Source organism: Cajanus cajan, chromosome 6 (genome assembly GCF_000230855.2).
Source record: "Cajanus cajan strain Asha chromosome 6, NIPB_CcT2T_4, whole genome shotgun sequence".
In the NCBI taxonomy this organism is placed as follows: domain Eukaryota; kingdom Viridiplantae; phylum Streptophyta; class Magnoliopsida; order Fabales; family Fabaceae; genus Cajanus; species Cajanus cajan.
Genome location: NC_138522.1, coordinates 55,705,561 through 55,827,456, shown reverse-complemented (window position 1 = coordinate 55,827,456; position 121,896 = coordinate 55,705,561). Strand labels below are relative to the sequence as shown.

Genomic DNA, 121,896 nt, shown 5'->3' with positions numbered 1-121,896 from the left:
AATTTTTGTTTATTAATCATTCGAATGATTTAATTTAAAACTCAAATTCAATTTAGTCCAATTTAAATATATTTTAATTTGGATTGAATAGGTTTTTGATTTTTCAAACATAGTTATAATTTTTTTATATGTAAACAAAAGTTATTAATATAATTAATAAATTAATATTAATAATAATATAACTTATAATATACAAAATTATAAATTAAAATAATCTATCAATATTTAATAACAAATAAAATCACTATCTTAAAATAAATAAGTAAATTAATAGATTTTAATTAAAAAAAAATAAAAAAGACAATAATTGGATATATAGTTTTTTTTTTATCTATTTCCTTATTACTTTATTTATTATATATACATAGAGATATTTTCATTGATAAAAAGAGATAGATATAAAAATAATATTATACAAATTGTAGAATTTTTAATTATATATGTAGTCTAAATATACCGAATTTGCTTATATACTTCCCGTCGCATCACACATGATCTTACTACATAAACTCTGTATGCATCACATTAAATCATTTTATATATTATATCTACCTCAAAATCTTATTTAATTTATTAATATTTAATGTATATTATTTACTTAATATTAATTAGGTTAAATTATACTTTATTATCCTATAATATTCAATCTATTTTTTGTTCTTTAAATTTTTTATTTCACTATCTAGTGTTTATTTATTGATGATTAAAATTATATTATTAACTATAACCTTAATTATAACCTGATATTAAATAAATAACTTAAATTAAACCTCTCAATTCCTTAACTTATCTGTTAAAAGTGATAAAAAGATGAAAATGAAACTATGAAATATTCTTATAAAAAAACTATCATTTTCATCTATAAAGATTTCAAATCTTAAATCATTTTTATAAAAAGGGAATATGCTTTAATATTTTCTTTTTTTATTTATAGAGCGAAAAAGTATTTATTAAACACTAAAGTAATAAATATTTGATTAGTAAAAAAATTAATCAAGTTATACATGAATGAAACAAATGAAACTTAAAAGTTATATTCTGAATGAAGTTAACCAGAGTTTAACATTTATCTCATCTGAGGTAATTGTCACGTTCCTTGCTTGCTTGGTGCGATCTTGGAGGGTAGTGTAAAATGCAAGAGCCAAGAGCTACTAAATTTCTAATTTTAAGGAAATGAGAAAATAGTAAAAGTAAAATTGTATGGTCAAAAAGAAGAGTTGCCATTAAATGGAAGGGAATGAGCTCGTGGCTTTTCGCCGCCTAAAAAATCGAATGTTCCTTCAAAATTAAAAAGCCATTTTTCTTCACAATCCAACGTTTTAGATCTCAACACCCCATGTCGGTAAGGTCCCTTATTTCTGCATTTTCTTTCAACACATCCAAAATTTGCACATGAAACCTTCATGGGTCGTGTGATCATAGACTCAACTCAATTGGGTTGCATTTCCAGAAATTAGGTTGTCAAAACTTCTATTGTGTAATTTCATCTCTGACATTTAGTTTTATAATCGATTATAATGATGATGATGATGATGATATGTGAAATCATGATTTATGAAATATGTATTTAATATTGTGCATTAGATGCTGAAAATTTTCTTGTCTAATAGTCACTCACTGGATTGTACAACAATGAATTTGAAGAAATTTTTAAGTGATTTCAAAGTGTATACTATATAGTGATGATTTGTCCTCAAACTTGTTATGTCTAGATATTATCAACCATGGATATGCCTACCATCGATGTCGAGCTTGGGCCTGAGAAGCTTGAAGATGAGAAACAAGCAGGTCCCTTGTTGCATTGTGATCTCTGTGATACAGAAGTAGTTCACAAGTTGGCTCAAATGTTCCTTCCAGGTCTAGGCAGTGCTTGTGTTGATAACACATCAGGTGATCTCTTCAAGACGCCTGGTTCAGTGGCTGTTGATTTGAGAAAGGAAATGATAGAGTATGTTACCCAAAGAAGTGAGTCATTTGTTGCTGAGTCTGTTATCTTGGAAGGTGGTCCAGACGGTGAAGAATCTGACCATCCTTTTGATATCATATCTAATTTCGTTGACGATTTTGTGAGTTTGAAGAGGAATCTGTTTAGCCGGGTTTCAGGATGGCTGCTGAGTGAAAAGAGGGAAGACAAAATAGATGATTTTGTTCAAGAGATGGAAATGAATGGGTTTTGGACACTTGATAGGAGAGAAACAATTGCAGAAACTTTGCTCAAGAATGTTGACTTTGAGAACAAGTATCATTGCAGCATGAGTTTTAATTCTGCGGAAGAACTTGCCAATCATGTTGATAGCTGCAACTTTAGATCTGTGATATGCGAAAATGAGGGATGCAATTCCAGATTTTGTGCAGCTCATTTAAAGAATCATGATTCAAGTTGTCCTTTTAAGATAATTTCATGTGAACAGAAGTGTTCTGCTAGTGTTATGAGACGTGACATGGATAGGCATTGTATAACTGTTTGTCCAATGAAAATTGTAAATTGTCCTTTTTATGCAGTGGGTTGTCGGTCAGCTGTTGCACAATGTCAGATTGAAAAACATCGTTCAGATGAGATTAATTCTCACTTGTGGCACTTGCTTAAAGGCACGTACAAGGAGGCATCTGGGGATGATCTTACTCGACGAGTGGAGCAAATTGTACAGGTCAGTCGGCGTAAATAAACACTGTTTTCTAAATATTATAAGAACCTGAATTTTCACTGAAATTCAGTTTTTTTTTTCCACAATTGAAAATTTGTAAGTGTAAGCACTACTTTTGTTTGAAAAACTACTGAACTCTGAATTCATAACATTGAAAAATATTTTTGTTCTAATTATTGGGGTATGCCTATTGCTTGAGGTAGAGGGAAACCAAGAAAAACTATTGGTAAAAGCATTAAGAACATGATTCTTAATAGAACTCTAAGTTGTTGTTATTGTATTGAGGGTATACAACAAGGAATTTTGTTTCATTTGTGAAAGAGGGTCTAATGGAAGGAAATCAATATCATTAGGTAAAATGAAGAGTGTATCAATGGAGAAAGTATTGAATGTGTGGCCTCTGTTCCTTTTTCCGTGAATGTTTTCCTTTTTGTTCAGAAAACTTGAAATTTTCAATGCTGAGACTTTTTATTTTCAAACACCCATGTACGTTACATACATGCTAACAAATTTTATCATTGGTTGTGGGCTTTGGCTGTTTCCACGGCCAAATTGGCTAGTGGCACAACCTAATTAATGTTAAAAGGTAGCATTTGACAAGTTTGTACTTTTACAAACTGTACATCAATAATTGTTTACATGATGTTTTGTGCATGCTTCGTGTCCAGTTTGTATTAGTAGTTTTATACAAAAGATTTGTTTTTTTTTCCAACGTAATTTAATTGATGTAATGAAACATCCCACATTTTTTTTAAGAAATTAATCATGTTAATGTTATCTCCTTTAGACATTTGTTTTTCATGTTATCATCAAGTTTACTTCCACTAATAGAGAGAAGATTGTGGATATTAGAGAAATGTGGATATCCATCTTCTTCATTAATTGTTTCAAATTAAGCAATAGGCTTTTGCATCACCTTTTGGTCACCCCATGCAGCAACAATTATATTCGTAACAACATGATTGTGTTAGTTTTAATAATATGACTTAGTTATATGTTGGGCCATGAGTTTAAAAGTCATATTTTAATTTGTCATAGCATTGTCTTTGATAGCATGTATGAATCATGGGCTTTGGATAAGCATCGGGAAGGAGCTAGAGCTGATGTATTTGAGGCATTATCTTAATTTGATTTTAAGACCTCACTTTGCATTGGATCGTTTAAGAAAATATTTTGATAGTGTTTGGCACACGTCAACAAAATGAAATGGAATGGTTCAGTTCCCCAGTTTCAGCCCTCTTAGTAGAATCAACATGTACTACTTTTTAACCCTGTGTCTGTGGCCCCATTTTGTTTTATTTTTAGAATACATTAAACATAAAATAGAACTCGTGTCATTTTCTGTCCTATTCTAATATGTAGCCCATCACAGCACATGGACATTCTGAGGCTATTTGGCTAATTTTGTGTTTGTAATTGTAGCTATTAAACATTTCTGAGGTCATTTCCTTTCATAAACATAATAAAGTTATTGTCCAAACCAAGAGTTTGAGGCAATAAATTTGGTTTTATCTTGGAGTTGATAGGCTTAATTTGTTTCTTCAAATCATCCATTAGTGTAGACATGAAATTGTTGACTTTTATCATCAGTACCATTTATTTTGCCTATTATTTGGGAAGTGATACTCTATTTCTTTGTTATAAATTATAATGAGTATTCAAATTTTTAGTTTCATGTGATAGGCATCATCAGGCAACCGTTTAGCAGAGGCTCGGGATGTTAGATCTTTGAACTTCATTGTCAAGGATATTGAGGCTAAGCTAGGACCTTTCGAAATGACTCCTGTAGAGAAAAATAGTGCGGTGACTGTTGCCAAGGATGGTGATAAGGAAGGTGGTGAGACTGATACAATTGTCAGTGAAAGGAGCATGAAGGCTTCAGATGTTAATTCATCAGATAAAGCTGAAGTGAGTGACATGGTGAACATGAATAATGCAGAGAATACCACTAAGAATGAAGGTAGTGAACTTAGTCCTGTTGAAAAAAAAGGCTCTGAAGAGAGGATACAAACTTCAGATAAGGAATATTTATCTGATAAAACCGAAATTGGCCCCTTGACTGATGAGAACAAAGATGCTGCAGCTGGTGAATTAAAAATCGAGGGTAACGAAGCGAGCACTAAAAAACATATGGAAAAATTATCAAATGAAGAAGTTAGTGCCAAAAATGAGGCCAGTGCAGATAATAGCATCAAATTAAAATCTAATGAAGACAGTAAATTCGAAGATAAGGACAAAGAACAGAGGATAGACAATTCAGAGAAGGAAACTAAGGATGGTGCAGAGAATAATGTTGAGAACAAAGAAAGTGGAGGTGATGAGTTGAAAAAGAACATACACACTTCAGAAGTAACTAAGAGTGGTGCAGAGAATAATGTTGAGAACAAAGAAAGTGGAAGTGATGAGTTGAAAAAGAACATACACACTTCAGAAGTAACTAAGGGTGGTGCAGAAAATAATGTTGAGAATAAAGAAAGTGGAGGTGATGAATTGAAAAAGAGCATACACACTTCAGAAGTAACTAAGGGTGGTGCACAGAATAATGTTAAGAACAAAGAAAGTGAAGATGATGACTTGAAAAAGAGCACAAACACTTTAGAAGTGTAAAATTTATCAAACAAAGTTGCATGGAAGGGGATGTACTGTGGATAGTAATATCACTTGACAGGCAAATATAGTGAAGACTTTACTTTCAATGGTGCTCTCCTGCTGAATCTCTATATATATGCAGGAAAGGATTTCAATTTTGCAATAACTGATGACATGCTGATTTTTTTAAAGCTTTAATATCATTCTTTTATATAGCTCTTATCTTTTCCTTTTTCATGGTTACTTACCCTTGTGCAGTTTTTCATTCACTTTTAGAAATGCACTTTGTGAACTGGATCTTTTCATATTTGAGCTGCTTTTGCTAGCTGCGATCGTATTTTCCCATTGATTAAACTTATCACAATGTCCCCTCAGCAGACAAGTATTTATTTTAAGAGTTAAACTATTTGGAAGAAGGAACTCTAGATTCACGACATTACATAGATAATAATGGTACAATATATTTTGGTCAAAGTGATAATATCAACACATCAATATAAAAACCTTTCATTTTATCTTTGACAAGATATAAAATTCTTTATTAAGAAATTTATAATTTAGCTAGTTTTCAACTTATGTTACGAGAGGTAGTTCTTAATGCCATTTGGTAATAAGATTTTAACTTGTCATCCAATTAAAACCATCCAAATTTATCATAACTAGTCAAATCCTAATAGTTTAGGACAGTTTAATTCTAATTGATAGCTTTTTCATCATTAGGCAAGGCAAAATTAAAATTCGTTCACTTAATATATAACCTAATACACATAATAGGTTTCTTTTGTGGGTGAATTAATGAAGTTGTGCTTTTAAAAGACAATTTTTCGCAATTTTTATATGTATATCTTTTGAGAGACAATTGTGTTAGAGTCTAGTTTGGAACTTGAGACCATTAACTCACTTGATTTAAGTGTTCGGTGATGCTTAAAAGCCAATTTATATCTATGTATTTGTATATAACACTTTCTTTTTTAAAAAAAATACAATAGATATAGTAACAATATCCTCCTGTCTTGCTCATCAATTGTCTCCCCAGAAATAATCAATTAAAAACAATCAGGAAATTAAATTTTCAAACAGCCTTAATAACCCATTGGTCCAAAATTATTGGAAAATTGAACATTTTAATTAAAAGAATAAAATGTGAAATTTTACAAATATGATTTCTGTGCCTACGCATTTAACGCCGGAAAGATCCAGTTTTTTTTTCCCTCCTGGTCTTGCTAGTCTTTTTTTAAAAACTTCACTTTTGTTTTTTAAAGGACTTAAAAACTATCAGCAAAACTTGCAGAATCAAATGTTTCAAGTTTACAAATTTTGGCTCCGGCCATGTTTGTAACTTGTAAAGAGCTTGCTGAAAACCAATTAATGACATATTTTCGATTCTCGCTGCCAATGTAAAAGCATCCTTTGAATCTCAAGACTTACACTAGTCTGGCCGAGTCTCTGAAATCCAACTTAAACTTTCTTAGAATAATGATTAAAAAAAACCTGTCACATAGTCCTCTATGGAATAGTGGTCTAAATTACTGGATACCTGTTAAGATTAATTGCGTGGCGTATCCTGATGTTTGTTGATCATTATAAACTGATGAATGTTGGTTAGGGTTTTAACAAAGTGAAAAGAACAAAGAGGAGCACAACTCACTCACTCAAGCACTCTGAATCATAACAATTAAACAGTCTAGCATTAACATTTAGCTGTAACGCTCATTTGCATAAAAATCAGAAATTGAGCTGTATAAAAGCTTCAACTAAGTAAAATATATGCTAGATGCATGAAACTTCAACTATTGAGTTGTAAGTGCCATAAACAACCAAACACAATTCAGACAATAATAAATGGACAAAGTTGAGCCGAACAGTTTTGGGTGAAATGTGGTGGCGAAACAACAGAGAATTGCACATTACGTAACTCCCCACAATACAAATTAAGCAAATACATCGAATTCTAGCCCGAATGAAGAAAAGACTGCCGGTCCAACCACTACAATCGCATGAGCAACGTACATGCCAATATTTCCCAGTTCCGTTGAATCAGTATTATTTATCTGAATAACTGAGTTTCCCTTCCACAATCTCATTAGTTGGGAGTAACATCATTGGTAATGTCAACAAGCCCCATACATAATTCTATATGTCATATAAAGTGTTACGAGGTCTGACCCTCCTGAACAATATGAGATGCATTGCAACCAAAATAAGATAAAATGCAAGTTGACTTCACGTGCATATTTTGGCTAAGCTTCAAGTCTTCGAAGCTATTTTGCGAACTGCACTAATGTAGTAGACAGATCTATAGACAAATTACAATGTGCAGGTGTATATATTATGCACTACACACAGCAACAGATACATCACAGAGACAATTTAGGAACGACTCAGGGATTAAGTGACAAGATGGCAATTTTGTACTAGGCCTATCTCATCATTCTCCTAAACTTTTATATACCTTAGGTTTTAATATTTGTCTAATCAAATTCAAACGGAATAAACCTGGTGAAAATAGGTTTAAAATGAAAGCAAGCTCATATGTAACATTATAACAAATCCGCATAAATTTCAATGCAAATTCAGATAAAATCCACAGGTAAATAAAACGCTACATAAATGAAAACCAGAATACAGTGCATTAGATAAGTTATCAAAACTGACGTACAGAAGATAATTTAAAACTTCTTTAAGCACGAACACCCTTAAGGCTAACCATGCGTGTAGATACATCACCCTGGGGTCCCCTCAATGCTGAACCCCCTTGAGTCCTCCCTGAACCTCCATATGAACCATCTTGGTACCGTGCACTTTGATAACCAGCACCTGTTCTTCGATCCCTTGAATAGCCACTACCAGCTGCTTGGCCTAATGCCATTGGCCTTCCACCACCATACCCTGCCCGCCCACTGCTTTGCCTTGGCTGAGAATGGGACAGGTCTTGCCATCTACCACCTGAAGAGGCTGTTCCACTACCAGCAGCAGCAGCAGCATAGTCCTGGCCATCTCTCCGCCTTAGAGGCAAATCCAATCCACCACCACCTATCCTTGCCTCCGTTGCTCTTTCATTACTCTCAGCAAGGATAGATAATTTCTCTGTTAACTGGAATGCCAATGCCTGTAGCCTTGAGTATTCAACATCTTGGAAAATAATGCACCCAGATGGCTGGTCCCAGCTTGCATGAAGCTCCTCATTGATCATCATCCTACTGACAATGCTATGAGTGCGAGACACAGAGAGATCAAAAAATTTTGTGAGCTGATCCACGCTCAAGGATTCATAAGATGAAGAGAAGGTAAACAGGTATGTCCTCAATGCCTCCTCCTTGATTTTGTCCTTCAGCATTTCAAGCACAGTGTCTCGATTTCTCACAAATTTCCATACATCAAGAGACACAATAATGTCAAAAGCCTTCTGGAAGTCTCCCTTGATAAGAAACCTTGTGGCAGCCATAACATGATCTCTGACATTTTCTGGTGGACCAGTGAATGTTTGTTTATCACTTACCTCAAGCAAGCGGCGGAAAGTCTTACTGATGACCTTACGTTTTGCATCATGAATATTTGCTGCCATATTAGGAACTTCCAGCAGCATAGCAGATACAAGATGTACGGCCTCCAGGAGCTCAAGATTGATGTGCATATGATATGGCATCTGACGTCTTCTTTCCAACCTTTCCTGAAAGAGAATTGAAAAGAGTTGAATGTGCTGCAATGTAATTTTTATAATTATAAAACATGCAAAACCCTGATACTGATGATGGAAATGCATTACCAAACTCAAATGACTTGTTTCACCATACAATGAAAGTACAAAAAAATTACACAAATTTAGCAAGGCAAATCAGGCCAATACATAATGCAGTGTTGAAATTATTTCTGATGCTCCACAGGCATAAAATGTAACACAGTGGCACAGGCAGCTAGGAAAAGCAAGCAAATATAAATATATAAAATATTTAAATTTAAATTAGAATAATTAGAATGAGGACAAAAAGAGTAATTTAGTATATATTAATTAATAGCAGTGAAAAGGAAAAAAGAAATGAACAATTCCTTGTTCCTTGTATGTTCCACCTTCCTAGTTTTACATTATGTTCAGATAAGAATTGAAATAGAAAGGAAAAAAAAAGAATATATTATTTAGGCCAAAATAAAAAATGAAAGTGTAAAATTTGTCTTCACTTTTTAAAAAAAATAGAAGTGTGAAAAATAAATCAATTATATGAAAACATTTTCTTGACATAAACATTTTTAATATTCCTTTTTTATTTTGTTATAAAAATTTATTTAATAAAAAAAACTACTCCCTCCTTTATTACCCCACTTGAAGAGGGAATTATTTCTATAGATCCCACTAATTATTTTTCTATTTTATTCAAATAATTAGAATCAGTATTTTCTATTTTGTTTTCAATTTAAGGACTAGTGTAGTTGTTTTCGAAGTGTTATTTTATTTTCTATTTACAACTTGTAGCAGTCTTATTTCAGAAGTCTACCTTGTTGTCCGTTGCTTTTTTATTTTTTGTTATAAAAAATTATTTAATAAAAAAAAAACTATTCCGTCCTCTATTACCCCACTTGAAGAGGGAATTATTTATATAGATCCCACTAATTATTTTTCTACTTCTTTATTCAAATAATTAGAATAAATCAGTATTTTCTATTTTGTTTTCAATTTAAGGACTAGTATAGTTGTTTTCGAAGTGTTATTTTATTTTCTATTTACAACTTTTAACAGTCTTATAATTATTTCATTGTTGTCCGTTGCTTTGACTATATAAAAAAAAAATGACATCGCATTCTCAATTTCTTATCATTTCATATATACAATTTTTCATTTCCCTAGAATGTAAACTTTGTACCCGTCGAATGCCTTTAGTTTTGCCCCCTGAATGCATTTTCTTTCTTTGTTTATCCCCTCGATGAGATGAGTATGTGTCAGGGAAGACTCCATTGGGTTTCAACTAAGGTATTATGGTTTATAACTAATGACCTTTAGTCGTATTGTACCTGGTTTTATGGTAAAACTTAAAAGTGAGCCCCTAGTTTTTGAGTTAGTCAATCTAGTAAAAAAATCAAATACTTCTATTTTTAATTTACCGGTCAGTATTATACACATGGGCAGGTACTGGAAAAATCAATCATTCAAGAAGAGAGTGAGGGCAGTACCTGTTCAGGAGTCTTCTCATGATAACGACCTTGAGACACACCTTGCGCCAGCAATTCTTTCACCCTTCCACCAGAGTACAGTTCAGAAAGACAACCATGTGCTTCCGAAATCAGTCCAACCCGAAAAGCACATAAACCTAACTGTGACATGGCCCTGTTAAAAAGTATCTGTGTTGAAATGTCCATATGCTGAACACTATCTTGTAAATGGCTCATTAGCAGCAGATCCCGGGCTACTGAGAACTCATCGAGAAGAGCATGGTGGTATATATCACAAAGCATTGCACGTGCTTTAGTTCGCTCGTCTCCATGCTTGTATATCAATGATACCAATACATCCATTATGGTCCTGCTATTCTCAGGGAAGGTAGGTTTCCTGGCCACAACCTCCGGGGTAACAACAAATGCAGTAGGAATTCTTGATTCCTCAAATCCCTTCGACTCCTCACTTGCCTCCCCTGCATGCTCTCCATCCTCTGTCAGCTCAGACAATTTTTTCATTGCATCATAAACCTCTTGTGGTTTGTAGTAAATGAGTTCAACCCTCCTCAAGGCCACCTTAGAAGCAGCTTTGAAATTCCCAACTCTTTCAAGATATTCCTGGACATTCTGAGCAAGAACCAGAAACAAGGGCTCATCCTTGAGTCTCTCAACATAGTCCCGTGTATGAGGATCTATGCACTGCAAGCTCTTGAAAAACTCAACATCAATTCTTTCTAAGAAAGCAACTAAGTTACCCCAAACCCGAATTGTTCCATCATAGTCAGGCCCTTTCTGAGTTTCATTCTCATCTGGTTCCACCGAATCATCAACCACTATATTTTGGTACTGCACTAGAATATCAAGAATCACCAGCATGTTTTGCACACATTTTTTCCACACATTTATGGGCATATGCCCATTAAGGCCTGGATTAACATCAAACTGAGCAGAAACCACACTGAAAAGAATTTCCAGCTTCTGCGCAGGGGTCTTAGCAACCTTGGTTAAGAAAGTAAGCTGCTCAACCTGTTCAAATCTGCCAGTTCCCTTCCTCCCCCTAGCAGCCACAACCTCTTTGAACTTCTTGTTAACTGTGTCCCATGTGATCTCGCTAGGGTCTTTCATGAACTGTCTGTCCAAAAGCCGGTCCTTCTTGCTAAGCTTTTGGTCCCAAGGACCATCACCGGCATCTGCCTTTTCATCATCATACTGAGAGGCTTCCGAATCAGATTTTGCCTCAGGTTTTCTAAGCTGCTCCGGCTCAATAATCTCATCATCACTCTCATATTCTTCCTCGCTTTCCTCCTCCTCTTTCTCCTCCTCACTCTCAGGACTCTCCCTGCACTTATTAATCAACTCCTCATACTGCTTATTATTCTTCTTCAGCTTCTGCTTCATGGAGTTCAATGCCTTAGCATTGCTACTACTCATCTTCTTCTTGGCATCCTTATTAGCCAAAGCCTGAGCCAAGAAATCTTCCAACATCACAAGTGCCTTGATGTAAAGATTCGGCACCTTCTCAGACTCAGTGACACGCATAACCTTCTCAAGCTGCTTGTTAATCTTGTCAAAGCTCTCTTGCAAGCTCACCCAGTCATTGATCTTCATGGCATTCTTCATCTGGTCGACAGTGGACGCCATCTCCTCAAACCGCTTGTCTTTTGCCGAGCGCACAACGCGCTTTTGGCCATCAGAATCATCACTGTCACTTGCATTGTCCTGCAAGTACCTGCTTGTAACAGCTTGATTAGCAGAATCACCTGCCGCGGTTTCAATCTCCTCGTCATAATCACTCTCCTCCTCCTCGGAATCACTTCCACCCTGTAAATAACAAAACGCTTTCATGTAACATCATAATTTCCTAAACCTAATGGACCAAACATCATAATTTCCTAATCCTAATGGACCAAACATCATAGTTTCCTAAACCTTATGGAGCAAATACCAGAAATTCCTAAACCTGATGGAGCAAATAATCAAAACGCAATTACGAATGCCGTAAATACCTGAGTCCAGAATCTTGAAGCCATCTTTTGTCAAAAGTTGGGAGTAGCGTCGAAAGTCTGCGAATGAAGATAACAGTGTTAAATTATTATATATCGTGATTCCGTAAAACGAAAGCTTATATAAAAACGTATCTATTCAGCAACAACAATCTTGGGAGAAGAAAAAGCAGCGTGAAAATTGTGCGTACCGGTTATGCAGCTGGATGTGGTGCAGGAAGATGTTCGAGAAAGAGGAAAGACCAATGCAGAAGCGGCTGCTAGGGATTTAGTCCAAACACTTGTGCTGCCGAGGCTAGGGTTACGTTTATAAATTTTGGGCCATTGGAGCCATTTTGGCCCAAAACCAGCTTCACATTAATACAAATATATCATGTAATGTAATGTAATATTCATCTGTAAAATATACTTTTTGGACTTTTCTTTGTTTTATTAGTAGTATTCAAATGTATTTCAGTCTTTTAATTTTAAAAAAATTATTTTGGTTCTTTAAAACTAATGCTGTTGTTATAAAAGAGTGATTATTTTTTATTTTAGGAGCAACTGTTTTATTCGAAACATAAATTTATCTCCTTAAATTTAATTTAAAAAAAACTATCAATTTAGTTTTTAAAATATCATTTTCTCTCCTAAATAATTTCTAAAATATTGAATATCCATTAATTTAGTTTTTTTAGTTAATATATTTAATTAACATTGAAGGGTTAATTTGAAGGATTTTTCTAAAGTTGAAGGAGTAAATAACATAATTTTTAATACATTAAAGACTATTTATATAAATAGTTTAAGATATATTTGAGAAAGAGAGTGGTATTTTAAGATTAAATTAGTAACTTATTCATAAAAAGAAAAATAAAGAAATTCAACTATTGTTAGATCTAAAAAGAGTAGTATAATAAAAATCAATATATTTTTTTTAAAATAATGATTATAGATCAAATCTTTTTATATATTGATTTTATGATTCTTTCAAATCGATAGATTAATCAATTTTGATTTAACCAGTCAAATTGACTAATCCGATCTAATTCTAACAATACAACTAAAAGTTTTGTGTTGTCAAAATCAATCTGAACTAACAAGTTCAATTAAGAATCGGTTAGTCTATCAATACAAAAGAATCATAAAATTAAGTGTAACAAAATCGGTGAAAATCAGTTAAGAACTTATTTATAAAATCATATTAAACTAGTATTTTTTTTAAAAAAAATTATATAACTATTTAAAATATTTTGTATGATAAATAAATAATTATAAATTATAATTAGATTAATTCTATTTATTATTATTTATAATTTTTTTATAAAGATATAATTTAGCCATTTATATTTTTATATCATGATATTTTATATTATATAATTTGAGATTTTTCTTCCCTAGATGTAAAATTATATTATTATATTTTATTAAAATATGAATATAAATATTATATGAGTTAATCACCTATACACTGGCAGTGTAGAGTTTTTTTACACTGACAACCAATTATATCTTTTAATTGTATCATGTCATTGTAAACACATTTACTTTTAACAGTGACATGGAACAATTAAAAGATATAATTGATTGCCTACGTGCACTTTAAAGGTGAAATATAAAATGATGTTCTATTTTAATTTTAGCATTGTAAATATATAATATTATATTTACATAATATTATTATATGTATTATTTAAATATTATTATTATTTTATTGATATCAATTTGACCATAATTCAATCATAATTAAATCATTAAATCTTGAATCAGTATTTTGATCAATTTAATTTTAAAAATGTTGTAATAATCACATAAAATATAGTCGCATGAACCACACGAAATTAAGAAATCTAATACACCATTTGTACATATATGTACAAGTAAAACAACATGACTTTACACATATTAAGAAAGTTAGTTAAACATATTTTATTTTCACAAATTCATAAAAATATAGACCATTTAATCTCTTTTGTAAGAAAATAATACAATTTTTTAAAAATATAAACAAATTTTAATTACTTTTAATTCAGTCGATGATACTCTTTCTAAAATAAATTATTTTAATGCATGACTATTTGATTGCACCACTTTTTTTTTTTTTGTATTTATGATAATTTAGAAAAATATTATGGGATTAATAACATTTACCATAATTAGCTAATTTCTTAATATGTGTGAAGGGATACTAACATAGGTTATACAAAAGTCTCAAATTAAACATACCTTAAATTTAAAATCTTGTAATCATTAGCAATCTCCTTAACACAAAACTCATATCACATATAACTCAATTGTTACATATTTATGATACATGAATCATATAATGATCCCATACAATCTAATAAATAATTATATCTTTTTTTATTTTTTAATAATTACTTTTTTTTTTTGAATAACTTCTTATTTTTTTCATTATTTATTTATATATTTTTAATACAATGTAGACACATGTGTCTTTTTTCTATTAGTGATGATAACAATCTTACTCTTATATCATTTACTTTTTTACTTTAAGATTTTTAAAATATTTTTAATTTTAACCTTTTATTCATACAAATGTTTTTTTTTTTACTCATAAAAAAATCACATATATTACAATAAATATTATCAAATTTTGATTATTATCTAAATTAAAATAATATTTAATTAATAAAAGTTATATTTCATTAATATAAATTAATTTTTAATCGTTAATTTTAAAATATTACGTGAATTATATTCTTAGGAAAAAAATCTAATTTCTTATATACCTATTTCAATCATTATCATCACCTTAATCTTTCTTGTTTAATCATATTTATACCGTATGGTGGCCGACTAGGCCGAATACCCGAGCCCGCGAGTGATTAGGCCGAGTACCCGAACCCGCGAATAATTAGACCGAATACCCGAACCCTTAATGGTTACGCCGATCACCCTAGTCCACCGACCACTTATAAGCGAGTGAAACGTGTCGGGTCGGTCGGTCAATCTCTGCGCCTCCGCCAGGCCGATTACGAATAGTTTAATTAGCGTAATACATTGGATTAGCCCCCTAATTTTTCGGGGCCCAATCCTTAATCACGGCCCAATACGAGCGTCTATAAATAGAGCCCCAACGAGATGTGTAATTAATCTTTCAACTACCGCATTTATTACGTCGAGAACTAACTTGAGCGTCGGAGTGTCTTTGCAGGCACCCCCAACCTCGCTTCAAACTACCCGAACAAGAACGAGAAGACCGTAACCTTATACCTGACCCGAGACGACCAAGATAATTGAAGTGTGTATCCTAACACAGGAACATTTGGCGCCCACCGTGGGGCCGAAGAGACTTTTCTGCCCCTTTTCAACTCTACCAACTGAGACCGAGACATGGTAGTTACCCGCAAGGGACAATCGACGACGACTCAACCGATTCCTAATACTAACGCCGAAGACAATCCCCCCATGACCAACCAAGAACGCTACTCGTACGGAATGCCTCAAACTCAACCGGAACCCGTGATACAACAGGTCCAACTGAACGTTAACCAACCTCCGCCCAACTTTCATGATGACTTGCGCGCACTACGTGAGGAAATGGAAAATATCCGAAGGCAAAGAGAGGCCGATGCCCGAGAGATGGCTGAGTTACGTCGGCAAAATGCCGAGCTTCGGAGCTTGAATCAAACGAATGTGCAGTCTACTCTCACACTAGCGGAAGAGTCCACCTATCACGCCCCAACCGACCAGGTCACTCGGACTCTGGCGACATCTTTAATAGCCAATAAGGCCGATACATCCGGCCATTCCCTAAGGCACCCTTTCTCCAGACGAATAATGGAAGCAACTTTATTGGACCATTGGAAGAGCATGCCAATCGAGAAGTACGATGGTTCGACCGACCCCGAGGAGCACTTGAATGTTTTCTTGACTCAGGCAACTCTCTCCACTCAAGACGACTCGGCATTGTGTCGAATTTTCCCCACGTCACTGAAAGGGAGGGCTCTAAGCTGGTTCACCAGACTGCCGACTTCTTCCATCGACTCGTTCACCGAGTTGTCATCCCAATTTACCTTGCAATTCGCCACAAGTAAGCCGTACAGGACCACCTCGTTAGCCTTAGCGGGGGTCCGTCAAGAGAAGAAGGAAAGCCTGAGGAGTTTCATGGACCGATTCAACAAGATTGCAATGGAGATTGGTGATCTTAACCCTGTCGTGGCCTTGGACCGGTTGAGCACAGCACTTAGGCCGGGACCGTTTGTGAATAGTTTGTGCAAAAAGCCACCTGTTGACATGAACGACCTCCGAAGACGTGCCGAGAAGTATATGCAGATGAGGAATTGGCGGAGACAAGAAACCAAGCCAGGGCCGAAGAGGGTTACAGCCGGAAAGAGCAAGGTCGGGAGCCAATGAAAAGGGCGAATGCCGAGCCCTCGAACACTCGACCGCCTAGAGGACCGCGCTACACGGCTTATACTCCCCTTAATGCGAGCAGGGCCAAGGTGTTGGAGCAGGCTCTTGCGTCGGAGATTTTGGTGATACCAAAGAGGGCGAACACTCCTCCGAGGGCCGACAAGGCTAAAACTTGCCGATTCCACCGAAATCGAGGCCATTCAACAGAGGAGTGCTCGGCATTAAAAGACAAACTTGAAGACCTTATCAAGCAAGGTCACCTTAGGAACTTCGTCTCATCCCAAGACCACCGACCAAGAGGGAGAGACCAATACCCTCGAAGAACGTCGTCACCCGGGGAACGACGCCATCGATCTCGATCTGTTGAAAGGAAAGACCACCCCCGGAGCTCGCGAGAAGACAATGATCGCCCGAGGAAGATAATAAATACAATTGCCGGAGGCTTCGCCGGGGGAGGCTCTACGTCCTCCGCGCGGAAAAGACACCTCCGGGCGGTACGGTCAGTGAACAGCGTTGATCGGCCGAAGACACCGAAAATGCCGCCGATAACTTTTTCAGACCAAGATTTTCGGGGTATCGACCCGGTCCAGGACGACCCCATGGTGATCTCCGTCGAAATGCATAATTGCATTGTGAAGAAGACCCTGGTCGACCAAGGAAGCTCCGCCGACATCTTGTATTGGAACACTTTTGTGCAACTAGGAATCCCTGAGGAGAGCTTAGAGCCGTATCATGAGCCCCTGGTCGGCTTTTCGAGTGAGCGAGTGATGACAAGGGGGTGCATTGACCTGTACACCCGCTTTGGTTTCGATCAAAGGTCTTTCCGAGAGATCAAAATTCGATACATAGTGGTGCATGGAAATACGTCATACAACATTCTTTTAGGGAGACCGTCGATCAATGCGTTAGGGGCCATCGTTTCGACACCTCATCTGTGCATGAAGTTTCCGTCGAGGGATGGGCAAGTTATCACCGTGCATGCCGACCAAAAAACCGCAAGGGAGTGCTATCTCTCTAGTTTGAGAGTGCAGCCTATTGCCGAGCCGTCGACCACAAAGATAGGCGTGAACGTGGTCGCACAAGGGATAGCCGAGGGTATTGACCTCGATCCTCGGTTAGGAGAGGAAGAGTGGATCGAGGCGGCTGAAGACCTCGTCTCATTTCAGCTCGGTCGGTTACCTGAGCAAATCACGCGCCTTGGATCCCAATTGAGAGAGATCGATGCGAGCCGGGTTAAACGAGCAGTTTGAGATAATAAAGACCTTTTTGCTTGGACAGCGTCGGACATGCCCGAGATTGACCCTAATTTCTTATGCCACCGACCCGAGACGCTCGACCAGTTGCCCTAAAGAAGAGAAAGATGGGAGAAGAGAAGAGAAAAGCGGCGAATGCCGAGGTCCAAAAACTGTTGCAAGCAAACTTCATCCGAGAAATCACATACACCACCTGGCTAGCAAACGTTGTGTTAGTAAAAAAGTCGAATGACAAGTGGAGAATGTGTACCGACTACACAGACCTCAATAAAGCCTGCCCGAAGGATGCCTACCCACTCCCTTGCGTCGACCGACTCGTCGACGGCGCGTCGGGGCATGCGGTGTTCAGTTTCCTGGACGCTTACTCCAGTTACAACCAAATCAAAATGTACCCGGCCGACGAAGAGAAGACGGCGTTCATAACCGAGAACGCCAATTTCTGCTATAAAGTAATGCCGTTTGGACTGAAGAATGCCGGAGCAACCTATCAGAGGTTGATGGACAAGGTGTTTCAGGGTCAGGTCGGCCGGAACATCGAAATAAATGTGGATGATATGGTGGTAAAGTCCAGTTCCCTGGCCGAACACCTAGCCGACCTAACCGAAATATTTTCCCAACTTCGTAGACACAACATGAGGCTCAACCCCGAGAAGTGTACCTTCGGAGTCAAGGGAGGCAAATTCCTGGGATTCATGCTATCGGCGAGAGGCATAGAAGCGAACCGAGACAAGTGCCAGGCCGTGTTAGACATGCGAAGCTCGAGCAACCTCAAGGAGCTGCAGCGCCTCTCAGGAAGGTTGGCCGCCTTATCCCGATTCCTCCCACGGTTAGGCGACAAAATCAGCCCGATGACAAGGCTCTTGCGGAAGGCTGCTGCCTTCTCTTGGGACGAGCAATGTGAAGCCACCTTCGCCACGTTAAAGACGACCTTGGCAACACCACCGATCCTCACGAAGCCTGACCCTCTACGCCCAATACTGGTATACCTATCTGTGTCGGACGAGGCAATAAGCTCGGTGCTGGTGCAAGAGAAGGAGGGCGCACAAGTTCCCGTATACTTTGTCAACCGACTCCTGCAAGACTCTGAAACCCGGTACCAACTGATAGAAAAAGGTCGCCCTCGGATTGGTGCATTCCTCGCGACGCCTACGACACTACTTTCAAAGCCACCAGGTAGTGGTGCACACCGACTGCCCGATCTCAAAGGTCTTAGGCAAGCCCGAGCTCGCTGGGAGAATGATGGCCTGGTCAGTCGAGCTCTCACAGTTTGATATCGTGTACAAGCCTAGGGGACCGATCAAAGCTCAGTGCCTAGCGGATTTCGTAAACGAGCTGCACCCGCATGGCCACTTTGAGGAGCAATGGTGGACCCTCCATGTAGACGGCTCATCCAGTGGCAGAGGGAGCGGAGCAGGGGTCATCTTGGAGGGACCGAAGGGTATAACGCTGGAACAATCCTTGCGTTTTCGCTTCAAGGCCTCAAATAATCAAGCAGAATACGAAGCACTACTAGTAGGATTGAGGTTGGCCGAGGACATGGGAGCCTCGAGGATCAAGTGTTTAACCGATTCCAAGGTTGTAGCCGAGCAAGTGGGTGGTAACTTTCAGGTCAAAGATCACATGATGATGAGGTATTATCACGCCTACCAAAAGTTGAAGGCGAACTTTCAGGAGGTGTCGGTCGAGCACATACCGCGTGAAGACAACACCCGCGCCGACCAATTAGCCAGGTTGGCCGCGACCAAAAAGCCGGGCCAACTGAGAACGATCATTCAGCAAGAGATAGACCACCCAAGTGCCGAAACGGAGATAGAAAATGTTGAGGCCGACCCCGCAGGGCAGAAAGGCCCACAAGATTGGCGAGACCGAATCAAGGCATTTATTGACAAGGGTACCGTTCCCGCCGACCCTACCGAGGCTAAGCGGTTGAGGGTTCAAGCTAGTAGGTACGTTGTCGTTGCGGGGCAGTTATACAAGCGTGGTTTCTCCACACCTCTTCTCAAGTGCCTAGACTCCGCTGAAGCCGATTACGTCATAAGGGAAGTGCATGAGGGAATTTGCGGAATGCACTCGGGGGCAAGGACAACTGTGTCGAGGTTACTGCGGGCGGGATACTATTGGCCGACCATAACACCGATTGTGCAGCGTTCGTGAAAAAGTGCCGACCGTGCCAGGAACACGACAACTTAATTCATCAACCGGCCGAGCAGCTTCACTGTATTTCGTCGGCATGGCCTTTTGCCACCTGGGGAACCGACATACTTGGACCCTTTCCAGTGACCAAGGGACAATGCAAGTTTCTCATCGTTGTCGTGGATCTATTCACTAAGTGGATCGAGGCCGAGCCCTTGGCGTGCATTTCGGCTCATCAAGTCCAGAAGTTTTTATGGAAAAACATCATTACCCGATTCGGTATCCTGCATACCCTGGTGACCGACAACGGCCTCCAATTCACCGACTGAAAGCTCAATGAGTTCCTTCTTGGTTTGGGAGTACAACACAAGGTCACATCGGTCGAGCACCCGCAAACTAACGGTCAGGCCGAGTCGGCGAATAAAGTCATCCTGGCTGAATTGAAGAAACGCCTCGGGAAAGCAAAAGGAGCATGGGTCGAGCAGTTACCTGAAGTGCTATGGGCCTACCGATGCACGCCCCAATCAACTACGCAGGAAACTCCGTTTCGCCTAGTCTATGGGTCCGACGCGATGATCCCGGTAGAAATCAGAGAAACCTCTTTCCACCGAGCCCATTATGACGAGTCGAACAATGAGGCCGAGCTCCGCGCAAATTTAGATATCGTAGGGGAAATTCGCGACCGAGCGCTGGTGGTTGCTGAGGCCACCAAACAACGATACAAAAGAAGGTTCGACAGCAAGGTGAAGCCTAGAGAGTTCCGAGGCGGAGATTTGGTTTGGAGAACCACGGGCGAGGCGAGGAAGGATGCGAGGCAAGGGAAGCTCGCCCCAAACTGGGACGGACCCTTCCAAGTCCGACACAACTTGAACAACGGTGCTTACAAGCTGGAGCACCTGTCAGGAGAACCAATTCCGAGAACTTGGAACTCCTCCCACCTAAAGATGTATTACAGTTGATGTAATAGTGCACTCTTTTCCTTGGTCGACTCTTTTTTCCCTAAGGAGGGTTTTGGGTCGGCAAGGTTTTTAACGAGGCACTCAATTAATACAGACATTTTTGAATATTTTGCTTTAAAGTTAATTATATGCGTGTACAAGTCATAAATGTTCAGGTCTGACCTCAGATAATACTCGCCTGGGCCGAGCACTATGCACGAACACCTACGTCGCCGAACTACGCTCGGCCGATCGCTCGAATGTGCACTCGCGTCGAACAGGTTTCCCTCCCGAGTACCCTCCTCGGCTAAGGACGTACCTAGGCCGAGCACTATGCACGAACACCTACGTTGCCGAACTACGCTCGGCCGATCGCTCGAATGTGCACTCGCGCCGAACAGGTTTCCCTCCCGAGTACCCTCCTCGGCTAAGGACGTACCTCGGCCGAGCACTATGCACGAACACCTACGTCGCCGAACTACGCTCGGCCGATCGCTCGAATGTGCACTCGCGCCGAACAGGTTTCCCTCCCGAGTACCCTCCTCGGCTAAGGACGTACCTAGGCCGAGCACTATGCACGAACACCTACGTCGCCGAATTACGCTCGGCCGATCGCTCGAATGTGCACTCGCGCCGAATAGGTTTCCCTCCCGAGTACCCTCCTCGGCTAAGGACGTACCTAGGCCGAGCACTACGCACGAACACCCATGTAGCTGAACCACGCTTGGCCGATCGATCGAGGCATTCTCGAGCCAAACAGATTTCCATTCGATCACCGTACTCGACTAACGATTCCCCTATTCCGAGCGCCTCGCACAAACGTCTCCACCAACGAACAAACCTATGAACGAGTACTATGAGCCTAGGCTGACCACACCGAACTGAATATCCAATAAAGCAAACTCCTCAAGAATGAAAAAGCAAAAGCCGAACTCTCACACGTCTATGTAGATTATCCAAGCTAGAAACTAAACGTTTTTAAAATCGAGCACTCTTGCTAACACACGTTACGGTAAAGCATGTAAGCATATTATAAGTAGACTCAAGAAAATAACTACTCGGAATAGTATACCAAGCAAAGCGTTTTACTAACTGTGGCCGATCAAAACGGCATTACAAAAAATTGTATCAAAACCGACGCCATTGGCCGGAACTACAAAAAGGCTCCAATGGCCCGGTTACAATAAAGCAAAAAACCCTAAGTACCCTTTACCCAAGCCGGTCACTACACCGCGGCCGAGCTCGGTGGATCCCCGTCACCAACCACATCTATGATCGGGTCTTCCTCTTTAGTTGACAGCACGGGGGCTCGGGTAGACACACCTTGTAACATCTCAGTTTTCAACATGATTATTACTATTATTATTATTATTGTCATTATTACTATGTGGTATTTGGTCATAATTTGGTGGTTATATTTTACTTCAATTATAGATAATTCACACTCCATTTATGCTTAGAAAGATATGTGTGTTGTTAGATCTAATTAGATAGTTGTGAAATTTTTTTTTTAAGAATCATTTCTCGCTGGGCTGACTGACTAGTCTCAGTGTCCGAGGCATAACTTGGGCTGTGATGGTCCAAATGATGCAAAATTGGTGTCAATGGAAATCTAAGAGAAAAACGCACAACTTTTGCAGAAATAGCCATTTGCAAAATCGGTCGTTTAGGAGGTCAAAATTGGACTTTTATTGATACAATTGTTTCTCGTTGGGCTGATTGGCAAGCCTCGGTTTTTGGGGTATAACTTGGTCGGTGGTTGTTCAAATGATACAAACTTGGTGGCTATGGAAAGATAAGAGAAAATCCTACAACTTTCATGAAGGAAATATTTTCAGATTCGGCTGTCTATAAGGTCCAAATCAGTAGCCAAAGTCGGTGCGGAAAAGAACATGGCACCAACTCCATTAATTCACACCAACTCCATTAATTCATCCCACCAACTTCTATAATTCATTCCACTAATTCATTCCACTTAGTTTTGTCTATCTTTTTCTCCATTATTTTACATTTTTTAATGTGTTTTGGAGGCTATAAATAGGCCTTCACTTCTCCATTGCAAACCATCCCAAGAAATACTTCTCATCCCTCAATTCTCATTCTCTCTTCTCTTATACTCTCTTCTTTCCCTCTTCTTCTCTTTGAAGACCAAGAGAAATCCAGAGGAAGAGGTTCTGTCCTAATTTTAGCTCCGGTCCCTGTTTTAGACGGAAGGAGCCTTGGGGAGGCAGCTGTGCTATAGTCTCAGTTTCTGCCCGAGTTTCAGTTCAGGATTATCCAAGTAAGGGTGGTATTTATAAAATTAATCTAGTATACTAAGTAAGGGTGGTATTTATAAAATTAATCTAGTATACTAAGTAAGGGTGGTATTTATAAAATTAATCTAGTATGCTAAGTAAGGGTAGTACTTATAAGACTTAATCTAGTATACATGAGCATGATAGGAGTAGTATAACTTTTAATATGCTATTTTGTTTGTATGAAGGTTGTTATTTATTTAAGTTGATGGTTGTTATTTATTCAAGTTGGTGGTTGTTTTGGATATTTAATTTGGCATGGTTATGATTATATTTATATATATAATTATGAAGTATGTTATGTGTATGTAGTTTGGAAAAGTAAATAGAACTGAGAGGAGTAAGGTTATGGATGGGAGATCTCTTGGTGAGATCAAGGATATAATCTTTGGAGAAAATATGGAATTTCGGAATCCCATTGTGAGGATTTCCAATTTGGAACTTTTCCAAGGATTATATAGTAAACCACTTCAGATGTTAGGTGGATTCTGAAGTACTCCTCTAAGTATCTATTTGCTACCGGTATGGGTCTGGGTCGAGTCATACCGATGGATGAGGTGACCCCACCAGGGTTACGTGACGACGTAATCCAACTGTATACTTTCCATGAGAGGTTAGGCGTGAGACATGGGTTGCTGACATGTTTCACCGTATCAACACTTGGTTTGGATAGGTGTTGAGGCCAACATTTGGTTTGGATGTGTTGGTTACATCATGGATTATACGGTGGTGTGACTTTGCTTTGGATGTGGATTATGTATACATATGGTATGGATTGTATACTAGGGTTATGGATTTCTTTAATTAATATGTATGCTATTGGTTTATATCTATCTTGGAAATACATGTTGGTTTGAACAAATAATTGTTAAATGATATTTATACTATGGTTGGTTTTATACGTGCTAACCCTTATGTTTCCATGTGGTGGAACTGTGATGATCTCACTATGTGGGGGAGCAGATCAGGTGTGAAGCCATAGGATAGCAAGGAGTCTTCTGGGTAGCTGCTTTGAGAAGTGGCTAGGCTTAGAGCTTGACCAGCACCTAGGGTGTTTCTGTTAATGGTTAATGTTAATATATTTTGGATGACTGTATGATTTTACTGAGAATGACTAATATACTTATGTTTGCTATTATGAAAACAATTTTTACACTCTAGCGTAGCTGGCTTTTGCTATATTTTTTTTATTATAAATGCTCTTTTATTTTGGTTGGTTATTGATGTGATGACCTAAGGTGGGTCGTTACAATTTTGGTATCAGAGCTGGTCAAGTCTCTTTAGGGTTTGTGGGAAATGGTCTTGTTGCATTTCCGTTGTGTGGAAATGAAAGGAACTTCATGAGTTTCTTGATCTTGATTAGGAATTTCTTATGAGTTTTAGTGTAAACTCATAAAATTCCTTGATTTTTTTTAGGATGGTTGGTAGGGGAAATCATTCTAATTCTTCTTCAAGCATGGATGAGCGGCAAATTGCTCAAGCTATGGAGTTAATTGCTGCTGCTATTAGACAACAGAATACTTTGTTGGCTCAGATGGAGGCCAATCGGGCTGCAGCTGAGACAGCTAGGACTAACGTACCTGATGAGTATAGAGGCTTGTCAGAGTTTAGAAAAGGGAATCCTCCTCAATTCACAGGTGTTGATGGACTAGAAGTTGCTGACCAATGGATTGAAGAAATAGAGAAAATTTTCATGGTGATGCAATGCCCCGAGGAGAGGAAGCTTGTTTATGCTACTTATATGTTGGTGGGTGAGGCTAGCTGCTGGTGGAAAGGTGCTCAGGTTATGATGAAGGCCAGAGGGGAGGCGGTGAATTGGGAGAATTTTAAAAAGGTATTTCTGGAGAAATATTTTCCAGATAGCGCCAGATATGCTAAGGAAGCCGAGTTTTTGAGACTGCAACAAGGGAACATGTCAGTACAGGAGTACGTGGTCAAGTTTGAACACTTGGCTAGATACTATTCTCAAGCTATCACTGAAGCATGGAGATGCAGGAAGTTCAGTGAAGGTCTAAGATTTGAGCTGAAGAAAACCATTGTTCCTATGGGAATTATGGAATTCCCAATGCTGGTTGAAAAGGCAAAAACGGTTGAAAGATTTGAGGGAGGGAATAAAATGGTGAAAGGACCAGAAGGATCATCTGGAAGGGGGAAACAATCTCAAAAGAGACCATCCCAATTTCAGATTGGGAATGCTAATAAGAAACCCATGGGGACTACTACTACAGGAGCTGTTAGATGCTATACGTGTGGAGGCCCACATATGATGAGGGACTGTCCTACAAAGAATTATGCGTGTTTTAAATGTGGCAAGGTGGGTCACATGGCTAAAGATTGCAATATCAGAAATGCTCCAGCTAGAGAGAACCAAAAGGTGGATCGACCTACTGCAGCAGGACGTGTTTTTGCCTTAACAAGTGTTGAAGCTGAAACATCATCTGAGCTAGTAAAGGGGAAGGGCAAAATTGATGGTAATGATATTTCTATTCTATTTGATTCTGGTGCATCACATTCTTTTATTTCTTACGAATGTGTGAGGAGATCAAAATTAGTTGTGAATTCCTTGAGTGTGGATCTAGTTGTTTCTACCCCAGCTTCAGGGTCTGTTTTGACTTCTGAGGTTTGTTTAGGATGTACAATAGAAGTAGAAGGGCGTTGTTATAAGGTGAACTTGTTTTGTTTACCTTTATCGGATTTGGATGTGATTTTAGGGATGGACTGGCTTTCTATCAATAAGATTTTGATAGATTGTTCAGAGAAGAGATTAATCTTTCCTGCTGTTAAACAGGAAAGGTTTATTTCTAATAGACAGGTGGATGGGTTGTTGAAGGATGGAGCTCTAGGGTTTATGATCCTATCCTTTATTAGTGTAGAGAATGAAAAATTGTTGAATAGTATTGAGGTTGTTAGAGAGTTTCCAGAAGTTTTTTCCAGATGATATTCCTGGATTACCACCAAAGCGAGAGTTGGAGTTTAGTATTGATCTTATACCAGGGGCGGGACCAGTATCCATTTCTCCTTATAGAATGGCACCAGCAGAGTTGTCAGAATTGAAAAAGCAGATTGAAGAACTTTTGGAGAAGCAGATGATCAGACCTAGTGTCTCTCCGTGGGGAGCACCCGTGTTATTAGTAAAGAAGAAGGATGGTAGTATGAGGTTATGTGTAGATTATAGGCAGTTAAATAAACTGACAATCAAGAATAAGTACCCATTGCCAAGGATCGATGATTTGATGGATCAGTTAAAAGGAGCTTCTGTTTTCTCCAAGATTGATTTGAGGTCTGGGTATCACCAGATACGGGTAAAGGAGGAGGACATACCAAAGACTGCTTTCAGGACTCGGTATGGTCATTATGAGTATATTGTCATGCCTTTTGGAGTGACGAATGCTCCAGCTGTTTTCATGGATTATATGAATAGGATTTTCAGACCTTTTTTGGATAAGTTTGTTGTAGTATTCATTGATGATATTCTAGTTTACTCTAGATCTGTAGAAGAACACAGAGAACATTTGAGGATAGTTTTGCAAGTATTGAAGGAGAAACAATTATTTGCAAAATTATCAAAATGTGAGTTTTGGCTATCTGAAGTTAAGTTCTTGGGCCATGTAATATCTGGACAAGGAATTGCAGTTGATCCTACTAAGGTGGAAGCAGTTTTGAGGTGGGAGCGTCCGAAATCAGTTACTGAAGTTAGAGGTTTTGTGGGATTGGCTGGCTATTATAGAAGATTCATAGAAGGATTTTCTAAAATAGTTATGCCTTTAACACAGCTAACCAGGAAGGATCATCCCTTTGTATGGACGGAGGAGTGTGAAAGGAGTTTTCAAGAGTTAAAGGAAAAGCTGACGTCGTCTCCAGTGTTGATTTTGCCAGATCCTAATAAATCTTTTGAGGTTTATTGTGATGCATCTCATCAAGGTTTAGGATGTGTTCTTATACAAGATAGGCAGGTTGTGGCCTATGCATCTAGGCAGTTAAAGACTCATGAACGGAATTATCCTACGCATGATCTAGAGTTGGCGGCGGTAGTTTTTGCTTTGAAGATTTGGAGGCATTATCTCTATGGGGCAAAGTTTGATGTGTTCAGTGATCATAAGAGTCTGAAATATTTGTTTGATCAGAAAGAGTTAAATATGAGGCAAAGGAGGTGGATTGAATTTTTGAAAGATTATGATTTTCAGTTAATGTACCATCCAGGTAAAGCAAATGTGGTGGCAGATGCTTTGAGTAGAAAATCTCTCCATATGTCTTACATGATGGTTAAAGAGATGGAGTTGGTAGAGAAATTCAGGGATATGAATCTTAACGTGGTGGTTGCCCCAAATTTCATTAGTTGTGGTATGACTACCATTACTAGTGATTTCTTAGAGATGGTGAAACAAAAACAAGTTCAGGATGCGAGTTTGAACAAGGTTAAGGAGTTGATGAGTTCTGGGAAAGCTGAAGGATTTGAACAAGGTACAGATGGAATTTTGAGGTACAAGAGTAGAATTTGTATTCCACAGGATGAGGAGTTGAAGAAATTGATATTTGAGGAAGCTCATAAAAGCAAATTGAGTATACATCCAGGTATGACAAAAATGTATCAAGATTTGAAGAAAATGTTTTGGTGGAATGGAATGAAAAGGGAGATAGCTGAGTATGTTGCATCTTGCATTGTGTGTCAAAAAGCTAAAGTGGAACATCAAAAACCAGGAGGTTTGTTACAAATGATGGAGATCCCTGAATGGAAATGGGATAGTATAACCATGGATTTTGTTGTTGGATTACCAAGGTCTGCTAAGAATTGTAATTCTATTTGGGTGATCGTGGATAGATTAACTAAGTGTGCTCATTTTCTTCCGGTGAATATAAAGTGGTCCTTAGAAAGGTTAACTCAATTGTATATTAAGGAGATTGTTAGATTACATGGTGTGCCCTCTAGTATCATCTCTGATAGGGATCCTCGTTTTACATCCCGATTTTGGCAGAGTTTGCATCAGGCGTTAGGAACTAAGTTGAGACTCAGTTCTGCTTATCACCCACAAACTGATGGGCAGTCTGAGAGGACTATTCAATCTTTGGAGGACTTGTTGAGGGCTTGTATTTTGGATCATCTAGGGAGTTGGGAAGAGATGTTGCCTTTGGTTGAGTTCACTTATAATAACAGTTTTCACGCAAGTATAGAAATGGCACCATTTGAGGCTCTGTATGGGAGGAAGTGTCGAACACCTTTGTGTTGGTTTAAAGAAGGAGAATCAATGATGGTGGGACCAGAGATTATCTTGCAAACTACTGAAAAAGTGAAACAAATTCAGGGAAGAATGAGAGCTACTCAGAGTCGACAAAAGTCTTATGCAGACAAGAGGAGGAAACCTTTGGAATTTTCAGAGGGAGAACATGTATTTTTGAAGGTAACTCCTACCACAGGTGTGGGAAGAGCTATCAAAGCGAAGAAGTTGAATCCTAAATTTATTGGACCGTATCAAATTCTCAAGAGGATTGGACCAGTGGCATATCAGATTGCATTACCTCCATTTCTATCTAATCTGCATGATGTATTCCATGTGTCACAACTGAGGAAGTATATTCACGATCCGAGTCATGTCTTGGAATCAGAGGCAGTGCAAGTGAAGGAGAATTTAACTTTTGAGAAACAACCAGTTTCAGTGGCAGACAAGAGAGTTAAGAAGTTGCGAGGTAAATCTATCAATTTGGTGAAGGTTATTTGGGATGCAGACACTAATGAAGCCACTTGGGAGTTGGAAGACAATATGAAGGATCAATACCCATATCTCTTTTGAGTAAGTGAATTTTCGAGGACGAAAATTTTTGTTGTTGGGGAGAATTGTAACATCTCAGTTTTCAACATGATTATTACTATTATTATTATTATTGTCATTATTACTATGTGGTATTTGGTCATAATTTGGTGGTTATATTTTACTTCAATTATAGATAATTCACACTCCATTTATGCTTAGAAAGATATGTGTGTTGTTAGATCTAATTAGATAGTTGTGAAATTTTTTTTTTAAGAATCATTTCTCGCTGGGCTGACTGACTAGTCTCAGTGTCCGAGGCATAACTTGGGCTGTGATGGTCCAAATGATGCAAAATTGGTGTCAATGGAAATATAAGAGAAAAACGCACAACTTTTGCAGAAATAGCCATTTGCAAAATCGGTCGTTTAGGAGGTCAAAATTGGACTTTTATTGATACAATTGTTTCTCGTTGGGCTGATTGGCAAGCCTCGGTTTTTGGGGTATAACTTGGTCGGTGGTTGTTCAAATGATACAAACTTGGTGGCTATGGAAAGATAAGAGAAAATCCTACAACTTTCATGAAGGAAATATTTTCAGATTCGGCTGTCTATAAGGTCCAAATCAGTAGCCAAAGTCGGTGCGGAAAAGAACATGGCACCAACTCCATTAATTCACACCAACTCCATTAATTCATCCCACCAACTTCTATAATTCATTCCACTAATTCATTCCACTTAGTTTTGTCTATCTTTTTCTCCATTATTTTACATTTTTTAATGTGTTTTGGAGGCTATAAATAGGCCTTCACTTCTCCATTGCAAACCATCCCAAGAAATACTTCTCATCCCTCAATTCTCATTCTCTCTTCTCTTATACTCTCTTCTTTCCCTCTTCTTCTCTTTGAAGACCAAGAGAAATCCAGAGGAAGAGGTTCTGTCCTAATTTTAGCTCCGGTCCCTGTTTTAGACGGAAGGAGCCTTGGGGAGGCAGCTGTGCTATAGTCTCAGTTTCTGCCCGAGTTTCAGTTCAGGATTATCCAAGTAAGGGTGGTATTTATAAAATTAATCTAGTATACTAAGTAAGGGTGGTATTTATAAAATTAATCTAGTATACTAAGTAAGGGTGGTATTTATAAAATTAATCTAGTATGCTAAGTAAGGGTAGTACTTATAAGACTTAATCTAGTATACATGAGCATGATAGGAGTAGTATAACTTTTAATATGCTATTTTGTTTGTATGAAGGTTGTTATTTATTTAAGTTGATGGTTGTTATTTATTCAAGTTGGTGGTTGTTTTGGATATTTAATTTGGCATGGTTATGATTATATTTATATATATAATTATGAAGTATGTTATGTGTATGTGGTTTGGAAAAGTAAATAGAACTGAGAGGAGTAAGGTTATGGATGGGAGATCTCTTGGTGAGATCAAGGATATAATCTTTGGAGAAAATATGGAATTTCGGAATCCCATTGTGAGGATTTCCAATTTGGAACTTTTCCAAGGATTATATAGTAAACCACTTCAGATGTTAGGTGGATTCTGAAGTACTCCTCTAAGTATCTATTTGCTACCGGTATGGGTCTGGGTCGAGTCATACCGATGGATGAGGTGACCCCACCAGGGTTACGTGACGACGTAATCCAACTGTATACTTTCCATGAGAGGTTAGGCGTGAGACATGGGTTGCTGACATGTTTCACCGTATCAACACTTGGTTTGGATAGGTGTTGAGGCCAACATTTGGTTTGGATGTGTTGGTTACATCATGGATTATACGGTGGTGTGACTTTGCTTTGGATGTGGATTATGTATACATATGGTATGGATTGTATACTAGGGTTATGGATTTCTTTAATTAATATGTATGCTATTGGTTTATATCTATCTTGGAAATACATGTTGGTTTGAACAAATAATTGTTAAATGATATTTATACTATGGTTGGTTTTATACGTGCTAACCCTTATGTTTCCATGTGGTGGAACTGTGATGATCTCACTATGTGGGGGAGCAGATCAGGTGTGAAGCCATAGGATAGCAAGGAGTCTTCTGGGTAGCTGCTTTGAGAAGTGGCTAGGCTTAGAGCTTGACCAGCACCTAGGGTGTTTCTGTTAATGGTTAATGTTAATATATTTTGGATGACTGTATGATTTTACTGAGAATGACTAATATACTTATGTTTGCTATTATGAAAACAATTTTTACACTCTAGCGTAGCTGGCTTTTGCTCTATTTTTTTTATTATAAATGCTCTTTTATTTTGGTTGGTTATTGATGTGATGACCTAAGGTGGGTCGTTACAATTTTGGTATCAGAGCTGGTCAAGTCTCTTTAGGGTTTGTGGGAAATGGTCTTGTTGCATTTCCGTTGTGTGGAAATGAAAGGAACTTCATGAGTTTCTTGATCTTGATTAGGAATTTCTTATGAGTTTTAGTGTAAACTCATAAAATTCCTTGATTTTTTTTAGGATGGTTGGTAGGGGAAATCATTCTAATTCTTCTTCAAGCATGGATGAGCGGCAAATTGTTCAAGCTATGGAGTTAATTGCTGCTGCTATTGGACAATAGAATACTTTGTTGGCTCAGATGGAGGCCAATCGGGCTGCAGCTGAGACAGCTAGGACTAACGTACCTGATGAGTATAGAGGCTTGTCAGAGTTTAGAAAAGGGAATCCTCCTCAATTCACAGGTGTTGATGGACCAGAAGTTGCTGACCAATGGATTGAAGAAATAGAGAAAATTTTCATGGTGATGCAATGCCCCGAGGAGAGGAAGCTTGTTTATGCTACTTATATGTTGGTGGGTGAGGCTAGCTGCTGGTGGAAAGGTGCTCAGGTTATGATGAAGGCCAGAGGGGAGGCGGTGAACTGGGAGAATTTTAAAAAGGTATTTCTGGAGAAATATTTTCCAGATAGCGCCAGATATGCTAAGGAAGCCGAGTTTTTGAGACTGCAACAAGGGAACATGTCAGTACAGGAGTACGTGGTCAAGTTTGAACACTTGGCTAGATACTATTCTCAAGCTATCACTGAAGCATGGAGATGCAGGAAGTTCAGTGAAGGTCTAAGATTTGAGCTGAAGAAAACCATTGTTCCTATGGGAATTATGGAATTCCCAATGCTGGTTGAAAAGGCAAAAACGGTTGAAAGATTTGAGGGAGGGAATAAAATGGTGAAAGGACCAGAAGGATCATCTGGAAGGGGGAAACAATCTCAAAAGAGACCATCCCAATTTCAGATTGGGAATGCTAATAAGAAACCCATGGGGACTACTACTACAGGAGCTGTTAGATGCTATACGTGTGGAGGCCCACATATGATGAGGGACTGTCCTACGAAGAATTATGCGTGTTTTAAATGTGGCAAGGTGGGTCACATGGCTAAAGATTGCAATATCAGAAATGCTCCAGCTAGAGAGAACCAAAAGGTGGATCGACCTACTGCAGCAGGACGTGTTTTTGCCTTAACAAGTGTTGAAGCTGAAACATCATCTGAGCTAGTAAAGGGGAAGGGCAAAATTGATGGTAATGATATTTCTATTCTATTTGATTCTGGTGCATCACATTCTTTTATTTCTTACGAATGTGTGAGGAGATCAAAATTAGTTGTGAATTCCTTGAGTGTGGATCTAGTTGTTTCTACCCCAGCTTCAGGGTCTGTTTTGACTTCTGAGGTTTGTTTAGGATGTACAATAGAAGTAGAAGGGCGTTGTTATAAGGTGAACTTGTTTTGTTTACCTTTATCGGATTTGGATGTGATTTTAGGGATGGACTGGCTTTCTATCAATAAGATTTTGATAGATTGTTCAGAGAAGAGATTAATCTTTCCTGCTGTTAAACAGGAAAGGTTTATTTCTAATAGACAGGTGGATGGGTTGTTGAAGGATGGAGCTCTAGGGTTTATGATCCTATCCTTTATTAGTGTAGAGAATGAAAAATTGTTGAATAGTATTGAGGTTGTTAGAGAGTTTCCAGAAGTTTTTTCCAGATGATATTCCTGGATTACCACCAAAGCGAGAGTTGGAGTTTAGTATTGATCTTATACCAGGGGCGGGACCAGTATCCATTTCTCCTTATAGAATGGCACCAGCAGAGTTGTCAGAATTGAAAAAGCAGATTGAAGAACTTTTGGAGAAGCAGATGATCAGACCTAGTGTCTCTCCGTGGGGAGCACCCGTGTTATTAGTAAAGAAGAAGGATGGTAGTATGAGGTTATGTGTAGATTATAGGCAGTTAAATAAACTGACAATCAAGAATAAGTACCCATTGCCAAGGATCGATGATTTGATGGATCAGTTAAAAGGAGCTTCTGTTTTCTCCAAGATTGATTTGAGGTCTGGGTATCACCAGATACGGGTAAAGGAGGAGGACATACCAAAGACTGCTTTCAGGACTCGGTATGGTCATTATGAGTATATTGTCATGCCTTTTGGAGTGACGAATGCTCCAGCTGTTTTCATGGATTATATGAATAGGATTTTCAGACCTTTTTTGGATAAGTTTGTTGTAGTATTCATTGATGATATTCTAGTTTACTCTAGATCTGTAGAAGAACACAGAGAACATTTGAGGATAGTTTTGCAAGTATTGAAGGAGAAACAATTATTTGCAAAATTATCAAAATGTGAGTTTTGGCTATCTGAAGTTAAGTTCTTGGGCCATGTAATATCTGGACAAGGAATTGCAGTTGATCCTACTAAGGTGGAAGCAGTTTTGAGGTGGGAGCGTCCGAAATCAGTTACTGAAGTTAGAGGTTTTGTGGGATTGGCTGGCTATTATAGAAGATTCATAGAAGGATTTTCTAAAATAGTTATGCCTTTAACACAGCTAACCAGGAAGGATCATCCCTTTGTATGGACGGAGGAGTGTGAAAGGAGTTTTCAAGAGTTAAAGGAAAAGCTGACGTCGTCTCCAGTGTTGATTTTGCCAGATCCTAATAAATCTTTTGAGGTTTATTGTGATGCATCTCATCAAGGTTTAGGATGTGTTCTTATACAAGATAGGCAGGTTGTGGCCTATGCATCTAGGCAGTTAAAGACTCATGAACGGAATTATCCTACGCATGATCTAGAGTTGGCGGCGGTAGTTTTTGCTTTGAAGATTTGGAGGCATTATCTCTATGGGGCAAAGTTTGATGTGTTCAGTGATCATAAGAGTCTGAAATATTTGTTTGATCAGAAAGAGTTAAATATGAGGCAAAGGAGGTGGATTGAATTTTTGAAAGATTATGATTTTCAGTTAATGTACCATCCAGGTAAAGCAAATGTGGTGGCAGATGCTTTGAGTAGAAAATCTCTCCATATGTCTTACATGATGGTTAAAGAGATGGAGTTGGTAGAGAAATTCAGGGATATGAATCTTAACGTGGTGGTTGCCCCAAATTTCATTAGTTGTGGTATGACTACCATTACTAGTGATTTCTTAGAGATGGTGAAACAAAAACAAGTTCAGGATGCGAGTTTGAACAAGGTTAAGGAGTTGATGAGTTCTGGGAAAGCTGAAGGATTTGAACAAGGTACAGATGGAATTTTGAGGTACAAGAGTAGAATTTGTATTCCACAGGATGAGGAGTTGAAGAAATTGATATTTGAGGAAGCTCATAAAAGCAAATTGAGTATACATCCAGGTATGACAAAAATGTATCAAGATTTGAAGAAAATGTTTTGGTGGAATGGAATGAAAAGGGAGATAGCTGAGTATGTTGCATCTTGCATTGTGTGTCAAAAAGCTAAAGTGGAACATCAAAAACCAGGAGGTTTGTTACAAATGATGGAGATCCCTGAATGGAAATGGGATAGTATAACCATGGATTTTGTTGTTGGATTACCAAGGTCTACTAAGAATTGTAATTCTATTTGGGTGATCGTGGATAGATTAACTAAGTGTGCTCATTTTCTTCCGGTGAATATAAAGTGGTCCTTAGAAAGGTTAACTCAATTGTATATTAAGGAGATTGTTAGATTACATGGTGTGCCCTCTAGTATCATCTCTGATAGGGATCCTCGTTTTACATCCCGATTTTGGCAGAGTTTGCATCAGGCGTTAGGAACTAAGTTGAGACTCAGTTCTGCTTATCACCCACAAACTGATGGGCAGTCTGAGAGGACTATTCAATCTTTGGAGGACTTGTTGAGGGCTTGTATTTTGGATCATCTAGGGAGTTGGGAAGAGATGTTGCCTTTGGTTGAGTTCACTTATAATAACAGTTTTCACGCAAGTATAGAAATGGCACCATTTGAGGCTCTGTATGGGAGGAAGTGTCGAACACCTTTGTGTTGGTTTAAAGAAGGAGAATCAATGATGGTGGGACCAGAGATTATCTTGCAAACTACTGAAAAAGTGAAACAAATTCAGGGAAGAATGAGAGCTACTCAGAGTCGACAAAAGTCTTATGCAGACAAGAGGAGGAAACCTTTGGAATTTTCAGAGGGAGAACATGTATTTTTGAAGGTAACTCCTACCACAGGTGTGGGAAGAGCTATCAAAGCGAAGAAGTTGAATCCTAAATTTATTGGACCGTATCAAATTCTCAAGAGGATTGGACCAGTGGCATATCAGATTGCATTACCTCCATTTCTATCTAATCTGCATGATGTATTCCATGTGTCACAACTGAGGAAGTATATTCACGATCCGAGTCATGTCTTGGAATCAGAGGCAGTGCAAGTGAAGGAGAATTTAACTTTTGAGAAACAACCAGTTTCAGTGGCAGACAAGAGAGTTAAGAAGTTGCGAGGTAAATCTATCAATTTGGTGAAGGTTATTTGGGATGCAGACACTAATGAAGCCACTTGGGAGTTGGAAGACAATATGAAGGATCAATACCCATATCTCTTTTGAGTAAGTGAATTTTCGAGGACGAAAATTTTTGTTGTTGGGGAGAATTGTAACATCTCAGTTTTCAACATGATTATTACTATTATTATTATTATTGTCATTATTACTATGTGGCATTTGGTCATAATTTGGTGGTTATATTTTACTTCAATTATAGATAATTCACACTGCATTTATGCTTAGAAAGATATGTGTGTTGTTAGATCTAATTAGATAGTTGTGAAATTTTTTTTTTAAGAATCATTTCTCGCTGGGCTGACTGACTAGTCTCAGTGTCCGAGGCATAACTTGGGCTGTGATGGTCCAAATGATGCAAAATTGGTGTCAATGGAAATCTAAGAGAAAAACGCACAACTTTTGCAGAAATAGCCATTTGCAAAATCGGTCGTTTAGGAGGTCAAAATTGGACTTTTATTGATACAATTGTTTCTCGTTGGGCTGATTGGCAAGCCTCGGTTTTTGGGGTATAACTTGGTCGGTGGTTGTTCAAATGATACAAACTTGGTGGCTATGGAAAGATAAGAGAAAATCCTACAACTTTCATGAAGGAAATATTTTCAGATTCGGCTGTCTATAAGGTCCAAATCAGTAGCCAAAGTCGGTGCGGAAAAGAACATGGCACCAACTCCATTAATTCACACCAACTCCATTAATTCATCCCACCAACTTCTATAATTCATTCCACTAATTCATTCCACTTAGTTTTGTCTATCTTTTTCTCCATTATTTTACATTTTTTAATGTGTTTTGGAGGCTATAAATAGGCCTTCACTTCTCCATTGCAAACCATCCCAAGAAATACTTCTCATCCCTCAATTCTCATTCTCTCTTCTCTTATACTCTCTTCTTTCCCTCTTCTTCTCTTTGAAGACCAAGAGAAATCCAGAGGAAGAGGTTCTGTCCTAATTTTAGCTCCGGTCCCTGTTTTAGACGGAAGGAGCCTTGGGGAGGCAGCTGTGCTATAGTCTCAGTTTCTGCCCGAGTTTCAGTTCAGGATTATCCAAGTAAGGGTGGTATTTATAAAATTAATCTAGTATACTAAGTAAGGGTGGTATTTATAAAATTAATCTAGTATACTAAGTAAGGGTGGTATTTATAAAATTAATCTAGTATGCTAAGTAAGGGTAGTACTTATAAGACTTAATCTAGTATACATGAGCATGATAGGAGTAGTATAACTTTTAATATGCTATTTTGTTTGTATGAAGGTTGTTATTTATTTAAGTTGATGGTTGTTATTTATTCAAGTTGGTGGTTGTTTTGGATATTTAATTTGGCATGGTTATGATTATATTTATATATATAATTATGAAGTATGTTATGTGTATGTGGTTTGGAAAAGTAAATAGAACTGAGAGGAGTAAGGTTATGGATGGGAGATCTCTTGGTGAGATCAAGGATATAATCTTTGGAGAAAATATGGAATTTCGGAATCCCATTGTGAGGATTTCCAATTTGGAACTTTTCCAAGGATTATATAGTAAACCACTTCAGATGTTAGGTGGATTCTGAAGTACTCCTCTAAGTATCTATTTGCTACCGGTATGGGTCTGGGTCGAGTCATACCGATGGATGAGGTGACCCCACCAGGGTTACGTGACGACGTAATCCAACTGTATACTTTCCATGAGAGGTTAGGCGTGAGACATGGGTTGCTGACATGTTTCACCGTATCAACACTTGGTTTGGATAGGTGTTGAGGCCAACATTTGGTTTGGATGTGTTGGTTACATCATGGATTATACGGTGGTGTGACTTTGCTTTGGATGTGGATTATGTATACATATGGTATGGATTGTATACTAGGGTTATGGATTTCTTTAATTAATATGTATGCTATTGGTTTATATCTATCTTGGAAATACATGTTGGTTTGAACAAATAATTGTTAAATGATATTTATACTATGGTTGGTTTTATACGTGCTAACCCTTATGTTTCCATGTGGTGGAACTGTGATGATCTCACTATGTGGGGGAGCAGATCAGGTGTGAAGCCATAGGATAGCAAGGAGTCTTCTGGGTAGCTGCTTTGAGAAGTGGCTAGGCTTAGAGCTTGACCAGCACCTAGGGTGTTTCTGTTAATGGTTAATGTTAATATATTTTGGATGACTGTATGATTTTACTGAGAATGACTAATATACTTATGTTTGCTATTATGAAAACAATTTTTACACTCTAGCGTAGCTGGCTTTTGCTCTATTTTTTTTATTATAAATGCTCTTTTATTTTGGTTGGTTATTGATGTGATGACCTAAGGTGGGTCGTTACACACCTCGTCCGGGGGCATCGACGTCGGGCTGAGCCCCTTGGGGGAACTCACTATAACTCATGAACTTCCCACCCAGGAAGTCCCGGCTAACATCAAATTGGAAATCAGCCGAAACCTCACAAAAATGGTACGCTTGCCGGACTGCATGCTGGAAGCCGACATCAGGCTGAGAGAGGATTTGTTCGGTGGCCTCGGCCTCGAACTTAGCAGCAGCCTCTTTGAGGCGAGCAATCTCCGCCGCAGCAGCAACGGCGTCGACTTTCATCCGCTGCACGGTCAGCTTTAAGTCGTCGGCTTCCCTCCGGTGGGCGTCGGCCGCTTTCTTCAACTCTTCGGCTGACTCCGTAGCCTTAGCGTTAGCACTCAAAGCCTCTTTCATGGTCGTCTCAGCGTCTTTCAGCCGGGCCTGAAGCCTCTCAGCCGAGACAGCCGACCTCATCATAACGTGCTTCGCCACAAGGGAAGTCCGAGCGTCGAGCTCACAAAAGAGCTTGTACTCGGCTTCCGCAGACATGCCCTCCAGGTACTGACGTCCCCGACCAGTTGTTATATCCAGATTGACGAGGTTCTCCACTTGCACATCCGAGGCCAAGAAGTTTGACCCGGCCACCACAGCAGGAATGGCGAAGGCCTCACAACCCGACTGTTCCAACGACAGTTGTTTCGGCCGTTTGGAAGAAGAGCTCGGACGCTCCGACTCGATGTCTTGCTCAGCAGCCCGGACCCGAGACGTACTCCCCCTTTTCTTGGGGTCGGCCAAGGGAATAAGGACTTGCGTGGGTTTATCCCGCTGAACCCTGAGGGCCGACCTCGCCGACGGCACCTTTCCACTCTCTTTAGCCTCCTTCGCCCTCTTGGCGAGCATCGCAGTTACATTCAACTTGCCTCCGGCCATCAATCCTGCAGCAAAGCAAAGTTTAACATCAATTTAAAAATTGATTAAACAACCAAACCCTAGTACACATACCTAACAAGATCATCTCAAAATGAGACGTCTCAAAAATTTCCAATAGTTCTCGGACAGGAAGCTCTTTCGGCAACTGGTCTAGCAAATCCACAATCTCCTTGTCCTCGGCGGGGAGTTTCGAGGCAGGGAACGCCTCAAAACGTGTCGGACGCCTCGTCCAGTAGAAGGGAAATAGCGGGTTGTTCTCTCGGTCGTAAAAGCAATCTCGCATCTCCGACCCCCATCGGACCTTAAAAAAGCCACTTTTAAATCCCTTGTAAGAAGAGGTGAAAGCCCGAAGGAATCCACGTTTTGGCACCCGAGCTAAGGAAACCCACTTTACCGGTTTGCTCGGGCGGCAAGTGTAATAATAGAGGAAGGCGAGCGGCTGAGGCGTGAGGCCGAGACATAGGCACAAATTCCGAAAGGCTTGCATGGTCGCCCAAGCATTAGGGTGCAATTGGGTCGGCGCCACATTTAGTGTCCGGAGAACCCCCATCTGAAAATCGTCAAAGGGCAGCTCTATGCCGAGGTCCTCGAACCAACAAACATACGCGTAGAAGTAGTCGTCTTTACCGGGACTCGCCTCCAAAAACACAAAGTCGATGTTCGGCCCATCGTCTTCGCACGCCTCGGCCAGCAGCGGAAACTCCTCGCCCCCACCACCGAAGCATTTCTCAGAAGAGATGAACGTATCTAACAGACCTTGGTCGGAAAACTTCGACAAGTATATACCGACTTCTCCGTCCACCCACTCATATCTTGGCATTTCCACGCTACCATAGTCGACTTTTGGCTTTGACCGGACAGTCGGACCGGCGATGGCCTTGCCTCGGTTATCCGCAACCGCTTCTAGCCCACCCCCATGGCCTTTGGCAGGAACGATTACAGTGTGGGGCCTCGGTTGCTCGGCTTGCGCCAAACCCCTACAGTCAACCTCAGTAGCGCGAGCCAAAGCCACGGCCATAGTCGCCGGAGGCGATACCTCCACCACTTCATCCCCGCTGTCATCTTCCTTGGGGCGATCGAACGGAAACACCACTTCACATTGCAGTAAGGGCAACCTAGGTACCTCACTCGAGTCCGATCCCTCCATACCTGACGAGGCGTCCGACTCGCTCGACGACGAGCAACTCCTTCCCGACGAATAGTCCCTATCCATTTATTATTATTAATTAACGAATACAAAATTTACCTTTACTCGGTCGTTTCGGTCGACGCTTGAATTCGAGAGAGCTCGGAAAATTTACAGCGAGTGAATTTCCACAATTCCCCCCCTCTATTTATAGGCGAGGTAAAACGGGGAAAGTAAACAGGCGTCCTCAAACCCTAACCGCTCGATCGAAAGCATCCAACGGTCCAGATTTAATAACCGTTGGGCCTGTAACCGCCAGGGCCAATGTGGAAAGCTACGCCAGTATAGGTCTCGGTGCAGCTTCTTACACCTGAGCTCTCGGTCCGGGCATCGCCCCACCCAAGGCCTCGGTACAAATTCCAGTTACTCGTGGTCTCGGTGCAGCTTCTTACACCGGAGCTCTCGGTCCGGGCATCGCCCCACCCAAGGCCTCGGTACAAATTCCAGTTACTCGTGGTCTCGGTGCAACTTCTTACACCGGAGCTCTCGGTCCGGGCATCGCCCCACCCAAGGCCTCGGTACAAATTCCAGTTACTCGTGGTCCCGGTGCATCTTCTTACACCTGAGCTCTCGGTCCGGGCATTGCCTCACCCAAGGCCTCGGTACAAATTCCAGTTACTCGTGGTCTCGGTGCAGCTTCTTACGCTCGAGCTCTCGGTCTCGGCGCAATCTCTCACGTCCGAGCTCTCGATCCAGGCATCGACTCACACGAGGCCTCGGCTCACCTTCTCTTTGCAGGTCACGACTCAGCCGTGCAACACACGGTTTCGCCACGATTTCACGTCCTAGGCAATACCCTAGACACCACCCGAGACCTCGGCGCGAATCCCAGTTACTCGAGGTCTCGGTGCAGTTTCTTACGTCCGAGCTCTCGGTCTCGGCGCGATTCCACGAGGTCTAGCTCGAATTCTAGACATCGTCTATTAAGAACTAGACCTTACTCCCCCTTGGCGCGACATAATTTCCAGTTACTTGAGGCATTGACGAAGCTCCTTGCATCCGAAACCTCAGTTCAGACATCTTCCATGTCAGACCTTGGCACGCTTTCCCATTGAGATCTTGCCATCATTTCACACGGTTAAGACGTCAAATAAAGCGCTACGCATCTTATACCGTCTTCGTCTTTCCTATCCTTGACGCTGTGGGGGTTGTATACCGTATGGTGGCCGACTAGGCCGAATACCCGAGCCCGCGAGTGATTAGGCCGAGTACCCGAACCCGCGAATAATTAGACCGAATACCCGAACCCTTAATGGTTACGCCGATCACCCTAGTCCACTGACCACTTATAAGCGAGTGAAACGTGTCGGGTCGGTCGGTCAATCTCTACGCCTCTGCCAGGCCGATTACGGATAGTTTAATTAGCGTAATACATTGGATTAACCCCCTAATTTTCCGGGCCCAATCCTTAATCACGGCCCAATATGAGCGTCTATAAATAGAGCCCCAACGAGGTATGTAATTAATCTTTCAACTACTACATTTATTACGCCGAGAACTAACTTGAGCGTCGGAGTGTCTTTGCAGGCACCCCCAACCTCGCTTCGGACTACCCGGACAAGAACGAGAAGACCGTAACCTTATACCTGACCCGAGACGACCAAGATAATTGAAGTGTGTATCCTAACACAGGAACAATATTATTTTTATAAAAATTATTTGTTTAATATTTAGAATTAGGGAGAGTTTGTTGTATACATAAAAAATATTCTAATAACTTCAAATTGGCGTATATAAAAAAACTCTAAAAAATAATATAATAATCATACATTTTTAATATAAAATCGTTATATTGTATTTTACATTGACATTATATACGAAAAAAAAGCATGATATACGGTAAAGCAATTGACTTTTATAATAACGATTTTTGATCGAATGAAAACGTAAAATTACAAATAACTTAGTTTCTTAAACGAAAAGGTTTCTTGAAATAATAAAACTGTTAGTTAATAAAGTTTATCCAAAGATTTTGGTTAATATAATTTGAATAATTACAGTAATTTTAATTGACAATTATTATGAATGCAGCACTTGCTATTGTGTATCTAAAAGTAAAATCTAAAATGAAATGATAATTGTATATAATTAACGGAAAAAACGATGGTGAAACGCATTGGAAACCTTGGCGATTTGGTGAGACGGTGAAATCCGAACCCGCATCCCAACAAAGTGAAGTTGGCGCAACGTTTTTCGCGAGTCAAGTGTGGGTCACAATTCCTAAACTGAATCAATATTCAATAACCGGTTATTCCAATCCAAATCCCAATTCCTGATTGTTATCATTTTTCAAGCAAGTGAGCCAAAGCTGCCAAGTTAACTTGGTTGCATGCGAAGAACCAGAAATATGAGACCAAACATCGTTTCCGAGGTAACCTACGATCCATTTCCCTAATTTTCTTCGATCCTCCTTTTGTTTCCGTCACAATTTTGAGGCGTTAGTGCCAACGCACTTCACTCAACACTAAGCGTGTAGTAGCAGTGCTGAAAATCTTCGTTTCTGGTTCGAGATCTCGCAGTGTTTTGTTTAATTTTGGTCATTGCTTCACTTTTGGTTCTGTTGCGTGTGATTCGTGCATGCCAAATAAAAGGAAACAAATTGCAGCATTACCTTTACCAGTTTACTGCTCAATTTTTAGTTTGCTGTGTTTCTATTTGGGATTCTGTTAACTGTTGTTGTAGAATGGTTAGATAGAGATGTTATTCTGATTAATTGTCCTTGATGGCTTGATTGAACCAGGCAGGGTTGCCTACTAGGATGAATCAATGGTGGGAAAGCATTCCATTTCTCACTTCTGCAGTGGTGGTTGTCTGTGGAATCATTTACTTGGTTTGTCTTTTGGTTGGATACGATTCCTTCGCCGAGGTTTGCTTCTTGCCGTCCGCAGTTGTATCGCGGTTTCAAGGTATAACTTTCTCTTAAAGTCATATTATATTGTTGAATCAATGTAGTTGATTGTTTGGACTAGCTTGTACAAACATTTTAGTGCACAAAACTAAGGTCTTTTTAGATAAACTTCTTCAGAAACAATTCTAAGAGAGGAAAAATAGGAAGAAAAATGAGATAAGTTTCTCCATAAGACAAAATTAGTTTAAACATAAACTAATTTAACTAATTTTTAGAAGCTCTATTATTAGCTTCTACAAGATCTTATTTTTAACTTATGTACAAATTAGTTTTAACTTATGAAAAAGTTTATTTCAATTCTCCTTCCAATTTTTTTTTTCTCCTAGAAGTACTTTTGGAAAAAACTTATCCAACCATGCCCTAAACCCATTAATGTGTTCAATTGGATTCTAGCAGGGGGTTAATAATTTGGCTTGAAAGCTGCTTGCTATATCCGAGAACTATCTTTTCTTAATATTGTTGAAGCTCATTTTGTTGTCTTGCATTCCTTGTAGCTGTTGCTTCTGTGTTGTGACTGTCTGGTTGCTTTGCTCAGAATAATTTTTTCTCCATGCAGTTTACAGGATTTATACCTCCATTATTTTCCATGGTTCACTGCTTCATGTTCTCTTCAACATGATGGCTTTAGTTCCCTTGGGCTCTGAGCTGGAGAGGATCATGGGCTCAGTTCGCTTGCTTTATGTCACTATTTTGTTGGCTACAAGCAATGCCATATTCCATCTTCTCATAGCACTGCTGGTGGCACACAATCCTTTTGTTACATATGATGATCTCATGAATCAGTGTGCAATAGGCTTCTCAGGGGTTCTATTTTCAATGATTGTTATAGAAACAAGCTTGAGTGGAGTTCAATCCAGGAGGTTGGCTATATGAATATTACTTCTGTACAGGGAATTCATGACTGTCAGGAAAAATGCAATATATGTTAATCACCTTTTTCTTCAAGATAGTTTGGCAGAAACCAGCCTTTACAAAAAATGTTTGTCAGAAACCATGTTTTGGTAGCTGTCCAAGATACTGAATTAGTAATAATATTGTTTAATCATGTTTTTGGGAATGAAGCTAGTCAGCTAATGATTATTTTGCAACGTTATTTCCAATCACATTTATTCTGTTTTATTAATACCCCTTTGTCAACCAGTTCACCGTGCAATGATTTTCTTCACTGGTTTTACTGAAAGGACATTAAACATTCAATAGATGTGTTATGTTACATATCCTGAATCAGTAACTGTTCACTAATTTAGTAACTTTTTCTATTCATTCTGCAGTGTGTTTGGATTGTTTAATGTGCCTGCCAAGTGGTGAGTATGTTTTTTTTGATGAACTTATTTGTTGATTTCTATCATGATAATTCCCTTTTGTGATAACTGGACATATTATGTTTAGGTATGCATTCTTTTTATTGGTAGTGTTCCAGCTTCTCATGCAAAATGTCTCACTACTTGGACACCTTTGTGGCATTTTATCGGGGTTTGCTTGTCAGACTTCATTCTTTTTTCCTCCTCTGTTTTTATTTTTAATTTTTGCTAAAAATATGAGAAATTCATCTCTTGTTTGACAATCTTATGCTTAATGTTTCAGATACATATGGCTTGTTTAATTTCCTCATACCTGGGACATCTTTTTATTCTTCCATTGAAGCCTCCTCATGGCTAGTAAGTGTCTTTCTGGAATAGGCTTTGGTAGTGCTCTAAGATGGGAAAAGTTTCAATGTCTAGTTGCATGATATTCACTTGAATGTCTAAGCGGATGTCAAATCCATATCATATATATATATATATATATATATATATATATATATATATATATATATATATATTATCAAATGCTGTCTATACCCCCCAGCTGTTTTTCAGACTATGGATAGCTTTAAATTTTATGTGCGTGTTATTTTAAAATAAATGATTGGATTGAGACAAATTGATAGAATCCTGAAGTTGAAGTTGTATAATTATTCAGGTGGTTATAGTAGTAAGGGTGGAGGGTTAGCTTCAGTAATAGGAGGGTTAGAAGGGAGATTCATCCCGAATTGTTATTAATAATTCTTGTTATCTTTGGGAAATGATGCCATAGCTTGGTTGTAGAAAGGGATCGCCCTTTGTTGAAGGGGAAGCCCTTGGAAGGAGGATTGATTCTTTTTTCTGTTCAGATTTCATTCACTAATAATAGGTTCATTAGTTTTCTTTCTAATTTGAATGTTATTCTTCAAATCTTGTTTGAGTTCACAAAACGAACCAATTCATTCTCTTCTTTGATTACTCTCTGCCTTTAATTCCTTCTACTATCAAAAATAAATTTGTGATGTTTGACGAGTTTGTCTGATACATACTTTGCTTGAGTTGCCTACAGATGTGAAAAATATCTGGAGTACTAAATTAATTAAACTGTATCTTTCAAGTGTCAGAATATCATTTTACTCAAAATGTTTTAGCAACATAATCTACTCAAGCAAGTTAAATTACTATATATATATATATATATATATACATGTGTGTGTGTATATATATATACATATTTGCTCAACCACTGGAGTGGTTAATGTATTTGATTTCAATAATTCTCCCCTTTTGGGGCGGCTAATTGAATTCACAAAAATGGATTGTTGTGCTGAATAAGTTGTTATTGACTGGAATATTAACGAATATTTTCGTATTATATCTTGGTAACTTCTTTTGTTTTAAAATAAAAAATAAAAATGGAGAAAGTATCTGCTGGATATTCATTATATGAAAATACATGTACGTATCACAAGACCTTTACTAGTGTATATCTTGATCCTTTTGATTTTCAGTCATCATGTGTGAGGCGTCCAAAATTTATTGTTTGCACCGGTGGAAATCCTTCAGGTTATATTCCTACACATACAAGCCAAAATTCAACAACCAGGTAAATACTGTGGTTTTAATTCTAAACCATACTGATGGCACTAGATATCTAGTAATCTACATTTTCAAATCTATACTTTCATGGGCAGTGGATTACTTTCTGGAAATATTTGGAGGAACCTATCATCATTGATGCCTCAAAGGGAAGTGTCTACTCAGGTATGTGTCATCTTGTCTTTTAAGTGCTTTTGGTGGGCTTTCAAGTAATCTTGTACATATTTTCTGGTGTGATAACCATTTTTGCTTTTCTCATTATGTGAACAAATGGAATGAAATTGTTGTGTAATACACATTCATGACAAGTGTACGTGGACCTCTTATATGTGATATGCTGATATTTGAATCTAATCAATTTCTGTAGGGTTAATTTAATTTTATAAAAGTTTGTTAGTACCTTGATTATCTTGTACCAATATGTGAGAAAAATATAACAAATAATTATTGTTGTGTGCATTATCTGCTCATTTTAGGTGTAAGCCCAAAGAGTGTGCTTGCATGTAGTCAATTTCTGTCTGGCTTTATATTTACCCCCTGCCATTCATTTGGCAAATTGTTTTTTCGTCTTTAATAGGCACTAGTTCTCGAGAAGGAGATTTTCTAGAGATTTAAGCAGCTGGCGGCAAGTGTCAAGATTTTTGACCTGGGATGATTCTTTTTTGTTTGAATTAATCTTTTATCTTCAACTCAACTTTATTAGAACATTACGTTGTATCTGTTAGATTCATCAATACATCCATCATCCATAGGGCTGTGACAACAGCAATTGGTATAAGTAAAAAAAATATATTACTCCCATTTCTTATCTTTAGAAGTTCACTTCATTATTGGGAATATGAAATGTTACATAACATGATTTTGCCCTGTTCACTTGAATGATATATTATCTTTCCATTTCAAGCTGTTTAATAACTGGCTTTGAATCTATTGATGCCCTGATAGTTAATGACAGCAGTTTTGATCGAGTAGTCACTAAATTATGCTTATGTTGAATTGAGAAGTTGAGAGCTCACATACATTTGATTGTGTTATGTGATGCCTTTCAGTCAACTGAGGGCAGTAGGTTCCCTGGGACGGGAAGGACCCTTGGCTCTGGTCAAGGTCAAATGGGATCTCATCGGCATTCAGATTCAAACCTTCAAGCTAGACTTTTGGAGGATAGCAGTCCCAATAACCCTGTAGATTCATCCACTCGTAGTGCTACTCAACAGTTTTCAGAAGCAAGGTATGGGAGATAGTTTTGAGCATAATTGATAACTTATGGTGATTGCTTATTAAAAGTAAAATTTTAATATGCTGACCACAATCATCTTTTCTTTTGTAGTTTGCATCTTTTCTTTTGTAGTTTGAACCTGTTATAATACCATCCAACAGTACGAAGATACTTAGCATAGACTGATAAATTTATAGTTTCTTTCCCCGTTCTAGGAATGGTAATTTTGAACAAGAACCCAACACAAGTTACATAAGTTTGGGGTGTAAATGGGTTCCCTCTAACATGTGACAAGAAGCTTATGTGGTCAAGTTGATCTGTCTAGCCTGAATTAATTCATGCAACACATATTAGTGCATTTATGTATAACTTCAAAACTAATATTAAAAAAGAATAGGAATGAAAGTAAATTTATTTAGTTTGAGTTATAAAATACTTAACATGATTTTAATTATAAGCTATTTTAAATCCTTTTCTAGCATAAATATGTATTATCGTTGGGAGAATGTAAATAAAATGCTTCATGAATAATTCAACTTACATGTCCATAATTGTTGGACTCCGAGATGTATTCATAATGCATGTCTAATCTATAAGCTTATAACGTCTACTTAATAAGAAACACATACGAGGCTTCTTTAATCTTTATAATCCATTGTCCAAGAATCCAGTAATATTAATGAAGAGTTCATTGAGTTGTAAATAGGTTGGTTTTTGATCATTGCTTGCTTACTTAAATTAAACTTAATTGAGTGTTACCAGTAACTGGTTGTATTGGGTTGCCCGTTTAACAAACATGACATGTTTGGGCTAGGAACTAGACATGAACAAGGTCTTATCGTTAGTATCATTGGAAATGGGAATATTAAAGTGTAGTATATGTACATGGATTGATAGTTCAAGTTAAATAGCTATATTACAATTTCAATAGGATTAGAATCATATTATTCAAAAGTTTGTGTTTCTGTATGGATCACGTTTACTAAATCTTTCTAATTCAATCTAGGCATTCAGTTGAGAATGTTGCCACAGCAACTGCAGGTGTTCCACAACATCAGGTCCCTTTATATACATACCGTGGTTAAAACTTTCTTGTTTTCATTGGGTTAATCTGGTTGGTTAATATTTACTATTTTTCCCCCTATAAATGCAGGGGGCAGTTGCTTCGGAAGAGGGGATTAGAAAACTTGTATCGATGGGCTTTGATAGGGTAAAAATCAGTTTCCTTATCTTTTCCACGTCAGAATATGGCTTGAAACTCTTTAAAACTTTTATGTTTGTCCTTGCCTCCTTGCAAGATTTGTTACATGTCTTGGGCTGATTACTCATTTAATAAATGTTTCGTCTTAAGAACTGAGTATGTGTTCGGCTGGTTTCAGACGCAGGTGGAAGTGGCGTTGGCAGCTGCTGATGGCAATCTCAATGTGGCAGTGGAAATACTCATGAGCCAGCAGGTCCTAGTTGATCATTTTTTTTTATCATCTATAGTTCTTCACGTTTACGTGTTTATTTATTTGTATCTTGATTCTCTTTTAGTGAAAAATTCTTGGGCTATCTCATTTGCAGGGTTGAAAAGTTTCTTTTGGATTCTCGGAGACTTCCCTGACACAGTTATTTGAGTGTTGCGCTTTGTTCTATCACTGTCTGTGTTTAATCTTGGACCCTACCACTAACAGTTCGCTGACACCTGATACCCATGCTAAAGCCAATTAGCAGAATTGAACATATGTAAATGCTACAAGAAATATTAAGGAATTCGATGTTTTATTGAGGACATAGTGAACATTTTGTTTCGCTAGATATTTTTTTCCCTTTCTCTTTTCCCTGTTCAACATGTTTACAGATATAAATAAATATATACACAATGCCTCTAATGCCAGCTAACCAAGAAATCGGAATCTCTATAATCTTGTCTTTTTAATTAGTATTCATTAGTTAAGAAATCAATAATAAATTTTTTTGATTAAAAGTTGTGTTACGGGTATTGAAAATCATGGTGGGATGCATCAATAATATTCTTTTGATTCATGCTAACCAGAGTCATGAAAGGAGCCAGGAGGATATGAATTGGGAGGTAATTTTAAAAATTAAAATGTATTGAATAAATGTATAAAATATAAGTATTAATTTTTATATAAAATATTTGTAATATTATATTTTTAAAATAGTTTAATATATAATAGAAAGATATATTTATATATTTTCTTGATTTGTAAGAAAGTGAGAAGAAAAAAGAAAAATGCAACTAAACTCTAGGGAAAGAGATTCTCAAGGACAATCTTGTCAAATAATTAAATTATCAATTGTAGATAATTCACGACAAACTAAAGAGTCTGCACATATGTTTATCTCTTGATATAAATGGTGGAATGAGGTATGTAACTTTTTAGTTCTAAAGGATCTAATGAGATTGATGATGACTAGAGATGACAATATGGATTGAATTTGGTGAGTTAATTTGTTAACCCACTTAACTTTGATGTGTTCGGTTGAACAAATAAATCTATCAACTCATCTTGTTGATCGGGTGGGGTCAACCTTCTAATTCGATGGGTCAACTCATCTTTTTTTTTTAATGAAGATAAATTTGATGCTCGTAATGAGGATTGAACCTAGGTCCTCATGCTTCTAACTACCCCAACCCCTCCCCACCCAACCACTAGGTTAACCTTAGTGGTAAGATAAATTTGTAGTTGATTTATATTAGATCAATGTTTTTATTTTATAGTTTAACTTCTTTTTCTAGGTAATTATTCTCATTTTATATGAAATAGGAGTATATTGTTTTAATTACATGTTTCTCAATAGTACATTTTTATGTATAATGTCCTTTTTTAATAGAAATATATATTACTTTTTTCTCTTTTCACGAAAAATATAACATCTCTAATCAATTTTATAAATAATAATAAAATATAAATTGAAGAGATAATATATTTTGAAATATTTCAATTGAATTTTTTTTCAAAAATTGAGTAAGTTGAAAGTGGGTTAACTTATCAATCCACTATTTTTAACCTACCAACTTATTAAGGTGGATTAATTCATCAACCCACAGTGAAGTGGACTGAGTTGCATTTTTCAACTTATTTTCTTTGGTGAATTAATTCATCTTACCCCGTTTCTTTGGTGAATCAACTCATCCTATCCTATTTTAGGTAGGTTGATCCATTTTACCATTTCTAATGATGATTGTCATTGGATGACAACTAACATCCTTACCAAGAATCAAATTAGTAGGTCACAAGTGAATCTGACTCACAATCAACACTACCATATCCATGTTTCAAGTCAATTCCAAGCCTTTGTAGATGACATGAAATTCTACGTTAGATTAATAGTGCAACTACAATATCCAAAGAACTCATAGAATCACGAACAAAACCACCAAACCTAGAAGGTTCATGAACTAAACATATAATAATTTTATACTAAAGATGTCCCTTAACAAGATTTTTTTGACAAAGTTTTCTTTATATATATGACAAAAAATTAACATATTTAAAAAACATAACCAGCCATTAGTTGTATTGAACTTTATAAGTAAACACATTTTTACACATTATTAAATTGGATAAAATTTAAGTACAATTTTTTAAGTACGATTGATGTTATTTTTCAATTAAACTTATAATTTGTTTAATATTATGCATAAACGTATATTACTGATATTTATATTAAATATAAATACATCTTAATGAAATAAAATTTTAATTTTGATTAGAGAAAAGTACTTACCACACTTATGGAATTATTACATATACATATTTTTTTCCCTTTATATGGTTTGATTCCTATAAAGTGAGTTACTTTACCGGCTAAAGTAACAAAATTTTCGATGTTAATGAAAACAGTTGATATTTTATATATCTATGATAAGTTATGTATATACATATATATTATTTCATCAACTACTGAAATCTATTACTTTTATTTGCATAATTGTAGGTGATTGTGAAGTAGAGTGAAAGACTAAGGTTTCCGATGATAATCAGGGTTGCGATGTGGTAGCAACGTCAAACTCCAGTAGTAAGGATGGAACCACGTACAACACAACATTATAGGAGCGCTTGCCCCACCCTAAAGTTTTTGAATCAGCTTATATCTTCATTGAAAAACCATATTTACCCCCACACAAAACCATTCCTTGCACCTCCACTCAAAATCTAAAAATCAGATTCCTCCCCTCCTCCACCCTTCCATTTCATGCATAAACACTACGAAAGGATCACGTATATTAGTTGCAGTTATTTTATAGAAAAAATATAATAATTTTTATATTTTAGTTTTAAAAAATTTTACTTTACAGATTTCAAAATATCTTTAAATTTTAAAAGCTCTATATAAATTACTTTACAAATTAAAATAAAATCAACCATTTACCATTTAGTTGATAAGATAATTTGTTTTGTATTGACTGTTCCTAGATCAACTGTTTTTACATAACATACTTTTTCAACAATGAAACTTACAAAAACAAGGTTTCATGATAAAATAAGAAATAAGTTTCTTACGAACACTTTAACTACTTGTATTGAAAAGGACATGCAAAGACTTGCTATTATAAAAGAAATTATGGAACAATTTTATCAAATTAAGAATCAAAGAATATCATAATCTTAATTCTTAATATCTAGTAAGTTTTTTTTAACGTATTTTCATAGTATTAAAACTAATGATATTTACTTTCAATAGATATGTAATATTTTATTTTTTTAAATTAACATTTTATTAGTCATTGTTAAGTTCATTTAAGCTTAAATATGTTTTAATTACTCAAATATGTAGTGATTTATTTTTGGTTCTCAAATTATTATTTTTTTTAATTTTTGCAATTTGAAAAAAAATTATTTCATTCATTCTACTTAAATATCATTAATAATTTGTCAAATAAAAGTCGCATATTACTTAATCTATTGCACAAAATTCACTTATTAATAATTTTATAAATAAAAACATTATATTAATTAAATCTAATTAATAGGGTATAATTATCTTATTAGTTATTTTATCATCGTCACTATGCATCTTAGAATCTTAGATGACTGTAATGAAATGAAAGTCAACACATGCCTTAATGCAAAAATATTCTATATAGGCGAGAAAGCCTATTGCATGACTGCATCAGTTACGTCACGTGACTGTTATTATTATTACTCATACATCATGGGTCAAGTGTTTAGGTTGTGTTTGGATTAAGGCTTTGTTTGGATTTGAGGATGGAAAAGAGGGAGTGGAAAAGGAGAGATTTGAAGGGAAAGTGAGTAGAAAGTGAGGTTGTTTGGATTAAGAGAAAGTGAGTGGAAAGTGTAGAGAAAGTATGTGAAAGTTTGTGAGTGAATTGATTGATGTGATAGATAAAAATAAATTTTTTAATTAATAATTATATAAGATTACTATTTTGCCCTTAAGTTAAAAAATTTATAATTATTATAGTTAAAAGATAAATATATAAATTTTAATTAAAAAAATTATAAAATATTAAATATTAAATATATATATATATATTAAATATTAAATATATATATATATAAATTAAATATTAATATTAAATAATTATATTTAATTTAAGATATTATATATTAAATATTAATATTATATATATATAAAAGATTATGTTATATATATATATATATACAACATAATCGATTATGCTGTATATATATATATATATAGCATAATCGATTATGCAAGGGCATAATCGATTATGCTTCAACATAATCGATTATGTAAGGTCATAATCGATTATGTATTCTTGCATTATCGATTATGTTTCCTTCGTATATGCTTTTTTCACTGCATGGCACACTATGCATGCATGCGAAAGGGCATTTCTGGGTTTTTATAAATCTTACGTGGCTTTCTTCTCCTTTCTTCGCACAAAAGCGAGGACGCGAATCACGCTTCTTCCTCCTTTTCTTCACCTTTCCGTCGTCGCAAATCACCAGAAACGAACAACAAGTTTCTTCGCCTTTCTTTGCTCATGAATAGTAAATCCCTGGAAACAAACACTACCTAAAAGATGGATTTGAGGGAGTGGAAAAGGAAAAATTTTAAGAGAAAGAGAGTGGAAAGTGATGTTATTTGGATTAAGAAAAAGATAATAAAAAGTGAGTGGAAAGTTTGTGAGAATTTGTGTAGAAATTGATTGATGAAATAAATAAATATTAAAAATTTTATAGATGAATATATAATTTATACTTTTATCTTGGATTAAAAATGAGTAGAATATTATTTATTATAAATAATAATAATTACAATAAAATTATATTAATAGGTATAATTTATTAAAAAAATAATAAATAATGATAATAATAATAAATATTAGAAAAATAATAAGAATTATAATAAATAATAATGATACTAATTATAATAAATAATAATAATATTAATAATAATGATAATAATAATAATATTTATAATAATAAATAATAATAACAAAATATATTATGATAATTATATTTTCTAACATTATTTTATTAATGTTTATGAAAGTGTTATTATTTTAATTTTATAAACATGTATTACTTTATTTTTTTTATATATTTTCACTTTTTGATGTCAATATTTAAATAATAGAATTTTCTTAATATAAAAAAAATATACAATAAAATTTTTAAAAGTTAATTAATAAATTAAAAAAATTGATAAATCATTGACATAAATTAGAATGAAATGAAGATACATTTGTTAATTGTACAAGTTGATTTTTATCACTTAAAAAATTAAGAAATTTTAATATTACAAATTTGGGGTTGCATTTTTACCCATAACAGCCAATTTGGAACGGCCCGTTCTCAACTAGATTTTTAAGCCAATTTACTAGTTTGGAACGGCCCGTTCTAGTTTGGGAACGACCCGTTCTAGACTACTAAATTACCCTTGTTTTAGTAGTTTGGAACGGGTCGTTCCAATTTTGTAACGGTCCGTTCTGGGCACGCCTAGAAGCAAAAATATGTCACCATAATCGATTATGGGCTGACATAATCGATTATGCCTCAGCCCATAATCAATTATGTGCCATGCATAATCGATTATGCTTGCTGGGAGTTCAGTTTTTCACCTCTTTTCAGCTTTTGGGCAGGAGTATTATTGGGTTTTCTCATTTCTTACGTGACTTTCATCTCTTTTCTTCACAACTTCGCGAGGAACGGCCACGCGGGTTCTCTCGCTTTTCTTCACTTTTCTTTCGGTGCAAATTAGCGGAAACAAACATCAACTTTCTTCACCTTTCGTTCGTCGTGAACAGTAAATCCCCTAAAACAAACAGGGGCTTAGTATTTAACGTAAAATCCTAATCCAATTTTAGATAGAATTTGCTGTAGTTAAAACTAGTCTAACTATAATAATATATCCTAGTGGTGAGACAATGTAAAATTCATATAGTGTTAAGTTTAAATCCTAATATCGTTATTATGATTTTGATAAATAAAAAAAATTAACTATAATATGAAAAAAATAAGGTTAGACATAAATTATACTAATCTTACGAACATAGGTTAAGTTTTTTTGTCATCACTAATTTTGATATATAATTAGTATTATAAGAAGAGAACTAAACCATAGAAACTAAATAAATATTTTTTTTTACAAGAAACAAATAATTAATCTGTACCAAAAATAATAAATAATTAAAAATTATTGTGGTGGTCATGACTCATAAATAGCAAATTCCTGACAACTTCTATTCAATTTATATTTATTCATTTGGGTTGTTTTCTTGGGTAGACTCTATGAAATTTCATTTGCTTTCCTAGTATCTTATGGGTAATTGTCCTTTTCCCTCTATTAATTACATGTCTGTTTGAAATTTCTAAGTATAAACTTATCTTTCTTCCTTCGAAGACAAAGCTGGTTGACTTGACTTTCATTATTTCATTCTACTTCTTTGCTTCTTTGCTTGGTTTCTTCCATTATTTCTGGTCCTCACATTCATGATCTACTTAACTACATCTCTTTCTATTCTGGCAACGTTGGTGATGACCCTTTGAGGAACTTTGGCCAATATATATCTGCCAACACTACTCTTATAACAAACTTTGATCAAATATTTTTCTGCAATGTCACCGTTTTCCACTCCATTTCAAACTCCAATCCATTAGGATTTCCTTTCCGGTACACAAAATTCATCTGCCTTTTCTACTTCTATGCTCATTCAGTAGTAATAATATTCATATATTAGTATAGACCACTTAATAAATTTTTGACGTCGTAACTTTTTTATTGTTTTCCATTATCTTGAAAAGTTCACTGTTTTCGTTTATTCTTTTGTGATGGCAGCTTAGATGTAGCCAGCTACTAGAATGGATGATCAGAACGGAATGGGTATTGAATTTGAGACATTCACGTGGAAAATTGAAAATTTCTCAAGACAAAACACCAAGAATCTACGATCAAAGGCTTTTCGAATCCGAGGTTATAAATGGTACATGCAAATGAATTTGAAGTCCAACAATTTTGGGCTATTTACTCTTAGATGGACATAGCCATAGGCTAAGAAAGGATGAAAATAAGCCCAAAACAATTGAATATAAGTTAAGATAGGATCATAATTTTCTATATTCTTTCTTTTTTTGACTCTTTTATTTTGTCTTAATTACTTTTCAGGCGGATTTGTCTATATCCATTAATGAAAAATGTTGATCATTTTTCATTGTATTTGATGGTTGCGGATTCTTTACCACCATATGGATGGAATAGAAATACGTATTTCAAGTTAGCTCTTATTAATCAATTGGATGACAATAAGTCAATTGTAAAGGGTAATATCATTGCATTATTCTTGTTCTTGTTACATGATTTTGTCTTAATACACTAACATATACGAGTAATTATGGTTTCGTCATATAAATTACCATTATTCATTAATCAGTGAAACCACTTTAAGTTCCACTGTAATGATATGAATTTGTAGATCTTATCATAGTCACGCCGTATTTATATGTTGTGTTTACTTTTTATTAATTACTTTAGAAGTAATTATATCATTAATCAATAACCAATTGGAATTGACCATATGTGATTCTAAATTTCTAATTCTTGACATATATTTGTACATTTTCAGAGACACATCAAAAGTTCAATGGTGGATATCGTAGCTGGGGCTCATTTTTCATGAATCTTAATGACTTCTATGACTCTAAACAAGGGTATCTTGTGAACAATACATGCACCATTGAAGCTCATGTTTGTGTCTCCGATCTTAGCACTCTCCAAGCTAACAATTACTTGAACAAAATTATTCCATCCAACGAAACTCAATTAGGTGATCAAGTAGCAAGAAATTCAAAATCCACACAACAGGAAGATGATAAACAGACAGAAACATCATATGAGAGTGATACACTTAGTTCTTCAGCAACCTGTGAGTCTAGTCAAACAGAAGAAGAAGTTCAAGGCTCAGATTTGACACTAAAAGACCTTCTAGATTTGGAGAGTTTAGGAAAAGAAGAAGCATCATTTGTTCCATTGTTGGAGGAGGCATGCATATGGCATCCTTCCCTAATAAGGAGCCAAAGGAAAAGTTCTAGATGGTTCAAACTATGGGCATTTTCATCTTTGGGTCAAGTTCTCCATTTACTCAAGACAAATAAGGTGAAAGATATGGATGAAAATGCGTGCAATCACCTTCAAGGTTTATGGGAGGAACTTGTGAAACACTCTGGATTTCAGTTGTCTTGGTTGGAGCCTTATGTTCAATCTGCTTTGGGTATAAAAGCTCATTTGGAAAAAATAACTGAGATGAATAAACTGAAAAACAGTGTGGTTGATTTGGAAATTAAAATGAAGAAGCTGAGGGAAGAGTTGGCAGCTGCAGAAGTTGAGTTTGAGGCAATAAGGAAAGCTTTGGCCGAAGCAAAAAAAGGTTTCATAGAGATAGATTTGAATGCAGATTTAGGTTATGCCATGTTTTAAACACATTACATGTATAAGACAAATTAGTAAAATATCATTTATAATATACTTTTTTATTGTCATTTAAAATTCATTAAATATTATAAAATTTTGCATATTTAATTTCTTATTTATTGAATAAATTCATTGATTGAATTTTTGCCTCCTTTTTTTTTTTTCTTCAAGGTTCTCTAAGTTCGTTTCCTTGAAAATTATAGAGGAAATGTCCTCTGGATATTTGTTGCTAATACTTCTCTATATATATTAAAAGGAATGCCCTCATGACAAACCCTTGGTTTCATCTTCAAAGTATTACTTTGTCCTAGACAATCTTAAAGTAAGAAAATTACATTAAAAAATATACAAAAAGGATATTTTGAGAAAGAGTAAAACTAACGTGGTAATATAATTTACCCAAAATAAAGAAGAAAAAAAACCTATACCGCTAGATCAAGCATCACCTAACATAATCAAATAGTCAATAAATAACAATATAAATATTCTATCATAAATTAACCATCCATTTAATCCCTAAAATTAAAATAATAAAATAATATATTATTTATTTTTATGTATTAGTCTAAAATAAATTTTAAAGAAAAAGTAGTATTTTGTTTTTTTTTTTTAAATAAAAAGATAGCACATCCTAACTACATAAAAAAATTCATTTTTTATACACTTTTTTTTTCAAACAAACCAGCCTAATAGTTTTGGAACAAATTGATAGTTTATTCCAATCTTTACCAATACAAACAGGAGGGAATGGAACACAGAATTTTAAATGCACCGGATGTCAGAACACCGAACGCTTCAAACAAAAACAAAGACACTATATATTTAGTTATGTGCTGTGTTCGTGCTTCGACTCCGTGCTTCTTGGAATATGAATGACGACGAAAAAGGTGAACTAGAAGATGAAAAACATAGTTCTCCATTGGTTCTTGTATCTACAATACTCTGTATGATAGTAAACCATCAATCGTCTCAACGACCAACCGGTTCATGCGCACTAAAAGCAGCAAATAAGATCTTGTTTTAGGACCTGAACAAACAGACAGCATCAATAAATGTATGGTGGTATACGAAGGATTGTTGGACTATTGCAAGAACATTAGTGTTCTTATGAAATATATTATAAAATAATATTGTCTTCTGTGTAGTGTGACCAACGTATATCAACGGTAAATTGCTATTTTGCAATAGTCGAATCAGATATAAGAGCAAAGATGGTACCGTAAGACTACCTAATTCAAATGAAGTAATTTCATCTTGGTGGAAGTAGCTGCATCCATTGGTATTCTTGCTTAGGCTTGAATTAATCTTATCAACAGCTACCAGTAGATCCTAGGAGATCGAGTTGCACAAAGGACTCAAAAAAATGTCAAATATTGTCAAGTCAAATTATCTTAACAGGTTAGGTAAATAACTGAGTATCAGTTTCTTGTCATACCCTTAGCTAGTCAAAAGATAATTTATCACATATAAATCTTTTTGGATAAATTTTTCAAGAAGTATTTCTATGAGATGAAAATAGGGGGAAAAAAAAACTTTCCTATAAGTTAAAATATAAGCTAATTTATAGAAATTCTCTCCTATTAGTTTCTCCAAAATCTTATTTTTAACTTATGTATAAGTTAATTTTTAACTTATAATTTTATTTTGATTTTCTTTTTCATCCTCTCTTCTAAAAGTATTTATGAAAAAAAATTATCCAAATAGATCCTACGTAAGTATCAATAAAAACAAAAGGCATACCCTTAGCTTGTCAAAAAACAGTTAGTTGCCCCTATCAATGTGGAAGAACCAACATCCCTTGTATATAAACGTGCATAATATTGAATGGCATAAAAAATCTCACCTCCCATGATGCTAAACCCTTCATGTAGCCAGGAAGACATTCAAATTCGCTCTTCGATATCTTTAAGATAGGGCTGGGAATTTCAACTGACTTTGGATTCTCCTTGTCTGATTCTAAATTTTATTTTGGCAACAAAAATATATAAATAAATAACTAGGAATGCCGAAGGTTAAACTCATAAAACAGGAAATTATCTAACTACCATTAGATAAAAGCTTACTTTCTTCAGATGACACCATTATGTCCTCAACTGGTTGATGTTGCTGCTTAATTTCTCGCACTCTGTTCACCCATAGCTTGGGGTATGAGAATCATTCATGAATTATCAATAGAAATGCAGAAAGTCCCACAACCGGGAAATGATATCCATAACTTTTAACTTACTTCTCAGGTTCTGGTGGTGACAAATCACCTGCATGCGTGGATGAAAAAGATAGTAGTAAAAACTGGAATTAGCAACACACGTTTTGAGAAAATAAGGCTAGTTTTCATTTATTAAAAAAAATGACCAGTGGCCACAAGACCAGGTTGTAGGACTGTCACTGGTAAAAATAGATCAATATATTAACAAGGAAAGAACTTACGACTAAACAAAAAAATGGAAATGGAATGCTCCCAAATTAACAAGGCAAGTGGGATTCACTAACCTTCGGATGCTAATGTGGCTAGACATGCATCTGACAGCCCAAGGTTTTTCAAACTCAAAGATTCATCAAGTCTAAAGAGAATTAAGGGATGTCAAAAGCTTATTGTTATCACAATATTAATAGTTATTCATTTTCAGAGCTTTAAGCAAAAAAATTGTGGAAAGAGAGGTACCAAAAGAAATAAAATGAATGGAAAATTGAAAAGAAAAATATATGCGAATTTTATTCATTATCATCCAGAACTTAATCAATCTAGTTTTAGTATTTCATCTGATTCTGAGCAAATCCTTTTTCTTCTATTTTTTCATTCCATACAAAATTTGTTAAGAAATTAAAAATCGTATTAAATGATGCGTAAATAAGGATACAAAACATCTTCTTCGAAATTTTTGAGGCTAGAATCGGCTACAGAGAGTGATCCGTAGAAAGAAGATAGACTATCCAATCTGTCTTCCAGATCTTGCTGTTGTATATCCTCAGCTTCATCTTCCTCCTCAATATCCGGAACTAAATCAATAAATTGAATGAAAATTCAATTCAACGAGAACAGAAAACTGCGAAGCAGAAAAAGGTCAGAGAACTTTTGTTTGTTTGAAAGTACCAGGAACGTAGCCGTAGCTTTTGAGACGATCTTCGAGTTCAAATAGATCGGCGTTGTTCTTCTTGTACAGTTCGTTGCAGTGACCTAGGAGCTCTTCGAAAGAGACGGTGCCGAAGGACATGGAGTGGAGCATGTCGAGGTCGGCGCTGGCGGTGGATACGTGGCGATTGAGGCATTGCACGAAGGTCGACGACGCGGAATCTGTCACAACAACGGAGGAATTTGGATAATCTCAGCAACCAAACGGAACAATTAGAGAAGAGAGAGAGAGAGAGAAGCGTACCGAGAGGAATAGGTCGGCGATCGATGGATTGTCTGAGGGCGTCGGAAGAGGAGTGAAGGTGGTTGCAGAAAGTTGCCAATGCGTTGCAGAAGCTGGAAATCGGATCCTCCGCCATCGTCTTATTCCTCTATGCAAATTCCATTTCCAAACCGTGTTTTCGAAATTTTCATCCAAAGCTAGAACAGGCGGGATATACACATTTTTTTTTATAAATATTAATTCATCAATTTCTTTTGCTCGCTATTCCCAACAAGCGCTTGTAGCTCAGTGGATAGAGCGTCTGTTTCCTAAGCAGAAGGTCGTAGGTTCGACCCCTACCTGGCGCGCATTATTTTATGACACTATTTTTACCATGCAATATATTATTTGTCCACCCCTTTTTACTATGAATCTATTGCGGCGGTAAAAAGGTTTTTAGTAGCACTCTGCGGTTCCTTTGGAATTATTTAAGATGTTAAATCATATATTGTACAGAATGGGTTAGATTTTGCATAGACAATTGCACTTAAACCTATTAATACAAAAATTATATGGCCACAATTGAACACATTTTCATTACAATAAGTGCCTAAATTTCTTGGTGCTCTAAACAAAATGGGCTTATGATTATAAGCACACAATCTGCTATCACTATGAACAGTGCTGGCATATCTAATATCCATCTCCTTCTTGAAAACTTAATGTACAATTATATACCTCAATGCAGCTAACTAACTACTCTGCTCGTGTTAAAAAAGAAACTAATATATTTACAGGTGAGTCAAACGTGGAAGATTTCATGGATATAGTTTTTAGGTGAATTCTCCAGTGAGTGCAGAAGCAGCTCTACGAATGGCTCTGGCAACCCTCCAGATCTCATGTTGAATTCTTGCTACCCTTTCTCTTTCACTAAAACCATTTGACGTAGTAATAGAATCAGAAACCCCTGGGAAGAAATTCAGCCTTTCATGGTCGTTGGAAGGCCCAAACACCTACAACACAAAATGTCATGTTTTCATTTAAGTTATGCATAGATTAATTTGTAAAAAATTCTCTTATTGACTTTTCTAAAAACTTATTTTAAACTTCTATACAAGATAAAAAGTTTTTTTTTTCCTATTTTCTTCTCCTAAATATTTTTTTTAGATAAGTTTATATCAATAACGGCACAATAGTAGTTAACAGAGACACTCACGAGATGCTTGAACCACTGTCTTCCTTGAAGTCCATCTGCATCCAAGAAGCCTTTTTCAGCAAGCATTAGTCTATCATTCAATGCTCGCTTTTTCATATCGACAGAACAACCTTCAGTTTCTTGCAGTCTCAGTTTCTGCAGTTCAAAACAAAGAAAGACAAGCATAAATAGTAAATACATGGCAATAAGAAATAACAAATACCTTTAATAAAGCATAAGAAGATGTATCAATGTATGAAAATCTGATGTGGTTATTTTGGTTTTACCTTTAATTCATCATCAGCTTCTTTGGCAGCAGAAGCAAATTCTTGAATTGAAGTAGTTAACGGATGCAGAGAAATTTGCTGATCTACCAAGTTGCTCAACATGTTTTTGTACAGCTGCATAAAGCAGGGAAAGATTATATAATCAATATATGAATACTCTAGCAATTGTGCATGCAAACATCAATATTACAAAAACTATATTCAATTCACTACTCACTCTTTACCTCTGCCCTATTATATTAATTTTCTATTCTTCCTTATTAAATAAAAACCCGTGATTTTAGATAAAATCAATAATTTAATGTAGTTCATGAAAATTCAATTTTAAATATTTATGTTTAGCAGAAGAAACTGTTTGATTTAATATTCAGTGAAAACATGTTCATTGTCCATCCATTATTTGGGCAACTTCCATGCATTATGCATCATGCATGTCACTAACAACTACCAATTGATTTAATTTTGTAGTTAACTCCCAAATAAAATTCCCTAATTTATTTGGCAGCACAACTACCTCTCCCAAAAGACAGTAGCTAGCAAGAAGTTAGGTTAAATCAGAGATGAACATAACTGCGAACCTGTAACTCATTTGCATATGAAAGGTAATTGAAAGGAAGAATGCAATCGTCAGCCAAATGAAGGGCTAGAAGTCCCCAAACTCCAGTAACTAATTATACAACAAAGAAAAGAAAAGTTACATTTTATGACTGCCACATGGATAAACAATTTATTAAGAAAAGACATTTTTAGACCACATTAAGCAGTTAAAAGAGAAAACTAACCAGCAACATGGCGGTGGAAGAATGGATCTCCATACTCTGCCATCCAGTTATAGGAGTCGAAAGCAGTGTGATAGACGGGAAAATCTGGAAATCATAGAGATTATTACATCACGAATTATTAGATATCCAAGCCTATGGATATAACATATATAGACATTACATATTAGAAGCATATTGTGCTAGAAATTATTTAATTTTGTGACCACAGGCTTTAGCTTTTCCAATCATTCTACTAGCACATTTGGCAAGACTTTCCACTAATCATACAAAATGTTGAAATCTTCTTTCGGATGAGGTACATACCTCTTCCATAATACATATCAATGGATGGAACCCCTGCGTGTTGCACAAATGGAGCAAAATCAGAATCAACTCCACTGAGCCTTTGAATCTGCAAACCAACAAAACAAAAGGTACTAAGCAATAAGATAATATGACTAAAACCCAATTTACAAAAAAGCAAGGAAAAAACCCATATTATCATAACAGTACAGCAATAAGATTTAATTTAAAAGTCAAATATCATATCCTACTAAAAAAAATAAATCTATCATCAAGGGAAACAAAGAATGGCAGTCTCCTATTGACCCAGTTTCAGTTTTACACACTGGCTGCCAAAACTCAAGGTACTCGTAAGATCCCAATTATAAGCTATTAATTATCAAACTACTTTGAACTATATGCCAGCTCAAAACCCAAGTTTGATCAGTGACTGACAGAAATTGAGTAGCAATAGGATCCTGGGCATTAAACAACACTGTTAATTAAGATATCATAGTCCTCTGGAGCATCATGACAATTGTTACAAACACTTAACCAGTAGTGACAGAAACATTACATTATTGCCTCCACCACCAGCAGCCCAATTCTCATATAATGACACACCCTCAGAGTCAGGATCCTTGACCTGAAATTAAAGCAAAAGCTGATCCGTGTTCAGAATCACTGAATTACCCAGAGCAAGCATGATATGCATGTTAAGAATTATCCATATGTATGTACATCTGCAAATGCATTTATAAATGATAATAGTTTCAAATAAATACCTTTTTCATGACCTCAAGAATAAGATTGTCTAGCTGAGGAGTTGAGCCAACGAAGAAGCCAGGGCCTTGAACAGCACAGTCAACATTAAGGTATGCTACAGCTTTGGAACCCAGATTAATAAGGTTTTGTTCAACCCACTCAGTGGATCCTATCTAGAAAAACAGATAAACTTGATTTAGATAGAATATTACATGAAATGACACCATTATTAAAATAAAGCAAACTCATTTAATTTAACAGAGAGCATATCTGAATGTTGAAGAAGGCAACTGACAACACATTGAAGAAAAGAAAACTGGCAGGAAAAATTGCAATTGCTATCAAGAAGAAAATTGCACAAGCAAGACAACACATTTAATTTAGGCATAGAAGACCAATGATAGTAGAGTTTCACACTGAATGTTCAAAATTATTTGTCACTGGCTTTTCAACAACCAGTGACACCACCACATCACACTATGAAAGTGGTTACAACAGATATTAACAAGAATGAAAAATATTAAAAACCAAAAGACCCCACCATGCATATCAGTTGTTAAGAAGGAATTATTACCCACCATCCCAAATTCCTCTGCATCCCAACTGCAGAGAATGATTGTCCTCCTTGGCTTCCACCCCAAGCCCAATAGAACAGAAAACCGACGAGCAATGTCAAGTAGGGCAGCTGTCCCACTGCTGGGATCAACAGCACCATACGTCCATGCATCTCTATGGTTCCCAAGCAGAACATGTCGATCGGGCTCTTCCGATCCCTTTATGACAGCAAAAACATTTTGAATGGTAGCCACCTTCATTTCACCCTGAAAAATAGAAAACAGATCAAGAAGAAAACACACCAGACACTATCATAACCTTCAGCTTAACCGCTCCTATTCTACCTTTTCAAATTCGGCTTCATTTCTATCAACAAATATCATAAATGCATAATGAGTCACATAGGGGAATGAAAAATGTACAAGAAGAAACTCTAAACAGGACACTCTCTAAAAAACTTTTCTAACACATGAATTAAACTCATTAATTAAGAAGTAAAACACACATTTTTTTGTGTGTAATTTCTATTAAATTTCAACCATTAATAAAGATTGTACTGTGCCCAAAAGAGTATGTTTAAGAATGTGTTGAAAGTTCACCAGAAAAAAGAATAAAAAATTTACCAACAATCGTGGTTTGCTTCAAGAGCCAACTCCAAGTAATAGACAAAAAAAGGAAAATTTCCGTTTACCCCATGTCAAATGCCCTTGTACTTTCATATTCATCGAAAAACATTTTTTTTTGGGTAAATAAACATACGAATTTATTTCCTCGTAACTTAACATGATGATTTCTTAGAAAGGAAGAACTAAATCTACATGTTTTTCGAGAACCAAATTCATGGATATGAAAATATAAGAACTTTGACCATGACTAAAAATACATTTTTCCCATATAAAAAGTGTCTTGTCTGCCAGATTTTCCACATCTGCACGTTTCTTGACTGAAAGTTTGAAGACCAAATTTATCAATATCAACATTAAGAACTTAGACCACTTTGACTAAAAACACATTTTTCCCTTAAAATAAAGTGTCTTGTCCACCAGATTTTCCACATTTGAAAAGTTTTGGCTTAACCAAAGGAACCAAAAAAAAAAAAAAACATAGGAAAAAAGAAACAAAGCTTTCAGATTTGCCCGATCTTAGCAGTTAGCCCCTCCTTGTTATCATTTTCAAGTACTACAAACCAGTATCAGAAGAACTGTTTCTTTTGTTTGAGCAAGTACAGGTTGGGCCATAAAAGAGAATGTAAAAAAGTGAAAGACACTACTCAAAAACGAGTCTTATGGGTTGAGAGAGACACTACAATTACACACACATTACACATAGTCCCCTCACCTGGTAAGTGAAATTGAGCATGGTGGGGCCAGGACCAACATGCCTGACCTTAGACTTAAGGGTGCTCCTCCACTCAAGGGGCACAGAAACACCCCCAAGAGAGGACAAAATGGTGTCAGCAACCTCAGCTGAGAGGGGCATAGAGGGTATTTTGGGAAACCTTTTCAAAACCTCACTATCTTCCAACCCGAGTCTCTCACCACCCTCAACCCCACCCCACCCCGGAGTCAGTGGGTCCCCTATCCCCCTCATCACGTGCCCCCTCTCAAACCCCTCCCGCCACGTGTCGCTCTCGCCGTACACCAGCACCGCCGCCGCCCCGTGCTTCTCCGCCACCTCCACCGCCGCGCCCCGCCCCACCCCGCCGCCCTTCCTCACCACCACCACGCACCCCCTCACGCTCACCCCCATCGCCGCCAGCGCCTGGTAGTCCCTCTCCCTCCCGTAGTTCGCGAACACCGCGCGCGCATGCACCGACCCTGACGGCGAGTACGCGTGGTACGCCGCCACCACTGGCGCCGCCGACGCCGCCTCGCTCAGAGGGAGACTCGCCGCGGAGCCGTCTCCGAAGCGTGCCGAGAGGGAGGAGCGCACGGGGAACGAGAGGAGCGTGGCGTAGGACGCGGTATGGGCCTCGAGGCCCAGTGAAAGGAAGTGGTTGAGCACGTAGGAGGTGGTGTCCGACGCGGGTTTTGTTCCGGCGAGGTGAGGGTGCAGCGTGAGGGCGCGGAGGTAGGTGGAGATGGTGGAGTTTGAAGAGGTAGAAAGAAAAACGGTTTCCATGTTTCGGGAAGCAGAGGAGGGTGAAGAAGAGTGAGGGAAATGCAGAGCGTAGAAACTCAGAATGCAAATTATCAGCAGCACCACCATGGTGCTCAAAGGTGAGGGCTTTGTTGTCAGAACATTCATGGGCTTCGACATCATTTCTGAAGAAGAAGAAGAAGAAGAAGAAGAAGAAGAAGAATAAACAGAGCAGGCTCTGTTTTAGAGAGGAAGAATGAGCTTAAGTTCTTCACTTATTATTATAATTATTATATTATTATTCGTGTGGCTTTTTATATGGGAAATGATGGTGATCTTTTTATATGGTTCCGTGATTATTATTATCATTATAAGGGATGGAAAGAGGTGGATGACAGTGAGGGAGGATGTACTATGTCTGGATCCATGCACGGTGGAGGTTTGAGTCACAATGTCCATTTGTCGCCACAACAATCCAACTTCAAAGACAGCAACCCTTGTCACTACTCGAATGAAAACATTGGTTTTCTAACATTTATTTTTATGTATAGATATAGTATAACCGGAAGAGTTAGTCGAATATAGCAAGACATGGTCATATATATGACTTTGATTTTTTACTTGTCTTTTAAGGTGGAAGTAAATTTAATATCTACCGTAAGTTATTGTGTTTAGTCTGAATACTGATAATTATTCCCTCCCTTTAAATTTTGTTTTTAAAAAATAAATACTGAGAATACAACCCAACTTGTGGCTATAAATCAACAAAAAAGTTGCTGCAGAAGCAGACACGAAAACTTTTGCCTTTTTCTTTTGATATTTTTCTCTTCAAAATTCATCCGTGTCTGGTGTGAAAAAGAATGAGAATCAATGTCTTGTTTCTCTTTCACTAGGAGATCCATGCCAAAAGGAGAGTGGATGTCTACGCGTGAGTGGGGAGAGCATTAGCTCTTGAGCATCCCGGAAAAAAGTGATGGTAGCATGAACATGCAATCATTATAATATGCTTTTATTTGGGCAGAGGAACTTACGGGAGACCCAGGGTGTTCCCTTAAAATTCTCCAAAGTCCAAACACAACTCTCCACGTGGGGCCTTTTAAGATTTGAAGCTATTTAACGAAATTCTGATTTGCTACGTGCCATCTTGCTGGGGTGTTATCTTATCCGCTAACCGAGTCGAGTGGCTGGCAGAATTATGGCATTTTTGGTGCGATCTGTTAAACCTTCGCCATTAGTCCATGATATGATGAGGATGTAATCATGTATGATACTGAAACAGTTGAAGAAAAGGACTTGGTGGCGTTACGCGAGGGCAGCCAAGGTAGATAAGATTCAGTTAAGATTATTGCAAGTGACATGCTTTTCGATGTGTCCCTGCCTAGTGGCTGACCTTTACAGCCAAAGCACACAAGACAAAACAAAAACAACGTGGCGGCCATAAACGTTAAAGTATTTGCTGCTGCTGTTAACTTGTCAGTTTCAGGACAAGTATTCGTGTTCTTGCGAATCTGTGTCAGCTTAACTAGTTTCTTAGCCGAAGTTGAGTATGCTACACGGGCCAACTATCAAATCGCGCAGCTCAACTCAGCACATGGATAGACAAGTATTCGTGGTTCTGCTGAACTGAAAAACTCAGCACAACTCACTGAAGCACACTGAATCATACAATTTAACAGACTCGGTTAAATGTAAAAGGCTAAAACGAATAAGAAAAGAGATAAAAGGCCAAAGTCTTCGTTAAACCATAAACCAAAATCAAACTTTAGATAAGGGAATATGGAGGGAATGAGATTATCACTCATTTTCTATCCCATTACAATTTGTGCCTAAAGTTTATGGCATATTCCATTTTGGTCAAGGAAAGGTCATTGGCAAGTAACAAACAAAAGCATCAGCTTAACTACAGCCTCAAAAATAAACATTAATGAAGACAAAGCTACCAGACCTAATCTAGTATCCAGGAATAGGAAATTTTGGATGAAAAGGTGATTAGAGACTTTCATCTCGCTGCGGCTCTAGCACTCATTGATGAATGGTAATTGGTGCTTCTCTGCTTCCTGTAAGAGGTATATACATCATCATACTGACTCACCTCATTGGGATTGGCTGTGGCCCCAAGCCCCAACCTGCCAGAGCCACTGGCTCCTGGCTTCCGTTCTACAGTCCCATCAGCATAGGTTCCTGTCTCTGGATCAACCTGCAAGTTTGGGGGTGGAGGTATGCAAGCACCTCCCTTTCGTACTGGAGGATCCCTCTCATATTCTCTATCAAATTCATCATCTTCATCTCTGGAATCAGAATTCATAGGACCCTCCGAAGGATTTACCTCTCCAATTTCTTTGAAAAATTTTGACACTCTTTGAAGGATTTCTGATGGCGGTACAGTTGATGGCGGTATTATAGTTGGAATATCCAAAGGGCTTAAAGGAGAATATGGGACCCCACTACCAATCTGCATCTTTCTAACCATTCCAGGAATGAGACCAGGAGGGAATAACGGATATGGTGGCAATTGTTCACTGGTGCTGGCTGATGGAGTGGGCAATAAATGAGCACCAGGTGCTTGGTTAGCTGGTTGAGCAGAAGATGGTATAGCCATGGACCCAGGAAAGGCATTGGTAGGAGCAGAATTTGGAAGAAACTGCTGAACTGCTAGGGGTGTTGATAGTGACTGTGCTGGAGCTGCATGTTTATCGGGACGATCTTGATCTAAGAGACTTGAACCAGAGCCTAATCTATCCGGTTGCCACTGCTGGGCAACATGATTAGGTGTCTGCAGCAATCCTGCAACAGGGAGGGGAGAATAAATAATAAATAATTTCCTAAATCATATAATAATAATATACACCTGAAGTAATCAATCTCTTGTAAACTTTAATGTTAAAGGGAACTAAATTAAGTTGTCTCTAGTTCAGTGGTGGCCATTGTGGGTGAAAAAGTAATCACAGCTTACTGCTTAGTCATTTATTACAAGACTTCACAAAAAACACCAAATCAGCTTGTAGTTTTCCAATGGATAAATTTAATACAGATGAGACAAAAGAAGTTACTTAAGTCAATCCCTTCCCTCTTCTAAAAGAAAGCAAAAAGAACTTGAGGAAATGAATTTCCACAAAGGACGAACATAGTTGCAGTTTTTATTACCAATTAATGCCTCACATTGAAAATTATCCAGCTATCACGAGAGAAGTAACTCACTGACTTCTGCAAGCCATGAGAAATTCTGGTTAAAACAGAGATGTTTACCTGTAACTGATTCTGCAGAAGCAGAGGATAAATCCTTCAAAGCCCCAGGAAAAGGATTTGTTTGTGGACCACCAATCATCTCACCCTTCAGTAAAGATATAGTCTCTTGATCATATACTGTTTTAGAAGCCCAGAACTCCACCATTTGCTGCAATCTTTTCCTGTATTCCTCATTGCTTTGTGGGTTATGATAAATTCTTGCAAGCATGGAGCCCAAAACAGGTTTCAAGGCAAGAGCTTCACTGTCAAGGTCATTACTGCTTGTCCTCCGATTTAAGCTGTGAAGTAGTGATACAAAAGTCAAGGATGATAAAAATCATATCCATACACTCTAGCATCAATGTGAAGAATATTATCTAACCAGGATAGAAATAAGCAAGAGAGCAAAAATCTTGTCATGCCAAGAACTTGCAAAACAGTACAATGAAAGGAAAAAGATGCTCTACTTTTATATAATTAATATTTAATAGTACAAGTATAGGGCCAGACAGTTAACAGTTAACAAAACTTCCAAATAAAATTTAACCCACATCTTGTCGTGAAAAGTGCTTTTATATAATTAATATTTAATACTACATATTGCTTGCCTATTTTCCAAGAGATTGGGATGATTATAGCATATTTTTTGGGGAAAAAAATGAAATAAGTGAGTAGGGATAGTGTAAGGCAACAGTAGTAAGTCCTATTAAACATGATTTTCATTGCATTCTTGGTGTCACAAAACTAATCCACCAATCAGGCAAAAACTGCAAATGGAGAAAAATCTATACTAATAACCAAGCTTATTTTGCCACAACAGAGGGAAAATACGATGTTCTCACAATCCATACTTTGTGCCTTTTAGAAACACAATTCTAAGAGATTATCATATGCTAATCAATCAAATTATGTTTTCTGAAATCTTGGAGGGAAGAAAAGTCAAGGCTTGATAGAATAACTACAAATTGCTTACCTAATTCACAAGATTTGAGATAAAAATAGCAGATTTTGGGGAAAAATGAAATAAGTGAGTAGGGATAGATCAACAGCTGTATCTCCTATAAACATGATTTTTATTGCATCCATGCTGTCAAAAGACTAATCAACCTATCGGGCAAAAATTGCAAATGGAGAAAAACCTATACTAATAATCAATTTAACATGAAAAGTCAATAAAAATGAGGGAAAATACAGTTTTAGTGTGATACATACTTTTTGTTCATTAGAAGCACATTTCCAAGAGTTTATCATATGCTAATCAGTCAAATTATGTTTCTGAAATGTTTTTTTTTTTTTTTTGGGGGGGGGGGGGGGGAGGAGGGGATCAAGCTAAAGAATGAAATGATAAGGGACGCTACCTGTCAAAAAGGATGTCATTGGCAAGGTATATAATGTGTAACTGTCTCTCAACATCATCCAATGCAAAGACCCTATCTCTAAGAGCCTCTGCTAGGGCTGGTGCAAATGGAGATCTCTGCATGAACCAAAGTTTTGCACCTTTGATGGATTCTTTTGTACCATTCAGATTGTTAAGAACATTACTGAGCTCCATTGCAACATCCGATGGAAGTGGCCCAGAGAGCCCTTTGAACGATTTAGATGACTGATCATACTCAGGCCGACCAGGAAGCCCAAAAGACTGAGGATGTTGATGGTGGTGTTGTTGATCATAGAACTGTTGGAAAGGAGGTGGACCTAGCATTGAAGGCGAAGAACCAATTCCTGCAGGATTCATTGGAGAAGCATTTAGAGGAGACGGATTCATCATTGGATTTGGGGGATGGATCATGGGCATAGAAGATGATGGAAAAGGCTGGTTGAATGGGCCACCAGGGGGACGAGTTGATAACCACAGCTTATAACGGTAGTAACCATGGCCCTCCCCACCAAAGAGGAAACTATAGGAAGGATTGTCCCGCTGCTTTTCACATATCATAGCTTCAAAGTCAGGACCATTTTTCACCGCATACTCAACAAGCTTGTCAATTCGCTTGTGGAGCTCAGGATCAGAGGGGGGAGCAACCGGGGGAGGAGCAGAATCATAAAATGGAGATGGAACAAGCGGAGGAGGATAATGTGAAGGGAATGCCGGTGGCCCTTGGTGCTGCTGCTGAAGAAGAAGATGAGGTGGGGGAGGGGCATGAGGGTGTAATTGCGGAAGTGGCTGCTGTTGCTGCTGCAGGGCATGGTGATAAGGGAACTGTTGCATAGGGGGGTGTGCAGGACCAGGACCTGGGGGTATAAAAGGAGGACCATGCATTGATGAAGGAAACTGCTGATGCTGGGGATGAAATCCAAACTGCTGTTGTTGTTGCATATTAGCAGCTTGCCGCTGTTGCTGAGCATATGCCATAGCAGACGCAGCTGCATAATCATGACCCTGACGTTCCATATATAAGGCTAGAGTACACCTCAACAGCACTTCAGGAGTATGAGCTTAATGAAAATACCTACAACCAAATAAAATTTTAAAACTCCCACTTTTTGTTATCATATACAGGTAGTTACCATTGATCACATAACATAAATTCTACTTGACATATTAATAGCAGAACTCAATAATACAGCAACAGTAGGAATAAAATTAAACATTCATTTCTCAGAAAAAAATTTGGCCCGATTGATTTCCTCTTCTTAATACATCCAAACTAACAGAAAACGACAAAAAAAAAAAAAGTCACACCAAGCATACAAATGGATGTTAAATTCATAATAAGATCCAGCAAATAGTTGAAATTGAACAATATGACTTCCTAAGGTCAAAATCCCAAATGATGAATAAGGAACATTATGAATGACAAAAGGTATAATAATAAACAAATCCAACAATGCTAGATAAAACAGAACCTCCCAGAATGCCTATTAACATAACATTTGTTAAACCAATCAAGCCTAAGCTACTTTATCAGACAGGCCACAAACAAACCAATACACTATCGGGAAAAAAAAATCCTCGAGTTTTAAATTCAGCTATTGCTGTGAGACCCAGATGAAGAACGAATGCAAAAGGATCACCACATATTCCACTCACATATAAAGCAATAATTCGGCCATGAAGTTGTAAACACAATGAGATCGAGCCAGCAATTTGAACCAGCAATTTGCATATTAGGGTTCTTAATTTGAACCAGCAATTTGAAATCAGCATATGTACCTGCAAGGTGCTGGTTATGAGGCAGAGTAGGGCAAAAGGGTTCCCAAGGGGTAGTGAAACCGCACCGTCGATCGGGCCCAACTGGATTATGCACCGGGGCTTGCTAACCTCGCTTATCTGGAAGCAGCTAAACCAAAAGCCTGTTACGCTTTTTATGCAGCAAATTAAAGTCCAATGCGAAATACCGGCTTATAAGTTATAAAACTGAAAATATTAAAGGGGTTCTATTTTTACTCTTTGCAATTCATCTTCATTTTTATCCTTTTTTTCTTCAAATATGCTTTTCTCAATAATCAATCTTCATTTAACAATACCTAAACTTTTGAAATTATTTTTTGAATAATTTTGTAATATTTTAAATGAATAAAATTGTTATAAAATTAATGACATTTCAATATTTTTTTTCAGAAATATATATTTCAAAAAAGACGAAAAAGAAATAAGGTTTTTCTTTGAAATTAAAGAAAACAAAATAAATTTTGGTAACTTTTAGATAGTTTTGTAGAAATTTAAAATGAGTAAAAAAGACAAAAACAAAAGAGAAGCTTCAGTAAAAAGTTTAAGATGTACTAATATAAAAAGTTTAAAAAAAATAGTTGAGTGAATCATTAGATTGGTTTGAATTAAAAATAATAATAATCAAGTCGATTATAATTAATTTGGTTTAGAATTGAAGTGTAAATATTTTAATAAATTCTACAGGTATTTCTCAAGAATCAATTAAATTGATGTGATGAATCACTATATTTTATATCCAATAAATATCTGTATATATTCATATTTATATAATAATAATTTTAATTATTTCCATATTTTATTAAAAATATTCAATATTTTATATTTACAAGAATTATGTACATTTTCTTTTATATTTAATATTTTATATAAAAAATACTATATATATTAATAGGAGAAAAAATTGCAAATTTTTCTCTTGCCAAAAAAAATACACTTGGGGGTAAAAGTGTCATTTTGGAAATCACTAGGTCATTTATAAATCTTGGGAATGGCAAAAATTCTTCCTCTGTTATCCTGAAAGTGTAAGCAGGCATCCCAAAACCCTAGCCTGCGTTCTTCACTCGTTTTCTACATCAGGTCCGAACTCACTCCATTGATTTCTATCCACCCTTGATCCTTGTTCTTTATTTATTAATTTTTATGCATTGTTCATGTTTCTCTGCTTCCTGTTTGCCGCCGTCGTTTGTAATTTCTTTAAAAATGGTTTTTTTAATTCTATTTTGGATATATGGTGAAGTGTATCGATATCTCTCATTGTGTTTACAACTTCATGGCCGAATTATTGCTTTATACGTGACGTGGAATATGTGATGGATGTGGTGATCCTTTTGCATTCGTTCTTGATCTGGGTCTCATAGCAATAGCTGAATTTAAAATTCGAGTTTTTTTTTCCCGATAGCGTATTGGGTTGTTTGTGGCCTGTCTGATAAAGTAGCTTAGGCCTGATTGGTTTAACAGATGTTATGTTGATAGGCATTCAGGGAGGTTCTGTTTTATCTAGCATTATTGGATTTGTTTATTATTATACCTTTTGTCATTCATAATGTTCCTTATAATTTGGAATTTTGACCTTAGGAAGTCATATTGTTCAATTTCAACTATTTCCTGGATCTTGGTATGAATTTAACATCCATTTGTATGCTTGGTGTGACTTTTTTTTGTCGTCTCCTGTTATTTTGGATGTCTTAAATTTTCGTGTGTTGTTAGGATGTATTCTATTGAAATTTGAAGTTGAAGTGCAATGTGATACATATGTTTTGGATTTAAAAGATGATAAATGTCTTTCCTGATTTCTCTGTTACACTGGCTGTGCAATATCTGTGATGTAAGAAACTTAAATTGTTTTACACTTTCATCTCATAACTGTTGCTTGTGCTTGAGCAGGATGGAGTCTCAGGTGAAGCATGCTATTGTCGTCAAAGTTATGGGGCGTACTGGATCCAGAGGACAGGTGACCCAGGTCAGAGTGAAGTTTTTAGATGATCAGAACCGACACATAATGAGGAATGTGAAAGGACCAGTGAGAGAGGGAGACATTCTCACCCTACTTGAGTCTGAAAGGGAAGCGAGAAGGTTGCGCTAGATGGTTTTTTGTTTTTTAGTTTGTCACAAGTTTAATCAAAACAGCGATTTTCTTCTTTATTCTGGTAGTTAGTGGATGCCAAAGGTTATAGCACCCCTATCTTGTTGTCTTGGTTCTATTTTCATTCGTATTATGACTTGAATTTTGGATGTTTTGAGTTTGAGCATCAAGATTGAAGTATGCGTTTCGATTAATATATGATTTGGCTTCTATATGGTGCTGTTCCTCTGCTACATCTCGGGTTTAAATGGGCGGTGACTGCTTATCTTTGCAAACTGAAAAACGTTGTTGTTGTGACTTTGTTATCTTGATTCGATTTATAGAGATATTTTAGATAAAAATTCATGATAATGTGCGGTCTGGAAGTTAGTTGATATTGGTATAATTAGGTTTACCATGAGTACAATAAGGTTATTAATGAGTCTTATTCCTAAGTCAAGAGAGAAATTAATTAAAATGAGATACAATATTCATAAAATTTATGATTTTTAACAAATTTTAGTTGATTATAAAAAAAAATGTTAAAAAGAGTACTTAAGAGCATGGTAGTTGAATCGAGATATAAATAATGTATCGGAAGACTTATTTTTTGAATCGTGAATCGAATCGTATCGTGAATCGTAAGATTCATGATCAATAAAAACATAGTGTATATATATATGCATACAAGACATATAAAAGCACTCTAAACACATTTTAATATAAAGAAACAGACAAAATGAAGTCATACATAAATATATAGTAATATATAAGCTTCAAAATACAAACAAAGATACAATTATACAAATAATAACAGTCTCAAAAGCTAAAAGAAATGACTGCATAGTTCAACAACAAAGCCTCCAAAAAAATCATTGTTGTTGCTAAATATATGCATATACTAGGGATTGTTTGCTACTCTAATCAGTAATATAGCCACCCAAAAAAAATATTAGTGTTGTTGCTGCATAAACTCAGCAACAAGTGGTGTTACTGCCACACGAATTTAGTCATACAGCCTCAAAAAATAAATACAAAATGCCCCTATCCAAGATCATCCATCATCCCCAACCTCAAGATTTACATCACTCAAGTCATCTTCATCTTCTAATATCAAAAGTTCTTCTTCTTCATTATTTTCAATTTCATCCTCATCTTCTATTATTGATTTTCCCTTACCAATCTTGGCATTCAAGTCTCTTGGACCTATGTAATCAAAAGAAAATAATAAGGTCTAGTTCTAATTCTAACTTCCAAGTTCTAAACTAACTTTTAAAATAAATAATTACCTCTCTTTCTTTTCTTCTTTGGAGCTCCCTCATCAACACCAAAGCACTCATGTACATCCATCCATGAGGCATCAATAGGCAAGCAAGGATTCTCCTTTTCGGTGATCTACTCATCATCGGATTTAATATCTGACAAACATATGGGATCGTAGATATCTCCATTCTCTTCTCTACTATTTTGCCTCATCTCAAGTTGAAGATTATATTTGACATATACAAGTGCATTTAATCTTTGTTGCTCCAATCGATTTCTTCTCTTAGTATGCACTTGGTCAAATGTACTCCAATTTTTTTCACATCCCGTGGCACTACATGTAAGACTCAAAATTCTTATGGCCACCTTTTGTAACTCTTTACCTCTTTTACCGTAACTCTCCCACCAAAGAGCTACAAAAAAAAGTGTATTTAGTTTACAAATGTAGTTATTACTAATTATTATGTATTATCTTTATGATATTTATAAAGTAAAAATTAAAGGGATACCCGGTTGTTTCTTATCTCTAGTAGCTATTGCCATGTCCATTCCAAAGATCTCCTTAGCTCCCTTAAACTTTTCAAGTTGTTGATCTATTATAACTCTTGTCCTTATATCCGGAACCATTCTTTGAAAGGTTTCATATAAACCAATTAAGACTTCACTATCCGAATTGAAGTTCTTGTCATAATGATACCTAACCAAATAAGAAATAACTTAGCTACTAGGCACAAAGAAAATAGTAGTTCTTAAAATGACAATTATTTTTAAATAATTTACCTAGGATTAAGATAATAGGCAGCTGCATGAAGAGGCCTATGAAGCTGCAGATTCCACCTAGTGTCAATAATCTTCCACACTTTTTTATACCTTGACTCTTGCATTTGAAAGTTTTGAGCAATTTTCTCTTTAGCCCTATCCATTGCTTCATAAATGTATAGTGAGGCTGGCTTTGAATCACCATCTACAAGCCTTAACACTTTCACAAGTGGAATCACATACTTTAGGCAATATGTGATTGATCTCCAAAATCTATCATCACTCAACACTAGGTTCATGACTTGCTTAGCCTCACTTTTACTAGCATGTGGACTAGTAGCCCATTCCTCCGATGCAAACATTGATCTAAGAGCATTCTTTTGTTGTTTAATGCAATTTAGTGTAAGATAAGAAGTTGCAAATCTTGTCACAGTTGGTCTTGCTAATTCCCCTCCATTGGAATATTGTCTATACAAATTAAGGACTCATGTATGCCTATATATGTAGGTAATAATCTTCTTTGCATTAGCAATGGTATTATAGAATATCGGAAGCTCTCCAATGTCCTCAAGGATTAGATCAAGGCAAAGGGCTGCACATGGGGACCAAAATAGTTTGGTTCTCTTCTCCATTAACATTTGTCCAGCTGCCACAAGATTAGAAGCCCCATCCGTCACAACTTGGACTACATGCTCCTCCCTAATTTCTTCAACAATGTTGTCTAACAATTCAAACATTTTTTCCCATCCTTTATCACATCACTTGTATCAATAGATTTCAAAAAAATAGTCCCACTTGGACTGTTAACAAGAAAATTAGTGAGTGATCTTCCTTTTCTATTCGTCCAACCATCACACATCAAGGTGCATCCCCATTTCTCTCAATCACTTCTATATTTTTCTAAGCTTTTTTGGATGTTGTCAACAACTTTCTTCAAAAAAGAAACCCTCACCTCATGATAAGTTGGTGGCTTCAAACCTCTTCCATATTCTCCAACAACCTTCAACATTTGAATAAAAAGAGGACTCCTTACCAAATTAAATGGTAATGCATTACCATAAATGCATTTACAAATTTCTTGAATCACAAATTCCCTATCTTTACAAACTTCATTCATTGTCTTTTGTTTGAAAATTTTAGATGTTCCCTTTTTTCCTTTTACTGTCCCATTCTCTACATCCAAGCAATCTTCTTTCTTTTATTTTTTAGTTTCCAAGAGCTTCACAAATATTTCCTTCACATCATCAGGAACACTTGGGCAAGCAATCACATCTTCCTTTGTCCCAGCAAGATGATGTTTCATCCTTGAAATACCACCCCAACAAACATGAAAACAGAACTTACATTTTACTTGAAATCTGTTTGGAGGGATACTATCACAATAGTTCCAAGTGATATCGAACTCTCTTTTTGAATGACCTACCAAGTGAAGAGATGGGACTAGTAAGTTGTAGAGGGAATAACAAAGAAAAAAAGAGAGAACAAGTGAAGGAATGAACCACACAATAAGAAGGGAAGCCCTTACCCTTGGACCACGATGAACAACAACCCAAACAGCAACCTAAACAAATCAGAGCAGAGAACCTGGACGAAGCAAATGGACCACTAACACGATGAACAACAACCCAAACGAAGCAGCGAACCTGGACGAAGCAAATGGACCACTAACACGATGAACAACAACCCAAACAGCAACCCAAACGAAGCAACCAACCTGGACGAAGCAAATGGACCACTAAAAGTGAAACCCACTAAGTGGGTCATGTACAGGAATGTGTATCGGCTCTTTCTGTATCTGTTTCGCCTTTTTTTATTTAAAAAAATTCATTTTTTTTAGGGTTTTCAGAACCGGGTCACGCATGACCTGACCCGATTTCGGACGCGACCCGCTTCTTCCCAGAATCGTGCGAGTTCTTCTAGAATCGCGATTTTTCGATTCGTAACCCGATACACACGATTCAAACACGATTCAAGAACAAAAACGATAAGCCCTGCGATTCGAATCACCGAACCACGGAATTGTATCGTATTGTATGATATGAATCGCGATTCTTCCAATACTTACTACCATGCTTAAGAGAGTGCTGCTATTATTTTCCTCGACATAAATTCAAGTACTCAATAAAATTCTTTTGCGAGTAAATTTAACATTATTTTTTTAAGAAATATTGGTATTATTAACTCTCTCAATATTCATTAATTGGTATGTTATATACCATAATATAAGAAGTAATTTGACTTATCATTTAAAGGGCACATATGACAAGTTTAACAAAGACTTAAATAACAATATTTTCTTCTAATTTTAAATAAAATATTGAAAAAAGGATAAAAATAAGAGGATGTAAATGATAATTAAAGGGAATTGTAACATCTTATTCTTCTACCCCAATATTAGATATTTCTATTAATAGTCCTTTCCATTCACAATTCATCTCCCTTCAATCAACAGGTGCAACAAACTAGAAATGAAGAAATCAGTAATTAGGAGGAGAATGTTTAATCTAACCTTTGAGATCCTAAAATTCAAATTAAAACTATTAGGTCGAATAATGGGTAGAAAAGGGGGGTTTGGTTGTGAGCAAAAATATATATGATGGTTGTTTTGGTGGGGACACAAAACCATCATTCTTACCAATTTTGTTAAGTCAGGGAGAATTCACAAAAAAATTGTAACTTTTTTCAAGTGCAAATAAGATTACATAGTTTCTAAACACCATTAGGGGCCATAAACAAAAAGGGAATGGAGATTTTTTTTTTCTTGATTGGATACAAAAAAAAAAGTGACAATGGCACGGGAAGACACTATATAAGAACACCCATTTTGATGGAAACAAATATTTACCTCACATTTTATCTTACTTTAGATTTGAGTCTAAAAGTCATAAAAGAATAGATGGGAGATTGATTTCTTTGGAGCCAAGATTTTAAAGGGATTCTTAACAAAGAATATTACAATAATTTTGCAAGTTTTGATGAATAATTTTTTAAGAATGGAACTTCAACCATAACAAATGAAAAACATGAAGAAGATGATGATGTAACCATTACAATTCCTTTTAATTTTTATTTATATCCCTATTAATTTTATTCATTTTTCACTATTATTTTGTCCCAAAAATTAATATTATCATTCAAGTTCTTGCTAAGCTGGCCATGTATATTCATCTGACAATACAAATCACTTCTTATATGACACATAACATGTTAACTAATAACTTAACTGTCAGAGTTAATGTTCCTTTAATACTAAGGATCAACTTAAGTGACGAAAATAAAAGTTAAGAATTAGCGTTTCATTTTCCTTAATTCAGATATTACTTTGACAGTGTCTCACAAAGTTAGGGACCAAAACATACTTTCCTCATTTTTTTTTTCCTGGCATCTAAATATCAGTATTTTTTTTAAGTCGTGTGTTAATAGTGTCCGACATACTATTTTTACACTTGATATAATGAAAAGCTTTCAGACATATGATTCCATTTTACTTTCTATTAGAACTAGGCAGTAGTAATCAACATATAATTAAATAAAGGGAAAAGGTACTTAACTACGTAAAATTTTATTCCATTTGCAAAGCCACTATAAACATTTTATGTAACTAGTGACTTCAAATATTAAAATAAACAAAAGTAAAATGGAGAAGGATACAGTTAGGGGGAACCATATACCAAAGTTAAACTTCAGTTAAGAAGGGAATTTAGAAGGATTGGGATTATCATTCATTTTTATCCCATTACTAGGTGTGCCTTTAAGTCTATGGGATATTAAGGTTTGGTCAAGTAAAAATATATCCAAACATCCATGACTCCAGAAAGTGATGCTTTGAACATCCTCTATTGATAAAAAGAAAATTATAAAATGTAAGGACAACTCACTCAAGCATTCTTAATCAAAAAAATGAGCAGGTTTGTATTCACATTTTGTTGTAACGCTTATTTATGTAAAAATAACAATTGAGTTGTATAAAAGCTTAAACTACGTAAAATACATGCTACATGCATCAAATTCCAACTATTGTGTTGTAAGTGCCATAAACAGCGAAAAATAATCCAGACAATAATACAATAGAATCCAAGACTTTTTGCCAGATGGGTAGGGAAGAGCCAAATATCTTTAGGTGAAAAGAGGCAGGCAAAACAAATGAGATCATTGCACATAAGGTACTCCCCACAAATGAGGCAAATACACCAAATTCTGGCACGAATGAAGATACGACTGCTAGTCCAACCACCACAATGGCACGGCTGATGTATTTGCCAATATTTCCTAGTCCTGTAGAATCATTATTGTTTCTGTGATTGACTTTTAGTTTCCCTTCCACAATTTCATTAATTGGGTGTAACATGGTTGGGAGTGTGAATGCAAGCCCCACACATAATCCCACCTGTCATCATATAAAATGTTAAGCGGTCAGGCTCTCCTGCTCAGCAATATGAATTATGAAATGCAACAAATTTGAAGATAAACAATGAAATATGACGAACTCCAGGAAAAAAGAAACTTAGGTTGGCTTTTCATGCACTTTTTTGGAACGGTTAAAGTCTGGATGGCATTCTGTGAAGTGTACTATCCTAGTAGACATGTCTAAAGACAAATTATAATACTGTGCACAACACGCAGCAACAGATACATCACCAGATATGCTAGACAGAACAGACACAACTTGGGAACAATCCTTTGATGTAAAATAGATTGAGATTACATCAATTGACACAAATTAAAAGTCATAATTATCAAACATCTATCAAACAGCATCACCTCTAAGCTCTAGTATCCTCAAATAACATGGATGCAACAAACAGATTCCACCAAGCCATATTGATTTTTATCTATTCCAAGGATTTTATGATGTTGCAATGCCAACAGGCTCTACTGGAATTGTGGCATTTGTGATATATCCCTATACAAGTCCATGTCACTGATAAATGCTTTGTATATGAAGAATCATGAAGGCAATATGCCTTTTCCCTACAAACATTTGTTATCAATCTACTAAATTTGATAAACAATAATAGAAATGATGTGCAAGGATATATCTGAAAGGTGGAATCAGGTACTTTCCTTTATAAATCTAAAGTAAACAAAATGAGAAATGAAAAACAGTGACACACAAGGAAAGAACACAAGATTGATTGACTAACTGCAAGAAAACTATTTAAGAGTAACCAAAGAGCTTAAATATGGATGTCTTTACTACCTGCACTGCAAGAGATGACCAATTCCTAGGGAGATTGAGGGTGACAATGTCTCTAGTTTCTTCACCATAAGCCATGTAACCACAAAACCCAAAAAGAATGTACACAAGTGTTATCCCACCAAAAGTCTGAGCCAGCAATCTTGGGAATTTACGCCTTTCCTGCATAGAATTCTCCAGGGCCAGAGTCATACCAAACCCCTCAAAACAAAAAACTGCCATGCCTGCTGCAAAAGGCAACCCCCCAATGTTGGATGTGATTGCTGTCCTTTGTCTAAATGAAAATCCCTCCCCTACGGCCTTTTGAATATCCTCCTTCACCACAATGCCCATAGCTAAGACATTGCACACATCAGCAAAAATGCTAAAAGGAGCCAAAGCAGATAAACTCCCTATCCAAGACAATCCAGTCTCAAGCGGTACCAACATAAATATGTAGGAGGCCATTGACAGTCCTTGGTCTTGGAATACAGAATAAAGGTTTTGTCCAATAAATACAAAATAAGCAACAGACCCTGCACATTGTGCTACCAAAATTATAACTTCTGTCACATACCGACCCGGGGTTCCAAAGGACCTATAACCCAAGTCTCCATATGTGCTCGCTTCCACTAATGGTTCTTCTGATGACAATTTTTCTCGACACAAAACCTGTGTCCACGAAATAAAACCCAAACCTCATAATGACATCAAGCAAAAAGAGAAAAGAAAAGAGAAGCAGCAGCAGGAGGACGTATAGAATAAATTATGTACCATGTAACTTTAATGTGTAGTCATTAAGTTGAACAAGTCAGTGGCATGGTACCCCACACCACAGAAAATATAGAAAGATGCATTAATGGTATAAACTGCAAAGATTTTCTTTCTTCAATAACTCTCTCAAAAGTCACAACAAAGATGATTTTTAATTTAGATTTTCAATTGCGATCATTAATTGTTACCTATGTGACTCAGTCCTGAAACGAATAAAAATCCTCTCCATTTTCTCTAGTCTTGTAAGTCTATAAAGGACATTATATACTCGTCATGAAAAATATTCAAGTCTTTTAACCACTGAAAGCTAATAGTGGACAAGAAATGAAAAAAAAAATGGAGAGGATAAAACACTTTTCAAAACAGAAGAAACATTAACAAATTTTCTCAGCAGATTAGAAAATATACTATCAAACAATCAAAACTTATGTTAAGGGTTATTTTCAATCAAACAAAAATCATTTTAAATATCACTATTAAAAGTAATCATCGTAAAAAGTGCATAAACTTACTTTACACTATCATATATATATTTATTTTATTTTATGAAAATCGAACTCATAATGACGGAGTCTAATTTACGGCTCTTAGACATCCTATTCAACCAACTCGGTAATAGAAACACTGTTCTATATAGCATCATATATGATCAGATGACAGTAGAGTGCATTTTAATTAAAATCTTAAGAAAAGGAAAAAGCATAAAATCAATCCACCAGAACTAATGCAATAAAAAAATAAAAAAATAAAAAAATAAAAAAATCACCCACAAGCAAGAGCATGCAATAGTAGGTGGATAAGCCAACGATGGCAACCCCAAGCGATCCTGCGAGCCATCCAGCGATCCGAAAAGCGAAGGGCAATCCCAAAACCCCAGTTCCGACCACCGTGACGATGATGTTTCCCAACGTTTGAAGCCTCGAAGCTCTTATGGAAGTCAAAGGCTCCAACAGAGTTGATGCGACGTCGTTTTTGGCGTCCCGCCCCATGTTTGTTGTGATATAACCGATCTACCCGGAACGTTATGGCGTCAAGTAGAAAGAGGGGCCACGTTCACTATGTGCATGCGAAGAAAGAAAAGGGGATAATTATGAGAATCCAAAGTACAAAACAAAGGCTGAGGTGTTGAAGGAGTGTGGTGTGATTTGGATCTATATATAATGAAACGAGTGGCAACTTTACCCAGCTTCTCTTCAGTCTTACTGGGTCGACAACCACCGAAATTCATCATTGAGCGGTAAATGACAAATAGTAGTATTTGGAAAGAACACAAAGGACTACGTTAATTGTTCCATGCCACACAATCGACTAAATCATTTAATTCTCTTTTATGAGTAAATCATTTAATACTTTGACTTCTCCAAATTTTACAATACAATGTATCATACCTATTAATTCCAACCGGGGGATGGATTCATATGTATCTTTATACAATTTTTTTTGGCAGTGCTGTCTTTATATAGTTAATTGTTATAACCAATTATATAATTGTTTTTTTAAATTTAATTTGTATATTTATTCTAATAATAAAAGAGATATTATGTGTCACAATTTGTTTCTAATTTTACCCTTTAATTAACTACTATAAAAATAATTGTACACTACAAAAAATAAAAACTATAACTAAGAAGGAAAATAAATGTTCTCCCAAAGGTACAGAGTACCTTCTTTTCATACCAGTAAAGATAAAATAAATGTGGATTGAAATGGGTATTGTGATTAAAAAAATTCATTATGCATGTAAAGATAGAAAATGATTAATTTAAAATGATTGAAGGACAAATTTTTTTTTATACTAATTATTAATGTAAGGATTTTTTTTTAAGTTTGTGAACTTTTATCAATTTTATTTAGTTTTGAATAATTTTTTACTAATTTTAGTTCATAAACTTTTACCTATTTTCAATTTTAATCTTTAAAGTTTTTCTCTTGTCAACATTTTTTGTCGTTGACATTAAGATTTTTTGTTTACAAAATAAAATCTTATGGATTTAAACTAAATAAAATTTGTTCAGGTTCTATAAGTAAAAATTAGAAGAAGAAAAAATTATAGACTAAAATTATATTTAATCTTATATATAATATATGAAATAAATATAACATTAAAATATGTAATTGAGAGAGTAACGAACCAAAAAAAATGTAATTGAGAGAGTAAAAAGAGTGAAAATCTCATATATTCTAATTTACATGATAGAAGTTGATTAACAACATCTAAAATAATGATTTTCTTTTACTTGTTAAAAAAAATTGAGTAAGGTGATAATTGTCTTAATCCAAGATTTGATTAGATTCAACGGAAGAGGTTGGTATTATAATTCAATATTTTTTTATAGAAAGACACCTCATTACAGTTATTTAATGATTATTTTTTATAAAGGCACTCTGATTAAAGTAGGGCAAAATTTTAAATAATTTTTTAAATGAGGCTATTTTAGAACATTTTTTTAAATGAGATCGTTTTTGTTGTGTCATTTGAAAGTCGCTGAGTGACGTGAAGATTTTAGTATCACTTGACTTTTTAAAGAAGAAGCTTGTCATTAGTTCATATGGAGATTTATCATTTATACATAATCTTATTTAATATATACAATAAAATACACAATAACAAATAAATAAATTATAATATATAATAAATATATATAATCATAATATATTATTTAAATATAAACATTAATTATATAAAATATTGATTATGAAATCAAAGGATGAGAGTATTTGAGCACAATATGTTAATGTCACCTAGCTCCTGTTGGTTATGATAAATTTAAGGAGGAATTAATTATTAAATTTTCTTTGTTTGAATCTATGGCAAATCTACACTCATTTAAGATGGATAAGTGCATCTCTCCACTTTAATTTAATTCGTAATATATTTATATACGACTCTTTTCCTAATTAAAAAATATATTTTCATAGTCTTATCACTTTGTATGAATAAACTATACACATTATTTTAAAGATTTGTGAAAAATATATCAAATAAGACCGACAGAAGTCGGAATATCTCTACCTACTAAATGAAATACAAAAGTGTACCTCATTGCATAAGAAGTAAAAATAGTCTCTCAAACAGTACAGAGAACTCAGAAGTATAAGAAAGGAAAATAAACAGAAGAGAAATGTTGAATCTTCCGAATCAGTCAACGAAAGATCCTCCGAACATTAAGAATTTTAAAAGTTAAATATAAGTAAATATTTTATTATATATTTTTAATCTTTTGAATGAAATTCCAAGTTTTTCATTCATGAAATAGCATTGCTCTAAATAGAGTGTTTTATCTTATCAGACAAATTAAAGAAAAACAATTAATACGGTACTAAATATCTCAAGGTCTACTTTCAAGCTTTGTGAAGCTAAAAGAAGACGAATGCATAACAAATTCTCAACGGTGATTTTTTATTGATTGCTTACAAATATCAAGATGTTTAAAGAAAGAGAAACTACTTGATCAAACTCAACTTCCTATCTTCGAAGTCTCTTGTAAAAAATCTACAAAGTACCTTAGATAAATATCTAATCTAAAAATTGTAAATTCGTCTTTATAAGACGATATAGTTAGCGATTTTTTATTCTGGTCTTTTTTTAGCCAAGGTAATTGTATTTTAAAGAGAATTTGTATCAAAGAATATTTTTGTATTGCTTGAAGTAACAGAAATTTTGTCTCATTAAAAGAAGAAAAAAAACATAATTGTTTGCCACATGAACTGATCGTTTTTTATGTTAAATTGCCTCATGGTTTGCGGCATTAAAAACTGCTGCAACATTAGAAGTGACGCCGGTCTACGTAGAATCTCAATCAACTAGTGAAACTTATTTATAAAGGCTGGGATAAAATGAACACCGTCAAATGGTCGCTACCGTGATCACCCTCTCGTGTGCAGAAAACTAAGCTAGGTGGATTACAAACGGGCTTGAGAAAGAAAATTTTCTTTTTGTGTTGGGGTTCAAATATAATTACTTTAATACCGTTTGAAAATTAAAACAACTTACAATTTTAAGCGGGCAATGAAATTTAGAAGTGCATGGATGCACCAATCTAAAAGGAAGCATTGTATAATGCGTCTACTTGCTTATATAGTTATATGTATATATACAGAAACGCCTACAAGTACTGCGAGACTCAAGTGCTGTGAACTATCACAAAAGCATCCAGAAACAGTTTTGCATTTGTGCCAAGACTTCGAACGTTTTTGTATGTAGTTTCAAAATCCTAAAAACTTCTACAACGCCTCAAAGCAATATGGCTGACAAACACAGTCCATGGCATGGATCAGTTTCCTGCGAGGTCCCACTGCACTGGCACCCATATCCTTGAGCTTTTTCATGGTTAGATTTACCAGCTGATACTTACTGATACTTTTCCCATGAAAAATACTCACAAACTGCTCCAGTCCGAGTGATGTCAGCCACTTGCTCAGTCCACCGGCTCTTTCAAGCTTTCTCTGAAGATTTGAAGCTCTCAAATTTTTATTCAAGGTTTCTAGGTTGGAGGGCATTCTATGTGCAAGTAGTGTTCTGGGCTGCTTAATAACTTTTGATGTATCACAAATTCCTACATTGTGTGGCTTCAAAATATTCACCTGATGTTGATTTTCTGATTCTATTCTTTGATCTAAAGATGGGGGATTGAGTACAGTGGGTTTAGGTAAGGCAGGAGGAGCTCTTCTTTCAGCACGAGTCTCCTTTTGGACAGCTAACAAAGTGGTCTTTTCATGTCCATTGCCTGAAGGATGTATAGTAGATGTCTCCTTGGGAAGCTGCACATGGTTACTTGCTATTTCAGGGGACATAAGATGCATGTGATTTGGTCCTTGGTTTGCTGTTAGTGATCTTTCATTGAGAGGCGCAGCAGGCACCAGAATGGTGACTCTCTGCTTTTTCACTATAATCCAATCACTATCCTCAATCGGATCATCACAGTTTAGAGAATCAGTGAGGCATTGTGAAGAAGTACCACTTTTTTTAACAGGAACTTTTCCTGTGCGCCTCTGCTTTGTTTTCACCATTAGCTGAGAACCTGCATGACATTGGTAGGATGTAAAGCATTAAATCACTAACAAAACTCAAGGTTCGTTTGAAGTCATAAAATCAATGAAAAAAATTACTTCAGAAAAACAATTTTAAGCATAGAATACAAACAACTCTATTCCTGAGCAAAATGACTTAAAGTTGTAACCCAATCCAACTATAGCATTTCATACATAATATATGTGTATAAGAAACTTGCTCCAGAGTCCAGACTAAGGAACTTAGAATTAAAATGAGCAAAGATCAAGTTGCAAAATTAATTGTATCCACTTTGGAATTCAAATTCAGACTAATAGAATAGTAAGTTAATAACCTTACTTTTACAAATAAATGAAATGAAATGAAATGCAACAAAATCTAAAGGGAAGTACCAGAAAGATTCTTTCTGTCTAACAAAAATTACAAATAAACAAACAAATTGCTTGACATTTTTTTTTTAATCAACCTCGAAACAAAAAGTTCTCATAAATTATGTTTATAAGCACGGCACAGAAAATACATAACTAGCGATGTGATAAAATCATTCATTTCTTAAGTCACAGAAGACATTTAGATAACTATTACCTCTGTTCTTATATATCATATCCAATTGCCTAATTTACCAAGATTAAGAAAAATAATTAATTTAATTAATCACAATAAATTTGTGTTATTTATACATATTTTTTTTCTAAAACTATCCTTATACTATTTTTCTTTCCTAATTAATCTCATATTTTTTAACCAACCAATTAAAGTACATCCTCTATATTATATTTTTCTCATGATTAATACTCATCTTTCTCTTAAGCAGTTAGAGTATATGTTCTTTAAAAAATTTATAATTAATACATTTTTATCAAATTAAGATTACACATTTTAATTATAAGTATTTTAGTCTGAAAATAATTAATATATGAGATAATATGAATTGAGTCCAGAAAATAATTGTTCTAAATTAGTTCTTATGAATAATGTTGGTTGAGTATTAAAACATGAAGGATCCTGAGGATGAGCTTAATAGAAAAGTGATGGAAGGCAAATACATTTACCCTAAAAAGAAAATTATAGCACATAAACTACAGCAGATTTATTATCCACTAACTAACGACTAGGGAGGCTTGAATTTCTTGCACGCGATCTCGATAATTCCTAAGTATGTCTCCTAATCTGTATTACCGAAACTCCAAATTGTTCATTTGTTATTTGCTAAAATGTCCGACAAGGTTGGATCACGAAATAGGCCTTCAAAAACCACATTCTATATATTGCAGTGAAATGCAAAAACCCACAACTTCGAAATCTAAATGCTAGCGATGGATAAAGAAGAATGAAAACCCCCCGCACAAAAAATCAAACATTGGGTAGAGGAGAAGAAGAAGGGGCAAGGAAAAATACCTGAATCCTGAATCTTTGAAAATTGAACTAAGCACTTCTTCTCTTTCCTCTTCAACTTGAAAACTTGCGTGCCCTAATATTCGCTTCGAAGCTCGGCAAATTGGGTAAAACTATTTGGAGAAAGAAATTAGGGTTTATTATCGAATTACCTATGCTTAAACAAATTATATTTTGGGGGGAAGAAGTGATATTGAAAATTTATAATTAAATCTAAATAAAAAAAATTACAATTAAATTAATATTTATAAAATATATAAAATTTACATTTGCACCAGTAAATTTTTTCTTAAGTTTATTATCTAATTCAATTTTTGTTATTATAATTATTTATAAATTAAATATTAATATTTTAAAATAATTTATTAATAGATAAAAAAAATTAGTTACAATACAAATTATCTATCATAAATTTAAAATTAATATTTAAATATGAAACCCGCAAATCATTATTTTGAAAAAGAATATAAAACATTTTTTGAAAAAAAATATTTATAAAAAATAAATAATTTTTTGTCTTTAATTTTTATTTATTAAAACTATTTATAAAATAAGTATTAATGTTTAAAATAAATGATCAATAAATATAAATATTTTTATATTATAATATATATTATTTATCATAAATTTAATATATTTTATATGTTTAAAAATATTATTTATAAAAAATTAAAATATAATTTATATATTTAAAATGATATTTGTTTTTATATATAATTTATTATAAATTTTAATTATATATAATAAACATACATGTATATTATACGGACTAAAATAATAATAATAATAATTTTATGATTAGTTTTCACACAAATTTAATGTTTACCAACATTTTAATATACACAGCGATAAGTATATATTTATATAATATTATTTATAACAAATAAATATTTTTAGTATATAATTACTAGTCTTTAGATTGTATAATATATCAGATATATTTTATTTTATATAACAAAATTAATAATAAGTAAATACGTTAGAATGTATAAGTTATATTATAAATAAAATTTATAAAAATATTTTATCATTTAAAATACATTTTAGATTTATGATATATAATCTATATTACAAAAAAAAAGGTTAATTATTGACAATTTGTTTATAATTTATTGAAATTTAATTTAAAATTAATATTTTAGTTTATCCAATTATATAAGTTAAGTGTTTATTATGTATAACTGAAATTTATAATAAATGATATTCTACGTTTAAATATATAAATTATATTTGAAATTTATATAAGTATATATTTTTTAAATATGTAAATTATATTTTAAATTTATAATAAATAATTTATATTATAATATAACATATCTTTATTTTTTATAATTTATTTTAAAAATATTAAAATTTAATTTATGAATAATTATAATGAATAGAAATTAAATTAGATAAAAAAAATTAAAAATTAAAAATTTTCTTGTTGAGAAAAAGTTGAAAGAACTATGTGAGGATTGGATTGGTTGCGTAGCAGCGTAGGCAGTGCACACGTTTAACGAAACTATGGTTGGAAGGGGAGCTATGATCTAGTGTGAGCCCATAACTTGAAGTGCACCTGCTTCCTTTATTTTGTTTTATTTTAACAAAAAAAAAAAACAGAAATAAAAAAGTAGCATAATGCCACCATTTGGTTACAACTGATATGAGGTGTTTCCTATTGTCGGAATAATGGCTTATCAAAGCGGAGTAAGGTTACAATGTGACGAGAAAAAAAAAGAAAAAAAAAAAGTCCTAAAGAAACATGCGACATGGTCTCCACATTTTGCTTTAGGAATCACAATGTCTTTGATGAAACGGACCATGATCATGGCGCTTTTGCATATTTTTTGCATGGCGTTTGACAATGATCATGGCGCTTGACAATGATCATAGCGCTTTTGCATGTGCTTTTCAACCTTAAATTCATTGAGAACAGCTATGTCTTTTCTAATTATTTTTAGTGCGTATATTCTCTCGAGAGACAGGTATATGTGAAATGCAGCTATAGGTTTTATTTATGTGTTGAGTTAAAGAGAATCGAAAATTTGTGTGTACAAGTAAAAGTCAAAATTAATTTACGAGAAATAAATATTATGTGATGAAAAAGTGAAAAAAATAATTGTGAGACATTATTTTAAAAATGATTTAAGTAATTAATATTTGATAATTTCTTTATATTGAGAATAATTAATTATTAGTACACTAAATCATAGGTTATTATGAAAGAGATGAGACTCACCTTAAATAATCAATATAATTATATATGATAATTATTTTATGTAGTGTTCAAGGTATTTTTTTTTATGTTTTTGAGATATTGATTTTAAGGTTCCCTCTTAATTTTGTGATCATATGCTTGATTTTGGTAAATAAAGTTGAAATATGTTTTGTTACTTGCTCTTGAGTTACGTGAGACAAAAATTTAATGTTATGAAGAGATAACTAGTGTTTGAAATTTAATGTTATGAGGAGACAACTAGTATTAATTAAGTGTATTAATTAAATGTTTCTATTATATAATGAATGTTGATGTTTTTGATATTAGGGATGTGAATATTCTCTTGATAAAATACTTGACATATAGTGTTGATTTATGTTTAAGTAATATGACTAGGAAGTTATTATAAAAATTAGAGGACATGTGGATTTTATTTTTAAGGTGTGTATGTGATAGTGTTAAGAATGATAATTTATTGGTTAGTTTATATATTTATTTTGCAGTTTCTAAGATTGTTATGAAAGCTATGGATCTTTATAGGTATATTTTTCATGTGTTTGATTAATTAAAATAAGTTATTGAGATTTAGGGGTTTTAATTATGAAAGTTTTTGTAAAAATTTAAGAAATAACGAAATTGACTTTATAGTGATAAAGTTTTCTTAGATAGAAGGTGTGTAAGCTCTATTACAATTACTTTGAGATCAACCAAATAATTGATTATTGATTATGAGATCAAAAATCAAAAAACCTCTTAGTAATATTCCATTGAGAATATAAGTATATAACATTGAAAATAATGTGGAAAGTAATTGTTTGATTAGAAAGATTGAAAATTTTTTATAACTGAAACCCTTATAGAAAATATTGTTATATTATACATCAAGAGGGGTGAGATTTTATTAAGTCACTTGAAAATAAATAAGTAATGATAATTCAAACTTTGTTACTGAAGATCCCACAAATAATGTTCATATAGGTAAAAACAAGTCATTTGTTAGTTTTGCTAGAACTAAATTGATTTAAATCAATTTATATTATTTTATAATCTCTTCTTATGATGTGAGAAAATGTTAAAATTACATTAATGGGAGGATTATATTTAAGTTTTATGTGATTGGGAGAAAGATAGACATTTTTATAATTTTTTTTGTGATTTTCATATCCTTGGGTGGTATATAATGTGTGGCGTACACTTGGTATAACCACCCATATGAGTGTAAAGTGAAGTCGTTTTATGTGATCTTAGCACGTGCATATCCTATTAGTACACAACAATGATAACAACAATAATTGTGAGGTGTAATGTAATTGAATCTTTAATGTACACAAAATGTCTTTGGTTTATATAGCTCGTTATACCAATTACATGTGTGTTAAGTCTTATTAATCCATGCTTGATTCATGTAGTTTGCTACATTATATTTGATACATTACATTCAAGAGAATGAGAATCCAAAAAATTAATTCCTTTACTAAAATCTTTTTTTTTTAACCCTTTTAAAATAGATGGGAGATTATTTTATATTTTGTGTAGATATTTCAAAATGGTTAGTATATTTGCTAAATAAAGTTTTAAAAAATCTGCTTTATTATAGAAGAAGTTAAGCTTAATCTACAAAGTTTATGAATTTCGCGAATTTAATTCGTGAACAGACTCATTTAAGAGATTTTTCTTATAGCTTTATGAGATTTAAATAAAGCATGATTTTAGTATCTTGTTAATAAATAAGTATAAATAATAAATATTAAATTTAATATATTATATATTAAAAATATATAACATTTTTTGGTAGCTTTATATGTTTTAGATTTTTTTTATGCATAAATATTAAATGTACTAGTTTGATATGTTAATATTTTAATGTTTTAGTTTAAATATATAAATCTTTATATGTTAAGACCTTCATATATTTTTTATTTTAAATTGTTTGATATTTATTTTTTTAATAATATTTTTATGTATTTTCCCTCATTTATTCTTGAAATAAAAAAGGAAGGAAAAAATTATTTTTAATTCTTTTATTAGACCTACAAACTTGTCTATTTAATGGCAAGCTTTGCAAAGTGAGTACGGGTCATAAAAAAATATCATTTATTTTATTAGTCAGACTTATTAACCTTGTTTAAAAAATGAATTTTGTAGACCAAGTCTTAGACAAGTCAAATTAGGTCGTATATTCACTTATATAATAAATAAGATGTTACTCCATTTATTATTGAGAATGACCTTATATGTTATATTATATAACTTACACATTATGTGAATAAATTTTTAAAGACATTATTATCACACATTTAAGATTATTAATACTTATGATTATACATTTTTTTTATCAAAAAATGAATCATAACAAGAAGATTAACCGTGAAAATAGACAATAATGTACAACAATAATTTTAATAATTTTAAGATTAGCTCGGAAGATTTATTATTTGAAAGCAATATATATTAAAAAAAGTGAAATATATTCTAAATAAATAACTAAACATACAAAATACAAGCTGTGAAACATCTCGAAAGGAAACAAATGCAATGGTGATGTACATCAGCTTGGCACAAGATCACAACAGCTAGCAATATAAAACAAGACAAAGAAAACAATAAAAAAGGATGAATTAGGCTGGTGGCCTGATGATATATAATTGTAACGATGATTCTGCAAGCATATATATATTAAATGATTGAAACAGTGAATGGTAGCACACCTGACACCACCATGTTCATGAAATTAAATATTAACAAGCAAACAAAGTTCTCAACAGAAGAAAATAACATGATGAATAGCAAAGATATGAAACCATTTACCTCCTTGTGCAGCTCCGCTCCTCAAACTGTGTCTTCCCCTGAGTGAAAAGGAAAAACCCTCACTCCTAATGCCCATGCCTCTTTCACAATGCATAACACTTTTTTCTTATTCTTATTCTTCTTCTTCTTCTTATCAACTTTGCACAGAAACAAAAACTTACCGCTTGTTAACGTGGGAGACATGTCAGTCCCCAAACCCTGTTCCTGACGCAGTTACTGGTTGTGTAATGGTTGCAGGGTGTCCTTTGTGTGTGTAATGCTTGCATGGTGTCTTTTTGTACGGGAGAAAAAGGAGGGGAAAAAAAAAAAACAAAAACAGGGACATGCTCTTTGCCTCTTGGTTTAATTTAAACCAAAAACAGAGAACACAGGCATTAACGGATTTTGTTTCTATTTTTATTTTTAGACTTTTGTTCTTCTTTTTATCTTCTCTTTTCTCACTAATGTTTTTTTTTTCTTCTCATCACCATTTTATTAACTTCAAATTGAATAGTAAAAAGAAACTTAATTACTTGTGAATAAAATAAAGAAAAGGGATTTTTTTGCAGGTAAATGATAAAAAAAAAAAGTTAGTGAAAGTAATAAATTGATCCTGTTGAGCAAGTGTAAGGAAGAAAAAGGGAAGGGTTGACACTGAAGCAGTGCATCCAACAAAAAATAATTTATTTTGCAAATTGCGAAATATGCGCGGGTCTTGGTGGCTTGAAACTCACGTTAATAATACGTTCCTTATTCTCGATCCACTCGGAGATGACATCAAATTCCTTTTCTCTTTTCTTCATTCTCCTACACTCACACACAACCAAAACCCTCATCCGTTGAGCTCTCGAGAAACTCGAGGCTAACCATCACTCATAACTCACAAGTAACAACAACACCGTATATATCGCCTTCAGTTACCTTCACCACACTTTCTTTCTCCCATTCCCAACAAAACCAAAACTTTATCTTTTTCTTATTTCTCACGCGCTCTCGTCCGTTTCAGGTACGCTGTGCAATAATTAATGATGCCCATTTGATTAGATAATCGAATTGTTGCGTGGATTAGGATTTGGAAGTGAGGAAAAGGAGAAATGAAATTCGGGTGTGCATTCAGAGAGTACCTGCAGGAAGAGCGAGAGTGGTTAGTGGACGATAAATGTGCCCACGTCGAATACATCAGATTGAAGAAAGTCTTGAAGAGTTGCCAGAAAGATACCTCTTTGGATAAGGACCAGTTATGTCACTGTCACTCTTGCCCATGTAAGTAAAACCACTTCGTATACTATTTCTGAATTGTCTCTTATGTGAAAATTGAAACTTGTTTGGCATGGTCTTAGTTGAATGATTCATTTCGTTTTTAGAAATTAGTCTTAGGTCGCGGGGGTCTTATTTTCTGCCTTTTCCAGATGCTAGGGTTCATGCTCTTGCATTCACGGGAACAAATTGGGGATTGTGGGCGAATTAATATGTTAGACTATTAGGTTAAGTAGTCAATTAAAATTAAGAGTAAGGGTTTATATTAGTGTTGAGTTTATTTAATTTTGCTGTAAGTTCATGAATTTTTTACGTAAATAAAATTATTTTAATTTTTTTTTACCAAAATAACATCTGTGCAACATTATTTACCCAACTAGAACCAATCACTGTTCATGCTCAGAATTCGGTTCCCGGGGAACCGAATTCTGAGCTTCAATATTTTTTTTTTGTGCGTTTGTGCCCAAGTGTGTGCAAGTTTTGGAAGTGGAACGGGCCGTTCCGGAAACAGAACGGCCCGTTATGCTTAAACACTTAGAGTGCTTTTTTTAAAATTGGAACGGCCGTTCTAATTTAAAAAAAAAACACTCTAAGTGTTTAAGCAGAACGGGCCGTTCTGCTTCCGGAACGGCCCGTTCTACTTCCGGCATTCACCCAAAATGGGCCACAAATGCAAAAAAAAAAAAATTAAAACAACTCAGAATTCGGTTTCCCGGGAACCGAATTCTGAGTTGTAAAAAAAAAAAAAAATATTGAAGCTCAGAATTCGGTTCCCGGAGCATGAACAGTAATTGGTTCTAGTTGGGTAAATAATGTTGCACAGATGTTACTTTTGTAATTTAAAAAAAATATATTATTTATGTAAAAAATTCGTAAGTTCATTTATGATTTGTTTTTTTGGAAAAGAAAGATATAAGGAAGCGATGTTTCTTGAAGGTCCAGGAACAAGCAAGAGGTAATGGCTTTAACATTTTGGGATGAGAATAGCTTTATAAAATCAGAGATAGTTAGAGGAGAGGGTTAATGATGGGGATCTTTGATTATAGGGTTGACTGTTACTTTCATAATAAGGTTGGTGGTTCTTTTTGTTGGGATTCATCCCAAGTCCCACATCGGTAAAATGAAGGAACATTGGCTAGTTTATAAGTGTCCACCATTCCACATAGTATGAGGCCTTTTGGGAAGGAGCCCAAAAACAAAACCGTGCGGGCTTGGGCCCAAAGCGGACAATATCATACTATGGTGGAGGAACGGGTGGACTAGCGGGCCCTAACAAGTGGTATCAGAGCCAACGGTTCGTCTGGGTTTGATGCGGGAAGACCCTCAGTGTTGTGCCTCGCGATGGAGATTCGAACTTGGTGCCTTGTGTCGAAAGTCTTCCTGATATTGTGGTGTTCAGGCGGCGTGTCCCGTAGAGTTAACGGCGGTAACAAGATGGTGACGGATTATCGCTTGAGGGGAGGAGATCACGAGACATGTGGTCCTTGGTCTGAGGGGAGGTTTGTTGGGATTCATCCCAAGTCCCACATCGGTAAAATGAAGGAACATTGGCTAGTTTATAAGTGTCCACCATTCCACATAGTATGAGGCCTTTTGGGAAGGAGCCCAAAAACAAAACCGTGCGGGCTTGGGCCCAAAGCGGACAATATCATACTATGGTGGAGGAACGGGTGGACTAGCGGGCCCTAACAAGACTTTTAATTTTCTGAGTGAAATAGTTTGTTTTGAGCTAATGTTAGCTGAGATTAGTATTATTTAGTGAATATAATTTTACTCAAGTTTTCTCTAAAGTCAGTTTGTAACGCCTGATTCACTTTATGATTTGGTTTCTGTGAATATTCTTTGCAATTGATCAGTTCAGAGCTTATGTTATCCGCAGCAATTAGATTTAAAGCATGTTGTGAGCAAAATCCTGATTAAAGATTATGAAGTGTTTTGGAATTTAACCAAAGTGTATTGCTTTATGCTGTTTAATGTTTTTGTTTTCCACTTGTAGTGTGTGATCAACAGTTCTTCTCTGAGTTGATGAAGGAAGCATCAGATGTAGTGGTATACTTTAGTTCAAGAGTTAAGCATCTCCTTCATCTTCATATTTCAACAGGACTGCAGAGATATGTATTGCGCTTGCGCCAATGCTTCAAAAATGACAGGCAAGCCCTTGCCCAAGAAGGGAGGATTCTAATTGAGTACATTGCAATGAATGCTATTGCAATGAGGAAAATACTTAAGAAATATGATAAAGTATGGACCAACCGAGACAATTGCCACATACTGTTACCCCCTTTCATTTATACTTCCTCTGATTTAGTGTTCTTGGGTTCATTCCATCCTTTTCTATTCTACTCCAGGTACACAGCTCTGTGAATGGGGAGAATTTCAAATCTAGGATGCATGCTGAACACATTGAACTTTTGCACTCACCTTGGCTAATTGAGTTGGGTGCTTTTTATCTGAATTCTAGTGGACTAGATGGTTGTGAGCTTGATGGAGTCTATGGTCACTTTTCGTGTGATATAAATATAACTAAAGCTGTAATGACATTGATTCTTCCTGATTCTATTAAGCTCGAGTATGATCTACATTGTGCAATTTGTCTGGTAAGTTCCTAATTGTATCATATGCTGCACTGGAAAAAAAGGAAAGATATTTCAATATCTCTTATAAATGCTTGGATTGTGATATGATAGGATGTTATTTTCAACCCATATGCTTTGAGTTGTGGTCATATTTTCTGCAAGTCATGTGCTTGCTCAGCTGCCTCTGTGATGCTTTTTCAAGGCATTAAAGCTGCAAGTCCTGAGTCCAAGTGTCCTATATGCAGAGAGGTATGTGTTCTGTACTCAGCATTGATATATCAATGAAGAAAATAAAATAAAATCCCTTGACACTGCCCTTGCTAAAAATTTAAATCTGGCTAAAAAAAGTATTGGTATAATAATGAGATAGAAGTCAATGATGCAATTATGCAACTCAATAGGGGTGGGTTTGGTGAAGGTTCTTTATGGACCTTATTTATCACTATCATTAATTGGTTTGCAAACTCTTAGTAATCTTCGTTTTCAGAATTATATCTCTATAAGATGAGTAGAGGCGTTATAGCCTATCTTGAATAACATTGATCCAGCAATTTCTCTTCGTTATCTTCACAAAACATTGAGTATTTCCATTTTTCCCTTGTGAACAAAACATGGCTGCCTGATGACTAAAGTATAGTGATAATGTCATTTATCTTATTCCTTGGAGCTTTAAAGCATATTCTGAAGTTTGTTTGTATTTTGAAGTTTTTAATTATAAAAAGTTGCTTTTATAAAGGACAAACACACCATTTTTTCATGCAGGTTGGGGTTTATTCTAAAGCTGTGCGTATGTTAGAACTTGATTTGCTGATGAAAAGAAGGTATTACATGGTCATGATAACATTATATTTCTTATTCTCATGTGAACCAATGGAATCACATTAATCTTAAAGATTTTGCAGGTGCAAAGATTACTGGAAAGAGAGGCTAGCTGGTGAACGTGCTGATATGTTGAAGCAATCCAAGGAATTCTGGAATTTACAGTCCACATATGCAATTGGGTTGCTGTAGGCTTTTATACTTTGGCCATCGAGACACCCGAGTATTACATCATTCTGAGTTCGTCCTTTGGCTTCACTGAGCTGCTGTAGGTGAGGTAGGATTTAAATAGTTCTTTAGACCTTAGCACGAAGAGGGAAATAATAAATAAAAACGACAACTTTGGACAGTGGCATCCTCAGTCGTCTCGTCACTTCTCGAAAATTTAAGGCAGAGTCGGTGATACTGATAGTCTAATTCATAGCCTTTTTTATTTTTATTTTTTATAAAATTTATGTCGAAGGAAGTTATCGAATAATTGTCATTCTAATTATATTTAAACTTGAAGTTTTATGTGAACACTTAGACAAATAATTGGATATCAAATTACGACTTAGGAATGAAATTGAACCTGGGAACTTTAATCAGATGGGATATTCATACAATAATTTATATAATTTTTTTTGTGTGTTTATTTCTTTTTATTATATCATTTATTACATCTTTTAACACTTTTTTTTTTCTATTATACAATTTGTTCTACGAATAGCATTTCTCAGCTTTAATTATGACATTTAAAAGTCCTTTAAAGTTGAAATTAGAATTCAAAGACAAAATTTATGTAAGTATAATACAACTAAAATTTAATCGCACTTTTTTTAATCTCTAAAATATAATTCCTAACTTTATATTTTTATTGGGTAATTGCAATCCATGTTTTTGCTGCTCTGTCACTGTCATACTCTTGTTCGTCATTGTTGTTGTCTATCACTGTCCCATTGAAGATTGAGAAAGAAGCCCATCTTATTCCAAAAAGCATCTAGAAAGAACTTTGGAGTATCCTTATCATCCAAATGAAATAGGAATATGTTTGTTACAATATTAATTGTAGATAACCCGTCCCTTGGGAATCATGGTTTTCACAACATTCCTGATCAGAGGCTTGACACAGAATATTTTCCCAACCAGTGTGTGACTGAGTGGTGTTATTTTGTATGTTCATCCTCTTCTAATTGATAATGCTTCCATCTAAGTCGGGTTCAGCCTCTTCCTTCCCGTGCTTACCTACACTAGAGTGTTGCATTTTACTAGCCACATCAGCCAACGAAACAAAGACTGTTTGGTTGTGTGGGATTGATTATAAAGTGGATCATTTGTGAGCAACAAAGACTTGCTTCTCCATGAATCTGATATTTCGAAAATGAAAATCTGAAGTAACGTGGACTATCAAACACGGAATTTTTTACGGATATAGAATTTTTTAAAAATTTATTTTACCAAAAAGGCATATGTTCAACTTTATTTATACATCTAGCACCATTCACTGTTCATACTCAGAATTCGGTTCCTGGGGAACCGAATTCTGAGCTTCAAAATTTTTTTTTTGTGCTGAGAATTCGGTTCCTAGGAAATCGAATTCTGAGTAGTTTTAATTTTTTTTTTTGTGGCCCAATTTGCGCGAATCTTGGAAGTGGAACGGCTTGTTTCGGAAGTAGAACGGCCCGTTCTACTTGTACGACTGTTATTTTTGAAATTGGAACGGCCCGTTCCGGGAGCAGAACGGCCTGTTCTTCGGCCGTTCCAATTTAAAAAATAACAGTCTACGTGTGCAAGTAGAACGGGTCGTTCTGCTTTCGGAACGGGCCGTTTTGCTTTCGGAACGGGCCGTTCTGCTTTCAGAACGGGTCGTTCCACTTTCAAGGTTCGTGCAAACTGTCCACAAACCAAAAAAAAATAATTTAAAACTACTCAGAATTCAGTTCTCCGGGAACCGAATTCTGAATGTGAACAGTGAATGGTGCTAGAAGTATAAATAAAGTTGAACATATGCCTTTTTAGTAATTTTTTTTTTAAAAAATTCTATATCAGTAAAAATTTCTAATATTGTCTTCGTTGATGGGAAAAAAAGTTGTCTTCAACAGGGCAATGTACCATATAAATATAGCAAGAGCCCCTCTGCCTAATCGAGAAACGCTCAAAATCAAATCACCTTCCTACTCCATACTTTATATTAAGAGGAAAATATAATATTGATCTCACATTTATGATTGATGTATTGAATACTTTTTTTGCACCATGTATAAAATGCTAAAAAAATTAGGTAGAAATGATATAATTAAAATATAATAATAAATAATATCTTTAACTTTTTAAAGGCAATATTTTTTAAATTTATTTTAAAGAATATTTTTTTATTGAACCTAAAACAATCTTTTTCAAAAGTTTTCCATTCACATAGATAATATAAATAGTAATAGAATTAAGCGAAGTGGAGGGGTATATGTTATCTACTATCTATATATAACTGATCTACTATCTATATATAAATGGTTTAGTCAGGAAAAAGACATTTTTAGTCTTTTAAAATTGTTGCCATATGTTATTTCGGTCATTTGGTTTGAGAAACTTTTTGACATTATTTTCGAGAAAAAAAAAATTTCTGACCGACAAGATGTTTTCAAAATTTTGAAACATTTCATTTTTTGTGGCATTTATAACTGAAAATATATTTTCTAATTAAAAAAACTTTGTTTTGACATTTCATAGTTTTTTAATTTCTCCCATCTCTTTTTTTTATATATAGTTTTTTTAAACTTTAAAATTAAAAAATCACATACTCTGCATATTAAAATACCATTCTATTTTTAAACTTCTCTTTATTAGCACCATGTATATTTCTTCTACCTCTTTTGTTTTGCTTTGATTTCTTTTATTGGTTTTAAAAAAATGACATTAATTTAATATTTTCATTATATATATAATTATTTTTTAACAAGAAATGTCATTTTAGATTATACCAAAATTTATTTTAAAGTTATAATTTGTGTTAATCACATGTTTAATATATTTTATTAGAATCTGTAAGAGAAAGTAATTTTAATTTCTAAATTTTTAATTAAGTAAATTTAATTTTTTCGTGTCGTAATTATACAATTTTATTCTCTCTAATTAAAAATCTAATAATTTTGTAGATACAAAGCTAACAAATCGCATGGTTGATATTTTTTATTTTTTAAAAAAACTATTGATATTTCTAATTAACTTTATTATAATATGTTTATCTTATCAATAAATATACTACTAATATTATCAATATTAATTTACCAATAATATTATATTACTACTACTAATATATATAAAATTTACTTATTTAATAATAAAAAATTATATCATTTAATACATTAATAAAAATTAACATGTATATATATATAACTGAAATAGGTCAATAATTATATAATTATATAATTTTTAATATATATATATATATATTAATTTTAAATAGGATAAAGTAGAATTGTACAATTAAAAATTTAAAGAACTAAAATTATTTGATTAAAATTTGTAATATTAAAATTATACATTTTCAATACTTAATAAATTAAAATTTATTTAATTAAAATTTTAAAAATTAAAATCACATAATCAATACTAGTAAACTCAAAAGCATAATTAATTTTAAAAATTATCAAAAGTCTTATGTAAACTATGAGATAAAAGTGACTAATAAAAATAGAAAAATCAAAAGATAATTAATAAAACATATTCCCCTTATAATTAGGTATAAATATAAATACAAATGCTCCTTAAAAAAATTATTGATATATATTGGGACTTGCGGGTGCAGAAGGCACGAATCTAGAGAAAAAAATGGTTTAACACATGCAAGAACAATGTTATCATAAAATAGTTTAAGATGATTTTTTTTATTATAATATAATTTATAAAATGCGAATGAAATATAATATAAAGTTGTAATTTTAATAAAAATTAAAGTTTTATTGAAAACTACAACAACTCACTCATCGATGTAATTTTTAATAAAAAAAATTACATATTGATTTGTTAATTTGTTTTTCAAGATTAACTATTAGCAGGACCAAAGAAACAGGTCAAACATGATACGGGTATTTCATCAAAAACGAAAAGAAAAAAAATGATACGTGTATAACAATAAAATAATATTACCTAAAATGAATAATTAGCAATTTTGCTATATTAAATTGCAAAAAAAATATTATAAACCATATTTAAAGTTGCGAAATAATTTCTTTCACTGTATATCATACGAGAATTTTCGAACCTTTATGAGACGGAATAATTGAAAGAGTATAATATATTTTTAATCCTTTTAAATTTTCTTAAGTTTGATTTTAGTTTTTTTAGATTTTTTTGTTTTATTTTAGTTTCTCTAATTTAAAATTTATCACTTTTAATTAACAAAATAGTTTAAATAATATTTTATAAATGTTTTTAAGTACTATTTAAAGTATTTAAAGACTAAAAATAATGTATTTTCAAATTTAAGAGACTAAAATAGGATGAATTTTAAAAAAAACTAAAAACAAATTTCAATAATTTTAGAAGAACAATTTTTTTTATCATAATTAAAATTACTGTATATAATTATTAAAAAAAATCGATTGAGAAAGATAATTTTTTAACATGTTTTAGAAAGTTTAATAATTTTTTATTATTATATTAAGACGTGACAATATTATATAAAAAACAGGGTCTTACCGTTATATATATATATATATATATATATATATATATATATATTACTTTTTATAATTAATTATTATTTAAATATCAACAATGACATAAGAATAGATTGCCATTTACTTATTTCTTTTAAAAAAGGTAAAGAACGAATTTTTTGAGATACTTCAATTGCATTATAAATTTATAAGAAATAGTTTATTACATTTAGAGTTAATTTATCTACCAGATTTTAAATATTATAAATCCTTAATTAATCCTAAATATATTTTTAATAGTTATATAATTTTAATGAATTTTTTTTATTTCAACACAATTTATCTTATAATTACGTAACATATAAATACGTGGGAGATATAGAACAAATTTTTATATGATGAGAAGACGAGGACCTACTACTTACTCTTTTGGACCTCACTTTATTTCTAATAGATATTTATTTAATTATATATTTATAATTTATGTCAAATTTTTATCTGCAAATATTTACATGCACGGTTTTTTTGTCATCTCCAAAAAAAATGGAATAAAACAAACTATTTAATATAAACCTTTCTTCTTAAATATATGCACTATTTTTCCAAGCAAATTCATACTATTATTCTTATCTCCGTAAATATTAATTACTCCAACTGAATTATAAATAAATTTAATCAATTTATATTTTATTTTTATTTATTATCAAAGAGTATCTTTCACAAAACATATAGATTATTTTCTAGGGGTTTTAAAAAAATTGAGTTTTTGAAATGATATTGAAAAATAACACATACTTCTTTATTTTCTAAGTCCACGTCAACATCAAGTATGGTATTAAAATGAGTATAACTATTTTATCAAAAGTTTTTTTTTTTAGATAGATACTAAAACTGACTATTGGAAACCTAAAATCTCCAATAACATATAAATCAATCCTTATTTGATGCAGAAATTTTAGTTTTAAACAAAATATAAAAGAAACTTTTGAATAAGATTTGAAAAGTTTACAAACTAGATTTTTTTTTAATATTCATTCTTTTACATGTAAATTCACATTTATGTGTTATTCATACTTAATATACAAGTTAACTACATTATGACAATCTTTTATTATTATTATTAACATGATGTATTATTTTAATCTTCTTTATTAGATACTAGAGGGGTTGTGTCATTTCGTGCCTTTAATAATTATACATAGATAAAATATTAAAAAATTATGTGTAGTTATTTGAAAAAAATATATAATATTTTTTTTATGTTTAAGGAATATAATGATTTATTAAAAAGTAGAGACCAAAAATAGTTATATATCCAAGTATTCCTTTTATATATTAGTATAGATTAACATAATAATGATATTAAATTTTTTTGAGTAATTAACATAACTAATACTTAAAAGATACACATATATGTAGGGAAAATTTCACTTAATAACTCATAATTTTCAATAAATTTCAATGATTTATCTGTTAAATTAAAAATTATAGATATAGTATATTACAAAATTTAAAAATTATTTAATATTTCATTATATAAATTTTAATTAATATATATCTATAAACATGTAATTTAATTTGAATTTATTTAACAAAATACTAAATGATTTTAAAGTTTTGCAGAAATATATTTTTTTAGAATTTAAATATTTAATTAATTTATTATAAAATTTTAATTTCATGAACATATATATTTTAAACATAAACATGTGAGAGAATATATTGTAAAAGATAAAACTGTTCGTTGGTTTGGGTGTAGGAGCAGAGAATAGAGATCCGACAGTGTAGCGAAAAGGTAAAGGATTATTTCCAAGTGCTAACTGTTTGGTTTCGTTCCGAATTCAATTCTTCACTGTTTCTGTTCGTCAACCAACCAGCATCAGCATGTCAAAATTCTCTTCGTGGTTCTCTCGCTTGCGTTCTTCGTCTAAGCACTTCTACGGTTACCGCACCGCTCCCACCGTTTTCAACGGCCACCGAACCACCACCTCTCTGCTTCCTCTCGCTCTCGCTATTTCCGCTGGATCACTCGCTCTTCAACCACACTTCAACCCTTCCTTCTGCGACAACGATAGGTCCTCTTTTTTCAAATGCTTTATGCCTCAACTTCAATTAATCTTTATGTGATGATAATCTAACTTGTTCTAGAGCTAGGCCTAGGCTCGTCTTTTGTTGCGAAGATACCTAGTGGAGAGTGCAATCAACAACGTGTATGAGCGTATAGAGTTATAGTTATAGATTTTCTTTCAACTAGTATAGGAACTTGTATGCATGCATAACCTCATTCTTCTCCTACCTTCATATGAAGGTATAGTTTTCACTGGTTTTGAAGAGTTATTATTAGTTGTGATTAACAGGAAGCTTAATGTTTCACTTGAACTACGAGTCTGCTTGAATAGTCTCGATGAGTCAAGTAGTTGTTTGATGACTTTCTTGTAATGGATGTTAGAGGTGTGACTGTTGGGGGCAAAGGTAGCACTCAACTAGTTGTTAAGGGATCCAAGAAAGAAATTCCGCCGGAGCTTCTTCAGGAGTTGAGAATTGTCTGTCAGGTACAATACAAACTCTTGGCTTATATGAATATCTCGTGAATTTGAATTGAAGAAAGAAAGAATTGGCTTGGATTGGTTCTAATTTGTTTATTAATTATATTTGGAAGTTTCTTTTAGTTTCTCAGCTCTTTTTCTTGTCAAGCAGATTAGCTATGTATGTGTTTTTGGAAGGCAGGCTAGTCTTATTCAGTGGTTGGTTTTTAGTGTTCATGAATACTTCGAGTATGATATGAATGAAGTCAGACTAAATGAGCAGTTGTGTTGGGCCTTCATCCCTGATTATCAGCCTTAATTGTTATATTACTTGATTCCTACAGGATGACATATCGCTTGATTACGATGAGAGATATAACCATGGAAAACCACAAAACAGTTTTCACAAGGCTGTCAATATCCCAGATGTGATTGTTTATCCGAGGTGAGGCATGCTCTGAACTCAAGCTTTGCCTGAAATATCTGTTTACTTCCTCATTCATCTGATCATGGTTCTTACAATGCTGCAATGATTTAGAAAAATCTGATGTATGTGGTTGATTTCTTTGTTAAATTAAATTTCTACATAACATTGGTCAAGATGTAAATTTGCAGATTGTAAATTGAATCATTTTCATCACGTATCTGAATCTTGCAGATCTATATATTCATATTTCCATATGTTAAGTGCTTTCACTCCTGCATGCTTTTGTGTCTTATATCTCATTTTACCAAGAAGAGATTCCATGACATCTGTTTTGTGCATAGGAATTTCCCAACTCTTAGTCATTCTGGGTCAGACATGTCTATGCCAGTGAGATATATGATGTCTTATGTGAGTGATGTGTCATACAATAGATTTAAAAATGTGTATAACTTGTCCATCATTTTTTTCTATACAATGTATCAAAAAGAAATTTCATTTTGTTTTGTATAGTATTAGCATCTCAATTGGACGTGAATAAGTTTGTGAGAGTAGGAGAGATTTTTAAAATATTGTAATACGTTCTTGTTGGTAGAAGCTAAAACATCCACATGTATTTTTTTCTTGCATTGTACTCTTATTTGCAGATCTGAAGAGGAAGTCTCCAAGATTGTCAAATTATGTAACGATCATAAGGTTTGAGCTCTTCTAACTCACCAAACATTGTTTAGCATGTTCAAGCTGATTGCCTTACCCTCTTAACATTTTATTATAAAGCCATTTGGCATAGACCAAATCCTTATTATATCACTTTTGGTCATGCATTTTTCATCAAATAATCTGCATTGATTTTGCTCAACTAAAAGAAATCCTATATTTCTTCTGTTACTTTCATACTTGAATTGTTTTACATTTGCAGTCTATACCACTTTTCATCCTTAACAAAAATGCTTCAGTCTGCTTTCTTTGTCCAATTCTCAACCGAGACTTTCTTCCTTCATGAAATACATTTTTTTCTTCCTTTCGCTGCCTATTGAATTATCAATTTTTCCTCTTTATCTTTGTTGTAACCATATATCTATATTTTTTTGTTATAGCCCAGCAATCTTTCTAAAGCATAATGGGTCTCATAGGAACTGATTTAGCGGATCACAAATTTCAAAAGTATAATTCCGATTTTTTAGTCATTAACTTCTGTCGGGTCTATTTCTAATTTAGCTGTAGCTGACCTTTTAGTACCAACTTGCACAGTGATTGTACTGCATTCAGCATTTCTTTCGGTTAAATTCTATTAAATAATTCACCCCCACCCCCCTTGAAATAAATAAATAATAATAATAATATTGTTTCTTCTATCAGACATTTTATTTGAGCTTGTATTATAAAGACCAAAAATCCACGTGCCCTTCCCAATCAATTTTAATTTTGAATCAAGCTGTTATTTGGCATGTTATTAGAGTGCCTTTTTTGTGGAGAGTTTAATCCTTATGACTCCTATTCTTATACATAGTTTTGGCTTAAAATGGTCTGCTTATGCTTTGTATTACCAGTGTTATGTTTTTTTATGTGTTGCTGTTTACTGGTTTTCACTTGACAGATTTAGCATTTGTTGAAGTTGTCTTTGAAACTCTATTATTTTCCTAAAGAACCTTCTTTTCTTTAAAGTTTCAACAGATTATAAAAGGTAAAAGAAAGTTATGATTTTCATTTTTCCTCCTTTAACTCCCTTCTTGAATTGTTTGACACTGCAACTTTCTGTCAGAAATTTACTTGTGTTAAAAATGTGAATGCTAAATGTGTGTTGATAAATTATATCCTAATTATACTATTGTGGTCTATTGAGTAATTCACAGTCTGTTTTTACAGTATAATCCATCAAATTCAAACCTGCTTTAATTATTCATATGGTTGGAAATTGTGTGTCTTACATCCATTTGAATTTTTTAAAAAGCCATAACTTGTCTTCAATTTCATGGGAACATATTGTTAATAATAGATAATGATTGTATTCTTGAGAAACTGTTAGCTGCAGTTAACTTTTTATTTTTTTTTATTATTATTTTTTTTTGGTAACAGGTTCCTATTGTACCATATGGCGGAGCTACATCAATTGAGGGTCACACCTTATCCCCTCATGGAGGAGTTTGCATTGACATGTCATCAATGAAAGTATGTACATGTTCTATTATGATATTGGTACATCTGCATGTAATTGTTTCAAGCAGGACCATTACAATTTTGAAATATTTATTTGATTATGTAAAGTGTATTTGGCCCCATGTCTACTCAAGAGTTGCTGAACACACTTGTCTTTAATATGTTAGAGAATAAATCAGGCATGGTAGACTAGTTGAAAGTTTAAGATTATTGGATAAGGAGTGTTGAATCCATACTTGTCCTTTTTTTATTCTCATTATAAGCTGTTTATGGAGGAAATCTTATTCTTCCTTTTTGATCGCAGCCTTCACATAAAATTTTACCCCTCTTGTGAAAAAATAAGATGTCTTTTGGCTGAATTGAGCATGTTTCTGATGCTAAACTATAAGCACCTACCCCTACCACAGTCCTTAAGGGAAGAAGATATAAAAATGAAACACAAAGATGATGAGTTCTTTATGGGAAGTGCATTATCACCCCTGCCTGTGGTGTTGTCTTCAGTCTAATCAGGGAGCTATTTTACACAAGCATGCATTTAGTTCCAACAAGTATTATTTTTCTCTGAAATAAATTTTAGGGCTTGTATTGAATTGCTCTGTGGGATGTATTTAATTTGGTTGTCTTAAGACAGTGTTGAGAACTTGCAGACTTGATATGACTTCTCTCTTACTAAATGTCTTCTCCTTGCTATGTCACAATATTTGTCAGAGATGCAATATAAAATTTTGCGTTTTGGTGCATGACATTCTATGAAGTGCTGATACTTTAATTTGCTTCATGTGTTGTGTCTATATCCTTATCTGATACTCCTGGATACATATTGGTGAAGTATCCATGCCATGCCTTTAAAAAATTATGAAAATTCAATATAGCTACATGAGACATAGATATGTTTATAATTTAGTAAAATAGAAGCATTGTCACTTGATGAACAAAAAATGGAAATTGTCCTCTTTATGAATGATTTTTTTTGTTTTTAAGTAATGTCCAAGAAGTATGTTCTTAATTGGAATTTCCAAAATTGCAATTATATATTTATTATGTTGTATAAAAATTATACATATCTAGATACCTATTTTACCATGTATCATATCCTATATTTTTAGAATAATTGTATCACTATATTAGATATGTATTGTATTTGATACACATTGTTTCTATACATCATAGATGATAATCTTCATTGTTACTTGTTATCAAATGTTTTTTAATGCCACCAAGCATGTAGATCAATTGACATGGGTTTGTTACATCATAATTAGTGATCTCGAGTACGAGTCCTTGATATGCAATTGCATTAAAGATGTATTTGGATAAGCTTCTCTAAAAGTACTTCTAAGAGAGAAAAATAAAAATAAAAATCAAAATAAACTTCTCCATTAGCTCAAACTAGCCTATGCATGAGTTAAAAATAAGATTTTGGAGAAGTTAGTAGGAGAGAACTTTTAAAATAGCTTATGCATAAGCTAATTTTAGCTTATGAAGGAACTTATTTCATTTTTTCTTCCTATTTTGCTCTACTAGAAGTGCTTATAGAGAAATTTACCCAATTTATTGAATTTTTAGTATTGAAAATTGTGTTAAGAGTCAGCAACTGTAAATTTATTGATGATTAATGCAGTATCATTAGATTAATCTTGTCTATATGTGCATGTACCATTATGTAGATAGTATGTTTGCTCAGATGTATTTAAACATGTAGAAAACAGATCATGTGTCCCCGTAGGTACAGATTGGACACAAAAAGGTGAACTTCAACTGTTATGCTTACATCATATACTGGTATAATCTATAGAGAGTGAAAGCATTACATGTGGATGACATGGATGTTGTTGTTGAGCCTGGCATTGGGTGGATGGAGCTTAATGAGTATTTGGAACCTTACGGCTTATTTTTTCCACTTGATCCAGGTAAGTTGGATACTTGGATATGACCTGGGAATATCTCTGATAGTTGAAAGACAAACGAGGCCTATAAATCCAGAATAAAATGCTGATTTTAAGTTCAAATTTGTACTTGTTATGAGCAGGTCCTGGTGCTAGCATTGGAGGCATGTGTGCTACACGCTGCTCCGGTTCATTAGCTGTGAGGTAGTCACTTTTCTGTTATATGTATATTTTTGTTTGTTGCTGGTAAACACTGATACATGCTAATTTAAATGTTTCATCTTGCTGGGTGCCAAACTGTTTGCTTATAGGGTCATGTATTTGGTTTGAAGATATTTTGCATGAGGCTTATTACTAAAGATTACTTAACTTGATGTTGATGTAATTTCATCTCCCAAAATGCCCAGCTTTTCCATCCTACTGACCATAATGGTTCCCCTTAACAATTTGTAGGTATGGAACTATGCGTGATAATGTCGTCAGTCTCAAGGTTTGTTAATTCCAATTTTCAGTCTCTAATACATTGAAGTGCTACTGTATTTACAGTCCTATTTGTATTCCAGGTGGTTCTTGCCAATGGAGATATTGTGAAGACTGCATCACGTGCTAGGAAGAGTGCTGCAGGGTTTGTTATAGACCTTTCCCTTTATCTAATAATTAATTTCACTTATAATTTTTCCCCTTCTGTGAGCTTGTCAAAGGTCAAGCTAATATAGTTAAACTACAAAGGGAAAGATATTTGGAAATTCTATCCACAATAAAATAAAATCATAAAATATGAGGCAGTTCTATATTTCATTTATCCTGCTTGGATATAATGTTTGACATTTTAATCATCCCTCTATCTTTTAGTATGGCCTGTTTAGTATTTGAAGCTCTTAATTTTGGGTATTTCATCCCCAATTCTTATGCTTCATCCACTCTCCTTTGCTGGATGAACATAAAATCAATATAATTTGTCTTTGATCTACTCAATTGAAATCCTTTTGGCCTCAAAAGCATTTCCCTGCAACTTCAACTTTAGCACCCAAGTCACTTCATCTTGAATATGCCTAGTAAGTTTGTGTTAGACATCAGGAACCACAGGAGATAAATAGAGGGTTAAAAGTGTATTATAGGAAGAGGGGTACAAATAGGAATTAAACCTATTTGATCCTTTGACCTATTAGTTAGGTTTTCGGTAACAATTAGTTAGTTTCAGCTTTCTTTAAATAGGTCCTCTGTTTAGGGTGAGGAGGAGAATACATTGAAGTTTTTAGTTACCAACTGGACAGATTCCAGTGTGAAAGGAGTAGTCTCCTTTGTGTAATCATTTTTTTCTCCTAAAGATTCAATAAACTCGGACGAAGAATGCCTTTTTCCTTTCTGTCATCTCTGAGAACCTAACAGTTTGTTTGTGAGGAATGAGAAAATCTATACAAGGTTTAATGTCAAACCATGATATAAACCTATCTGCATTAAAAATTCTTTGCTTATACCTCATGATGTCCAAACCTTTGTTACCGCTTCAAAAAAGATACCCTTGGTTACATGAATGCATTATGCATGCTACACAACTCCCTTGCATTACATTCCAAAATACTTGAAAGAAACCCTATAGGGACTGTGTAATGACAGACTACTGATTTTTTCTTTAACTTATATATTCTAGGTATGATTTGACCCGCTTGATGATTGGAAGTGAAGGGACACTTGGTGTTATAACAGAAGTAACACTGAAGCTTCAGAAACTTCCCCAGTATTCAGTGGTACATTGATTAAATTTATCCTTTTCTCAAGTTTGTTTGATCCGTTGAACATTGTTATTGTGCTCAACATATTAAATTTATATGTTGCATTATTCTTTTATTTAATTTTATTAAAAATCATTTGATTTTTTTTGTTGGTTCTGCTCCATGACATATGTCAATGCAAGCTCTATCATCCAATTCTAAATTTGGATAGCAAGGTTGCTCGTTTCTAGTTTCTATTCTGGAATGCTTTTATGTTATAAACAGCAGTGCATCATAAGCTATGCAGCTTCCAATATTTAGATGTCACTTTTTTCGTTTTCTTCACTATAGGGTCATCTTAAAATTGTTCTATTCCTTTACTACTGCCCTATGTTTCTTCCTCCTGTCAATTTTAATGTCATCTCATCATTACATGGCCAATCCAAGCTCGGAAGAATGCAGTATATCCATTCTTCCAAATATCTAAAGTTGTATAAAACTATTTATTTAGATGTTTAATTTATTTATATCGCTATTCTGCTGTATTAAGTATTTAAGTTTCTATGAGTTGCTTTTCCATATCAATTTGATTTTGTGGGAAACCTTAGCAGCTGATCCACTCACAATGTTAGATAAATTTCCATTTTCTCACTTAATATCTTCTGGTACTTGCCTGTATTTCATGAAATTTGGGAATTGGCAAGTAGAGGTATAAAAGAATAAAGTCAGTTTGTTTTAACAATCTTGTTATATGGTCTCAAGTAAAAAATTTATTCTGAACTACAGTTCTTTACCTTCACTGTCAGTGTGTTTTTATTTAGATGGTGCATGGGGGAATGTTTTATTTTCTAGATAACTTATTACATGTTTTATTCTGCAAGAATATGTTTGGAGTTGTTACTATAGGTGTATAATTTGACTTATTTGGAATCATCTGGATTACCTTTCTAATCGAAGTGTGCAGGTTGCAATGTGCAATTTCCCTTCTGTGAAGGATGCGGCAAATGTTGCTATTGCCACCATGATGTCTGGTATACAGGTAGGACTCTGGTTCATAATTTAAAAATCAATATCTTTCTCTATCCAATTATGAGTTTCTTTTTATGTGGGTTAGGTGTCAAGGGTAGAGCTACTAGATGAAGTCCAAGTGAAAGCTATCAATATGGCTAATGGGAAGAATTTGCCTGAATGTCCAACTTTAATGTTTGAATTCGTAGGAACAGGTTGGTCCTTCCATATTCTGTTCTACAGGTGTAACTTTTTAATAGTTAGATAGCATAATATATATTAGCTGGATATGTTAGAATACCACAGATCAAGTTCATAATCTGCTTGGAAGCTTTGGAAATGTTAAGATCCAATTGCAACTTGCAAAGTATGGGATACAGACATGGGATTTATATGGCCTTTGATTCTTCCACCATAATGGCTTTTGTTGTGAAATTCTCCCAAGATTTCTATCAAGTCAAAAGTTGCAAATATGGAAGGTTTAGTGTAAAATGTGCACACATAGAAAGAAGGAAAGAAAGCAAATCTTATAGCATGATTTAATTTACTAGTTATGGCATAGTATGAAAGAGTGAAGATCAAAAGTTGTCTATGAAATATGCTACATATAGTATTCACAACAGTAATAAATAATGCAGGGTCCTTTTTAATGAGTGTTATATATACTTTCATTTCGTAAGTGTTATACCTAACTTAGCAATATATTCTTCACTTTTCAGAGGCATATGCACGTGAACAAACACAAATTGTTCGGAAACTTGTTTCTGAGCACAATGGCTCTGATTTTGTATTCGCAGAAGAACCAGAAGAAAAAAAAGAACTTTGGAAGGTAAAAGTTTATTTCTTTATTATGGTCAACATTGCCCCCTCATCTTCAAAGTGAAGTTTCTGTATGCATGTGTTTGAAGTTACATTTACACTGTTACTAACCTGATCATAGTATATACTGACTTTTTCATTGAGACGTGCTGTAAATGACCTTTAGTTAGTCAGTATTACTATTTACTTCTACATTTAAGCCAATATCCTCTTCATGTGAAGGTAAGGAAAGAGGCACTCTGGGCTTGCTTTGCAATGGAACCTAATATGGAGGCAATGATTACAGTGAGTTAATTATGAAATATTATATATTTTAATTTAATTTCTACATTGTTGAGTTCATGTTTAGTTTATAGAAAACAACTAAAGAATTTTATCTAACCCCTCAATAAAAAAATATTTTGATCTGATTAAATTGAAGATATCAATGTCAAACCAAGTCAATGGGGATCTAAGAGTGCACGTGCTTGTTGTGGATGGGGAAACAAAATGAAAAGAGTGATTTTTTCTTTCTTGAAACATTTTTTTATAAGCATTAGCTGTGCTGCCTTCCCTCTGAAAGCATCTTCATGTTAGCCCCTAAGATCAAAAGAATAGAAGGCCTGTGCGAAGACTTAAAAGAGAAGCATTTGAACTTTGAAGTGATGCTTTTTGTTTCTTCTCATATTTAAATACATTCAGATTTGCTGATTTTTTTTTTTCAAATGGAAGAGTTCCAAATTTTCTTGACTTCCAATTGCTTTTTTTTTTTTTTTGGGTGGGGATGGGGTGGGGGGGTATTTTATCTGCTGTAGGATGTATGTGTTCCTTTATCTCAACTTGCCAATTTGATTTCAAAATCTAAAAAGGAGCTGGATGCATCACCACTAATTTGGTAAGTCTGATCAGGGTTATTTGATTCCTGGATACTGAAGTTAGATTCAATTGTGTCATAATTCATGTTACTTGATGATGATGAATGATCAAACAAACTGATGATCAATACACGTATGTATTTTTCCTTGCCAGCACAGTAATTGCGCATGCTGGTGATGGTAATTTCCACACGGTTATTCTATTTGATCCTGCCCAAGAAGAACAGCGGCAGGAGGCGGAGAGACTCAACAAATTTATGGTTTATGCTGCCTTGTCATTAGAAGGTATTAACAATAACGTGTTGACAGTTTCTGTTGCCTGTTAGTGTGGTATTTCGAGTGCCTTTTAGCAATCGGTATTTTTCTTCTCAAAAGCCATAATGCAAGTATAGCAGTTGCAGTATTGAAATTGGTTTGTGTTGCTTCCAAACAGGAACCTGTACTGGTGAACATGGTGTTGGCACCGGAAAAATGAAGGTACTGCACTAGTGTCTGTGTTTCTTTAAAGCTTTACACATAATATTAGTTACTCATTCAAATTTCCCAACGCTGCATAATCTAACAAATCTTAAAATCTATATCTGGTGTCTATTAGGCTATTAGCTTTAGAAAACAAACTTCCACAGTAAGCTTGCTGTACAGTGGCAACAGAATGCCTTACACTATTAGAGATAAACAAGAAATAGGTCGATTCTGTGTTACATATCGGTTATTATTGAGAATCGTAGTTAACATGCAAAGATCGGCAAGAGACAGATAATGTTTTGATGCTTCATGGTTGTTTTAGATGGTATTTTATTTTCAAATGTGTTATTCCTTATTTTATAATTATGATTTCAGCTCTAAAGTACTAAAATTCTCATCCCTTGTTGCTTTATCCAGTATCTTGAAGAAGAACTCGGAGTGGAAGCATTGAGGACAATGAAAAAAATAAAAACAGTCCTAGATCCCAACAATATCATGAATCCAGGAAAACTCATCCCTCCCCATATTTGTTTCTAGTAGTAACGTGACTCCAAGAAGTATGTTTATAGTATAGAAAACCATGGATAAACATGGTCTTCTCAATTTTACAAAATCAACGTATTGCTGTTTGATGTTTCTAACATCAGGCAATATCTGTAGTATACATTTTCTCCATGTAATTTCTTCATTGAATGCTTCAGGCCATTTTTAAATTAAGTTTCATAATGTGTTAGAGAGTAATATGGAAAATATTACTCTTCTTTTGTCTTTTATTATCTGTAGTATACATTTTCTCCATGTAATTTCTTCATTGAATGCTTCAGGCCATTTTTAAATTAAGTTTCATAATGTGTTAGAGAGTAATATGGAAAATATTACTCTTCTTTTGTCTTTTATCATTCTGTTATTTCATTAGAATATTCTAGTTGTCACCTGTCCTATTTTGTTATGATTTGTTATTTTGTAATCATCTCTCGACAGCTGTACCAGCAGGAGGTGCTACTATAAAAGGCCCCTTTGTATTTCTTTACAAGCAAGTCAAATGAAATGAAAACATACCCTTCTCATTTAACCTTTTCTCTGATCCTCTCTAACATGGTATCCAGAGCCAACAGCTTTACAGCAAAACCCTAATTCTTTTCTTTTCCTTCTATGGCAATTGTTAATCCCCACCCTTCCGCACCCCAATATTTTTCAACCGCCATCGCTTAGAAACTTGATGATTCAAATTATCTTCACTGGCGACAACAAATCGAACCTGTTCTCAAATCGCATAAGCTTTAACGGTTCGTCGTTAATCCTTTGATTCCCTCCCGCTATCTAAATGATGATGATTGTGCCATTGACAAGGTCAATCCTGAGTACGAAGCTTGGGAAGTTCAGGATCAGATGTTGTTGACCTGGCTTCAATCAACTTTGTCAAAATCAATTCTCTCTCGTGTCATTGGCTCCGTTCACTCCTATCAAGTCTGGGAAAAGATTCATGAATATTTTCACACGCAAACGAAGGCATGCGCCCGTCAACTCCGTACTGATCTTCGTACTACTTCTCTTGATGGTAAAACAATGCGCGAGTTCTTGTCTCAGATCAAGAACATTGCTGACGAACTTGCTGGCGTAGGACATCCTTTTCCTCTTGACGAATATGTTGATGCGATTTTAGAAGGTTTACCACAAGATTATGCCCCGGTGGTTTCTGTTATTGAAAGTAAGTTTGCTACTCCTCCAATTGCTGAGGTTGAAGCTCTTCTTCTTGCGCATGAATCTCGCAACAACAGATTTTGCAAACAATCCTTCTCTCCTTCTATTAATTACACTCATGGGTATGCTCGAGGCAGTGTAAATCATGGTGGTGGCAATAGTGGTCGTCGTGGAGGTAGTTCTGGTAGAGGTCGTGGAGGACGTTTTGCAAACTTTCAATGTCAGATTTGCTTAAAATATAGTCATACCGCCAATATTTGCTTTTATAGAGCTGATGCAAATTATCAACCTCATGACTCTTTGGTTCTATATGATCCTTCGACTCTGCAACCTGTGCAGTTCAATCCCTCTCCATCCATCACCAAAACCTCTAATACTTGGGTGAATCCCACCTCCAAGCAACCCAGTCAAGACACTAATGTCAACTCGGTCACTCCCAGTGCTATGCTAGCTAATACTCCTTCTCAGGGTGCTGTCAACTCTACTTGGATCCCTGATTCCGGTGCTTCCTTCCATGTCACTGGTGAGCCTCAGAATGTACATCAGCTTGGTCACTTTGATGGCCCAGACCAAATTTTCATTGGAAATGGTCAAGGTTTGCATATTAATGGTTCTGGTTTCTCCTCCTTCTTGTCTCTTATTAAATCCAATTTTTGCTTTAAATTGAACGATCTTCTTCATGTTCCCTCCGTCACAAAAAATTTGTTAAGTGTTAGTAAATTTGCCAAAGACAATTCAGTGTACTTTGAGTTTCACTCTCATTGTTGTTTTGTGAAATCTCAGGTGACCAATGAAATCTTACTTCAAGGAGTAGTTGGTTCTGATGGACTTTATTCCTTCTCAAATTTAGAGCTTCAAGGCCCCTCTGTGTTGGTGTCCTCTTCAATGGCATCATCTGTTGATCTTGCTGTGTCTGCTTGTCCCAATGCAGTTTCTAATTCCACTAATGCAAATAAATTTTCTGATGTATCTCTGACTCCTAGTTCTCACTAGGGATGGCAACGGGGCGGGGCGGGTACGGGTTTTATGATACCCGTCCCCGTCCCCGCAAGTCAAACCCAAACCCGTCCCCGTCCCCGTACCCGTCGGGTATGGGATTTTCATCCCCATCCCCTCCCCGTCGGGTATCGGGTATACCCGTACCCGTACCCGTTAATTTTTTATTTATTTATTTTTTTTAAAAAATGATATTTTTAAATTATTTTTTTATTATATTATAATTATAATTAAATTATTTATCTATCTCATACTATAATAAATAATCACACATAAAAAAATATTAATTTTTTAGTACATACCCGTACCCCGTACCCGTACCCGATTTAATATATCGGGTTTTACCCGTACCCGTACCCGTACCCGGTTAAACCGGGTATTCCCTGTCAAAATTAGGACGGGTTCGGGTATTACCCGCGGGTACGGGTATAGTTGCCATCCCTAGTTCTCACACTTCGTGGCATACTAGGCTTAGTCACCCCAATTCTCATGTTCTTAAACTTGTTCTTAATCATTGTAATATTGCTCCATCTAATAGAAATGTTTCTGAGTTTTGTTCTTCGTGTTGTGTAGGGAAGTCTCATAGACTTCCTTCTCTTGTTTTTGAATCTGTTTACTCTGCTCCCTTAGATTTAATTTTTACTGATTTATGGGGACCATCTTATGTTGTCTCACATTCTGGTTATGTTTACTATGTTTCCTTCATTGATGCTTTCTCTAAATTTACATGGATCTATCCTTTGAAATCAAAATCTGACACTTTATCTGTCTTTCAACAATTTAAAGCTATGGTTGAACTTCAGTTAAATACCAAAATCAAAAGCATCCAATCTGACTGGGGAGGGGAATACAGATCCTTTACTGCCTTTCTTGCAACTCATGGTATCACTCATAGATTAATTTGCCCTCACACACATCATCAAAATGGTGTAGTGGAAAGGAAACATAGACACATTGTTGACATTGGCATTACCCTACTTCATCATGCTTCCTTACCTCTTACTTTTTGGGATTATGCTTTTTCAACTGCAGTTTACCTAATTAATAGGTTGCCCACTGCCTCATTGAATTTTGACATTCCTTTCACTGTTTTGTTTAAACAAACACCAGATTACAAATTTTTAAAGACCTTTGGATGTGCCTGCTTCCCTTTCTTAAGACCTTATACTACTCATAAACTTGATTTCAGATCCCAGGAATGTGTGTTTCTAGGGTATTCAAATTCTCACAAGGGCTATAAGTGTCTGTCTGCTTCAGGAAAAATTTACATTTCAAAGGATGTGATTTTTAATGAAACAAGGTTTCCTTACCTTGATCTTTTCCAGCACACTTCCACTCCAGTACCCTCCCCTTCTCAATACTTCACTCTCAATCCAGATCTGTCTCCTCCATGTTCTCATACTACTGCATCCTCTCTACCTTTTATTCCTGTTTCAGAGACTAGTAATCATAGTGGTCAAGATAATATTTTATCTGTGTCACCCACTGTGTCACAGTCCAATTCCACTCCTTCATCCCCTGTGTCTTCTACTCCCACCAATACTGTTTCCAGAACTATTAATAATCATTCTATGCAAACCAGGTCCAAGTCTGGGATTTATAAATCGAAGATGCCTCCTTCTTTATTTTTGGCTCATAGTGAACCGAAAAATGTCAAACAGGCTCTAAGTGATCCAGATTGGTTTTCTGCCATGAAGCAAGAATACTCTGCTCTTTTGCAAAATCATACATGGGATTTAGTTCCCTTACCCTCTAACAGACAGGCTGTTGGGTGTAAATGGGTATTTCTGGTCAAAGAAAATGCAGATGGGTCTATCAACAAGTTTAAAGCTCGTTTGGTAGCAAAGGGGTTTCATCAAGTTCATGGTTTTGATTTTCATGAGACATTTTCTCCTGTTATTAAACCTATCACCATTCGCATTATCATTACTCTTGCTCTTACTTATAATTGGCATTTATTTCAATTGGATGTGAATAATGCTTTTCTTAATGGCATCTTGGAAGAAACAGTTTACATGGTGCAGCCCCCTGGATTTGAAGTTGAAGATAAGTCTCTTGTTTGTAAGCTCAACAAGGCTCTCTATGGTGTTAAACAGGCTCCCAGGCAGTGGTTTGACAGACTTAAGTTCACTCTTCTTCAATTTGGTTTTCAGGCTAGTAAATGTGATCCTTCTTTGTTCATGTACAAGCATCAAGATCAGATTATCTTTCTTCTAGTCTACGTGGATGATATTATCATTACTGGCAGCTCTTCTCAATTTATTCAGCAGATTACTGATCAACTTAATTCCACATTTTCATTAAAACAGCTGGGCCAATTAGACTATTTCTTGGGCATTGAGAGCAAACATTTACCTGACAAGTCCCTTCTCATGACTCAAAGCAAGTACATTCGAGATCTTTTACATAAAACCTCAATGGCTGAAGCTCATCCAATTTCTTCTCCTATGCTCTCTGGCTGCAAATTATCCAAGTCAGGTGCTGATTTATTTCACGATCCAACACTTTATAGGTCCGTAGTTGGTGCTTTGCAATATGCTACTCTCACAAGACCTGAAATAAGTTTTGCAGTCAACAAAGTTTGCCAATCCCTTGGATTCTCACTGGGTGGCTGTGAAAAGAATCCTTAGATATCTTAAGGGTACTCTTTCTCATGATCTTCATATGAAATCTGCTGTTCTTGGAAACCTTTTTCCATTACAGCTATGTGTGATTCTGATTGGGCATCTGATATTGATGACAGAAAATCTACCTCTGGTTCTGCTATCTATTTAGGACCTAATTTGATTTCTTGGTGGTCCAGAAAGCAGCAAGTTACAACTCGATCCAGCACTGAGGCTGAATACCGCAGTATAGCTCACACCTCTGCTGAATTAACCTGGATTAAGGCTTTGTTACAGGAACTTCAGGTTCCTTTTTCCACTCCTGTTCTCCTCTGTGATAACCAAAGTGCAGTAGCTATTGCTCACAATCCCGTTTTTCATAGTCGCACTAAACACATGGAAATCGATGTCTTTTTTTTGTTCGAGAGCAAGTTCTATCCAAGCAGCTTTTGGTTTACCACATTCCAGCTTTGGATCAATGGGCAGATGTATTGACCAAGTATCTTTCTCCATCCAGATTTCAATTTCTTCAGGACAAACTCAATGTGAAGAGTTTTTCTAACAAACCTCCACCTTGAGTTTGTAGGGGGGTGTTAGAGAGTAATATGGAAAATATTACTCTTCTTTTGTCTTTTATCATTCTGTTATTTCATTAGAATATTCTAGTTGCCACATGTCCTATTTTGTTATGGTTTGTTATTTTGTAATCATCTCTTGACAGCTGTACTAGCAGGAGGTAGCTTCTATAAAAGGCTCCTTTGTATTTCTTTACAAGCAAGTCAAATGAAATGAAAACATACCCTTCTCCTTTGTATTTCTAACATCAGGCAATATCTGTAGTATACATTTTCTCCATGTAATTTCTTCATTGAATGCTTCAGGCCATTTTTAAATTAAGTTTCATAATGTATGAGGAAATTCCATATGAGAAGGTTAATAAGACTCCTCTTGTCATTTCAGACCATATCAAGCTATAATGCATACTTACATATATAATTTGTGTGAAAGACTTGTTTCTAATTTCAATCGTCAAATGAGTTTTGTACTAATCTATCGAAGTACTTAGATCTATTTAAGGAGTTTATTTTTCTTCAATAAATATTTTTTTTATACATATCAACTAAAGATCGTATTCCTAATATACTTGAGAGGTAGAATTATT

At 35.0% G+C, this 121,896-nt stretch overlaps 17 protein-coding genes and 1 non-coding gene across 31 annotated transcripts; 11 read left to right on the top strand and 7 right to left on the bottom strand.

Annotated features, from left to right (window-relative positions):
- Positions 1–1,144: 1,144 nt before the first annotated feature.
- LOC109798141 (TRAF-like superfamily protein) lies at positions 1,145–5,449 on the top strand. Of its 2 annotated transcripts, none has more exons than XM_020358374.3 (3): positions 1,145–1,342; positions 1,713–2,648; positions 4,329–5,449. In XM_020358374.3, the coding sequence occupies exons 1-3, from the start codon at positions 1,337–1,339 to the stop codon at positions 5,250–5,252; spliced, it is 1,866 nt and encodes a 621-aa protein (XP_020213963.2). In that variant the 5' UTR covers positions 1,145–1,336; the 3' UTR covers positions 5,253–5,449. The 2 variants fall into 2 exon arrangements, with proteins under 2 accessions (XP_020213963.2, XP_020213964.2); XM_020358375.3 differs by having other exon boundaries at positions 1,326–1,457.
- A 2,320-nt stretch (positions 5,450–7,769) lies between these two features.
- LOC109796126 (eukaryotic translation initiation factor 3 subunit C) lies at positions 7,770–12,731 on the bottom strand. The gene is made up of 4 exons (XM_020355770.3): positions 12,574–12,731; positions 12,386–12,442; positions 10,398–12,200; positions 7,770–8,904 (listed from the first exon to the last, which is right to left on the bottom strand). The coding sequence occupies exons 2-4, from the start codon at positions 12,407–12,409 to the stop codon at positions 7,915–7,917; spliced, it is 2,817 nt and encodes a 938-aa protein (XP_020211359.1). The 5' UTR covers positions 12,410–12,442; positions 12,574–12,731; the 3' UTR covers positions 7,770–7,914.
- A 4,006-nt stretch (positions 12,732–16,737) lies between these two features.
- On the top strand, positions 16,738–17,991 carry LOC145958782 (uncharacterized). The gene has a single exon (XM_083076325.1). The coding sequence runs from the start codon at positions 16,738–16,740 to the stop codon at positions 17,989–17,991; it is 1,254 nt and encodes a 417-aa protein (XP_082932451.1).
- A 2,708-nt stretch (positions 17,992–20,699) lies between these two features.
- LOC145958781 (uncharacterized) lies at positions 20,700–21,086 on the top strand. Its single transcript, XM_083076324.1, has one exon. The coding sequence runs from the start codon at positions 20,700–20,702 to the stop codon at positions 21,084–21,086; it is 387 nt and encodes a 128-aa protein (XP_082932450.1).
- A 1,313-nt stretch (positions 21,087–22,399) lies between these two features.
- LOC145959153 (uncharacterized) lies at positions 22,400–26,300 on the top strand. Its single transcript, XM_083077693.1, has 2 exons — positions 22,400–23,346; positions 24,326–26,300. Exon 2 carries the CDS (start codon positions 24,780–24,782, stop codon positions 26,298–26,300), a length of 1,521 nt encoding a protein of 506 aa, XP_082933819.1. The 5' UTR covers positions 22,400–23,346; positions 24,326–24,779.
- Positions 26,301–29,395: 3,095 nt separating this feature from the next.
- On the top strand, positions 29,396–39,092 carry LOC145959154 (uncharacterized). Of its 2 annotated transcripts, XM_083077695.1 has the most exons (3): positions 29,396–30,149; positions 31,129–32,636; positions 37,932–39,092. In XM_083077695.1, exons 2-3 carry the CDS (start codon positions 31,700–31,702, stop codon positions 37,940–37,942), a joined length of 948 nt encoding a protein of 315 aa, XP_082933821.1. In that variant the 5' UTR covers positions 29,396–30,149; positions 31,129–31,699; the 3' UTR covers positions 37,943–39,092. The 2 variants fall into 2 exon arrangements, with proteins under 2 accessions (XP_082933821.1, XP_082933820.1); XM_083077694.1 differs by lacking the exon at positions 37,932–39,092 and having other exon boundaries at positions 31,129–33,103.
- Positions 39,093–42,395: 3,303 nt separating this feature from the next.
- RBL15 (RHOMBOID-like protein 15) lies at positions 42,396–49,106 on the top strand. The gene is made up of 13 exons (XM_020357875.3): positions 42,396–42,671; positions 43,041–43,206; positions 43,765–44,068; positions 44,480–44,512; positions 44,598–44,689; positions 44,793–44,866; positions 46,003–46,097; positions 46,186–46,255; positions 47,140–47,318; positions 48,313–48,364; positions 48,460–48,516; positions 48,686–48,760; positions 48,873–49,106. The coding sequence occupies exons 1-13, from the start codon at positions 42,630–42,632 to the stop codon at positions 48,876–48,878; spliced, it is 1,245 nt and encodes a 414-aa protein (XP_020213464.1). The 5' UTR covers positions 42,396–42,629; the 3' UTR covers positions 48,879–49,106.
- Positions 49,107–55,169: 6,063 nt separating this feature from the next.
- Positions 55,170–57,330, top strand: LOC109797611 (uncharacterized). Of its 2 annotated transcripts, XM_020357708.3 has the most exons (4): positions 55,170–55,421; positions 55,587–55,731; positions 55,914–56,068; positions 56,371–57,330. In XM_020357708.3, the coding sequence occupies exons 2-4, from the start codon at positions 55,610–55,612 to the stop codon at positions 57,219–57,221; spliced, it is 1,128 nt and encodes a 375-aa protein (XP_020213297.1). In that variant the 5' UTR covers positions 55,170–55,421; positions 55,587–55,609; the 3' UTR covers positions 57,222–57,330. The 2 variants fall into 2 exon arrangements, with proteins under 2 accessions (XP_020213297.1, XP_020213298.1); XM_020357709.3 differs by lacking the exon at positions 55,170–55,421 and having other exon boundaries at positions 55,586–55,721.
- A 521-nt stretch (positions 57,331–57,851) lies between these two features.
- Positions 57,852–60,964, bottom strand: LOC109796576 (uncharacterized). 2 transcript variants are annotated; one of them, XM_020356245.3, is made up of 9 exons: positions 60,590–60,964; positions 60,307–60,507; positions 60,074–60,212; positions 59,706–59,776; positions 59,443–59,470; positions 59,279–59,340; positions 59,059–59,171; positions 58,445–58,544; positions 57,852–58,242 (listed from the first exon to the last, which is right to left on the bottom strand). In XM_020356245.3, the coding sequence occupies exons 1-9, from the start codon at positions 60,702–60,704 to the stop codon at positions 58,148–58,150; spliced, it is 924 nt and encodes a 307-aa protein (XP_020211834.1). In that variant the 5' UTR covers positions 60,705–60,964; the 3' UTR covers positions 57,852–58,147. The 2 variants fall into 2 exon arrangements, with proteins under 2 accessions (XP_020211834.1, XP_082933818.1); XM_083077692.1 differs by lacking the exon at positions 58,445–58,544.
- TRNAR-CCU (transfer RNA arginine (anticodon CCU)) lies at positions 60,843–60,915 on the top strand. The gene has a single exon. It is a non-coding gene; the product is annotated as a tRNA-Arg (tRNA).
- A 130-nt stretch (positions 60,965–61,094) lies between the features above and the next one.
- On the bottom strand, positions 61,095–67,026 carry LOC109796575 (putative glutamate carboxypeptidase AMP1). Its single transcript, XM_020356244.3, has 10 exons — positions 65,731–67,026; positions 64,416–64,658; positions 63,858–64,010; positions 63,650–63,718; positions 63,115–63,202; positions 62,812–62,895; positions 62,608–62,696; positions 62,030–62,143; positions 61,764–61,898; positions 61,095–61,560 (listed from the first exon to the last, which is right to left on the bottom strand). The coding sequence occupies exons 1-10, from the start codon at positions 66,652–66,654 to the stop codon at positions 61,381–61,383; spliced, it is 2,079 nt and encodes a 692-aa protein (XP_020211833.1). The 5' UTR covers positions 66,655–67,026; the 3' UTR covers positions 61,095–61,380.
- Positions 67,027–68,208: 1,182 nt separating this feature from the next.
- LOC109797037 (SWAP (Suppressor-of-White-APricot)/surp RNA-binding domain-containing protein) lies at positions 68,209–73,018 on the bottom strand. Of its 2 annotated transcripts, none has more exons than XM_083077690.1 (4): positions 72,851–73,018; positions 71,055–72,146; positions 69,718–69,995; positions 68,209–69,255 (listed from the first exon to the last, which is right to left on the bottom strand). In XM_083077690.1, the coding sequence occupies exons 2-4, from the start codon at positions 72,086–72,088 to the stop codon at positions 68,471–68,473; spliced, it is 2,097 nt and encodes a 698-aa protein (XP_082933816.1). In that variant the 5' UTR covers positions 72,089–72,146; positions 72,851–73,018; the 3' UTR covers positions 68,209–68,470. The 2 variants fall into 2 exon arrangements, with proteins under 2 accessions (XP_082933816.1, XP_082933817.1); XM_083077691.1 differs by having other exon boundaries at positions 72,728–72,852.
- Positions 73,019–73,814: 796 nt separating this feature from the next.
- LOC109797514 (small ribosomal subunit protein eS28) lies at positions 73,815–75,163 on the top strand. Its single transcript, XM_020357569.3, has 2 exons — positions 73,815–73,945; positions 74,753–75,163. The coding sequence occupies exon 2, from the start codon at positions 74,754–74,756 to the stop codon at positions 74,949–74,951; it is 198 nt and encodes a 65-aa protein (XP_020213158.1). The 5' UTR covers positions 73,815–73,945; position 74,753; the 3' UTR covers positions 74,952–75,163.
- A 1,162-nt stretch (positions 75,164–76,325) lies between these two features.
- LOC109796423 (uncharacterized) lies at positions 76,326–77,314 on the bottom strand. Its single transcript, XM_020356098.3, has 3 exons — positions 76,974–77,314; positions 76,703–76,890; positions 76,326–76,606 (listed from the first exon to the last, which is right to left on the bottom strand). Exons 1-3 carry the CDS (start codon positions 77,312–77,314, stop codon positions 76,326–76,328), a joined length of 810 nt encoding a protein of 269 aa, XP_020211687.2.
- Positions 77,315–80,837: 3,523 nt separating this feature from the next.
- On the bottom strand, positions 80,838–84,207 carry ANT1 (aromatic and neutral transporter 1). Its single transcript, XM_029271050.2, has 4 exons — positions 84,085–84,207; positions 83,673–83,958; positions 82,153–82,800; positions 80,838–81,339 (listed from the first exon to the last, which is right to left on the bottom strand). The coding sequence occupies exons 2-4, from the start codon at positions 83,889–83,891 to the stop codon at positions 80,956–80,958; spliced, it is 1,251 nt and encodes a 416-aa protein (XP_029126883.1). The 5' UTR covers positions 83,892–83,958; positions 84,085–84,207; the 3' UTR covers positions 80,838–80,955.
- Positions 84,208–86,943: 2,736 nt separating this feature from the next.
- Positions 86,944–89,469, bottom strand: LOC109797439 (Sterile alpha motif (SAM) domain-containing protein). The gene is made up of 2 exons (XM_020357480.3): positions 89,312–89,469; positions 86,944–87,923 (listed from the first exon to the last, which is right to left on the bottom strand). Exon 2 carries the CDS (start codon positions 87,910–87,912, stop codon positions 87,127–87,129), a length of 786 nt encoding a protein of 261 aa, XP_020213069.1. The 5' UTR covers positions 87,913–87,923; positions 89,312–89,469; the 3' UTR covers positions 86,944–87,126.
- Positions 89,470–94,872: 5,403 nt separating this feature from the next.
- LOC109796913 (SPX (SYG1/Pho81/XPR1) domain-containing protein / zinc finger (C3HC4-type RING finger) protein-like protein) lies at positions 94,873–99,599 on the top strand. 5 transcript variants are annotated; one of them, XM_020356767.3, is made up of 7 exons: positions 94,873–95,301; positions 95,365–95,558; positions 97,549–97,793; positions 97,901–98,149; positions 98,240–98,377; positions 98,891–98,949; positions 99,022–99,599. In XM_020356767.3, the coding sequence occupies exons 2-7, from the start codon at positions 95,390–95,392 to the stop codon at positions 99,137–99,139; spliced, it is 978 nt and encodes a 325-aa protein (XP_020212356.1). In that variant the 5' UTR covers positions 94,873–95,301; positions 95,365–95,389; the 3' UTR covers positions 99,140–99,599. The 5 variants fall into 5 exon arrangements, with proteins under 5 accessions (XP_020212356.1, XP_020212359.1, XP_020212357.1 ...); XM_020356770.3 differs by having other exon boundaries at positions 94,876–95,181; positions 95,302–95,558; XM_020356768.3 differs by having other exon boundaries at positions 94,876–95,195; positions 95,302–95,558.
- Positions 99,600–105,277: 5,678 nt separating this feature from the next.
- Positions 105,278–116,207, top strand: LOC109798092 (FAD-linked oxidases family protein). Of its 5 annotated transcripts, XM_083077688.1 has the most exons (20): positions 105,278–105,379; positions 105,462–105,659; positions 106,034–106,136; positions 106,454–106,554; positions 107,181–107,229; positions 108,610–108,702; positions 110,486–110,600; positions 110,720–110,780; positions 111,030–111,066; positions 111,140–111,201; positions 112,228–112,324; positions 113,253–113,327; positions 113,403–113,511; positions 114,016–114,125; positions 114,338–114,400; positions 114,910–114,989; positions 115,124–115,254; positions 115,403–115,446; positions 115,565–115,759; positions 115,852–116,207. In XM_083077688.1, exons 2-19 carry the CDS (start codon positions 105,469–105,471, stop codon positions 115,727–115,729), a joined length of 1,686 nt encoding a protein of 561 aa, XP_082933814.1. In that variant the 5' UTR covers positions 105,278–105,379; positions 105,462–105,468; the 3' UTR covers positions 115,730–115,759; positions 115,852–116,207. The 5 variants fall into 5 exon arrangements, 3 of the variants coding, with proteins under 3 accessions (XP_082933814.1, XP_082933813.1, XP_020213890.1); XM_083077687.1 differs by having other exon boundaries at positions 105,320–105,659; XM_020358301.3 differs by lacking the exon at positions 115,565–115,759 and having other exon boundaries at positions 105,322–105,659.
- Positions 116,208–121,896: the final 5,689 nt, after the last annotated feature.

What these genes read in the sequence shown, in the direction of transcription:
- LOC109798141 (XM_020358374.3), top strand. An exon ending in GAGTGGAGCAAATTGTACAG is followed by an intron (nt 2,649 to 4,328) that starts GTCAGTCGGCGT and finishes TTCATGTGATAG; the next exon opens with GCATCATCAGGCAACCGTTT.
- LOC109796126 (XM_020355770.3), bottom strand. Translation starts at nt 12,409, where the DNA reads ATGGCTTCAAGATTCTGGACTCAG. An exon ending in CTTCAAGATTCTGGACTCAG is followed by an intron (nt 12,201 to 12,385) that starts GTATTTACGGCA and finishes TGTTATTTACAG; the next exon opens with GGTGGAAGTGATTCCGAGGA. An exon ending in ATGAGAAGACTCCTGAACAG is followed by an intron (nt 8,905 to 10,397) that starts GTACTGCCCTCA and finishes ATTCTCTTTCAG; the next exon opens with GAAAGGTTGGAAAGAAGACG.
- LOC145958782 (XM_083076325.1), top strand. Translation starts at nt 16,738, where the DNA reads ATGAAAAGGGCGAATGCCGAGCCCTCGAACACTCGACCGCCTAGAGGA.
- LOC145958781 (XM_083076324.1), top strand. Translation starts at nt 20,700, where the DNA reads ATGATCCCGGTAGAAATCAGAGAAACCTCTTTCCACCGAGCCCATTAT.
- LOC145959153 (XM_083077693.1), top strand. Translation starts at nt 24,780, where the DNA reads ATGGTTGGTAGGGGAAATCATTCTAATTCTTCTTCAAGCATGGATGAG.
- LOC145959154 (XM_083077694.1), top strand. Translation starts at nt 31,700, where the DNA reads ATGGAGGCCAATCGGGCTGCAGCTGAGACAGCTAGGACTAACGTACCT.
- RBL15 (XM_020357875.3), top strand. Translation starts at nt 42,630, where the DNA reads ATGCGAAGAACCAGAAATATGAGACCAAACATCGTTTCCGAG. An exon ending in AGTGGAGTTCAATCCAGGAG is followed by an intron (nt 44,069 to 44,479) that starts GTTGGCTATATG and finishes TTCATTCTGCAG; the next exon opens with TGTGTTTGGATTGTTTAATG. An exon ending in CATTTTATCGGGGTTTGCTT is followed by an intron (nt 44,690 to 44,792) that starts GTCAGACTTCAT and finishes TTAATGTTTCAG; the next exon opens with ATACATATGGCTTGTTTAAT.
- LOC109797611 (XM_020357708.3), top strand. Translation starts at nt 55,610, where the DNA reads ATGGATGATCAGAACGGAATGGGTATTGAATTTGAGACATTCACGTGG. An exon ending in CGAATCCGAGGTTATAAATG is followed by an intron (nt 55,732 to 55,913) that starts GTACATGCAAAT and finishes ATTACTTTTCAG; the next exon opens with GCGGATTTGTCTATATCCAT. An exon ending in CAATAAGTCAATTGTAAAGG is followed by an intron (nt 56,069 to 56,370) that starts GTAATATCATTG and finishes GTACATTTTCAG; the next exon opens with AGACACATCAAAAGTTCAAT.
- LOC109796576 (XM_020356245.3), bottom strand. Translation starts at nt 60,704, where the DNA reads ATGGCGGAGGATCCGATTTCCAGCTTCTGCAACGCATTGGCAACTTTC. An exon ending in AAGCTACGGCTACGTTCCTG is followed by an intron (nt 60,213 to 60,306) that starts GTACTTTCAAAC and finishes TTATTGATTTAG; the next exon opens with TTCCGGATATTGAGGAGGAA. An exon ending in TCACCACCAGAACCTGAGAA is followed by an intron (nt 59,341 to 59,442) that starts GTAAGTTAAAAG and finishes ATGGGTGAACAG; the next exon opens with AGTGCGAGAAATTAAGCAGC.
- LOC109796575 (XM_020356244.3), bottom strand. Translation starts at nt 66,654, where the DNA reads ATGATGTCGAAGCCCATGAATGTTCTGACAACAAAGCCCTCACCTTTG. An exon ending in ATGCAGAGGAATTTGGGATG is followed by an intron (nt 64,011 to 64,415) that starts GTGGGTAATAAT and finishes CTGTTTTTCTAG; the next exon opens with ATAGGATCCACTGAGTGGGT. An exon ending in CTGGTGGTGGAGGCAATAAT is followed by an intron (nt 63,203 to 63,649) that starts GTAATGTTTCTG and finishes GTTGGTTTGCAG; the next exon opens with ATTCAAAGGCTCAGTGGAGT.
- LOC109797037 (XM_083077690.1), bottom strand. Translation starts at nt 72,088, where the DNA reads ATGGAACGTCAGGGTCATGATTATGCAGCTGCGTCTGCTATGGCATAT. An exon ending in AATGACATCCTTTTTGACAG is followed by an intron (nt 69,996 to 71,054) that starts GTAGCGTCCCTT and finishes ACTACTTCACAG; the next exon opens with CTTAAATCGGAGGACAAGCA. An exon ending in TTCTGCAGAATCAGTTACAG is followed by an intron (nt 69,256 to 69,717) that starts GTAAACATCTCT and finishes TCCCTGTTGCAG; the next exon opens with GATTGCTGCAGACACCTAAT.
- LOC109797514 (XM_020357569.3), top strand. Translation starts at nt 74,754, where the DNA reads ATGGAGTCTCAGGTGAAGCATGCTATTGTCGTCAAAGTTATGGGGCGT.
- LOC109796423 (XM_020356098.3), bottom strand. Translation starts at nt 77,314, where the DNA reads ATGTTTGCATCGGAGGAATGGGCTACTAGTCCACATGCTAGTAAAAGT. An exon ending in GCCTATTATCTTAATCCTAG is followed by an intron (nt 76,891 to 76,973) that starts GTAAATTATTTA and finishes TTATTTGGTTAG; the next exon opens with GTATCATTATGACAAGAACT. An exon ending in TAGAGATAAGAAACAACCGG is followed by an intron (nt 76,607 to 76,702) that starts GTATCCCTTTAA and finishes TTTTTTTTGTAG; the next exon opens with CTCTTTGGTGGGAGAGTTAC.
- ANT1 (XM_029271050.2), bottom strand. Translation starts at nt 83,891, where the DNA reads ATGGGGCGGGACGCCAAAAACGACGTCGCATCAACTCTGTTGGAGCCT. An exon ending in ACTATTGCATGCTCTTGCTT is followed by an intron (nt 82,801 to 83,672) that starts GTGGGTGATTTT and finishes TCGTGGACACAG; the next exon opens with GTTTTGTGTCGAGAAAAATT. An exon ending in GGTCATCTCTTGCAGTGCAG is followed by an intron (nt 81,340 to 82,152) that starts GTAGTAAAGACA and finishes ATATGATGACAG; the next exon opens with GTGGGATTATGTGTGGGGCT.
- LOC109797439 (XM_020357480.3), bottom strand. Translation starts at nt 87,912, where the DNA reads ATGGTGAAAACAAAGCAGAGGCGCACAGGAAAAGTTCCTGTTAAAAAA.
- LOC109796913 (XM_020356767.3), top strand. Translation starts at nt 95,390, where the DNA reads ATGAAATTCGGGTGTGCATTCAGAGAGTACCTGCAGGAAGAGCGAGAG. An exon ending in TACTTAAGAAATATGATAAA is followed by an intron (nt 97,794 to 97,900) that starts GTATGGACCAAC and finishes ATTCTACTCCAG; the next exon opens with GTACACAGCTCTGTGAATGG. An exon ending in AGTGTCCTATATGCAGAGAG is followed by an intron (nt 98,378 to 98,890) that starts GTATGTGTTCTG and finishes TTTTTCATGCAG; the next exon opens with GTTGGGGTTTATTCTAAAGC.
- LOC109798092 (XM_083077688.1), top strand. Translation starts at nt 105,469, where the DNA reads ATGTCAAAATTCTCTTCGTGGTTCTCTCGCTTGCGTTCTTCGTCTAAG. An exon ending in CCATGATGTCTGGTATACAG is followed by an intron (nt 113,328 to 113,402) that starts GTAGGACTCTGG and finishes TATGTGGGTTAG; the next exon opens with GTGTCAAGGGTAGAGCTACT. An exon ending in AAAAAAAAGAACTTTGGAAG is followed by an intron (nt 114,126 to 114,337) that starts GTAAAAGTTTAT and finishes CTTCATGTGAAG; the next exon opens with GTAAGGAAAGAGGCACTCTG.